Raw genomic sequence first — 115,776 nt, forward strand, 5'->3', positions numbered from 1 at the left:
GGCTAAAGAGCTGAGTCGGCGTCAGTGGTGGATGTCAGCAGTATGTTACAGCTGATATCCACCTGTAATGGTAGAAACCGGAGCTAGCGCCGATCCCTGACATTAACCCTTTAGATGCAGTGATCGCTGCATCTTCGTGGTTGGTAGCAGATCGGCAGCCCTGCAATGCGATCGCAGGGCTGCCAACTGCTGCTATGGCAGCAGGAGGCCCAACAATGGCCCGGAGGTGGAGCCTAATCGGCTTGCTGTCAGTGAACGACAGAGATCTAATACATTGCACTACAAAGGTAGTGCAATGTATTAGGGTATGTGCACACACACTAATTACGTCCGTAATTGACGGACGTATTTCGGCCGCAATTACCGGACCGAACTCAGTGCAGGGAGCCGGGCTCCTAGCATCATACTTATGTACGAGGCTAGGAGTCCCTGCCTCGCTGCAGGACAACTGTCCCGTACTGTAATCATGTTTTCAGTACGGGACAGTAGTTCCACGGGGAGGCAGGGACTCCTAGAGTCGTACATAAGTATGATGCTAGGAGCCCGACTCCCTGCAGTGTGTTCGGTCCGGTACTTGCGGCCGAAATACGTCCGTCAATTACGGACGTAATTAGTGTGTGTGCACATACCCTTAGAGAAAAAAACCTAAAACAGACAGTTGCACCTTCGAGTCCCCTAGTGGGACTTAAAAAAAATACTTTAGAAGTAATAAAACACAAATCACCCTTTTTCCCTTATCAAGTCCTTTATTATTGGAAAAAAATTAATCACGCATATTTGGTATCGCGGCGACCGTAACAGCCTGAACTATAAAAATATTATTTATTCCACTCGGTGAACGGCGTACAAAAACAAACCATCAAAAACAATGCCAGAATTTGTTTTTTGGTCACTTAGCCCTAAAAAAATTGGAATAAAAAGCAATCAAAAAGTTGCATGTATCCAAAAATGGCACCAATAAAAACTATAGCTCGTCTCGCAAAAAACAAGCCCTGATACAGTTCAGTCGACGAAAAAATTAAAAAGTTATGGTTCTCACAACACGGAGAGAGAAAAAATATTTTTTACAAAAGTTTTTATTGTGCAAAAAGTTGTAAAACATAAAAAAAGTGCTATAAATTTGGTATCGCCAGAATCTGAGTGACCCGCAGAATAAGCCCTTATTCACACGACAGGGTTTCCCGGCCGGGTGACGGCCGTTCATAAATCGTCCGTCAGACGTCTCCATTAGGAACAATAGACCCCTAATGGGGCTATTCACACGACCGATTTTTTGACAGCCCGGGAAAACTGCCCGTCTCAAAATGGGACATGCCCTATTTTCGGCCGTTTACCCGGCCCCCATAGAAGTCTATGGGGCCGGGTAATACACGGCCATCACCGGAATGTGTCCCGAGTGATGGCTATGTATTCCGTCGCTCGCGCTCTCTCTCCTCCTCCTCCTCCTCCTCCTCCCAGTGCAGAATGCATGTGAGGAGGAGGGTCTTTTTTTGCTCCCTGTAGGAGTCGGAATCCCCAATCCCCGGCCGCAGATTGGGGATTCCGCTACAGGAGAAGTGAGTGACTACGCAGTCCATATATGGACACAGTGACGTCACTCACTTCTGAAGCGGAATCACCGACCCTGTGGCCGGGGTTTCCGCTAAAGAAGAAGTGAGAGACCAAACTGTCCGACCTGTGACCGGGAATTCCTCTCCAGGAGAAGTCAGTGGCTACACTGTCCATATATGGACATTGAGTCAGTGACTTCTCCTAGAAGGGGGGGATGGGTGCAAACCTACAGGGGACTGGGTGGCATTACCTACAGGGAGCTGGGTGGCATTACCTACAGGGAGCTGGGTGGCATTACCTGCAGGGAGCTGGGTGGCATTACCTGCCGGGGGCTGGGTGGCATTACCTGCCGGGGGCTGGGTGGCATTACCTGCCGGGGGCTGGGTGGCATTACCTGCAGGGGGCTGGGTGGCATTACCTGCAGAGGGCTGGGTGGCATTACCTGCAGAGGGCTGGGTGGCATTACCTACCAGGGGGCTGGGTGGCATTACCTACCAGGGGGCTGGGTGGCATTACCTACCAGGGGGCTGGGTGGCATTTCAAAAAGAAAAAAACAAAAAATATTTTCCAAAACATACCAGGCACTCTTTGGGATAAGAATAATTTTATATAAATTTTTATTAAATTCCATATAAAAATATATTTTAAAGATTTTTCATATATAAATATATCTCTTTCCTCTTTTATCCATAATACAAAGATTTTTTATAGGAAAAGAAAAGGGTTTGAGAAAACACATTTGTTTCAAACTAGATGTACATAATTTAAAAAAAAAAAAAAAAAAAAAAAATTGTCTCCTGGCCAGGATACCAACACAGACTTGTATAACATTACTGCCATTAATTTATCCCCCTCTAAACACAATGACATGTCATGATGAGATATCTAGGTAATAGGTGTTCTATACATAAGCCAAAATCAGACCCATATAAGAGATTAGCTATAAGAACCGGTTCTGAAGATTTTTTTATCCAGACACCATTGGTCTCCGTTCACACTTGCGCTTTTTTCTTTTTACTCCTTCTTTTCTAATTTTGGTCCGAAACCAACAGAAACAGTTCCTCTTGTGTGATAGCAATGCAATTGTATATAAGGAGTTAAATATTCATCTTTAAATCTTCCTATACTCGGGGGCAGCCGAGATTTCACCCAAAGGTGAGCAAATTTAAGCAATGGAGCACGCTCCTACATTAAAGAGTCGGAATCCTGCTATGCTGGTATCCACGTTAAATTTTTATTCAGACACCATTGGTCTCAGTTCACACTTGCAGTTTTTGCTTTTTCCTCCTTCTTTTAGAATTTTGGTCCGAAACCAACAGGAGCAGTTCCTCTTATATAATAGCCATGCAAATATAGATAAAGAGTTGAATACTCATCTTTATGTTGATCTCGCAACTCAAGGTGGACTGAAAGTTCACTCTTTTTCACTATGTTCCTCCTCCTGGAGCAATTGTAGAGTTAAGGCAGATTTTAAAAAAAATATATCAATCGCGTTTTTCACCCCTTCAATCTCATCATTGGCAGATCACAATTCACACATGGGAATCCCGGTTCGGGATGAAACATGTCAGCTGATCAATTAGTCTACACCTGGCAGGTAGTGACGTCAACCTTGCCTCGTCTTGCAGTCTCCAGTGTTGCCAGAAAAAACCAACGTGGATACCAGCATATTACGATACCGACTCTCCAGTGAGGAGTGTGTTCCATTGCTACAATTTGCTCACCTTGGGTGAAACCTCGGCTGCCCCCGAGTATAGGAAGATCCAAGCTATTCAACATAAGGATTGACCGTGGATGGAGTGGATATAAGGAGAACCTTCCATGTGTGAATTGTGATCTGCCAATGATGAGATTGAAGGGGTGAAAAACGCGATTGATATATTTTTTTTAAAATCTGCCTTAACTCTACAATTGCTCCAGGAGGAGGAACATAGTGAAAAAGAGTGAACTTTCAGTCCACCTTGAGTTGCGAGATCAACATAAAGATGAGTATTCAACTCTTTATCTATATTTGCATGGCTATTATATAAGAGGAACTGCTCCTGTTGGTTTCGGACCAAAATTCTAAAAGAAGGAGGAAAAAGCAAAAACTGCAAGTGTGAACTGAGACCAATGGTGTCTGAATAAAAATTTAACGTGGATACCAGCATAGCAGGATTCCGACTCTTTAATGTAGGAGCGTGCTCCATTGCTTAAATTTGCTCACCTTTGGGTGAAATCTCGGCTGCCCCCGAGTATAGGAAGATTTAAAGATGAATATTTAACTCCTTATATACAATTGCATTGCTATCACACAAGAGGAACTGTTTCTGTTGGTTTCGGACCAAAATTAGAAAAGAAGGAGTAAAAAGAAAAAAGCGCAAGTGTGAACGGAGACCAATGGTGTCTGGATAAAAAAATCTTCAGAACCGGTTCTTATAGCTAATCTCTTATATGGGTCTGATTTTGGCTTATGTATAGAACACCTATTACCTAGATATCTCATCATGACATGTCATTGTGTTTAGAGGGGGATAAATTAATGGCAGTAATGTTATACAAGTCTGTGTTGGTATCCTGGCCAGGAGACAATTTTTTTTTTTTTTTTTTTTTTAAATTATGTACATCTAGTTTGAAACAAATGTGTTTTCTCAAACCCTTTTCTTTTCCTATAAAAAATCTTTGTATTATGGATAAAAGAGGAAAGAGATATATTTATATATGAAAAATCTTTAAAATATATTTTTATATGGAATTTAATAAAAATTTATATAAAATTATTCTTATCCCAAAGAGTGCCTGGTATGTTTTGGAAAATATTTTTTGTTTTTTTCTTTTTGAATTGTTGCTCTCCGAAACGGCACCGTGCTATATATGGATTGCATATTTTGGGATTTCTATTAGGTATGGTTTATAACCATTTCTTGTGTTTGGCTGGGTGGCATTACCTACCAGGGGGCTGGGTGGCATTACCTACCAGGGGGCTGGGTGGCATTACCTACCAGGGGGGCTGTGTGTGGCAACAAATTTAAATGAAATTCATCCGATTTTAAAATGGACAGGGGAAAAAACGGATGCAAAACGGGTTAAAACCGGCAACATGGCCCAGAACGGATGCAAATCGACCGGTAAAAACAGCCAGACACTCGGACCCTGTCGTGTGAATGAGGCCTTCAGTTAACATGTAATTTATAACGCATGGTGAACGCTCTATTATATAAAAATGGTCGTTTCTCACGGATACGTGTCCGTTATGGTATCCGTGTGTAATCCGTGTCTTCGTTTCAAACGGACGTTGTGCTTCCGTGTTTCCGTTAAAAAAATGTCCCAGTCTGTGAACTTTGGCATGCCCTGCCGTTGCTAGGGCAATGGATCTATCAAAAACGGACGGAACACGGAAGCCTTCCATGTGCCGTCTGTTTTTTTTTTTTTTGATGGACCCATTGACTTCTATGGGCCTACGGTCACAGAATCACTGACCAAAGTAGGACATGCTCTACTTTTGACAGAACAACAGATCCGCCAAAATAACAGAAGTGTACATGGGCCCATTGAAATGAATGGGTTCAGGGTGCTATCAGTGACAAAACCGGATAGCACCCTGAAGGAAAAAACTGAAGTGAGCATGAGGCCCTAGTCTATGAAAAAATAAAATTAGTTAAAGGGAATGTGTTGCGAATTAAACCTTTTTTTTTTTTAAGTGTCGTTACTTATTTCTATTATATTTTTTTGCTGTATTTTTTTTTCTTCCATTTGGTGGAAAGTATTAAAAATTAAATAATTTGACATGTTTTCCTATGTTGGCCACCAGGGGGAGCACTTCCCAGAATTACAGGAAGGTGAATAAGGCAAAGCAACCTGACTCACAGCTGCTGTAAATGTGGTAGGGAATCTCACCCCCCCCCCCTCCTACAAGCCAGGAAAAGGTGTCTTCAAATTGCTAAGCAGTGTCCATCAGCCATTTTGGGTGTGATTCTGCAGCTGGCAGAAGCTATAGGACACACCAGAAGGCTAAGGGTATGTTCACACCCTTACTAAACAAAGGGAAACCATCTCCTGATTTTCAGCCATTTTTTAATCAAACTCGTGTTTTTTATGGCCGTTTTTGGAGCTGTTTTTCTATAAAGTCAATGGAAAAAAAGTCTCCAAAAACATCCCAAGAAGTGATGTGCACTTCATTTTGGCGGGCGTCTTTTTACGTGCCGTTTTTGAAAAACCACGTAAAAAATACCCCGTCGGAACAGAACGCCGTATTTCCCATTGAAACCAATGGGCAGATGCTTGTAGGCGGTCTGCTTCCGATTTTTCAGCTGAAAACATTGCGTGTGAACATACCCTTAGAATGATGAAAGTAAGTGAATGACTTTTTAGTTAACAGGTTCACACGGCGTGTATCTGACACATTTTTTTTTTGCAAATTTTACGTGCCAAAAACCCCATAAAAAACGCTTGATTTTGCGTGTGGGTGGGGTGATTTGTCAAAACAGCTGATAAAGCGGCTACAAAGTACCAGCGGCGCCCGTGCACACGCCGCTCTGCTATCTCTATCTATCCAAACAGAGAAAGCAGCAGCACTCAATCTCAGTAAGAGAAAGCTTACATATGTGAACGGGTGCCAGCAAGCAGTCCAGATCCTAGGACTGTATCAATGTTCAGGAGAAAAATCTTGCAGCGCTCCAACAGGATGAATGAAAAAAAACTGATTTATTCAAGCCAAAATACAGTGGTGTGACGTTTCAGTCCAACATTAGGACTTTTTTCATTGCTTTGCTTGAAAAAAGTCCTAATGTTGGACTGAAACGTCACACCACTGTGTGTTGTCTTGAATAAATCTGTTTTTTTCATTCATCCTGTTGGAGTGCTGCAAGATTTTTCTCGTATGTGTGTATATATATATATATATACATACACATACATACATATATATATACACACACACACACGGGAAAAAAGTCTTAAAGGGGTCATCCAGGAAAACATGGCACTGCACCTGTCCTCAGGTCGTGTGTGGTATTACAGCTCTGTCCTATTCACGTCAATGGAGGTGAACTGCAATACCAGACCCAACCTGAGGACAGGTGCGGCGCTGTCTCTCCAATCCGGACACCCCTTCTGTCCTGAGATGACCCGACGGGGGAGGCGGGTGTCAGAGCCACCCACTGCCATCACTGCAGACAGAACCACACAACTACGGCATGAGGGCACCAAGCAAAACCAACGCTCCAAATGCCAAATGGCGTTCCCTCCCTTCTGAGACTTACAGCGTGCCAAAACAGCAGTTTACTTCCACATATATGGCATCACCATACCCAGGTGAAACCATAACAATTTTTGGGGTGTATATCTCCACAACATATTTGCCATTGAAATGGCATATCTAGGGAAAAATTGAAGTTTTTACTTTGCACCATTTGCAGCGCATTCATTTATAGAAAAGACCTGTGGGGTGAAAATGCTCACTACACCCTTTAATAAGTGCCTTGAGGGGTGAAGTTTCCAAAATGGTGTCACTTCTGAGGGTTTTTAATAAAAAAAATTAATATTTTACATCAGGGCCCTGCAATTGTGAACCAGTACTTTGTAAATCACCAAATTAGGCCTCAATTTCGCATGGTACTCTTTCACATCTGAGCTACGTCGATCGTCTAGGCAAAAGATTAGTTCCAGATGTAGGGTGTTTCTAAACCTGGAAAATACAGCATAATAATTAGAGCGCTGTCTTGTTATGGTGGCACAAACTGGGAACCACATATCGGCGTATCTATGGAAAAATTCCCATTTCCATTCTGCAACATCGAGTGCACACTAATTTCTGCAAATCACCCACAGGGTTAACATGCTCGCTACACCCCTAGGTGAATACCTTGAGGGGTGTAGTTTCCAAAATGCGGTCACTTCTCGGGGGGTTTCCACGGTTTGTCCCACAGGGGCTTTGTAAATGAAACAGAGCGCCCAGAAACCAATCCAGCAAAATTTGCACTCCAAAAGCCAAATGGCGCTCCTTCCCTTCTGATCCTTGCAGTGTGCACAAAACAGCAGTTTGTGACCACATGAGTTTTTTCCGTACGCTGGAGAAGTTGCTTTACAAATGTTGGGATTCTTTTTTTTCTTTATTTGTTGAGAAAATGAAAAATTTAGCTAAAACTACATCTTCTTGAAGAAAAAGGATTTATTTTTTTTCTTTATATTCACTGCCCAATTCTAATAAAATCTATGAAACAACCTGTGGGTTCAAAATGCTTACTAGACCCCTAGATTAATTTCTCAAGGGGAATAGTTTCATAAATTGTCACTTTTGGGTAGTTTCCACTGTACTGGTACCTTAGGGGCTTTGCAAAAGCGAAATGCCAAGAAATCAATCCAGCAGAATCTGCACTCCATGTGCCAAATGGCGCTGCTCCTCTAAGCCCTGCCATGTGCCGAATCAGCAGTTTATGGCCACATGGGATATTTCTGTACTCAGGAGAAGTTGCTTTACAAATGTTAGGGGGCTTTTTCTTCGTTATTCCTTGTAACCATTGTTATTTTTTTTTCCCCCAATAAGATGTCATTTTGGCTAAAAAAAAACAAATTTTAATTTTCTATTTTCATATCCAAATTCTAATAAAATCTATGAAACACCTATGGGGTCAAAATGCTCACTACACCCCTAGATGAATTCCTTGTGGGGTGCATTTTCAAAAATGCGGTATTTTTTGGGGTGTTTGTTTTGGTACCACAAGACCTCTTCAAACCGCGCATGGTGCCTAAGATATATTCTAATAAAAAGAAGGCCCAAAAATCCTCTAGGTGTTACTTTGATTCTGAGGCCTGTGTTTATTAGCACACTAGGGCCACATGTGGGATATTTCTAAAAACTGCAGAATTTGGGCAATAAATATTGAGTTGCGTTACTCTGGTAAAACCTTCTGTTTTTTGTTTTTTTTGCAAAAATTCAGATTTTTTTTTTTTTCTGTAACACTTGTCAATTTCACCTCCACTTGGCTTTAATTCTGGTGAAACACAAGAAGGGTTAAGAAACGTTCTAAATTATGTTTTGAATACTTTGGGGGTGAAGATTTTAAAATGGGCTGACTTATGTGGGATTGTATTGTATTTGCCCCTCAAAGCCACTGAAAAACTGAACTGGTCCCTGTAAAAATAGCCCTTTGAAATTTTCTTGAAACTGAGAACTTTAGCAGAAATGTCTAAGCCTTGTAATGTACGATGGCAATCTAAAGTAGACATATGGGGATGTTCTTTAGCAACTATTTTGTGCAGTATTGCCATCTGTCTTAGAAGCAGATACATTTAAATGTAGAAAAATTCAAATTTTTGGAATTTTTCGCTACATTTTGGTGTTTTTCCACAATTAAATACTGAATGTATCGACCAAATTTTACCACGAACATAAAGTACAATGTGTCATGAGAAAACCATCTCAGAATCTCTTGAATAGGTAAAAGCATTCCAAAGTTACTACCACATAAAGTGACATGTCCGATTTGAAAAATAAGGCTGTCAGGAAGGTCAGAAGTGGCTGCTGCAGGAATGGGTTAAAATGGGTACATTATAGAATTTTTTTTCCCCAAAAAAAAGCTTTCACCCTCACACGGTTATGGTAGACAGAAAGGACCAGATTTTAAAAAAGTTATGGCTCCTAGCCATTAAAACTTAAAAGCCAACCCCACATGTTTCGTCCCGGAATCTGCGTCCTGTGGTATTGGGGAGCTCATAACAAAAGATTGCTTTTCTGAATAAGACTTTGCCAAAATGAGTAAATACAATTTTGTGCTAACCCCATATAAGAATTCAGTAAAGCATTTTTTAGGTTACCTTGCAATGTAGAGACAGACAGGAAGTGTGTATTTAAATAACTTTATTTATTAAATATCTTTATTAATTTCCATAAACAAGTATAAATTTAGATCAGTTTTAATAGAGCAACTTAATATATTTCCGCACATAAAACAACTGCCATAATTCAGGAGGCAGTAGTTTTCTAGGAAACGGCATAACAGACGGGAAGTACCCATATTTTTAGAGGGGACAAAACTTAATGATAAATGTAATCAGATTTAACTCCTCATTGTGGTTTACAGAAGCAGATTACAACAAGATTCAATAGAATCAGATTGCATATGTGAAACTACCTCAATTCCATAAAAACAAAAACTTTTATAGTGTTCATTAAAATAAATATAAGGTGCTTTTGTTACAACATTGCAGCACCTGAATGATCCATGATGTCTACGACAGCAACCGGGGAGTAACACATGGGTTATTGAGAATTTGAAAAGGAATCTGTGACAGGGAAACTTCCGTTTAGATAGCTGTTTGACTCCCTCCAAAGAGATCCTGACTTTTCAGAAGATCTTATGTGGATACACCTATGATCCCACCAATGTCCTGAATCACCTGGCCCATTATTGGCCATCAATAGAGGGAAAAAAAAAAAACACCCAGAGAACACTATAAACCACTTGTTCAGGATACATGCGTCCTAGCTCCCAGGCCCCTGCCGATGTGTTTTGGCTGGAGAGGCTATTGTTTGAATTTGTGCCCAAGATGCACCTCTTGTGGCAGTTAGTCTCGAGGTCTACACCTATACCTGGCCGTATATGCTAGAGCTTTTGCTTCACAGAACAGCCTTCCATATAGTTGTTGTCCTGTAAGATATTCTGAAAGACTTGCGCCTCATGCACATGACCGTTGTGCCACTCGGGCCGATTTTGATGGCATCCGATAGTCTTCACGGACCCATTCACTTTAGCGGGTTAATCAGGTCAGTGAAAAATTATCAGTCTACGATCCAAGGAAAGATAGGACATGTTCTATCTTTCCTCAGATCACGGACCGGACTTGGCCGGCGCACACGGTCGCGTGCATGAGGCGTTGAATTTCCATCATAAGACTGATTGTGTTTTAAGACAAGCAGAATGACAGTCCTAGGGGTGATAGAAGTAATGTTTTGTAACTTGATAACAGCATATGGTACTAACTTAAACAACCTGCGTATGAAACAAATATGGGGGCACCCACAATGTTTAATTTATTTCAGTGAAAACCAAAATGCCGCTAATTCAATCAGTGAAGCACGTGAAAAGGTAAAAGAGTGAAGACTCACCAAGTATTGATGTGTAATGATAGAGTTACAGACTCCTCATCATAGAGAGGGAAGCTGCTAGAAAATTAGCAGAAATTGGAAGCCATGGAGAGCGCCCACAGCAAAGTTTTTGAAAAAGATTCACTAGCAGACATTTTGGTGAATAGCGATAAGTGTGCAGCGCGTCCTATGCAGCATTGTCATTTCCACCTTTCATTAATATTTCTAGAATAGATTTTATAAACCAGGGATTAAGAGGAGGGTGTTGTAGCAAATAATTACAGCTGTCAAATGGGCGGTTCAAATAACGGGTGTATTGATTGTGTAGGGATACCATATAGCCCCCAATATGCAGGCAGTGTAAACAGTGGGGTGACCACATATGCAAGCAGCATATTTGTTCTGGAGGCCAAAGCACACAGATAAGTCTTAGTAGAGCAATCGTGGTAATAAGATTATTTGCACTTTGAGAAGAATAGATTATACATAAATACAGAACAAGCCATCCTATACTAACAAGTAAGGAAAAAGGCAATTTCACAGGTGCACTATTGTAGAAGTATCGTGCTACTAAACATCACCCATGTGCTAAAGCCCAAATGCCACACAACTGTTTTTTGCACTGCCTGGCATGTTCAAGTTAACGGACTGCTGGGACGTAGAGGGAAAGGTTGGTCTAAAATGACCCACAGAACGAATCACACTGGGAAACGGGGCATACATGAATTACCACACTATTGTTGTGGCAAAAATCAGTTGTCCGGTTTCCGCAGTATACACTTTCTATATTAATTCCTGACTAACAACAAGCAGAGATCTTGAAAACATTCAGTAGGAATATTCATTGTTTACTTCCAGTGGAGAACATTCTGTCCATGGTCATGTGATTGACGCACAGGTGCTGGGATCAGAAGACACAGCTCTGATACACATACTGTAACGAGCCATGCACCTTGGTGTCCATCACATGACCATGGGACAGAATGTTATCTACTGGAAGTAAACTATGAATGTTCCTACTGAATAACAACATGCACTGATCTTAAAAACCAAGAGGAATTAATACAGAAAGTATATTGAAAAATGGTATAATTAGTTTAAAAACGCAATTATACAAAAAAAATAACATTAATTTGCTGAAACCAGACATTCACTTTGAGACTGTTGTAGGAAGCTTTTTTACAAAAGTTTTTGAAGCAACAAATGCAGTACTGCAAATATAAACTAGGCATAGGAGAAATCCATAGCAATTTGCGGTACAATGGGGGTTTTGTAAAGCCCCATTCACATTCTGCAGGGAAAAAAAAAAGGCTGTAAAAATGTGAGCATGTTGCAAATGTTTAAATCTGCAACATGCTTTATTCTGCTAGTTTTTTTTTTCTAGATATTGCAAGGCAGGCACTGCCATGGCAGAAATCCACAGCAAAATCTGCAGCCTTTGCCACAGATTTGAAGGCCCGTTACATGCGAGCGTCGCCTAATATTGCTACCAAAACAGCAAGTGTATACTAAGGCAGTCTGAATAAAGATTAATTTCCATGCACCACATCCAGAACTGTAAATGTCAGTTTAAAACGGATATTCAGTTACCAGGTGTGCACTTGTGAGATCCCCAATACTGGCAAAATACTGCAATGGCTAAAACACTGAAAACAGTGACCCCAGCCTTATCCAATGTAGTGCTGCATGCAAGAGAGTCTTTATAGTGGTACATGGAGTCCACGGCAGACCGGTAGGGGAGAATATATCCAGCACACAGACAGAAAAGTATAGAGCCACAATAGAATACGGCCACAAGCATGAGCCCTTATTGGCACATCTGCTAAAAGTATTTCTTCATACATCTATAAATGTTATTCAGTAGAAACCAAAACACATCCCCCTCCACAGCATTATTCACCATTCTTCATTGGGTATTGTAGCATGGATGTTTTTGGAAAGGGGATGCTCTTGAAAAGACTTCATGCAGCACATTATGTAGATGTGTAGATTTTTCCAGTGACATTTTCTTCATGACACCTGCTTAGAAATGTAAACCGCTGAATATTTACTTGACTAACTCTTAGGCCCTGTTCACACTGAGTTTTTTTGCAGGCCGAAAATTCTCCATGGAAAAATCTGTCTTTTTTACGCATTTTGATTCATTTTTTTGACACTTAAAAAAAGCGCGTCAGCGTTTTTTTTTCGTCTCGCATTGATTTCAATGGGATTTTTGAGACAGAAGACGGCTCAAAATAGGGCGTCGCTTTTTTTCTGCTCGCGGGAAAAAAACACCTCCACCTCCCGTTGAAGACAATGAGAGGCAATTTCGGCCGTTTTTTGCCGCGGTTTTAGCCGCAGTTTCCGTGGCAAAAAACTGAACAGGGCCTTAGACAGAGAATACTTTTGAAAGTGGAGGAAAAAAAAAAATACTGCTTAACTTTATATAGAATAAAAAAAAAATAAAGGCAAACGTGGCAACAAGTGTCAAAAACATGCATACGAACACTGCTGGAGGGGGCAGCAGTACGACGAGGAGGGGGCGCAGAAGCAGATCCAGCTGCACATACAGAGGTACCGGGCCTAGCAGCTCAAAGTAATTTAGCACACCTTTAACATATGTTGATGTACTAAGTTTATAGGGAAAATAAATTGCACTTATTTCTTGTTAGTCTCCTGTTGAATCATCCAGGCCATACAATGGTCCCCACACCGCGTACTCCACATGCAGTGGAGTCATGACATTCAGTCTCCCACATCAGTGTCACGGTCTCCGATTAGCCAAAGTACATGGAAACTAAGCGCCAGCAGCCCAGTGCCCAGGAGATCCCCCAAAGCAGTGAGATAAGGAATTGAGAAGTTGTCAGGATCCATCCCTCTGCTCCACATCCAATGAACCATCCAGTCTGCAATATACAGGAGAACCAGGACCTGCATGACAAGCATAGAAGAAAATAGTGACCAATCTGTAGAATACATTGCATCATTTACCATGCGTGTACATGGACTGCCAGCAAGTAATTAGATCTACTACTGAATAAAGCAAAGGAGCTTCAGCCAGCAGAGATGTCGAGGACAGCCACACGTCACCATTCATCTAAACAGGCACCTTCTAATACTTGGTTACACTGCAGTTAATAAATGAGATTCCTGTGCAGGAGACAAACCCTCCGGGTTTTTGGGGCTTTTTTAGCCAAAGCCAGAAGTGGATCCAAAAGAAAAGGTATATAGAAAACACTGATGCAGACTCTTTTGTACACCCCTTTATTTGGCTAAAGAAAAACCTGTCAAAAAAGGGGTGTGCAAGTGATCCTGGAAAGTTTTCTAGGTGTTACAGATCGGATTTTAAATCCAACAGTTTCCCCTCTATGAACAATTATCCATGATTTGTTTTTGAACAGGTACGTGGCAGACCTACATCAGATGTACGTCGGGAGCTTTTCCTGGCGTATGCATCAAACGAAGGCCATTATTATGTGAACAGGGCCTTAAAGCGTATTGAGTTTTCAGTAAATGTTTAAATAAAGTCATGGTCTTGTTCAGGTAACTGTCCTGTGTCTGTAGAACGGTGTTATAGCAGTCAGATATACAGTACATTTTTCCTGCGGTCAGCCCCGTTCTGGCTGCACAGCTACTTGCTGTTCTCGGACGCTGGGAGCGTTTACCTATGATAGGTCTGCCAGCACTTTACTACCAAGGATGCATAAGGGGAGAATGTTCTGGCCAGAAAATATAACCAAGGGGAGGAGAGGCAGTAAACTAGAAGCCAGAATTCTGGCGAAACGCGCGTCGGGTGCTTAGCAACAATTTTAACAAATCCCGTGGTGCATTACCTGGCCTGAGCTGTCCAAGTTCCAATACTCGCTCTACGATCCTCTCTCTATCACGGCTGCCAGCTACCCGCTGGTCGTCCGTGCTCGTGGCTGCAGTGCGCCCTGCTGAGTTCATCAGCTGGGTGATTCATTCTATCTGGCCTACCGCCGGCTCCCGTTGGTGACTCATGTCCACCTGCGGGTACTGACAGCAGCCTCGCCGCAGACATTCAATTGTTCCTGGGGTGAGGTTCGGCGCTGGACCTTAGCCCTCGCCGTTCTGCTTTGGCCCGGATACCACTGTGGCATATTTTGCCACCAGGCAATTTGCAGGCGATCTTTGTGGACACTGCTTCTCGGCTTATAGCTGAGCACGGCCATTATTGCTCACGGCCGTCCTCACTTTGCCTCTCAGCTGACAGCTGAGAGCGTTCTTACTGTCATACACGGCCGTTCCCCACGCTGCTGCTCTGATCTACAGGGACACCAACGTGAGGGTGCGGTTCAGTTACTGTTCACACCGTCATACCAACACTAACGCAGGGGAGAACCTCTTCCCAATACAGGGCACATTATCACCGGCCCAGCTGCACTTATTGCCATATAGTGTAACAGTCAACACTTTATTCTAGGCTATACAGTCAGTCTCAATTATGACATAGTGGTCGGCAGAACTTCTAATTTAACAGTCTCATACATTTATGCAATCTGTGGCAGTTGTAGTATAATCATCCAGTACTACTAACGGAACATACGGACAGCAACATTGTATACCACCTAATCATTTAATTCATGGCCAAGGGTATGTGAATTGAGGGGTCACTCACACATACCATTATGCAACACTGGACCTTTTAACCATTTGTTTGTTTTTTAATGCATATACATTAAAAGTTAATTATTAATTTTCTCACAGACCACATCCTCTTCCCCTTTCCTCTCCCTGAATCAACTCAGCTCAATTTGGTGGTGTACACCATGTGGTCTTTCTGACATGACATAATATTGTGTAATAGGTGATCCTCACCAAAAACTGAGGCAGTAAACTTACCTCCACATGCTGGAGAGACTGTGGTTGCAAGCAGAGGAATAATCTGAGGACTCTGGAACACATTTAAGAGCACAGGACCTCCAATTCCAGCCGTTTGTCTCCGCATCTCTGCTGCTAGAGACTTTACACTACGTGAGAACCCGGCTTTCGGGAAACGCTGCAGAATTTCCACAACAGAATTCGGTCCGGAAATTCTGCAGCCGTTGCAGCCAAGTGGATGAGATTTAGAAAAGGTCATGCCCACGCTGCGGAAAAAACAGGCAGCGTAAGCAAATTGACCTGCGGTGCGGAATTTAAATCCACAGCATGTCAATTTATGCTGCGTTTTCGTTGCAAGTTCTCCCCATTGAATTTATTGGGGATGCACAACACACAACAGAAAGCCAAGTGTTGCAACATTTGCAGTGGAATCGAAGCGATTCTGCCGCAAAAAAAGAGCAAGGGAGAGAAAAAATAAATATATATATAGATAGAGAAAAAATTACTTAACGGGCATCCCATGTGATCACTGCAGTCAATCACAGGCTGCAGCGGTCCCATGGCCTGCAATGTCATCTTAGGAGGCCAGACTACGCACAGAAGAGAGGGTGGTTTCCGCAGCAGTAATTTCACCAGAAAAACCCCACGGTTTTACGAACTGAATGTGCTGCGGGTTCCAGGTTGGATACGTTGCATAATTTTTATGCAGCGTATCCGACCTGTGGGAACCCGGCCTAACAGGCAGTGGACAGCAAGTAAGGAGAAATGGAGACCCCCCTGGTGGCCGGCACTTCAGTGTGATTTTTATGGGATAACAACAATTTTTTAAAGCAGATGAGAAGGAGCTGTATAAAAACTCAGTGACCATTAGGGTATTATCATACGTTTCATTGCAAAAAATCTACTGCGTAGTACAGTCACAGCAAAGTGGATGAGATGTGAAGTCTTATCCACACGCTGCGTAAAAAAGCCTTTATTAAACAAACCAACAAATAGCAGATGTTGCGATTTTTGTGGCGGAAAAGCTGCGATTCAGCCGCAAAACCGACAAGTATAGGCTCATTTGCATATTTAGATAAAAGCTCATAACTTAAAAAAGTTTTGGGACACAATTTTCACTAGCATGATCAGTGTGGCATCGCCTATTAGATTAGTAATGCCCTATCTCCTAGCTAAACTAGTGACCGATCCTTTTTAACACCCGGGTGATGACAGTGACACTTTCTTCCGTTCTCCATCTGTGCCATCCCATGTGACTGCTGCACCCAATCACAGTCTTGATGGACTATGGGTTGCAACGTGATCCCAGTCCGGACTGCACAGAGGGACGTGTCGCCATGACAACTGAGAAGGGGATAAAGTATAAACTTTATTTTCTCTCAACCACTGTTTTGCACAGCAAACACCACAATTTGGTGCGGTTTTTCGGGCGGAATTCCCTGTGGGTTCCAGGACAGATACGCTGTGTAATTTTATGCAGCGTATCCGCCCTGTGTGAACATTGTCTTAAACTGGAACAGTGCCAAAATCTTCTTTAAAGAGATTGTCTGGGATTAGACAAATAGGTCAGCTTTTTCTTCAGAAACTGTGCCACTCCTGTCCATGAGTTGTGCCTGGTAAAGCAGCTCAACTGCATTTACCTGAATAGGCATGAGCTGCATTACCAAACAGACTATGGACAGGAGGGGTGCATTTTTACCTGAATGTAGCTGTATTGCAGTTCCTACACAGCAGGTAGATGGGAGAGGAAAAAAGCCCAGCTGATCCACAAAAGTCTGACCCTCAACTATCATAATGTTATGACATACTAGATATCTGCCGCAATATTAGAGGATTAAGATACCTCCTTTAACTGCTTATACTAAGTAACTGAGAAGAACAGGTCATCATTTTACATGGGATGCCCAAACTTTTACATAATGGTTAAGGTTTATAGCCCACAATCCTCCACGCTAGGTTGCACTTACCTGAAGTAACGCAGCAGTCATGTAGAATACCATGAATATCAGTGTCATTGTGGTGTGCCCACCCTTCATTGAGTTAATGGTGTACAAGAACACCAAGTGACCAGGCACTACTAGAAGGAACAACACACGGGACGAACGAGAGTTCACATCTGGACAATGACAAAAAAAAAATAAAGTGAAAATGCGAAAGCGGATTAACTAATATCATTCCAAGGTAGAGGAAAAAATGATCCAGCGCGGATAGTGATTAAAAGGGAAAAGCAAGTCCCATGTTTATTGGAGAAATCCTTAAAATCGAAAGGGAGACGCAGTCCCAAGGCAGGAGTAGTCAGGGTGTATACCAGAGCCTACGCGTTTCGAACGCAGTCTGCGTTCTTAATCATTCCAATCTGCTCAAATCCCACAAATAAACTATTCTTATACAGATCAACTTCTTGCATATCATTATGCTTTTACTTGCATTAATTGCACAACGCAAACTTGCAGCGCATGTAAATCAGGTTATTAAACCATCTCATCTTTGTGTTACAGACCGCACCAAGTTCTGCAGGAAAAGCCTGAGAAAAGATGCTAAATATGTCCTCACATGGCAACCATGGACAAAATAAGGATTCCATGTGCAATATACAGAACATCCTCCAGAAGACAGTTACAGTCTGTAGTATTATAGATCATTTACATATCAGTTGTGAGAAGTGATTTCTAAAATGTCCAGTTTTAGATTGGAGACAAAATATAAAAGAACATGTCACATACCCATTCACATGCATGAATGACTGTCGAAATTTCGGCAACATTGTACAGATACAGAATAAAAAAAAAGAAGAAAAACCTGTGTGAAACATAGGCGATGCAGTGAATTTTGAAGTTTGCCGTATGCCTTAAAATTCGCACAGATTTCCGCAAAATGTGAGTGGGATTTAAGAAATGGATTGGAGATATTAAACAGACAACCAAACAACTAAACTGGCATATAAAAGTCTAGCATCTTTTTAACTTTCAAGTGACGTAGGTTTGAAATAACCCGGCCGTTTCTAGTCAGTGAATACAGATAAATTTTTATGTGACCTTCCGCTTTTCCATAGCAGATTATGAAATGCATGTAGGCTGTAAATAGGAGCCACTTGTGTCATGTCATTGAAGACTGCACACAGCAATCCTAAGAGAAGACCTTCCCAACCAAGGTCAGTCTAGAGGCTAGGTTACATGTTAAATCAAGACACGAAAACTGCTAACGTAAAACCAGCTCCACTAGGAGCTTTTATGCAAATAAAAACACCGTACCAGAACTGAAGAACGTTCTACACGGACTGGGGCATTTACGAGGGACAAGACCAACGTCATCTCCTGGTGACCCCATCATGTGAAGATACGTGGAAATACGGCTGGCTTGCACAGCAACCAAGTTGCCGCCAACACCTAGTAAGGAGGAAAACAAAGTTTAGTCTACATGCAATGTACAGTCACACATTAGGTCCTGTTCAGCTCACTTTTTGCCTACGTTTAGCATTTAAAAACCGCTCCTAACGTACATGTTAAACGTAGGCTGTGACAGATGCATAACTGCCATGAAATCCGTTTAATGTACATTATGAAAAGCTACTGAAAATGTGTAACGCCTGCGCCGTATTCTATACAGTGCAGGTATACTAGACAGACTGAGGCCGAAAGGTGTAATGGAGCCTTATGAGTAGGTTGGCAGCTTTTCTAGCATACACGCTAAATAAAGGGCAAAAACATGTCTGCACACCGTCAAGGCCCCGTTCACAATACAAAAATCAGAATCCTTTATTAAAGTATCAAATCTATAGTTTTAAAAAGGTTCAAAACTATCCTCACCATGTATGCGCTATAAAATCTACACAGATCAGTCTATACTAAAAATGGAATTTGACAGCCTAAGGGCACCACAAACGAGTGCCTTCGCTGCCAGCAAAGCTGGGAAGTGTACGTGAAGAGTTCTACCTGCGAATGGTCACACACAGTACGGTCCAAATCTACAGTTTCCCAGGTGGCATGTTACTCCAACCGGCTTACAATCGGAGACTAGGGCCCAGGAAGACCATGGGAAGTGTATAAGACTTCATTGTAGGCCGCATACACACAAAAATCGACCTAGTCCTAAAATTTGTTGATCTAGAACATTTATTGCCAGTTATTGAGTACTCATAATCAGAGACAAAAAGGAGATTGTGAAGCGATCATATAAAGGAAAAGTACAAAAATTTTATTTTAAGATTGTTTAATATTCAGAGTTTTAATTACAGTCTATAGTTTAGGTTTGCTCTACTCATGGTTAAAAATACGTGACCTGCTTACCATTAATGACCGGTGTGAAAACAGCTATTCCTGCGAAGTTTGGATCAGACACCGTTTTATCCAAAATCAATCCCCCAACACTGAAATAAGTATATGCAAAGGGAAAAAATTGTAAATCTTTTACAGGTTTATAAGCAACATGTATGTAGGCCGCTATACTATTTAATTTAGCAGTGGCAGTATATGCAAGGGTTGGTTCGAATCTGTGTTGGAGGATTCGTTCGGGCCTCTGTCACAGATCCGGACAAAAATACCACAAACTAGGGATACCATTATGGAAACCTGACGGAACCCATTAAAGTCAATGGGTTCCGTTGGGCGCCGATGGTGTCCATCATGCTTCCAGGATTTTCTTGGTTCTGCTCCTCTGAAAGAGCAAAACAATGACGCAGGCGTGAACAGATTTTTTCCTCCTCTTCTAAGCATATTGTGAAGTTTATAATCAACGTTCTAACCAAGCCTTGGTTTAAAAGGGGCTTAATCTGCTCTGGCCAAGTGAAAGTGTTATAAAACCAGTTGTACAGTTCTAAAAATACTAGTAGAAAAAAAAAAAAAAAAAAAAAAAAAAAGATATCCCACCTGCTGATGGCCATAGCAATGATAACAGGTTCCCATCCAGTTGCCAGCACCTGCCTTGAGGTCGGATTTTTCCTTGCAACTATAAACCACAGGGGCAGCAAAGCTATGAACAACAGGCACACTATAAGGTTGACAAACACATTGATTTCTGTAGAAGGAAAGACAACATTAATAGTCATTCTGCTAATCCGTTCTAAAAACACCACAACTTTCCATTCCCACAGATGTATAAACCGGCCCCAAAGATATATACTACATTAACGCTGGCATAGGAAGCAAAATAAGTACAGATGGTAAAAAGGCGCTTTAGACAACGCAATACTTCTTCCCGCTTGAACATACATTTTCCTAACTGGTAATATATAAGGTTATAGCCCGTGATGTTTAAGTACCTCAATGTAGATTGTTGGAGAAATATAACGCAATGGAATTCAAGAATTAAGCCTATATTTTCTCAAGTCTACACCAATATGTTACTTACTCATTTCTTTGTAGAGGCCCCAGCTTATACCAGATAGCAATGCCAAAGTAACCAGGTCTCCAAGGCTGGCAGCAATAGGTGTAGCCACATTGTCTGGATTAATACCAAGCTTTTTAGAACCAATGATCACCCCGATCATAACAAGACCTACCAAAATAAAAATTAACACCTTTAGTATCAAGTCTGAAGATTACGCAGGGTATGTGCTGTGCAGACGTCACGGTGTACTATTGGAAAATATTTTCCGGGTTTGTTTTTTTTCAAATAAATTACCGGAATGATTATTATTTTTTTTTCAGACAGGAATACTGGAAAAACATCATGCATTAACATACCCTCATAGGAAACATGAGGAGAGTGTGCTCACCCAGGACCAGAGAAGCAATGAAAGCTGTAGAGACACTGCTCGCACATAACAGCACAGCATGTTCTATAAGGAAATGGCCATCTGGGATCCAGCCAAAAATAACTGCTGCAATGGAAGCCAGGAAACCCACAACTGTTGCTTGTACCTAAGACCGGGAAAAACATGAAATATAATAAACCAGAATTTATACCTGGCTTGAAATAAAACTACAAGGCAACTAAATTAACAAGGATTGCATCATTGAACACTAACACTAGACTTAGGGTTGCAACTATTTATCATGTGATCTCACACATCAGGGTCAACAGATCACTTCAACAAGCTAATGTTCGGGGGTCTCCCGATTCAAGTACGATGGATTTCAGCTGGGAGCAAAACCAATGTCAAATGTCTGGCCACTGCGTGTCCCCCTTTCCCCATTGAGACATTTTAGATGTTTGGTCTCTGTGCCTCAGAATAGTTGCAGGAATTTATTTAGGACAGTATGTAGGCAGCCACACAATTGTGTCTGACACTATGGACAGCGTGTATGGGTGTTAAAGGACCTGTCACCAGCATGTCAACTATTAAACCAGCAATACCTGCTGTAAGTGGGTGAAATATTTTTTTTTATGTAACCTATTGTTATCTTCTAATTCGGCTCCGTACCTTTAGTATTTTGTCTTTTTAGTATTCTGTCTTTTTAGTATTCCTCTGCCGTATGCAAATGAACAAAAGTTATATCTGTTCCTTAAGCCTTTCCGAGTTAACTCAGCCTCCTTACTTTGGACAGCTCCTAGTCTCCCCTGAGTGCACACACAATACCCCCTTGCTTGCGCATCGATGTCCATGCGCAGTAACTAGATTTGAGGCCCGGACGAAGCAGGTAAGGGTGTCGGCCCATACAAAAAGGGCACATGCGCGCTCTGACAAGATCTCGGCATTCAGGGCCGGCAAGTTTTCGGCGGTGGGCGGGCATAAGAAGAGGAGCGAATGAGACTGCCGGATTATAACCATAAAACGTGTGAAACGTTTGAAACCCGTTATTTACGGTCGGAGGAGTGTAGGAGAGGGGATAACAGCAATGAACTTTTGACAGCAGTGGTCGGCGAGAGGAGAATAGAGTTACATAGTTACATAGTTAGTACGGCTGAAAAAAGACACATGTCCATCAAGTTCAACCAAGGGAAGGGAAAAGGGAAGGAAAAATTTCTACACATAGGAGCTAATATTTTTTTGTTCTAGGAAATTATCTAACCCTTTTTTAAAGCCATCTACTGTCCCTGCTGTGACCAGCTCCTGCGGTAGGCTATTCCATAAATTCACAGTTCTCACTGTAAAGAAGCCTTGTCGCCTCTGCAGCTTGAACCTTTTTTTCTCCAGACGGAGGGAGTGCCCCCTTGTTTTTTGAGGGGGTTTTACAAGGAACAGGATTTCACCATATTTTTTGTATGTGCCATTAATATATTTATATAAGTTAATCATGTCCCCCCTTAGTCGTCTTTTTTCAAGGCTAAATAGGTTTAATTCTTTCAATCTTTCCTCATAACTTAAATTCTCCATGCCCCTTATTAGCTTCGTTGCTCTTCTTTGTATTTTTTCCAACTCCAGGGCATCCTTTCTATGAACTGGAGCCCAGAACTGAACTGCATATTCTAGATGAGGCCTCACTAATGCTTTGTAAAGTGGCATTATTACATCCCTGTCCCGCGAGTCCATGCCTCTTTTAATACACGACAATATCCTGCTGGCCTTTGAAGCAGCTGATTGACACTGCATGCTGTTATTGAGTTTATGATTTACAAGTACACCCAGATCCTTCTCAACAAGTGAATCCGCCAGTGTAGCGCCCCCTAGGACATATGATGCATGCAGGTTGTTGGTACCAAGATGCATAACTTTACATTTATCTACATTAAACTTCATTTGCCAAGTGGACGCCCAAACACTTAGTTTGTTTAAATCTGCCTGTAATTCATGAACATCTTCCATAGTCTGAACTATATTACATAGCTTGGTGTCATCTGCAAAAATAGAAATAGTGCTATTAATCCCTTCCTCTATATCATTAATAAATAAGTTGAATAATAGTGGTCCCAGCACTGAACCCTGGGGTACACCACTTATAACCGGGGACCATTCAGAGAAGGAATCATTGACCACAACCCTCTGGATACGGTCCTTGAGCCAATTCTCAATCCAATTACAAACTATATTTTCTAAACCTATAGTCCTTAATTTACCCATTAGGCGTCTATGGGGGACAGTGTCAAATGCCTTTGCAAAGTCCAAAAACACTAAATCCACAGCGGCCCCTCTGTCTAGACTTCTGCTCACCTCTTCATAAAAACAGATTAGGTTAGTTTGACAACTTCTGTCCTTAGTAAAACCGTGCTGGCTGTCACTTATAATGCTATTTATTGTCACATAATCCTGTATATAGTCCCTCAATAGCCCCTCAAACATTTTCCCCACGATGGATGTTAAGCTTACTGGTCTATAATTACCCGGGGAAGACCTAGAGCCCTTTTTGAAAATAGGCACCACATTTGCCCTGCGCCAGTCCCTTGGCACTATACCAGTCACTAGAGATTCTCTGAATATTATGAAAAGGGGGACAGAAATAACTGAACTAAGCTCTTTAAGAATTCTAGGGTGTAACCCATCTGGTCCTGGGGCCTTGTGCACATTTATTTTATTTAATTTAGCTTGGACCATCTCTACATTCATCCAATTCAGTATATCAACTGATATATTAACAGCACTGGCACCGGCTACATCAGCTGCTCTTTCTTCTGTTGTATATACAGAGCTAAAGAACCCATTTAGTAACTCTGCCTTCTCTTGATCCCCTGTGATCAACTCCCCATTACCATTATCTAGGGGTCCTACATGTTCAGACCTTGGCTTTTTTGCATTTATATGCTTGAAGAATTTTTTAGGATTTGTTTTACTATCCTTGGCCACCTGCCTTTCATTTTGTATTTTTGCTAATTTTATTACATTTTTACAGATTTTATTAAGCTCTTTATATTTTACAAAGGCTACAGCTGTACCCTCAGATTTGTATTTTTTAAATGCCCTTTTTTTGTCATGTATTGCCCCTTTCACAGAAGGTGTAAGCCATGTGGGGTTTAATTTGAGTCGTTTATACTTATTACCTGTAGGAATACATTTTGCACTATAATAACTCAAAGTAGATTTGAAAATCTCCCATTTATCATTTGTTCCATTATTTGACATTAGTTCTTCCCAGTCTATATCCTGAATTGCAGCCCTCATCCTGGGGAAATTGGCTTTCTTAAAATTAAATGTTTTTGCCCTCCCAGCCTGCGTTTGTTTTTTACAGTATAGGTAAAATGTAACTATATTATGATCACTGTTACCGAGGTTTTCACGAACATTGACATTCCCAACAAGATCTGCATTATTAGAAATGACCAGATCCAACAGAGCTTCACCTCTAGTCGGGTCTTCCACAAACTGGCCCATAAAATTTTCCTGCAACAGGTTGAGGAAATGTCTCCCCTTTGCAGTTGAAGCCGAACCATGACACCAATTAATATCCCGGAAATTAAAATCTCCCATTATCACTACAGTACCCGCCTGTGCAGCCCGCTCCATCTGTTTATATATCTGACCTTCCATCTCCTCAGTTATATTGGGGGGTCTATAGATTACACCAAAAGTAATTTTTTCAGTGTTTACCTCCCTTTCTAGTTCCACCCACAAGGTTTCAACCTCCTCACAGTCTTGACCCACTATTGTCTCTTTCACACTCGCCTTCATATCACTTCTCACATACAGACATACACCACCACCTTTCCTATTTGTCCTGTCTTTACGAAAAAGTGTAAAACCCTGTAGATTTACAGCCCAGTCATGTGAAGAGTCCAGCCATGTTTCAGCAACACCAACTATATCTATATTTTCTTCCAGTATCAAGGCCTCCAGCTCCCCCATTTTGCTTGCTAGACTTCTGGCATTTGTGAACATACACTTTAACTTGCCTGTCAGTTTTTCACTTTTATTATCAGAAATGTGATTTGACATTAATCGGTCCTTTTTATTTACACTGATGTTTTGTAACGAAAGGATCTCCTTATCTTGTTGTTCAATAGGTGAAGTGCTGGTGACCGGTTCCCTTTAAATACTTAAAAGGAGTTGTACCAGAATCGACAATCACCTATCAACAGGATAGGGGATAATAGTCTGATCACTGGGACCCCCCCTTGATCTCAAGAACAGGGGTCCCAGACCCCCTCTTCAATGACTGATTAGAGTGGTGGTTGAGAATACGTGCTGCCGCTCCATTAAATAAAAAAAAATATCTATGGGAATGACGGACACAGTGACTCAGCGATCAGACAATTATCCCCTATCTTGTGGCTAGGTGACAATTGTCGATTCGGATACAACCTTTAAGGCTATATTTGTCATATTTGCCATAGCAAAATCCTTAGTTGATGTTTTTGTTTTGTTTTTTTAAAAGAATCCACGGCAGAAGTCAGAGGCTGAAATTCAGATTTCTACCACGAATGTTCCAGCAGATCCGTATGCTGATTATCCTGTAATTCAATGAAACCAATTCAGTTTGTGCAGAATCTGCAAAATAACACTGAAATTGAAAATCTGCAGCGTGTTAATTATTCGTTCCAGATTTTTCTGCTGCATGTGAATGGGGGTTACAAAAAAAACATTTACTTGCAATAGGTGACCTTATAAATCAGCAGGAACTTATTGATGATTTTATAAATACCGTACGAACAGCCACAGACCGGCTCCAACATGTACAGATTTACAAACACAAGTATGTTTACCAGTCTTTGGCTACTAAAAAAAAAATACAATAAAAAAAAAAAATCAAACTGTGTGTGATTCTAGTTAACCAAGAAGTGCTGATGTAGAAGTATTTCCATTATACTTTTCTTTCTGGATTTAAGAGGCTCTGTCACCAGATTATTATAAGTGCCCTATCTCCTACCTACTCTGATCGGTGCTGTAATGTAGATAACAGTGGTTTTTATTTTGAAAAACGATAGTTTTTTATCAAGTTTTGAGCAATTTTCGATTTATGCTAATTAGTTTCATAGACAACTGGGCGTTTTTTTTTACCAACTGTAATCGCAGCACAGCGTGATCACGCTGTGCTGTCGTCACATACTCCCACATTAACTTTACTGAAGTGTCTTGAGAGTGAATAGACATTGCCTCCAGCCAGGATGCGATGTCTATTCACACTCCCGACACTTCGGTAAAGTTTCTGTAGGACTTACACATGACAGCGTGATCTCGCGAGATCACGCTGTATTGTCATTCACAGCGTGATCTCCCTTGACGAAGCACCGCCTTCCCCACAGATGTATGGCTTTGTTCACACAGCGTGTATTAGACGTTTAATGCTCCAAAAACGCATCCTTTAAGCTTCCTATTGACAATGGGAAAGCGCATACACAAAGAGTTTTGTTTTTTTACCTGCGCATGTATAAAAAACACGTCTTGTAAAAAAGCAGCGTCCGGTCAATTCTTTGGAACGTAAAACGCGCCCAATTTCCATGGTCAATTGGAGTCCTTATTATGCACCAAAAACGCCTGTATTTTAAAAAAGAGCTTTACAAGAGAGCTAGCGTTGGACACGTTTGCACGCTGTTTTTTGAGAATGTGTGAACAAGGCCTAAGGGATCAAGAAGAAAAACACCTACATACGTTCTGTGCAAACATCTAAGGGCATGGCCAGACGTGGCGGAATTGCTCTGGAATTCCGCTGCAGGACAGTCCGCTGCGGTAATCCGCAGCGGACATATTCTCCATTGGTTTACACGCCTTTTTAGTTCGTGCGGACGTGGCGGAAAACTCCGCTGCGGACCATAGGCTGCAGTGCGGAATTTGGTGTCCGCAGTATACACTGGCTGTTGGACGTGTAGCGGACGTGTAGCGGACTTGTCGCGGAATTTCTCCATGGACTTCAATGGAGATTCAAAATTCTGCAATGAAATACGCAGATGTTGTGTGTTGTGTTGCGTATTGGTTTTTTCGAACAGGATATTTCTTCATTCTGGCTGGACTTCTGTATTTCTAGGTCTATAGCCAGACTGAGGCCCCATGCCCACGAACGTAAAACCGCCCGTAATTACGGCACGGGCAGGCCCATAGAAGTCTATGGGGCTCCCGTAATTACGGGTGACTGTGTGCACCCGTAATTACGGGAGCGTTGCTAGGCGACGTAAGGAGATAGTCACTGGCCAGGGTGCTGAAAGAGTTAAACGATTGGCAGTAACTGTTTCAGCACCCTGGCCAGTGACTACTGATCACAATATAGATCAACGGGTAAAAAAAAAAAAAAACAGAAGTTCATACTTACCCAGAACTCCCTGCTTCTTCCTCCAGTCCGGCCTCCCGGGATGCGTTTCAGTCCAAGTGACTGCTGCAGCCAATCACAGGCTGCAGCGGTCACATGGACTGCCGCATCATCCAGGGAGGTCGGGCTGGAAGTCGAAAGAGGGACGCGTCACCAAGACAACGGCCGGGTAAGTATGAATTTTTTACTTTTACTAGGGAAAGGGCTGTCCCTTCTCTTTATCCTGCACGGATAGAGAGAAGGGAAGTACTCTTCACCTGAATACGCAACGGCTAATCCGCATCAATTGAATGCACATTTTAGGCAAAGCGGAAACAGAATCTGCAATGCAGATAATGTGCGGCATTGATGCGGACAGTGTCTGCAGAAAGACGCCACGTCTGGTCATACCCTAAGACTGTCTGTTTGCAGGATTTTTAGCAAACTGGTTTATTTCCGGCTTGCTTTTATCCTTCAAATCTATGTTTAGGCCTCATGCACACGACCGTAGTAATGTGCACGGCCATGATTTGCGGCTCGGACGGATGCGGAGAGTCACCCGCAAATCGCGGGCTGTGCCCATGGCCGTGTGCATTCATTTTCATAAGACTGGACTGCAAAATATGGCCGTAATAAAACGTCCTATCTTTTCGCGGTCCAGGCTCCTGGGCAATGCATGGACCGTGGAAACCATTGAAATTAATGGGGCAAAAATAAGTTTGTGTGCATGGGGCCTAAGTGTTCCCGCAACTTTACAGGCAATATCTAGTGTATGCCTAATACAATTTAATGTATCAAAAACAGTATATCCTACCTGTATCAGTGCCATATTACCAACAATCATCGTCCACTTCTCTTTGGCAGTTTCCATTTGTCCAATGTTTGCCTAAAACAAAAACACATTTAAGGACAATATAATTTAACCCCTAACAGTCACTTTTAAATTGGAAAAACCCTCCTGAAAATGTCACTTTTCTTATTGCAGATTTTGAATTTAGGTCTCAAGTAAATATAGTTGTCGATTCGGTGTCTCAAGTACATTTTAACCAACCACTTCGTGATGTAATTTCAGCCTCAGAGGCCATGGGCACCTTTGAATTGCGCCAAGATTATCGCTTAAGAGAAGGCAGGAATCGCTGTACAGTGAGCGGACAGACCTGTGCCTTGACGAATTTGTATGAGAATCTTTGGACTAGGACACAGAAAATGCATAATCTAACCGGTAAAACTTTTAATTAATTAAAAAGTCTATTATAAGAGTAAAAATTTTTTTGTATATTTTTTATATATACACACAGACACACACATTTCATGAAAAATAAATAATTCTCTGTTCCAGCGTACAAAACGTTTCTATTTTTTAATTTTATTTACCACAAGTAAAAATACTACAAAAGACATAACATTTAACGTGTAGTATAAAATGTCAGCTTTATTCTATGAGTCGTTATTACGACAATACTAAATCTATATAGTTTGTTATGTTTTACTATTTTTGCGCAAAAACTCTTACAAAATGTTGATTTAAGAGTGCTTTTTTTTTTTGCAGGACGACCTATTTTTCATTGGTACTATTTTGGGGTATATGTAACGATTTGGGTATAGGCCCCTCTGCCTAGGCCATACCCTTCCCACAGACACTGGCAAATGTTTTTATTTTTCTCTTACTGCTTCTGGACAAAAAAAAAAAAAAAGCAGCACGATGCGGTGTGTGAGGTTGAGCAGACAGAAAAAGCATCCCGGGAGGAAGCTTTAGAAGGCTCCGTACACCTTTGTAAGCAATTCTTTTTGTAGTATTACTAAATTAATGTATTTAATGTTTAGAGAACCTTTCACCGGCCCATACATGTGCAGCATGTAACAGGCAGGACTTCCACAAACACCGTCTCACTTGAAATTTTTTTCCCATCTTGCTCCGTTATTTACATTTCGGTGCCTGATATGTAAATAAGCCCCTGAACTGTCAATGGGGCATCCCTAACTAAATGGCAAGGGGGTGTCATGTCTGCGATCTGACACGGTCCAATCAGCTACGGACATTGTCAGGTCGGCTTGCGCTGTGTTCCCTCCCACGAGAACACACACCGGAGCGCTCTCTGCAGAACCACGTACGTGCGTGTGTGTGTGTGTTCTCGCGGGAGGGAACACAGCGCAAGCCGTCCCGACACTGTCCGTAACTGATCGGACAGTGTCAGAGTGAAGACATCACACCCCCCTTGTCACTTACCCCATAGACAGTTCATAGGCTTATTTACATATCGGGCACCAAATATAACGGCACCGAAATGCAAACAGAGGAAAATGTCACTTACACCCACATTAACGTTACCGAAGTGTCTTGAGAGTAGATAGACATCGCTTCCAGCCGGGACGCGATGTCTATTAAACACTCCCGTCGCGTAGGTAACGTTAATGTGGGTCACTCGAGATCACGCTTGCTGTCTTTTACAGCGAGATCTCACGAGCACGTTGTAAATGTGGTGATAAACTGCCGTTTGGGCCCATGGGAGGGCTCAGACGGAAAGGAGCGCTGTGTGTTCTTTGGAGTCCAGATTTTACTGGATTGCTTTTCGGGTGCCATGTCGCATTTGCAAAGCCCCAGAGGTATCAAAGCAATGGAAATCCACCAGAAGTGACCCCATTTTGGAAACTACACCCCTCAAGGAATTCATTTATGGGTGTTGTGACCATTTAGACCCCACAGTTTAAAAAAAAATATATATAAATATATATATATATATATATATATATATATATGTCGTTTTGGCTCAAAATTTCACATTTTCACAAGGAATAAAATACCCCATTTGGTTGCCCAATTTGTCCTGAGTGCAGCAATACCCCATTTGTGGTGATAAACTGCCATTTGGGCTCATGGGAGGGCTCAGAAGGAAAGGACCTCCATTTGGACTACTGGAGCTTTTCTGGTGCTAAGTCATGTATGCAGAAGCCCCTGAGGTACCAGTACAGTTGAAACCCCCGAGAAGGGACCCCATTTAAAAAAAAAAATATAAAAAAATAAAATAAAAAAAAAAAAAAGACACCCCTTAAGGCATTCATCCATTCATCTAGGGGTGTAGTGAGCATTTTGAAACCACTGGTACTGTGCAAAAGATTATGCGCAGCAAATGGTGCAGTCAGATTTGCAAATACATATATATATATATATATATATATATATATATACACATACATACACACACACACACACACATATATACACACACACACACACACACACACACACACACACACACACTACCATTCAAAAAGGTCTGTGGTCACCCAGACAATTTTGTGTTTTCCATGAAAACACACTTATATTTATCAAATGAGTTGCAAAATGACTAGAAAATATAGTCAAGACATTGACAAGGTTAGAAATAATGATTTTTATTTCAAATAATTTTCTCCTTCAAACTTTGCTTTCGTCAAAGAATGCTCCATTTGCAGCAATTACAACATTGCAGACCTTTGGCATTCTAGCTGTTCATTTGCTGAGGTAATCGGGAGAAATTTCACCCCATGCTTCCAGAAGGCCCTGCCACAAGTTGGATTGGCTTGATGGGCACTTCTTGCGTACCATACGTTCAAGCTGCTCCCACAACAGCTATATGGGGTTGAGATCTTGTGACTGCGCTGTCCACTCCATTACAGATAGAATACCAGCTGCCAGCTTCTTCCCTAAATAGTTCTTACATAATTTGGAAGTGTGCTTTGGGTCATTGTCCTGTTGTAGGATGAAATTGGCTCCAATCAAGCTCTGTCCACAGGGTATGGCATGGCGTTGCAAAATGGAGTGATAGCCTTCCTTATTCAAAATCCCTTTTACCTTGTACAAATCTCCCACTTCACCAGCACCAAAGCAACCCCAGACCATCACATTACCGCCACCATGCTTGACAGATGGAGTCAGGCACTCTTCCAGCATCTTTTCAGTTCTGCGTCTCACAAATGTTCTTCTGTGTGATCCAAACACCTCAAACTTCGATTCGTCTGTCCATAACACTTTTTTCCAATCTTCCTCTGTCCAATGTCTGTGCTTTTGCCCATATTAATCTTTTCCTTTTATCAGCCAGTCTCAGATATGGCTTTTTCTTTGCCACTCTGCCCTGAAGGCCAGCATTCTGGAGTTTTGAGGGTAATATTTAATCAAGCTGCCAGTTGAGGACCTGTGAGGCGTCTATTTCTCAAACTAGAGATTCTAATGTACTTGTGTTGTTGCTCAGTTGTGCAGCGGGGCCTCCCACTGCTCTTTCTACTCTGGTTAGAGCCTGTTTGTGCTGTCCTCTGAAGGGAGTAGTACACACCGTTGTAGGAAATATTCAGTTTCTTGGCAATTTCTTGCATGGAATAGCCTTCATGTCCAAGAACTAGAATAGACTATGGAGTTTCACATGAAAGCTCTCTTTTTCTAGCCATTTTGAGAGTTTAATCGAACCCACAAATGTAATGCTCCAGATTCTCAACTAGCTCAAAGGAAGGTCAGTTTTATAGCTCCTCTAAACAGCAAAACTGTTTACAGCGGTGCTAACATAATTGCACAAGGGTTTTCAAGTGTTTTCTAATCATCCATTAGTCTTCTAACACAGTTAGCAAACACAATGTACCATTAGAACACTGGAGTGATGGTTGCTGGAAATGGGCCTCTATACACCTATGTAGATATTGCATTAAAAACCAGACGTTTGCAGCTAGAATAGTCATTTAGCACATTAACAATGTATAGAGTGTATTTCTGATTAATTTAATGTTTTCATTGAAAAAAAACTGCTTTTCCTGAAAAAATAAGGAAATTTCTGAGTGACCCTAAACTTTTGAACGGTAGTGTATATTTGTTGTTTTTATAGAACGAGTGGACTTCCATGACACTAAACCTAACTAGGGCAAGTGTTCCGAACACTAAGCCTACCTAGATTATTCAGAGCTTTCCTGACGCTAAACCTAACTACGGTGACGGGTGCCTGACACTAAACCTATCTAGATTACTCCGAGCTTTCCTGGCGCTAACAACTGATTTTATGTGAACTTCCCTGACGCTAAACCTAACTACAGTGGATGGATCCCTAACGCTAAACCTAACTACGGTGACCGATTCCTGACGCTAAACCTAACTGACGGATTCCGGATGCTAAATTCCCTGACGCTATACCCGACGGTTCCCTGACACTAACTAACCCGAATATTAAACTATCTTCTGACTTTCTAAACTTTATAAAAAAAAAATATAACCAAAGAAAAAAAAAAAAAGAAATAATCCTCAGGGACCAGGGAAATGTGGCCCTGAAGACTCAAAAATGGTCAGTGATAGAGATCACGGACCAAAAACGTGGGTGACAAGGGGAACACAAGGACAGGAGTGGGAAGTGGAAACAAGTTGGTAAAAGGAAAAAAATAAATGATATATTTGTTATTTTTTATCTGCTCTGACTGTCCACATCCGCTCTCTTCGACTAACTACCTCCAACAGAGAGCGGGTTCAGCAGGATCTGAGGTCCTAGCAGGAAATTACATATGCGATCGCTGCTATTGGTCGGTCGTCACTAACCAATAGCAGCGATTGCGAAGGCGGGACCACTACGATTGGTCCCTGCACACTGAGCGGTGATAGCCTGCTGTCGGAAACAGCAGGCATCACAGCTTGATGAAACGCCGGGGGAAAATGGAGATGCATTTTCCCCTGGACGTACTATTCCGGCGCTGAGCGAGAACGATGCACTTAGCCCAACGGAATAGCACGTCGCTGAGCGCGAAGGGGTTAAGGACACAGCCTACTTTGGGTGTCAGGAGAAAGGAGGGGATTGAATGTTCGAACTTCAAACCTCCTACACTGAGTGTCGCCATTTTTTGAGCGAATACACAGTGTAGTAGGCTTAGATACAGTGGTAATCACACAGTAAAACACGAACAAACACAGACATAACTTACCTGCACCTGCCGCTCCCTCTGGTCCGCCCTCTCCTAGTGCTTGCTTCAGAACACATGTCCGGAAGCCGCGACCGGAAGTAGTAATCTTACTGTCCGGCCGCGGCTTCCGGTCCACAAGAAAATGGTGCCGGATGTCGCTCGGCCGAAGACCTTCCATTTGGACTGTGTGGGAGACGGCGTACACCATAGTTCGTATTCTCTATGGGGATGTAAGTGCCGTATTCCATGTCTGTATCCGTCGTTAAATCGACACATACAGAGATGAAAAAAAAAATTGGCAGCCCCCATAGAGACGAAAAAGTTAGAAGAAAAAAAATAAAATAAAATTAAAAAAAAGTAAAAACAAACAAACAAAAATTGTAATAAAACACTAACAGCAAATTGATATAAAAACATTTTTCGCAACTCTTTTTCTTTAAAAAAAAATACAAAAATCGCGGTCGAAACTAAAGCCTTTGGGGTAGCAGCTCCCTCTACACTCACACTGCCAGAGCTGTGCTCAGGCTAAACTAAGGTCCTTTCCCTGCAGCCCGATCACAGCTCAGGATAAACTATTAAGTGGTTAAGGCCACCAAATGACGCTTGGATGCAGAAGATACAAGCAAGTTATTTAAAGCAGAAAATGGACAAATGAAGGATATTAGCCTTCACTGTGATACCACCAAAACCGTATACATGCAGCCCTCTGACATTCATAGCCCTAAGTCACACCAAGCTCTATCAACGATGGAAATACAAAATGATCACTATTGTGATCGGACTGCTGGAGGGGCAAAACCTTGAGATGTGGAAGGCCAAGCTGGCAAATTGCTGTTTGCAGTATGGATCTGGGCTTGCAGAGCATTGTTGCCCACTCCTAGACCTAGCTAAGATTTTGTTCAGGCCTGGCAGCATAGGACAAACACTGTAGGTCTACATGTACCTGGAAATAACAAAAGAACTTGGGTAGGCAAGGCTTGCCAGAACAGAAGTAAATGGTTTTGTGGAATCAAAATCTTTATTAAAACAAATAGCAGGCTACCTGGGATTATGAAATTATAATTTACCATGCTGTGCTGTAATTATTTGAACTTTTAAAAGTACAATGTAACCTGGAGGCTTTTTGTTGACAGGGTGACCTGGTCACTCTTTGTACCCTAATGCCACATCAAAACCCCTGCCAAACGGTAAACATTACATTGCAGTGTGGACAGATCTTCACTAAATGTCATTATTAAACAGCTGGAGATGTCCAATTAACCTGGTTTTAATCAAAGCCTTCAGTCTCTTGGTAAAATTCAAGAAATTAGGTTGTGTTGTGGTTGCAGTTCGAACATGCAAAGGGCATACCATGTTAATAAGCCTTCACTTTTGAAGATGCCCTTAGGTTGCATCTACATATAAACATCTGTCTATTTCAGTGAGATCTTCTGGCAATCCTAATGTCTGCGAACACCTTAAGGAGTTAAAGGCCATGTAAACCTTTGAAAGTGTTTGTTTTTTTTTATATGATTTAGTCCGTGCGTTTGGTGCAACTTTCAAAAATGAGATACAGCTGCTTTATATCTTGCATACAGAGCAGCTATAGCGTACCCATCAGATACACAGGACTGACTAGTTCAGTCACAGCGGGACCTGTGTGTTTGACACACAGGATCCACTGGTTATAAAATCATATCCAAGTTCCTAACTTAGATCTAATATATTACAGGTAGATCCTGCGTGTCAAACACGCAGGACCTGCTGACACTGAAGCCATGAGTCCAGCGGACCTGATTATCTTAACCCACGATACTGAGCAGCTGTATCTCCTGAAATGCAAATAATTTTTAATGAAAACAAAAATTTGAAAAAGTTGCAAACACACCGACAGTGATTATTTTTTTTTTTTTTAAATAAAATGTCTACGGTTTACGTTGCCTTTAAAGGGAATGTGTTGCCAGCAAAACATGTTTTTTTTTTTTTAATTAAACATTTAGTGTGTAGGTGTTTAAACATTGTTCAAATTTTTTTTACTTTTTTTACGAGTCAGGAAATATTATAAATTAGATTCTAATTTATAATATTTCCCATTGCTGGTCACTAGATGGAGCTATTCGACAAAATTGCAGCATTGCATGTGGTAAAGCAACCACATTGCTTTTTGCTGAAAAATTGGGTAAAAAGCACTCGCTCTAGTGAGCTCTGAGAATCCCCCCCCTCCTTTATCCTGGCTAGTGCCGGGATAAACGAGGGGTTTGAACGGTCTAACCTCCTACACTGTGTGTCGCCATTTTTTGAGCTAACACAGTGTAGTAGGTTTACATACAGTAGTAAACACACACAAACACGAACATACATAGAAATCTCTTACCTGCTCCTGCCGCCGCGGCTCCCTCCGGCCCGTCCGCTCCGTCTGCTGCCGCTGGTCCAAGTGCACAACTCCGGAAGCCGCGACCGGAAGTAGTAATCTTACTGTCCGGCCGCGACTTCCGGTCCACAGGAAAATGGCGCCGGACGGCGCGCATTTCAAATTGGACTGTGTGGGAGCGGCGCATGCGCAGTTCCCACACAGACGGCGTACACAGAAGTGGATGGGACGGGACCCGTTCGCAGTCCCTATGGGACTGTGGCTGCCGTATTCCATGTCTGTATGTGTTGTTAATCGACACATACAGAAATGGAAAAAAAAAATGGCAGCCCCCATAGGGAAGAAAAAGTGTAAAAATAAGAAAAAGTAACACACAAATTAAGCCACACGTTTTTAATAAAGCACTAACATCTTTAACATATTTAAAAAAAAATTGTGGTGACACTGTTCCTTTAAGCCTTCCATGTAATGTATAGATGACATAGGCTCTCTAATAGCTATAACCACGAACGGCTCTCCCTTTTTAGAGCATAGGTCCTGTACATGGGACAGCCCTCTGTTGCATTCATGGGGCCACCAGCCCCTAGGAGTTTACTTTTCTAGGACTCTGCTGGTGCCACCAATACAACTCCACTCTTTCCACTGAAGTACAAGTCTCTCCAAACCTCAATAATGCCTCTTGGTCAATTTGCCTGTAAAAGTTACATTTTTCAAAACAGATTCCTAGATCAGATTAATTCGCCATTTCAAGTCAGCACGATTCTGGATCTGCCTGGAATTGTGAAATCGTTACAGGCCCCATCCCCATCGCAGGAGAGAAAAAAAACATAAACCGCTTTATTAACAAGCAGGCACGCTGCACAGCGCATCTACAGCAGTGAATGCCGACAATGAACATGAGCAGCAGTGAGGAGAACTGGGCTTTGCCGACAGGCTCTATTCACACGACAGGGTCCGAATGTCAGCAGATAAAAACTGCCGTTTTGGTCAGTTTCTCTGCCGTTTTGCATTCGTTCCGTTTCCTGTGTTTGTTTTTAAACGGCCGATTTTGACCCATTTTTTTTCCCCGTCCGTTTTTAAAACGGATTTCTTTCAACTGTAAAAATTTTTGCCACACACACTTCTCTGTAGATACGGCTACAGCCCCCCTTGTACGCGTTGCCACACAGCCCCCCCCCTACCTTTCTATAGATAGCGCCACCGTTCCAGGAGAAGTCCCTGACTTCAAATGCCAATATATGGACAGTGAAGTCAGGCACTCCTCCTGGAGCAGAAACACCGGCCACAGCGCCAGGGATCCCGCTTCAAAAGTCCCGGACGTCACTGTGTCCATATATGGACAGTGAAGTGACGGACTTCTCCATGAGAGGAATCCACAATCCCCAGCCACAGCGTTGCCGAAGCTGTGGCCGGGGATTGGGGCTTCCGCTCCTACAGGGAGCAAAAAAAAAATACCCTCCTCCTCACATGCACTTAGCACTGTGAGGAGGAGAGCGCGAGCGAAGGAAGACACGGCCGTCACTCGGAACACATTCGAGTGATGGAGGTACCCGGCCCCATAGGCTATGGGAGCCAGGCGGCCGGGAGAACAGCCGAAAATAGGGCATGTCTCATTTTTTGACTCTGACGACTGGTTTTTGAACGGCCGGCAAACCCTGTCGTGTGAATAGGGCTTTATACGGATTACAGAGATTGTTGGTTTTATACGGTGTCCTGTTCTCCCAGGCAGCCTCTTAAAAAGGATCGGTCACTAGTTTAATTATGCCATCTTGGCTTATCTAATAGGCGCTGTCCCACTGATGCAAGTGAAAATGGTGTGCCAAAAAGTTTTATTTTAAAAGTTTTGAGCTTTCTAAATATGAGCTTTCTAAATATGCAAATGGGGCTATACTAGACAAGTGGGTGCCAACACCAGCGATCCTCCTGAGTTGGACCTACCTCACAGCCTCTGATGCTGTCCTATCAGCATGAAGCTGCTTCACACAGTGTGAGAGACTGAGGCTGGAGGGAAGGGTGATCACTTCAAATAACCATATCCCCGGATGTGTACCACATAGAACAGTGGTTCTGGTGGTATATGAAAGTTGCCACCAGGATCGCAGTTCTAACTGTGAAACAACCAGAGATATCGCAAGTTGAAAACAGTCGGGAATGGAAGCTGTATACTATATGATCATGCGGTGTTGCTGGGCAGGGAAAGGGGGGGGGGGGAGCTGACAATTGGACAGTGACAGCATCATACAGAAAACATTAAACCGCCCAGAGTTAAAAGAAAGAGTCACCTCCTATTTGATGTGTATAGCCAAAATTAGCATATTTAGAAAAATGCTCATAACCAATTTTTTTACCCCAAAAAACATTTGCACTGTAGTTATTAGCATCATTGTGCCTATTAGATTAGTTAGGCATTAATGAAGTAGTGACAGATCCGCTTTAGCCCATTCAGTCCCAGCTGCATTCCAAGGCTTAAAGAGGCTTTGTCATCAGATTATAAGTGCCTATATCTCCTACATAGCGTGATCGGTGCTGTAATGTAGATAAGTGGTTTTTATTTTGAAAAAGGATCATTTTTGAGCAAGTTATGAGCAATTTTAGATTTATGCTAATTCATGTCTTAATGACCAACTGGGCGTGCTTCTACTTTTGACCAAGTGGGCGTTGTAAGGAGAAGCGTATGACGCTGACCAAAGTAGAAACACGCCCAGTTGGTCATTAAGAAACTAATTAGCATAAATCTAATATTGCTCATAACTTGCTCAAAAATGATACTCTCAAAATAAAAACCACTGCTGTTATCTACATTACAGCGCCGATCAGATTATGTAGGAGATGGGCATTTATAATCTGGTGACAGAGCCTCTTTAAGAAGCTATAGGGTGGATGGTAACTAAAGTGGTTTATGATATCTTCTGTTATGATAACGCTGTAGCAGAGAGCAGTGTCAGTGGAGGAGCCTCGGTGCTGGTGATCTACAATGCAGCGGGGGTTTACCATTTCTGTGTAGTACTGCTGGTAATATATCTATTAAAAACAGTTTGTGTCTAAGAGACTTGCCACAGAAGTTATGTCCAAAGAGTAGTTTAAAGTTAACCCCAAAGTCTGCATATGATTTATGTCACAAAAGCGCCCAAAAGTCAAAATGTTCAACTTTTGCCCTTTGTGCCACCCTCGACACTTATAGAAAGGGGCGTGACCTCTGGGAAAGAGCGTGACCCCCCGCAGCCCAACAAGTTTATTATAAATTTACGCCGGGCTAATTGTAAGATAAGGACACGTTAAGCGTGTACGTCTGGAGCTTTCCTGGCATACATGCTAACCGTAGGGAAAAGGTGATTTGAACTTGTGTATTTCACCTCTGGTCTCACTGTTCTCATGCCACACACACACACACACACACACACACACACACACACATATACATTCATACATACATACCATACACACACACACACTACCGTTCAAAAGTTTGGGGTCACCCGACAATTGTTTTCCATGAAAACACACTTCTATTTATCAAATGACTAGAAAATATAGTCAAGATATTGGCAAGGTTAGAAATAATGATTTTTATTTGAAATAATTTTCTCCTTCAAACTTTGCTTTCGTCAAAGAATGCTCCATTTGCAGCAATTACAGCATTGCAGGCCTTTGGCATTCTAGCTGTTAATTTGCTGAGGTAAATCGGGAGAAATTTCACCCCATGCTTCCAGAAGGCCCTCCCACATGTTGGATTGGCTTGATGGGCACTTCTTGCGTACCATACGGTCAAGCTGCTCCCACAACAGCTCTATGGGGTTGAGATCTGGTGACTGCGCTGGCCACTCCATTACAGATAGAATACCAGCTGCCGGCTTCTTCCCTAAATAGTTCTTGCATAATTTCGAGGTGTGCTTTGGGTCATTGTCCTGTTGTAGGATGAAATTGGCTCCAATCAAGCGCTGTCCACAGGGTATGGCATGGCGTTGCAAAATGGAGTGATAGCCTTCCTTATTCAAAATCCCTTTTACCTTGTACAAATCTCCCACTTTACCAGCACAAAAGCAACCCCAGACCGTCACATTACCTCCACCATCCTTGACAGATGGCGTCAGGCACTCTTCCAGCATCTTTTCAGTTGTTCTGCTTCTCACAAATGTTCTTCTGTGTGATCCAAACAACTCAAACTTCGATTCGTCTGTCCATAACACTTTTTTCCAATCTTCCTCTGTCCAATGTCTGTGTACTTTTGCCCATATTAATCTTTTCCTTTTATTAGCCAGTCTCAGATATGGCATTTTCTTTGCCACTCTGCCCTGAAGGCCAGCATCCCGGAGTCGCCTCTTCACTGTAGACGTTGACACTGGCGTTTTGCAGGTACTATTTAATGAAGCTGCCAGTTGAGGACCGGTAAGGCGTCTATTTCTCAAACTAGAGACTCTAATGTACTTGTCTTGTTGCTCAGTTGTGCAGCGGAGCCTCCCACTGCTCTTTCTACTCTGGTTAGAGCCTGTTTGTGCTGTCCTCTGAAGGGAGTAGTACACACCGTTGTAGGAAATATTCAGTTTCTTGGCAATTTCTTGCATGGAATAGCCTTCATGTCCAAGAACTAGAATAGACTATCGCGTTTCACATGAAAGCTCTCTTTTTCTAGCCATTTTGAGAGTTTAAATCGAACCCACAAATGTAATGCTCCAGATTCTCAACTAGCTCATAGGAAGGTCAGTTTTATAGCTCCTCTAAACAGCAAAACTGTTTACAGCGGTGCTAACATAATTGAACAAGGGTTTTCAAGTGTTTTCTAATCATCCATTAGCCTTCTAACACAGTTAGCAAACACAATGTACCATTCGAACACTGGAGTGATGGTTGCTGGAAATGGGCCTCTATACACCTATGTAGATATTGCATTAAAAACCAGACGTTTGCAGCTAGAATAGTCATTTAGCACATTAACAATGTATAGACTATTTTTGATTAATTTAATGTTATCTTCATTGAAAAAAAAAACTGCTTTTCTTTCAAAAATAATGAAATTTCTAAGTGACCCTAAACTTTTGAACGGTAGTGTATATATACACACTATAATATATATATATATATATATATATATATGTGTGTGTATATATATATGTGTGTATATACGTACGCACTACACACACACTACATTGTCTACTAGCAATGTACTATATATGCCCAGACTTGGTGGGATTTTTTTTTTTTCCCAGTTTATTTAACAAAAGAAAATATAGAGATTCAAATCGAAAATGGTCCACTGTGTTGAGAAAAGAAAAAAAAAAAGTAGAATTTATTTTGTCAAAGTCATCCAGCCCTACTACAAGAGTTACCAACCTGGTTGGCAAACAGGATTCCTGCACTATATGGGAAACAGATGTGGTCACCCATATTACGTGGGGTTCAATAGGCAGGCAATCGAAGCTTATAGGGTACAGGCAGAGTCAGGAGCGCTAATATATAAATACCTTCTACTCTCTACCTGATACATGGTGTTATAATCCAACCCTACCTAAGACCTATGGGTCTATGCAACTAGGTAACATTAAGGCATTCGGATTTGATATTAGAATAGCCTCTCAATCCAGATATTATTTTGTGTTGTATGCAAGCACTATCTGGACAATAGCAAAGCACTGACTGCAGCAGCTCGGTTTCCAGGTGGCTGGCATTTTTTCCTTCCATCTCAAGGTGAAAGACAATGCACCAGTGCTACATGATTGACTGGCAGAAGGAAAGCACAGATACTTCAACATCCACATTGTACTGCAGCATTAGAAGAGCCCAAAATCTGAAGAAATGTGTATTAGGAGCTTTTAGATACTATGCCAGGTGAAAGCACTGGCTATTTTTACTGAATGCGTTCAGGAAGCTACAGAATACTCACCGCAGTTGAGAGGCGAGATGCCAGAGTCATTTCAAGATTCCCCTTAAGGCCTAGCAGAGCCGGCACCAAGATGAATACTTCTGTAATGTTGGTAAAGACGTCCCAGTGCTGAAAGTACAGGCAAGAGCAAAACGTCAATTTAAAAACGGATTTGTGTTGAGTTACTATGTTCTGTTACTGCTATCGCAACACTTTATCGTAGGGATGTTAATTATTAAAGGGGTTTTCCCATAAAGCTATTTGCCCTTAATAAAACCCAATTTTAAAAATAAAGTTACTTTCGAATATACTTTAAAGAGGCTCTGTCACCAGATTATAAGTGCCCCATCTCCTACATAATGTGATCGGAGCTGTAATGTAGATAAGTGGTTTTTATTTTGGAAAACGATCATTTTTCAAAATAAAAACCACTGTTATCTACATTACAGCACTGATCACATTATGTAGGAGATAGGGCACTTATGTGGTGACAGAGCCTCTTTACAATTAAAAAAACCTGGCCATTTCTGAGTAAGGGCCTGTTCACATCACCGTTCATTTCCGTTCCGGGGATCCGTCGGAGGTTTCCGTCGGGTGAACCCAGCAATGGAAAGTGAAATTGACAGCACAGCTTCCGTTACAGTCACCATTGATCTCAATGGTGACGGAAACATCGCTAATGGAGATCAATGGTGACTGAAACGGAAGTTGTGCTTTCACTTCCACTTTCTGTTGCGGGGTTCACCCGACGGAAACCTCAGACAGAACCCCGGAACGGAAATGAACAGTGATGTGAAAAGGCCCTTACAAACCTACTTCTCTCCCATGACCCCATTACCAGAAGTTGTGTGAAGTTGTGTGTCTACCAAACATTCGTCCTGCCAAAGATGGTACATGGCCAAGTATGTGCAGTTTCTCCATCTCCTTTTCTTCTCTGAGCAGCACTTTCCCATGCTCCACCTATACTCAGACTGCAGTTTTAAGACTATTCATGGAGATGCCCTCCAAAAGGGGTGTTTTACACTGGTCGATTATATGGCAGACTAGCGTTCATAGAACATCCGTTGCCAATAATTGCCATGTGTAAAAAGGGGAACGATCAGCAGATGAACGCGTAAACGCTCGATCTGCTGGCCATATAGTTTTAAAAAAAGTGAAATGTTGTCAGCAGGGGAGACGTATTGCCGACAGGATAATAATGTATGGGGACAAGCGAGCGGAGACATTGCTCCGTGTGACAGGAGCAAACAAGTGCCGATCAACGATTCCTAGTTAATCGGCGCTCGCTTCACCGGCCAAATATCGGCCGGTGTTAAAGGCCCTTTAAATTGTTATGTTATTGAAACAAATGTGTATTGACATATTGCATAATTAGTATCACTTATAGAACTCAGTATCGTGAAGTATCTATATAAACAGAATATAGAAATAGTGAAAATATTTATTAAATATATGTAAAGTGAAAAATAAATGATAATAACAAATAAAGTGAATGTATAAATATAAAAAGTTATATAGAGGACCCACATAAAAAAAAATCTATAATATATATATATATATATATATATATAACCACAAAAGTGTATCTGTGAGAAAATATTTTGTAAATATATACTGAAGAAATTTGTAAAATCACAGAGAAACCAATGTGGTGTCTATATAAATAGTGTGGAAAAAACAAAAAAAAATAAAAACATGAATTAGATAAAGAGGAAACAGATAAGGCAAAATGACATAAACCGTCAATGGTAAATATTATTCTTCATGGACGTGGATAGTTATTCATATCACAACATTCGTAGCTTATTATTCTCCGGATTATATAGGATCAGAGATAATCTATAATAAAAGGGAGGCAATTAGACAAGCATAAAAAACTTAGGGGTTTGAAGATCTGGTGACAGAGCCTCTATCTCGTATTGCAGCAGATCGGCGCTACAATGTAGATTACAGTAACTTTTTTTTTTTTCAAAAACGAGCATTTTTGGCCAAGTTGAGCATTTTTATATTTATGCAAATGAGCCTTTCTTAAAGGGAACCTGTCAGCATTTCACCTATTGAACTTTACTTCTCCCTCACTGGCCGCTGCTATAAAAAGTTCATTGCCGTTATTCCCGCTCCTAAACTCCTCTTCCGACTGTAAATATCGGTCTGCAAACGTTTTGCGCCTTTTATCGTAATTATGCGGTGTCCCTTTGTGCGCACACACCAAAAGAGGACATCAATGCACAAGCGCAGGATTGTGTGTGCTGGGGGAAGGCGAGGAGCTGTCAATCAAAAGTAAGGAGGCAAAGTAAACTTGGAAAGACTTGAGGAATGAAGATATGACTCTTTCCAAACAAAAATTTGACTCTTTTCAAATGAAGATCTGACTCTTTTCTGCTTATTAGCATATGATGTGGGAACACAACCGCTAAATACTAAAGCTACAGAGCCGACTAAGAAGATAATTATAGGTTATATTGAAATGATTTTTCACCCACTACCACCAGGTATAGTCGGTTTAATAGGTGAAATGCTGGTGACAGGTTCCCTTTAAGTACAAGTGGGCGTTTTTACTTGTTTTACTAGCTGGGCGTTGTGAATAGAAGTGTATGATGCTGATGAATCAGCATCATCCACTTCTCTTCGTTAACACCCACCATTTTTTTTTAACAGTTATTCCTCCGGATTCAGCTGTCCAATTCTATATCCCAACACTTCATGGGTTTTTTTCCTTACCTCGTAGCAGTGTTTGACCCCGGGGGGGGGGGGGGGGAGTGGTCTGGCTTCCCTTAGACTCGCGCGTCTGCATCTGGGTGGGCGTGTCTCTGCGGCGTCAGTCGCCGTTGATCCACGCCCCCCTGACGACGTGCGGTCGGGGAATTACGGCGGATCCTCTCATCCCTGGCACATGACGCCAACAACTACAAACTTTCTGCTTCACGTGACTTACTTTCCTCGGATATGATTGGACAGCTGTTTATTTAGAGGGGAGGCCCCTGCTGGAGACGCCACCCCCGGACGAAGGCATTCCGCGAAACGCGCATCGGGACTGACATTCTCTCCTTGCAGAGGGCTATTATGGGTATGGTATGTTATGTTTCTTGTTTCCAACATGCTACTCCGTCTAAACCATCTTTACCATCACTGACTATATTGGATTGTCAGTTTGATATTCTATGTCGGTCTCCAGCACCATGCTGTTTGATGCTGTGCTTGAGCATTTTTTCAGTCCTTTAGGATAGATCTCATTTTTTCTGTGCACATAGTGTATTTTGCATGCCATCATCCACACAGATGCTGTAATCATTTTACTAGATAGATTGATTGCTCTAGTTGTACATCAATATATTACCCATGGTATTGTTACATATATGTCCTCTGCAATTGACAGACGTTTTTATTCATGCTCAGCATGACTCATCTTTTAATGTTGTTATCCTTAATAAAATGTATATATTTTCTCTAAATTGTATTGTGTTAATTGTACCCTACATTCTATATGTTGTATAACACATTAACGATACTGAAGTGTTTAGACCGCGAATAGACATTCCACGGGATGTCTATTCACAATCTCTGCTGTAACTACCACAGACAGTAACGAAGTGCAGAGATTGTGAATAGACATCCCGTGGAATGTCTATTCACTGTCTAAACACTTCAGTATCGTTAATGTGTTAGTATAAGACAGCACAGTGATCTAAAAGGATCCCTATGCGCGGACTAAATGAATGGAGAGGAGTGTATGACGCCGATCGGTCAGCGTCATACACTCCTCTGTACAACACCCACTTGGTCTAAAGTAAAGACATGCCCACTTTGGCATTAAGACACTCATTAGCATAAATCTAACATCGCTTTTAAAGTGGTGATCGTTTTTTAAATAGAAAGCACTGCGGTCACCTACATTATAGCGCCGATCTCCTTATGTAGGCGATACGGCACTAATGTGGTGACAGAGCCTCTAAGCCATCTATACATGAATCTTGCCACGTAGGTGGCACTAATGTTGGCTTGCAGAAGTGCAGTGGACGTTTCCCAGGATTTTTTGAGCAAGCCATCTGCTTTGCGATCTAAGGGATCCTTCAATTGTGATGAGTCCTCAAAGGGGAGCAATGTTTTTTACCCCACTTTGGCCACCTAAACATCAACTTTGGGAACTTCCATCCATTTAAACTAGTTCTCATCCAAGAGAAAACTGTCACGAATTTCCACTGGGAGAAAGTGGTTTCTCAGGATATTTCCATTCACCTAGGATTAAACCTAGTAGGTTCTCATGTACTGGAAAAACCTGTCTCTTTTACACGTAGCCCTGCAAACATCTCGTCTTGCACCGAATTAGCTTCCTGGATCTCCTCTACCCCATAGTACTTACAGAATTAAGCAGTTCTTCCATTTGGTCTGATTAAAAGTAGTACTTTTCTTCTCTCTTAGAGGATGGAGAGCTACCATGCATGTCTACATCTAACATTTCTGACATAGAAGGAAAGTAACCACCCCCCTCTGAATCAAAATCCTCATTAGAAATTTTCCTTGTTTTTGAGATGGGTGGGGGTTCGGTAGGTATATAGGGCTGAGACGGCAGCCAGTGATGACTGAGTCTCCTCCCTTACCATGTCTTTAAATATCATCCATAATGGGCGGTTGTTCCTCAATTTTCTCAATACACATTTGGCAAAGGGATTTAGTATTAGAGGATGGCAATTTCCTAAAACAAAAAAATCGCACATTTCCGGATCCTTCTTAGATTTCTGAGGAGGATCTCTATTACTCCAAGGCCTTATTCACACGAAAGCGGCAGTTTTGTGAGTGTAAAAAAAAAGTGGTGTTTCGCACGCGTTACCGTTCCGTGTGACATCTGTGTACGGTGCGCGTCTGCGTTATTTTACACACGTATGTCACAAGTTTTTTACGTCAGCAAAAAAAAAAAAAAAATTTTTTTTCCCTCATAATTTCTTTAGCAACTGTTGCGTGAATCACGGACAGCACACAGATGAAGTCCGTGTGCAGTCCGTGATTTTTACGCACCCATTGACATCAATGGGTGTGTGATGCGCAAAAAACAAATATAGGACATGCAGTGAGTTTCATGCAGCGGACACACGCTGTGTGGAAAACAATGTCTGAATGGCGCCGTTGAATTGCAAAAGGTCCGTGTGATGTCAGTTGTTTTAATGTGCGTAACACGGACGTGAAATACACTCATGTGAATAAGGCCTAAGAGAAAAAAAATAAAAAGGGGAGAGGGGGTAAAAAAAATAAAAAAAATAAATAAAAATCACACCCAAGTACCCAGGTACGAAGCCCCTACCAGAAAACACATACTGGGCCGGGGGTCAAGCTTCGTTCAGGCTCCATAGTACCAGGCTTTACAGCCAATTTTGCTTGTTCAGACATAGTACAAAGCTTGTCCTACCTGAAGAGAATGAGCCTTCAATTCAGGTGACCTTTAACCTTGACCACGACGGTGCACTTGATATGTTCCACCAATGGAAGATTAGTCCTCCCCACCCTCTAATGCGGTCCCCTCCTGCTTACTCGACCATGTTCGAGGAAGCGTGGGAAGCAGAGAACATCTAGCCACCAGGATCAATGGGCGCCACAACGTCACACGTACCTGAAGTACATCACCGCGTGGCCGGAAGTGACATCGCGTGTGCTCCACATGGAACGCACACCGGAGAGTCTGCTGGAAAGAGGACACCCCCCTTAGGCAGGAACACTGTTCTGCCTGTGCGGATACTAGGAAGAGGGGGGGGGGGGGGAGCACAGCTGGGGAACCCGGAGGAACTGGAGCCGGCACCTGAGCTTACCAGCGGCGCAGGAGGGACCAGAGGCTGGATCAGTGATCCGAGAGGTAGCAGAGAACACCCTGGTAAGAATCTCTGCTAGACCTTCATGGCAATCCTCTTTAATGCCCTAACAGGGACAGGAAAAACACTGAGGAATAGGAGGTGGGGGCTATTTAACCTCTTGCGGTTTCCGGTCCCTATTAGAGGCAGAGCCCAAACCTCCTGTGGTGCGGTCATGGAGGGTAAGTTGAGAAATGCCAGTAAAACTCTGAATACTGCCAAGCAAAATCCACGCTCCAAAAGCCAAATGGTGCTACCTCCCTTCTGAGCCCTACAGTGTGCTGAGTCTCCAGTGGCGCAACATATTTGCCACTGAAGTCACTTGCGCAATCATTTATGGAATAGGCCCGTGGGGTGAAAATGCTCACTACACCCCTTAATAAATGCCTTGAGGGTTGTAGTTTCCAAAATGGGCCGGGGTTCTCAGGTTTTTTTTTAATATTTCACATCAGAGCCTCTGCAATCCTGAACCAATACGGTGTAAGTTGCCAAATTAGGCCTAAACTTCGCATGGTACTCTTTCACTCCTGAGAATGGTCTGATGTCCAGGCAAAAGATTAGGGCCACATTTAGGGGTGTTTCTAAAACCGGGAAACACTGCATAATAATTAGAGAGCGGTCTTGTTGTGGTGGCACAAGCTGTGCACCACATATTCGCAGATCCATTTTCACTCTGCAAAATTGAGTGAACCCTGCAGGTGTTTTGCAGAAATCAGTGTGAACATGCTCACTACACCCCTAGGTGAATACCTTGAAGTGTGTGGTTTTCAAAATGGAGTCACTTCTGGGGAGTTTCCACGGTTTTGGTCCCACAGAGGTTTTGCAAATGCGACATAGCACCCAGAAACCAATCCAGAAAATCTGCACTCCAAAAGCCAAATGGCACTCCTTCCATTCCGTGCCCTACTGTGTGCCCAAACAGCAGTTTATGACCACACATGGGGTATTGCTGCACTCGGGGGGGGGGAACACATTTGTAGAACAATTTCTCCCTTTAGTTGTTGAGAAAATGGAAAATTTAGCTAAAGCTACGTGTGCGCACCCGTAATTATGGGAGCGTTGCTTGGCGATGTCAGGGTATAGTCACTGTCCAGGGTGCTGAAAGAGTTAACTGATCGGCAGTGACTCAGCACTGAGACAGTGACTACCGCTGGAGTTAATAGTATTAAAAGTTAACTTACCGGCTTCTTCCTCAAGTCCGGCCTCCCGGGATGGCGTTTCATCCCATGTGACCGCTGCAGCCAATCACAGGCTGCAGCAGTCACATGGACTGCCGCGTCATCCAGGGAGGTCGGGCTGGATGTCAAAAGAGGGACGCGTCACCAGGACAACGGTACGTATGAACTTTTTACTTTCAATCGCTGCGGAAACTCTGCCCGAAAGGGCTGCCCCTTCTCTCTATCCAGCAGTGATAGAGAGAAGGGGCTGACGATTAGTGCAAAGAAAACGGGTCCGTAAATACCGGTGGAATACTGGCGACACCGGACCCATATTTACGGGCACGGGTCCATAAATACTGGTGGAATACGTGAGACAAAGGACCCGTATTTACGGGAGGAAAAAATAAATAAATACGTTTGTGTGCATGAGGCATAAGAAACAGACTGCCATGCCCCCAGCACAGTTCTGACCGGTCAGAGGAAGTAACAGAAAAGCACCAATAAGCAAGTTGTCAAACATCCTTTTTTTTTCAAATAGTCTCACTTGAAGAAACAGATTTACACTAAAAATACAAATCTAATGACTCAAAACAATGGCTCGAATTCTAGGTAGAACACTTCACAGTAGGGTTAATCCCTTCCCACCGCAGCCCTTTTTCAGATTTTAATTTTCGTTTTTTTCCGCCCCACATTCCAAAAGCCATAACTTTTTTATTTTTCCATCGATAAGGCTTGATTTTTGCGGGCGGGACGAGTTGTAGTTTTTCATAGCACCATTTATTGTGCTATATAATGTACTAGGAATCGGGGAAAAGATTTGTTGGGTAGAAAATGAAAAAAAAACTATTCCTCCATTGTTTTTTGCGCGTCATTTTTACAGAATTCACTGTGCAATTAAAACATGTTAACTTTATTCTGTGGGTCAATAAGATTTTGGCAATACCAAATATATATAGGTTTTTTCTATATATTACTACTTTTACAAGTAAAATTTATTTTGTGTCGCCAAATTCCGAGAGCCATAACTTTTTTATTGTTCCGTCGATTAAGTGGTATGAGGGCTTATTTTTTGCGGGATAAGCTGTAGTTTTTAATGATACCATTTTGGGGTACATGTGACATTTTGATCACTATTTCATTTTTTTTGAGATGGTAACCAAAGAGATTCTGGCGTTTCCATTTATTTTTTTTTACGGCGTTCATCGTGCTGGTTGAATAATGATATATTGTAATAGTTCAGACTTTTACGGACGCTGTGATACCAATTATATATATATATATTTTTTTTACTATGCTCTAGGGAAAAATGTTTTTTTTTTTTAACTTAATTTTATTTCATAAAAAAAATATAACAACTTTATTTCTCATTTTTACTTTTTTCATTAGTCCCCCTAGGGGACTTCAACCAGCGATCGTTAGATTGCTTGAACGATATACTGCAATACTAATGTATTGCAGTATATCGTGATTCTGACAGGTTTCTATTAAGCCCTGCCGGAAGAAGTGCTTAATAGGAGCATAAAGATGGCGGACCTGGGGGCCTTAATTAGGCCCCCGGGCAGCCATAGCAACCATCGCCCACCTGCAATTGCATTGCGGGGGGGGGGGGGGGCTTGATGAGCCATTAGAGGGGGTCGCCCCCCTCTAACGATTTAAATGCTGCGGTCACTATTGACCGCAAAATTTAACGAGTTAAACGAGCAGGATCGTGCTCAAGCTCTGAAGTGTCAGCTGTAACAAACAGCAGAAACCGGCATCGTATGGAGCGGTTTCACTTCGTGAGCCCGTTCCATACTTCCCCTACCCGACTTTGGCGTATAGCTACATCAAGTGTCGGGAAGGGGTTAAAGAGGCTGGCAACAGTTTATAACTGATCTATCTCCAACCTAATGTAAAAGGCGCTTTGATGTAGATAACCACTGTTTGTGTTTGTTTTTTAAAAGAAAAAGGTTTATTTTTGACCAAGTCACGACCATTTTAAGGTTTATGCAAATTTGTTCTTAATGCCTAACTAGGCGTTTTTTTTTACTTTTCACCTAGTAGGCGTTCTAAAGAAAAGTGTATGATGCTGACGAATCCGCGTCAGACTTTATTCCAGCCCAGCTTGATCCACTGCACAGCAGGATCTCGCAAGATCACGCCGTGACACCACTTCCTCCCGCAGGTCCTTCACCGGAGCATCGGAAGAGTGAACAGACATCACCTCCAGCCTTCCAAGAAGGTTGACTCTAATCCGCAGCAACACCAGTGTGCAGGCAAGTATAGAAAACTCCCTATAGATGAGCACATTTTTTTATTTTATTTTTTAAAAGGTGCCCCGACACTCCGGAGAAGGATCTGCAGGAGGAAGTGACATCCCGGCGTGATCTCGCGAGATCACACTGCTGTGGATCAAGCTGGGCTGAAATGTAGAGAAGTGTTTGACGATGATGGGTCAGAGTCACACTTTTCTTTACAACACCAACTTGGTGAAAAGTAAAAAACGCCCAGTTGGGCATTAACAGATTTGCATAAATCTAAAGGTTCATAACTTGGTCAAAAATAAATGTTTTTCAAAAAAATAAAAACAGCAGTTATCTACATAAAAGCGCCTATTCGATTAGGTAGGAGACAGGGCAGTTATAAAGCGGTGACCGAGCCTCTTTAAAATAATTACCTATTTACCAGAATGCTAATCCTCACAGCCAGATACTAAACACAAACCCTAAATAGTTGCAGAAACACACTGAAAGAACTTCTGAAACTACACTTTTTTGGCGCAGAAAAGTTGCAATTTCTGCAAAAGTGTTGCAGCTTATATATTTAAGCCACCTCCGCCATTTAAAAACATTGAGGTGCTACGCAGCTTGAGTAGATTTGATATTCTGGCACATAGACTACTGGAGGAGATTCACGTTCGCCACTTAATAAATTAGGCACATTTTACTTTTAGATTAAAGAGGATCTAGCACTAATTTAGTAACGCCCTATCTCCTAGATAATCTAATAGGCACAGTCACTTGTAATGCTAGTGAAGATTGTGTCCCAAAATGTTTATTTTAAAAGTTTTCTAAATATGCAAATGAGCCTACACTAGACAAGTGGGCATCAACACCAGCGATTCTTCTGAAGTGGAGCTACCTCACAGCCTCTGACTCGGTCCTATCAGCATGAAGCTGCTTCACACAGTGTGAGAGACTGAGGCAGAAGGGAAGGGGATTCACTTCAAATAGCCATAGCTCTGGCTGTAGACCACCTAGAACAGTGGTTCTGGTGGCATATGAAAGATACCACCAGCATTGCAATTCTAGCTGTAAAACAACTGGAGGTATCACAAATTGAGAACAGTCAGGAATGGAAGCTGTATACTATATGATCACACCGTGTTGCTGGGCTGGGAAGAGAATTATAGGATGCTGTTCGGATAGCATTAGGCAGAAAACAGTATTGCGCAGTATTACAGATGGCAAATGCAGAGTCCGATACAAAATGTAGGTAGAATATATCTGTAGGAACCAGCTATACTCAAAACCAACTAAAAGGGTTTGTCCACTTGGGACAACCTATTCTCACATGAAAAGTTTCCCTAACAAGGAGCTGATCTTCATGGGCTGTCCTTTGTCGGATACATCGGGCTTGTTTTCATTTATATTGCAGAGAATCCCCATCTAGTATACCCTTTTAGGGCATATGGATATAAGGGAAGGGTTTTATTACAACACGTTTACACAAAGCAGAGACACAGAAAAACCCACACAAGCTGGACCATGTGAACCTGGTCTAAAGCGGTCAAGCCCTTAACAAAAAAAAAAAAAAGTTGTGTTTAAAAGCGGGAAGTCTTTCCTTCTGATAAAACCTGTAAAGAATCACTCAAGCTTTTTTTCCCTTTTATTAGATAGTACAGTGCATGCACCTTTCATCCCCTTTTCTAATTTTACCTTTGTACTCTTTCATTGTGTAAATGCCCCAGCATCGTTCTGTGTCCAGCACCACGTGACCGCAATCACTTAAACTGTTCTTGAAGTAATGGCCGGACCGGAAGCAAGTTTGAGCAAAGGCCAGACAGATCTGAACTAATATGAGGTCTCAGAGCCCGCTCCCCTCTTGTGCCCCGCCCCATGGCCATTCAACAACTCCCACCTGGACCAGCGATCTACACCCAGCTTCTTTGCCGCCAGATGAATGCAATGACATCTACGCTGCACAGGGCAAGTATAAAGCCTCCCAGATGTTACTTGCAATCATGAAATGAGTTTTGCACATGGTTGCAAGTAACCCCTTGAGTGGAGAGACTCCATTATCACACTGAGCCAGCCCCTGCACTCTGGCACTCAGAGCCCCGAGGCACCCCAATAGATGCGCATCTCTGGCTGTCCGTTCGCCAAAACCCTGGGGTTACTATAGTTAATTTGCCTACTATTGAAAATAGGCCAATGAACTTTAGTAACCTGATCCACAGTGATGTAAGCCAGCCAGTGATAAGCCATTGGCTGGTTTACGTTAAAGATTGTCAACGAGGTTTGTATCAGGTTACTTTTTTTTACTTCAAGAAAGTATTTAGCATTATTTTTTTTACGTTTATTATTGCTGCCTTGGTAATGGCGGCAGTCTGATTGATAGCATCTGTTACCAAGTCAGGGCTTAGTTTTAGCCGTTAAAGGCCAACGCTACCCCCCCCCCCTTTTTATTATCCCGGTTCCCACAGCCACTACGGGTATCGGGAAGAGCCTGGTAAAATCCAGTGCCTGGCCATCTGAAGTGATGGTTGGGCACTGAGGCGGTCGCAGGCTGGTATTTTTAGGCTGGGATGGGCCAAAAAAAAATAATGATAATAATTGGGCACTCCCACCCTGGTAATGCTATCCTGCTGCTGCCTTCTTGTATCTGGCTGTTTCTGAAAAACGGGAAACCCTCAAGTTTTTTGTTTTTTTAAACGACATGGCTCATTTGGCAGGGTTTTTGTCCCAACCCCTTGGAAACACCAGAGCCCATGTAGGTAGTGCTGCAATGGCCATGTAGACCGTGCCACTATATAGTGCCCACAAAAATTTGTGCTTGTGCCCCCCCCCCTCCCCCTGTAGTTACTGCTATTACATTGCCCTATGGGAGTGAAATCCCCAGCAGACACTCTGCTGGGGATTCAGCTCCCATAGGGAGCCCTTATGGCACTAACTACATGGGCTCTGTGGCGCTATCTACAGGGGACACTTACTGTTTTTTTGGCAGGGGTTGATGGCCTTCCCTGTTGACTTGCAGTCACAGTACTGGTAGAACAGGAGGAGAAACTCTGCTGGACAAGCCTCTAGCTGTCTCGCTTTACAATGCATTATGGGAGTTGCAGGAAAGATTGAATTGCGTGGGGACAAGCTTCACGCTGCAGCAGCCATATCCGGACCAGAGGGAAGGAGAAAATAACAGATAAATATGGCGGCGGAGCAGTAAGACTGGTAATTGCTAGCAATACAAAAAGGCTGTAACATTACAGTACTTCGGGTAAGATGAGGCAGTCTTAGCAAAAAAAAAAAAGCTTGGGAGTGCTTCTTTAATACAAAATTCCTATAGTGACAAGGCAACGCAACACCCAAATGAATGCACTTCCACGTGTCATGGAAACATGGAATAGGTCAGATAGGGGCATCACATGGACATCCAGTCCTAACTGCCCTGCCAAAAGGAGGTAACATTACACCATGAATGTTTAAACATAGCCAAAAACAGCGACTATAAAAAGACCATGATAATATTGTGTCTGCTTTAAAGAACAATTGTGCATAGGATCATGTGTGGAGAATGAGACTTTCCACTCACAACCAATCTGCTGCATGTGAACATTATTGCTGTGTGTGGACTTGCAAGGATGTACGATAAGTGTTCTGCGGCACATCTTTTAAATCCGCAGCATGTCAATTTATACTGCAGATCGTGTGCGGACATGCTGCGTGTTTGGCCCATGAATTTATATGGGGAGCATAAATTCCGCACTGAAATAGGAGTTTTGTACAGCGTTTATGCAGCGGAAACACTCAATTCACACAGGTGCACAAAGTTTGCTGCATTCAATGTGTCACAGTAAACACGCAGCAATAATGCACTGTTTGCTGTAGATTTCTGTGACCGATTCACATGCGCTTTGAGATACTGCTTGTATTCGGCCTGTGGGAACATTACCCTTAGGCCGGGCTCCTAAATGCTTTCGAATTTGTGCAACAGAATTCTGTGTGGAAATTCCACAGCGTTTACAGTAGCAGCAAAGTGGTTGAGATTCAGAAAACCTCACGCCAACGCTGCAGAAAAAAACCGCAGCAGCGTAATTGTTAATCCTACACTGTGCCCCGCCATTTTGAGCGAATGCACAGTGTAGTAGGCTTACATACAGTAGTAATCACACAGTAAAACACGAACAAACACAGACATAACTTACCTGCTCCTGCCGCCGCTGCTCCCTCCGGTCCTAGTGCTTGCTTCAGAACACATGTCCGGAAGCCGCGACCGGAAATAGTAACCTTACTGTCCGGCCGCGGCTTCCGGTCCACAAGAAAATGGCGCCGGATTTCGCTCGGCCAAAGACCTTCCATTTGGACTGTGTGGGAGCGGCGCATGCGCCGTTCCCACATAGACGACGTACAGCATAGTGAATGGAACGGCTCCCGTTCGTATTCTCTAAGGGGCTGTATGTGCCGTATTCCATCTCTGTATGTGTCATTAATCGACACAGATGGAAAAAAAAAAAATGGCAGCCCCCATAGTGAAGTAAAAGTTAGAAAAAATAAAAAAAAGTAAAAACACAAATAAAATTTATTTTAAGCACACACTAAAAGCAAATAAATATAAAATTTTTTTTTTTTCGCGACACCTGTCCTTTAAAAGGGTACCAGTCACCAGCATTTCACCTATTAAACCAACAATACCTGGTGGTAGAGGGTGGAAAAAAAAATGTATAAATAACCTATAACTCTTTAGTCGGCTCTGTAGCTTTAGTATTCCGTTTTAGTGTTCCCACACCTTATGCTAATGAGCAGGAGAGAGTCATATCTTCATTCCTCACGTCTTTCCGAGTTTACCCCACCTCCTTACTTTTGATTGACCTCTCCATGCCTTCCCCCAGCGCACACACAATCCCATGCTTGATGTTCCACGTGCATTGATGTCCTCTTCTGGTGTGTGCGCACAAAGGGACACTGGAGAATTACGATAAAAAGCATGAAATGTTTGCGGAGCGTTATTTACAGTCGGAGGAGGAGTTTAGGAGAGGGGATAACGGCAATGAACTTTTGATAGCAGCGGCCAGTGAGGGATAAGTAAAGTTCAATAGGTGAAATGCTGGTGACAGGTTCCCTTTGAGGGTACGAGCAGATATCGCCCATGTTAACCACTTTTAAAATGAACTCCGATCGACAATACAGCTTGGCACTCGCTGCTCCCTATAAACGGAGCAATGATTGTTTAGTATGGGGACGGATGATAGCTACTACAACTGCTCATCCCCATGCATTTGATTCATGTCGGCAGCACATCTGTTTCCACACGGAGATGTGCTGCAGACTAGCGATTAATTTTTTTAGCTGCATGAAAAGATGCGATCAGCCGATGAACGAGAACTTTCCCGTTCACCGGCTTATCGTACGAATGCTAGTTTACCCGATCATTGACCCGTGTAAAAGGGACTTTAGTCTCCATGATCTAGAACTTCTCGCGCTGCAGCAGTGCTCTGGAAAGCGCTACCCTGGACAATCAGATTAAACTCCCAGCGGCCGCAGTTTTAAGTGCCCTAAACACTTTAGGCAGGGCTATAGCATTCCCTAATCTGATCCTATCCCCCCCCATTACATTAGTCCACAGAACGACCCCCCCCCCCCTTATTCAACAGTATCCGCTACACACTCCTTTTACCCCAATGCAATTCATACACATTCTGGCGGGTGACCGGATCATGCAGCTTTATGTGTATTACCCTATGTTTATAAGAGATGACTGGACTGTTGTACTGAACAAGCACTTTACGTTTTGTGACTCCCCTATTTCCTCAGGATTGTAAGCTCTGAGCAGGGTCCTCACGCCTCGTTTAAATTAGTTTTGTCACTATGTAATAATGTCGGATATAGTCTGTAATGTTCCCACTGAATTTTAAAGAGCTGCGAAATATGTTAGCACTATAATTACTGTTCTTAGAGAAGCCAGAGGCAGGTTTGTCTGGAAGCGGTTTATTCCCTTTTCACCATTAAACAAACATCATGCATCGCGGAATCAACCACTCAAGTGCATGGCGGAGTCCGGTATGACCACATTCAGGGTAATTTTGCGGTCCAAACCATGCAACAATTAAAAGGGCTTCATTTTACTGTGACAAAAGCTCTAAATCTACTGCTTCCTTTCACATAGGCATAGAGTCAAAGGGAGTGAATCCAACATACATTAATATTCTGAAACCTACATATGTATTCCATTTTTTTCTTTAAAATGATAAATGACAGCAATACCAGAGACTTGCATCATAGCAGAAACCTAGACATAAGACACCTCATCTAGCAAACGACTCATTAACTGCTGTGGGGAGAGCGATTGGAGCATGCTCTGTGCCAAGAGTAGTAGTCACTGTGCAGGTAGGTGGAAGGAGAGGAGTGGTGTCTAATGCTTATTGTCCATGGCAAATCCTGTGTTATCTGCCTCCAGCTTAATAGTAATAAAAAAAATAAAAAAATAGATAATCATAAATAACGTGATGACTGCTAGAAACCAGATTTCTACAAAACAGGAAGTTAGGGCTCATGGCCATTGTGAAAAGCCGACATCAGATGTGCGCCATTGCAATATGGTGCAGGCTCAGAAGCCAAACCCACACCATATGGTTAGAGAGGACTCAGATCCTGGCTGTTTAACCGCTCAGATGCCGTAGTCAATATTGACCATGGCATCTGAGCGCTAAGACAGAGGGAGGGGGCTCCTGTCCCGCAATTACCCCCCTCTAGAAAATTGCAGGGTGCCGATCAGTTGCCATAGCAGACCTAGAGGCCTTCAACTTCCATCAGTGGCCTTGGGATAAAAGCTATGTGCAGCGTTGAATCAGGAAAAAAAAAAAAAAAAAAAAAAATAAAAAAAAAAAATCTTAAAAAAGGGCAACTAAACGGTCAGAAAACTTCTGACTTGTCATAGTGACAGGTCAGAAGTTTTGATTAGTGGGGGGGGGGGTCTGACCCCCACCGATTGCTAAAACGAAACAGCAGAAGCTCTCGAGTGATCGCTGAGCCGCTTAGTTTCTGATCAGCTTTTTTCAGAAAGCGCAGCAGTTTGTGTACGGACCCATAGACTTTCTATCGAGTCCGTACACAGTTACCTCGGCCTTCCAAGAAAAGCCGATCAGAAACCAAGCGGCTCAGCGCTCAGAGTGCTTTTGGATAGCAGATTCTGTCACCTAAAACCTGGTCCTGCCTGTCTGAAATGTAGGATCCAGCCAAAAATCACCACATCTAAACATTAGAACAGGTTTCCTGCTCGCCCTCAGTGAATAAAAGCCTTGTTCACAATGTTCAAAATCCGCTCTGAGGTTGAACGACAACAGGAGCCAAGACCGTATACAACATGTAAGGCTTCGTTCACATCTGCGTTGGGGGTTCCGTCAGGAGAACCCACAAACTCAAACCACAGCTTGTTAGCATTACCATTGATTTCAATGGTAATGCTTCCGTTGCTAATGGTTTCCGTTTGTCTCCGTTCCGTAAGATTTCCGCTTGACAGAATCAATAGCGCAGTCGACTGAGCTATTGATTTAGTCAAAAGAACGGAAAGCTTACAAAACGGTGACAAACCAAAACCATTTGCAACGGATGAGTTACCATTGAAATCCATGGTAATGCAAACAGAAAGCTATGGTTTCAGTTTGTTTTAGTTTGTGTTCCGTTCAGGTGTTCCCCCTGACTGAAAGGTCCGACGGAACCCATTAATGGAACCCTGACAGATGTGAACAAAGCATATTACACATCAAAACTAAACTGCAAATCTGCTCACAGAAATGTCATAGCAAATACAAATTAAAAGCCAAAAAAAAAACTAAAAACACATGGACTGCAGCGATAGGCAGCACAGGATTCTAAAAAGACACTGAGCCAACTGTCCCTGTCATGTAGTGTAGCAGCAGCAAGGGTCTTATTTCACCCAGGGGTGGAGGGGAGCTCCAGGAAGGCACAGATCTCAATCTCATCCCTGGATTTAAGTGCAAAGCTGTTGCCAATAAAGCTCAGCCAGGATTAGCAAGTAAAATACACAGTGGAGCATTCATAACAGTTATTTCTATATTATCTTCCGGAACTAACATCTTTTGCATGGTACATTGAACAGTTTACATGCCTAATTTAGGGTTAACCCTTGGTTAGATCAGAACTCGAAAGAGCCGTGTAGTCCAATAAACAGTGTATGGGCCAAAACCCATCAGCAGTTTATGTAATGGCATCCAGTACAATAATCCAGCATGTAGAGTGCAGAGTTGCTAAATAATCCCAAACCATTGGATATGTGCCTCTACGTACACACATTTTATAATAAATCATACACCTCACCCGAAATACACAAACACACTTAACTCCTTGGCGAAGGGTCAACGATTATGCGCTTGTATTATCGGCAACATGCATGAATACCCATGGCAGCACACAGCAAAGTGTGCCACTGACTCCGGACCTGAAGTGCTAAGCTATTAGGTAACTATTTCTTGTACCTAGCAAGATTAGGATTTAAAGATATTCAAATGCCGATTACACTGAAAATTGTGATTGTTCAACATTTCTAATCAATACAAAATATATGGAGACATTTTGTACAAAAAAAAAAAAAAAAGTCATACTGCCGCAATTACATATGGATACACTCATGAATAGAATCTATTGCTTTATGTTAAGATTCTAAGAATGCGGTGAATCAGGAAACTGCTATTTAATGTAAAAACCTATTCAAAAGCACATACAATATTGTGTCAGGACTCCAGAAGGCAACAAGCTTGGTCATATTTGGGACCTATGACCACCTAAGAAAAAGATATGGGTATATATACACACAAGTTCAAATTTTAATTCTTCAAGGTTTTAGGAATTCGTGTCATCTGAAAAAAAATTGGTCAACTACAAACAGCAGCCAGTAAATAGGATGTGGTGTGTACTTGCCTACTAGCAAAGGGCACATGTGGTAACACACAGGGGGCAATTACATTATGCTGTGGTCAGTACTAGGAAGGGGGGGGGGTGGACTACTGTGAATAATGTGCCCGCACAGCGCAGATTGCCGTACGTTAATAACGCAATGCTTTACAATCATGCCGGGAATGTGTGGAACCGGCTCTACAACGTGTGATTGCTTACTCCTGCCATTCGGAGCCAGCTCCTAGATCTACCGAAGAATTGCCCAGACCTCATTCTACCAAAAGCTTAATTAACAAATGTAAGGCAGTGTAAAACTGGAAAAACTGGGCGTTTATAAAGGTCTTTGTTATTAAGCTAAAATTTTAATTAAAACAATTGTTAATTTCAAGACTTTCTTAAACATTCAAATGAGAACAGCAGGAAACAACCACTCCACCTTTTAATAGAATTAGTAACAGGTCAGGAATCTTAAACTGCTAAACCAGTTACAGAAAACCGGAATGACTGTACTTTAGCTCGGCACAGCGTCAGATACAAAACTAACTCTAGACGAAAGGTTACTAGACGTACTCCGTCCACTGGATCACAATAAGTCATTCCGCCTTCATGAGGCAAAGGCGGCCATTACTAAAAATAAGTCTGTAAGCAGGTTAAGGCTCAGCTCCCACGTAGCGTAAACGTTGCGGATTTCCCCAACAATTCTGGGTGGAAAATCCGCAGTAGTAGCAGCACATTGAATGATTTGAAGAAATCTCATGCACACAGCAGAAAAAAAAAAAAAATTGCTGTGAAAACTTTCAGAAGTTTACCTGCGGTGCACATTTTAAATCCGCAACATGTCCGCAACTTACCCCCCCGGCTGTCGTCATGGGTGACGGATTCTGCTGCTCTCCATCCAGGCCGGCCTCCTGGGATGACATTTTATCCCATCTCACTGCTGCAGCCAATCACAGGCTGCTGCGGTTACACAGGCCAAAGCCTCATCCCAGGAGGTCAGACTGCACACGGAGAACAGAGGGACACGTCACCATGACAACAGCCATGGGTAAGTATAGACTTATTTTCTCTCTACCCCCATCCCCCCTAGGTACTGGTTTCCGCAGTAAAGATTTCACCTGAAAATACAGCACCACAATTTGGTGCATATTTTGGGGCAGAATTCCCTGCAGGTTTAAAATGACCCCTATCAGAGGGCAGTATAAAGTTGTGCCTGAGACCGATTCCAATGCTATATTACTTACTGGTCAATGATCAGTAGTCATTACTTTGCAGCCTGTATTCATGAGCTGAAGCCGGCCCGACTACCGGCCGCTGATTACCAACTTTTAAATGATGGTTTAATACATCGTAATGCTCGACCGTTATATGGAGAGTCATGTTAAAGGAATCTGTCAACAGATGTTACCCCCATAAACTCCTGACACTGCTAAATAGGTGCTGGGGAAACAAGTTCAAACAGCACCAGATTGCCATCATAAACAAAGCATACTGGAGAAAAGTGGCTTTTATTCGCACAGACCATATGCTAATGAATCATTAAATGTCCACTGAACATTCATTCATCTGAAGTCTCTAGAGTAAGGGTATGTTCACACGACAGCGTCCGTAACGGCTGAAATTACGGGGATGTTTTCAGGAGGAAACATCCCCGTAATTTCAGCCGTAACGGCATGTGCAGGCGCTTGAACGCCGCGTCCATTACGGACGTAATTGGCGCTGCTTTTCATTGGAGTCAATGAATAACGGCTCCAATTACGCCCCAAGAAGTGACAGCTCACTTCTTTGATGCGGGCGTCTATTTACACGCCGTCATTTGACAGCGGCGCGTAAATATACGCCTCGTGTGAACAGACAAACGTCAGCCCATTGCTTTCAATGGGCAGATGTTTGTCAACGCTATCGAGGCACATTTTTCGGATGTAATTCGGGGCAAAAACGCCCGAATTACGTCCGTAATTAGTGCGTGTGAACATACCCTTAGGAGGTGAGGGATTCCTGCCGATAACTGGAGTCATTTCCAGGAGGGGGTTTCTTCAGAAGGTGAGGGTTTCTGTGGATAACTTCGAAGACTTCAGATAAATGAACGCCCAGCAGACATTTAATGATTCATTAGCATATCGACATGTCTGAATAAAAAAATAACATTCTCTGAAATACTTTCTTTATGATAGTAAACATGAGGATGTATGGACTTGTTTGCATAGAGCCTATTTAGCAGTGTTAAGAGTTTATAGTGGTCAAAAATGTGGATGGATTCCTTTAGGCATCCCACATGGTCATACATTTCATTTAGGACAAGATTGTGCCTGCAGAACAGGACTGAAAAATCTCAATTTGCTTTACCGCAAATTTTCTGGGTTTAGTAGAGTCGTTTTTGGCCTCACTGAAATAATGTGCGTCACCAGTACAAGACGGGTGCCCGAAAAAAAGTTGTCGGATGGTTCTTTGTTCTCGTGGCACACTCTTGCTGCACGGCCGCTACGCGTAAGGGCCGACTTATTTACCACTCTCCATAAGTAGCGATCATTTATGATCATTAGCAGCAGCTATACTATTCAGTACCTTCAAAACAGTTCTTCAGGACAAATGTATGTCAATAGAATGCCATTTGGCCTATGTTTACATACAAACCTACAAGAACGTTAAAGTTTTCATTGGTGTGAATACAGCCCTAATAAGATCAGATGAGAAAACAGCAATAGCCTTCTGTAATAGATATCAGAACACTAGTCACCTTGGGGTCAAGTTTCCTCGTCGGTGGCTGGCATATATAGAGACATTCACATATTACACAAAGCTTACCTGCACTATGTCGAGAACCATCCCTGCTGCCACAGTTCCAAATCCAGCCAATAAGAAAGGAAACAGAACTTGGAGCCCAATAGAAAAGGAAGTTTCTTTCAGTGGCACCACAGCCTCACAGGAAGGCTCAATATTTGGATCTTCGCTCTCTGTGCTTTGGCTACCATTCTCAAGTAAGGCATCCTCTTCTTGTACCCCTTTGGTGTTTGCACGGGAACCTATGACCATTACCTCAGCGTCATCTGGGTCCAAAAAATTTGGGTTCGCCATTAAAGGATTGTTATCTACATCCAAGTCATGCTGGTTCTCCAGAGCAGGATGGACAATGTTACTGGCAGTACCATCACCCTGGTGGTCAGGAACAGGTGGCATTGTGGTGACCTAAGACTGTATGTAGTCCAAATAACACGTAAATGCTACGGGTGACACTCGCCCACGCTCTGGGGAGAGCCCTCCAAAATAGTCTTTGCCCTCTACGGCGTTCAAAGCTAAAGAGATACAGTTGCTCCCCATTAATCACTCATATAGGATAAGGTGAAACTAAAAAAATTCAGTGCGACTGTTCCAACATGAAACCCGAAGAACAGTTAAAAAGAACTAATTGTTTAAGTAATTCTATTAGCTTGCCAAAATGACAATATTAAAGAAATGATCCCAGGAGGTAAAGCTAGGTAACCATAAGCAAGGTCTTTCATTTAAAAAAAGGTGAAGAATATATATATATATGTTGTCAAGGTGAGCAGAACGCAGACGTCACACAGAACTCTCATCTCATAGTAATCTCCATGTCAACTCTGTCTGGGGAAGCAAAAAGAAAAACCACCATTATTGACATATACAGCAACATCTACTAAAATACACATCTTATACTGCACTTCATCCAGCTCATTTAACTTGTGGGATAGGCAAGAACTTGCCCAGTTACAAGTCATCTTTCAATTTTCTTTTTACTGGTAAATTTAAAGGGTATGCCGGAGAGAAAATGAATGGCTATGAAGATCTGATCGGTGGGGGTGCAACTCTCAGCCTCCCCACCAATCAGCGGTTTTGAAGGGGCCATAGCGCACGCACTGCTTCCCCTTCCTTGCTTATACAAAATATGGTGAAACTCTGACCCGTTCGTAGCGGCTGTTTACCATATTACAGACTACGCCCATTTACTTGAATGCGAAAAGGGTGTAATACTGTGAACCACCGCTACAAGTGTGTCAGTGCTTCACAGTATTGAGCAGTAAAGGTTATGAAGGGGAAGGCGCAGCATGCAATGATATTCTTGCCAGCAAAACGATGGAATCCTAGATCTAAACTATTACAAATCAATGTGGTACTTCCAGGTGCTGTTTGGATCAGTAGTGAGATGGATCCAGCAGATAGTCCTAGCTTTCATTATAAATGGAATCCACGACAGGAGATAAACAGAGCCCTTGAAGAAAAGCAGCAAGTCCTAACCATTGAAAAAACAAATAAATCTATTTTCATGGTATCTGTTACTATTTAGCATAAAGGTGAACCACTGGCTAAAATGACAGCTGTGTGACTGCTCGCAAAGTCTACCTTATCTACAGGTTGTTGAACGTAATCAAATGGTCCCTCTAAGAAGTCATGTCAAGCTGTAGAGAGGCCGATTGGAGAAATTGGCCTGTATTTTGCATTAGGAAAAGTATAATGGAAGAGTTATGCAAAACAATGAGCAATTCTGCACTTTGGGCATTTTTCTAAATGCAGGTTATCCCATTGACTAAGGCAGGGGTGGGCAAACTTTTTGACTCGCGGGCCACAATGGGTTCTAAAATTTGACAGAGGGGCCGGGCCAGGAGCATTTGGAGGGAGTGTTTGGGCCGGATATACTAAAGCATTAAATGTAGTGTGTGCAAACCTCATAGCACAGTAAGAACACTACAACCCAATTTATTAACTGTCTTTCAAATGTGAAAAATAGCCCTTATCAGTTAATAAATTTGTCTCAAGGAATATGCAAGATATGGCATTTACATACTATTTCGCAGATACTGGGAGGAGGAAATGTAAATAGATTAAAATAACATACGCACTGTGATTTATCAAGAAAAAAGTTCTGTTGACTCTGTAAATTAGCTGCCAACCTCTGAGCAGTAGCCGCCCGTTCTTGTGTTGACTGCTTGCTAGCATAGTTTGCATGCTTCGTGGCAAAGTGACGGCTGATATTGTACTCTTTGAAAACCGAAGGGCTTAATGGTGACGTGAAACGAAGTGAAAATTAAAGTGAAATAAAGAGAAATACGCGCCACATTAACCCCTTAATGACCGGGCCATTTTGCACGTTAATGACCAAGGATTATTTTTTGTTTTTTCATGGTCGCATTCCAAGAGTCGTAACTTTTTTTTTATTACGTCGACATAGCCGTATAAGGGCTTGTTTTTTGCGGGACGAGTTGTATTTTGTAATTGCACCATTTTTAGATGCTTACAATATATTGATTAACTTTTATTAACTTTATTTTAGGAGAGAATTGAAAATAAGCAGCTATTCCAGCATTAATTTTCACGTTATAAATTTATGCCCTTTACTATGCAGCATAAATAACATGTTACCTTTATTCTACGGGTCGGCACGATTACGAGGATACCAAATATGTAAAGGTTTTATATGTTTTCCTATGTTTGCACAATAAAAACCCTTTTAGAAAAAAATTACTTGTTTTTGCATCGCCGCGTTCCAAGAGCCGTCATTTTTTTATTTTTCCGTCGATGTGACCGTATGTGGGCTTGATTTTTGCGGGCCAATGCGTAGTTTTCATTAGTACTATTTTGGGGTACATAGGACTTATAGATTAACTTTTATTTTATTTTTTATGGGGGGAATGGGAGAAAAGAGAGAATTTTGCCGTTGTTTTTTGCAGGTTTTTTGGACGCCGTACATCCGGCGGTTTCATTAATGTGTTCATTTTATTGGTCAAGTTGTTATGATCGCGGGGATACCATATATGTGTATGTGTGATTTGTTTTGACACTTTTACTGAATAAAACCACTTTTTGGGCAAAAAAAGTAGTTTTATTTGATTTTGACTAATTATTTTATTTTTTTTCAACAAACTTTATTTAACTGATTGACATTTTTTTTTTAAGTCCCACCAGGGGACTTCACTATGCGATGTGCCGATCGCATATATAATGCTTTGGTATACTTAGTATACCAAAGCATTATTGCCTGTCAGTGTAAAACTGACAGGCAACCTGTTAGGTCATGCCTCCGGCATCGCCAAACAGGCAGTTGCGGAAGACAGACCTGGGGGTCTTTGTTAGACCCCCGGCTGTCATGGAAACCCGACGGCGACCCGCGATTTGTTTGCGGGGGCGCCGATCGGGTGACAGAGGGAGCTCCCTCCCTCTGTCAAACACATTAGATGCCGCTGTCACTATTGACAGCGGCATTTAATGGGTTAAACTGCCGGAATCGGAGCGCGCTTCGATTCCGGCAGTTGCAGCAGGAGCCAGGCTGTGTATAACAGCCGTGCTCCTGCCGCTGATCGCGTGGGTACACTTGCAGTACCCGCGCCATCACAGGACGGATATATCCGTCCTCCTGCGCGAACTAGCAGCTGCTGAGGACGGATATATCCGTCCTTCGGCGTAACAACGGTCAATGTGTTTTGAGTGCGCCATCTATTGGGAAAACGTGGGCATTGCAGGGAAAGGGGAAAAAAAAAGGAGGTTTTTACTATGATTTGGACAAGTTCGGCGGGCCGGATTAAAAAGCCTAACGGGCCGTATGTGGCCCGCGGGCCGTAGTTTGCCCATGTCTGGACTAAGGCCTTATGCACAAAGTCAAGAAGGGAAATTTTTAAAAGTTGTACTAGAATCAAATTATCACCTATCCACAGGACAGGTGATAGTTTTCTGATCGCTGGGGGCCCCCCACTAACAGGGAAGGGGCTCCCAAATCCGTTTCTTCCTCACTGCTTGACTGCAGTGAGGAGTACATTGGATGGAGCAGTGGTCGAGCATGCACACTGCTGCTCCATTCAGGGGGTTCAGAGGGGAGGATCTGGGGGTTTGAGACCTCTGTCCTTGCAATCAGTGGGGGGTCCCAGCAATCAGAAAACGATCACCCATCTTGTGTATATGATAATTCTTTATTCTGGGAATATCACTTTAAGAAACCCTTTCAAAATAAACTTTAAAAAAAATAAAAGAAAACCTCCACTGGCACTGCTGTAGCCGTTTGCTGGTCGGTGTTGATTCGGCCTGCTGGGATGAAGTTTTGTCCCATGTGACCACTGCAGCCAATCATAGGCTGCAGCGCCAAAAGGGACGAGACATCGTTCCAATAGGCTGGATCAACACAGACCAGTCATGGAAGCAGGGACTTCATTATAACAGCACAAGGGGATAAAAGTATAGTGTTTTTTCCAGCACAAAATTAAACAGTATTTGGTGCAAACTTTCGGACGGAATTCCCAATGAAACATACCCTTGCTGTACCCCCAATATCAACGTTTTGTAACAAATACATGTGCCCTATAGACATGTTTTAGAGTAATCCTGTAATAAGGAGCACAGCTCCTCGTGGTTCGGCATTACAGAGCCACAGTGACTCCATTTGCCAGCCACCTTTACATGCCTCGGTCTTTGTCGTGTACTTTCCCTTTGTTTAGAGTGTAATATGTTTGAGCAGTGAACAAAATCTTTTCTTTATCACTTTGTGGCTCAGGGAGTAGATAGGACCACACGGAGGTGCTGCTGCAGAATCAACTGAAGCCTCTGGTGCCGATGTGTCCTCGCTCGTCTGACACGATGCAGGACCTGTGAGTGACGTCACAGCGTGATCTGGCAGAAGCTGGGCGTTCTGAAGAGAAGTGGATGATACATCTCGTCAGAACGCCCAGCTAGTGAAAGTATTAAAAACGCCCCGATGTACGCACATAATACACGCCCACTTGGACTTTTGCAAGCCTCATTTGCATAAATACAAAAATGGTCATAACTTGGCCAAAAATGCTCGTTTTTTAAAAATAAAAACGTTACTGTAATCTACATTGCAGCGCCTATCTGCTGCAATAGCAGATAGGGGTTGCAAAATCTGGTGACAGAGCCTCTTTAAAGAGGCTCTGTCACCAAATTTTCAAACCCCTATCTCCTATTGCAGCAGATCGGCGCTGCAATGTAGATTACAGTAACGTTTTGTTTTTTTTCAAAAATGAGCATTTTTGGCCAAGTTATGAGCATTTTTATATTTATGCAAATGAGGCTTTCTTAAGTACAACTGGGCGTGTATTGTGTATGTACATCGGGGCGTTTTTACTTATTTTACTAGCTGGGCGTTGTGAATGGAAGTGTATGATGCTGACGAATCAGCATCATCCACTTCTCTTCGTTAACACCCAGCTTCTGGCAGTGCACAGACACAGAGCGTGTTCGAGAGATCACGCTGTGACGTCACTTCCTGCCCCAGGTCCTGCATCGTCTCAGACGAGCGAGGACACATCGGCACCAGAGGCTACAGTTGATTCTGCAGCAGCAACGGCGTTTGCAGGTAAGTCGATGTAGCCTCTGTCACCTGGTGCCGATGTGTCCTCGCTCGTCCGACACGATGCAGGACCTGGGGCAGGAAGTGACGTCACAGCGTGATCTCGCGAGGACACGCTGTGTGTCTGTGCACTGCCAGAAGCTGGGTGTTAACGAAGAGAAGTGGATGATGCTGATTCGTCAGCATCATACACTTCTATTCACAACGCCCAGCTAGTAAAACAAGTAAAAACGCCCGATGTACATACACAATACACGCCCAGTTGTACTTAAGAAAGGCTCATTTGCATAAATATAAAAATGCTCATAACTTGGCCAAAAATGCTAGTTTTTGAAAAAAAAAAACAAAACACGTTACTGTTATCTACATTGCAGCGCCGATCAGCATGCTGCAATAGGAGATAGGGGTTTGAAAATCTGGTGACAGAGCCTCTATATTATTAGTAACACACACACTTTCAGGAGACATTTGCACAGTTACCATTCCAGTCAAGGGCACATAATACAGGGGTTGGGGGGGCAATGGATGGCACAGGGAAAGGTCCACAGTCGTTCTGGACTGATGATCTTCTTACCTCCAGCGAGAACTTGGACCTGGGCGCTGCCACAGCAAAAACTTGTCTCCCTCCACCACTATGTCATGTAGTATTAGCCCTCTGTCCTTAGCAACTCTTCTAAGTTCTGGGTGCCAACAGCACGGGCTAGCTGGCCGTCTCCTAATGACACCACACAGAGCCCAGCACAAGAGTTTAAAGTACATAGAGAACATCTCCATATGTACTTCTATCACCTCTCATACTGTGCCACCAGTGCCGTTCTCCCATTAAAAATGTATTCAGTTTAATGTGTAGACAGATTTCAAAGCGTTCAGGTGTCCTTACAGGTGTCAATGGCACCTGTAGATGTGCAACCTCTGTGTAGGATTTCAAAAAGCCCGATCCCTTGTTCTTTATAGAGATAAGCGATATCCATGGCTACTTGGCCGATCCAAAGTTTATGAAGGTGGGTAACTAAAGGCTGTTTTACACTGGACGATTATCAGGCAGACGAGCGTTCATATAATGCTCGTTGCCCATAACTGCCCAGTGAAAACAGTGAACGATCAGCAGATGAAAAAGTAAACGCTCGATCTGCTGGTCGTATGGTTTTAAAAAAGTGAAATATCGTTGTCGGCAGCACATCTCCCTGTGATAATGTAGGAGGATGAGCGATTGGAGTAACGGCCGCTTGCCCCCATCCATAGCTCCGTGTGACAGGAGCAAACGTGCGCCGATCAACAAGGTCTCGTTGAGCGGCGCTCGCTGCACTGGCCAGTGTAAAAGGGCCTTCAAACAAACGTGCTCTCCTATATGTACAGCCAGCAGTGGGCTATAAGGCTCCTCATTTTATACATAAACAAAATCCTTTCTATCCCTAGGATTATGTTCATAACCTGAACGTTTGAGGTTACACTGCAGAAGGAATTTCCTTTCTAGAAACTATTTGCACTTAGCACCCACATACACCCATCACCCACAGGTGACAATCAAAGGGTCATCTCGTTTCAGATAGAAGATTCTGTTCACATCACTTTTGGCCCATAAGTTATACAACACAGAATGCAAACACAGGTCATTTTAGGCATGTGTTTTTTTTAGGGTACCCTCAAAGCCAAGGACCATACACCTGGCTTCTACGTGCAGTGTACCAGTAGTCCCCAGCTTCATCCACATATGCAGCTTACACCTCTGGACCGAGTTCAGTGAATTGTAAAAGGTTTTAACTATTGCGGAGACATCAAATTCAGACATGGGCATGTTTGGGTCACTAAACCTCAGCTGCATAACAGGCTCGTCGTTTAGTGACACAAACCTAGTGACAGGTCGTCTTTATCAGATTATAAAGTCTGAATACTTTTGGAACCATTGAATAGATCCATTTCTCATGGAAGGGAATAAAGGATCCAAATCTACACCAGAGAAACATTGGTAGCAGAAGAGGTTACTCAGTACCCTGAACTTACTAACATGTCCTTCATATAAAAAGAGTATACAAACATCCTAAAAGGCAACAGTAACACAAATCTGCCATATAGGCCTTAGAAATAAACGCTCCCACTACAGACTTCTGGCATGTAGACTAAATACACCATCAGCAAACGTCCAACTGCTTTGGGGGGGGGGGGGGGGGTGAAACAAATTGGGGGTGCAGATGTTTTCCACAGAAAACACAACAAAAAGCAAGCGTGGTAAAACCAAATGAGAACATGCAGTAGTGGTGCACCTCAGTGCCACACCGTTGTTGGTACCTGTGCCCACATCTCCCGATTGCTGGACCTCCTCAGCTTTTGGTGCTGCTCACATGGCTGCGAAGCTGCTGCCAAATCCTAAACCCAGCAGTCACGCCAGTGCGTACAATGGCAGCTTACATGACTTCTAGGAAAAGGTGGTGATACCAGAGCTGCGTGTGCCCACTGTACAGATCTACAGCCTGGGCATCCAGAGGTTCATCACACAGAAAGTTCACTAGGTAAAATGTTCTACCCTCTCATTGTCAGCTGTGAAATTTCCTACACCACCAGTGTGGAGATGGTAGAACACCGGCTGGACCCCTGAAATACAGCAGGAGGCCCGGGCACCGCACACTGAATAGTAACAATGCCCTGACCGCTCACCGGAGAACATCAGTACAAAATCTGCACACCCGCCGCGGGTGCAGGAACCGAGCCTCCTTTAGCCGGGTGCTGTAGACAATCACAGAGCTCCGCTAATCACAGTGTCACCGTAACAGAACGGCTCACTCACCTATAGCAAATGACTAACACTAGTCTATGAGGGGTGACATCATTCCATATATTGTCCCACAGCCCTCCGCTAACCAACCACGCACTACCGAGTCCACATTCCCAGCGCAGCGCACTCACCTCCCTCCCCGCAATCCGCAGCTCCTGCACTGCAACACTTCACTTTATCAGCAGCACTTTAACTTCCCCCGTGACGTTAGAGCTCTGATCCCGCCCTGACCAATGGGCTGTGGAATCGGAGGTAACGCTTGCCGGGGATTGGCGGGAGCCAGGGTGACTGGGTGGAAACTTCACGGCGTGAGATTGACAGCAGCCTCAGCCAATAAAGACTCAGCAGAGTAGACGCGTGTTGGGGTCGGGTGAAGAATTCTGCGCCTTTTCATGAACCGTTGTCACGTCGTGGAACTTTTTTATGAGACCAGGAAATAAACTGTTCGCTTATTTTTTCCCCTCACTTAGACACGTTGTCAGTCAGAACACAAAGTTAATGGTGTTCTGGGAACATTTTCTCTATTACCACTTTCCCATTAAACACTGTTCCTTTGTCTTCTCCTGTTCCGTTATTTTTTTATATACCTACTGCGTTCACTAACGTTCTTTAACCCAGGGGCGTAGCTAAAGGCTCATGGGCCCCGATGCAAAAATTCTTACATTATAAATTCTTATAAAATGTGTTCAAAGTGCTGCCCATTGTGTTGGATTGTCAATGCAACCCCCTCTTCTCCCACTCTTCACACACTGATAGCAACACCGCAGAAGAAATACCTCCCGATCTTACCCCCTTAGACTTTTATCTTTGGGGTCATCTGAAGGCAATTGTTTATGCTGTGAAGATACGAGATGTGCAGCAACTGAAACTACGGATACTGGAAGCCTGTGCTAGCATTTCTTCTGCGGTGTTGCTATCAGTGTGTGAAGAGTGGGAGAAGAGGGTTGCATTGACAATCCAACACAATGGGCAGCACTTTGAACACATTTTATAAGTGGTCAGAAACTTGTAAATAACTCATGAAAGAATAAAGTAACGTTAAAACCAAGCACACCATTGTTTTTCTTGCGAAATTCTCGATAAGTTTGATGTGTCACATGACCCTCTTCCCATTGAAAAAACTAAAGTTGGATAAAAAATGGCCGACTTCAAAATGGCCGCCATGGTCAACACCCAGCTTGAAAAGTTTCCCCCCTCCCATATACTAATGTGGCACAAACAGGAAGTTAATATCACCAACCATTCCCATTTTATTTAGGTGTATCCATATAAATGGCCCACCCTGTACATTGGGAATTTGAGTGCTGGGCTGATGGTCATTTTACTGTGAGTGGGTGGCTGATGGTCTTCAAGTGGTTTCCACCTCTGAGCTCCAATTGAAATTAATAGGAGGCAGAAAATACCTGCGGTGCCAGTTTGGAGTGCGTTTTTTGCCTGCGTCTTTTGCATTAGCTTCAACGGCTTAAAAAAAACTCAAAAAAAAAAAAAGGTCAAACAACGCTGTCAAATCCTGAAGGAAATTTGAGGCAGATTTTTTTTGCCTTACAAAAAACGCTGTGTGAACATACCCTACGAGTGTAGTGCTTGTTTTTAGCCATTTTCTGTCTTTCTCTAAACAATTTTTGGTAGGGGTGCCCTGAGGAAATTTTTCCAGTGGTGCCTCGAGTCTGAAAAGGTTGGCAAACTCTGTACTAGGCTACAGGATCGCGCCGGCCTATGCAAGGATCTCATCGTGGAGCAGCTCAGTTTGTGGTGGGAACAGGGCCTAGGTGAGTACAATTTTTTGTTTGTTTGGGGGCACTGTCCACAAGATGGAGGTGGGGGGCTGTATGCCACAATCTACAAGGAGGAGGTGGGTTATTATGGCACTGTCTACAGGGAGGCTGTGTGGCACAATCTACAGGGCAGCGCTATGTACAAGGTGGGGCTGTGTGTGGCAGTCAGGGGAGGGGGCATTATACTGTGTGGGGGCCACTAAGCGGACATTATACTGTATAGGGGTACTACAGAGGGCAATATACTGTGTGTGGCACTTAGGGGGCATAATCAAGTGTGGGCACAATTAGAGGACAAAATACTGTGTCCTTGAAGGGGTTGTAATATATATTATTAAATATTACTATTATACTGTACGGGGGCACTAAAGGGGCATTATCCAGTGTAGGGGCACTATATAGGGCATTATACTGTGGGGGGGTATTATACTTTTTTTATGGGGCATTTTTTTCATGATGGGGTGGAGCGCCGAAAGATAATTTTGCACGGGGCGCCACCTAATGCCAGCCCTGGCTACATTGCTTAATTTGCCCCTCTGTGTGCATGGTACTAGAAGACACAAATATCTACACCGTGTTCCAAATTATTATGCACATTGGATTTAAGTGTCATAAACATTTAATTATTAGTTTTTCAATTAAACTCATGGATGGTATTGTGTCTTAGGGCTCTTTGGATCATTGTAATCAATCTCAGACACCTGTGATAATTAGTTTGCCAGGTGTGCCCAATCAAAGGAAAACTACTGAAGAAGGACGTTCCACATTATTAAGCAGGCCACAGGTTTCAAGCAATATGGGAAAGAAAAAGAATCTCTCTGCTGCCGAAAAGCGTGAAATAGTGCAATACCTTGGACAAGGTATGAAAACATTGGATATTTCAAGAAAACTTAAGCGTGATCATCGTACTGTGAAAAGATTTGTGGCTGATTCAGAGCACAGACGGGTTCGTTCAGATAAAGGCATAATGAGGAAGACAAATTAATAGGATTAGGAGAGCAGCTGCTAAAATGCCATTGCAAAGCAGCAAATAGGTATTTGAAGCCGCTGGTGCCTCTGGAGTCCTGCGAACCTCAAGGTGTAGGATCCTCCAGAGGTTTGCAAATGTGCATAAAGCTATTATTCGGCCACCCCTAAACAATGCTCATAAGCAGAAACGGTTGCAGTGGGCTCAGAAATACATGAAGACTAATTTTCAAACAGTGTTGTTTACTGATGAGTGCCGTGCAACCCTGGATGGTCCAGATGGATGGAGTAGTGGATGGTTGGTGAATGGCCACCATGTCCCAACAAGGCTGCGACGTCAGCAAGGAGGTGGCAGAGTCATGTTTTGGGCTGGAATCATGGGGAGAGAGCTGGTAGGCCCCTTTAGGGTCCCTGACGGTGTGAAAATGACCTCTGCAAAGTACGTAGAGTTTATGACTGACCACTTTCTTCTGTGGTACAAAAAGAAGAACCGTGCCTTCCGTTGCAAAATTATCTTCATGCATGACAATGCACCATCTCATGCTGCAAAGAATACCTCTGTGTCATTGGCTGCTATGGGCATAAAAGGAGAGAAACTCATGGTGTGGCCCCCATGTTTCCTTGACCTCAACCCTATTGAGAACCTTTGAGCATCCTCAAGCAAAATATCTATGAGGGTGGGAGGCAGTTCACATCAAAACAGAAGCTCTGGGAGGCTATTTTGACATCCTGCAAAGATATTCAAGCAGAAACTGTCCAAATACTCACAAATTCAATGGATGCAAGAATTGTGAAGGTGATATCAAAGAAGGGGTCCTATGTTAACATGTAACTTGGCCTGCTAAGGTTTTTTTGATTGAAAGAGCTTTTGATTTCTGTAAATATGACCTCCTGATGCTGCAAATTCCACAAATTACCATTTTAGTTCTCTTTACAACCTTTAAAATGTTTTGATCTCTGTTGTGCATAATAATTTGAAACAGTGTATTTTGAGTTTTTTACTTCTATATATATAGTAGTGTGAATTACTTTATTAACATAAAAAATCCTGCCGAACATACTCTGTGCTTTCTAAGCAGCTTCCAATGGTGCCCACCACATGCATGTACACGTCCCATTCTCTATAAATGACAGCACTTTTGTTTGTGATGAGAGTGATCCATGGCTACTGTCTCCAACATCAAAGTTTGCAGCATCATTCGTGCAGCTGTGCTGTTAGAGACTAGAAGAGGTGGCTCTATATAGGACAAGGGGGAAGCACCAAGCGATTTTAGAATCTGCTTAGAATACACTTAGAATTGTGTAAGCAGCCTAGGGAATTTGCAAGATTTGGATTGTCTCAACTGGAATACCATCTTTCAAAATACAGCTGCCCCGAAAATCAGTTATTGCCATGCAATAGCGTATCCCCATGGGTCCATTTAGGGCAGCCATCTGGTCTTGAGGCTCCCGGGGTTCCCGTGACTAAAGCCACAATAGGATGCATCCTTTGGTCACTGATAAAATTGACAGTGCTGGTGATGCAAGGAAACCAGCAGGGGGGGTGTGACACTATTTACTGGGGGTGTGTGACATGATCTACTGGGGGGTGTGTCACTATCTACAGTGGGCTGTGTGTGTGGCACTATCTACAGGGGGCAGTGTGTGGCACTATTCCACCAAAAGTCTTTGTGTATTCTAGGACAATTTAGAAAAATGACTGTTACCATTCTCATTGTCAGTAGGATGTATCCCTACACAGTGATATACAGTCAGCGATGGTTGGAGACTGTGAGTATGTAGGGACACAGCCCTTTTACAAGGGGAATCGTAACACACATTTTTCAATGCTCACGCAGAACGGTGGGGTTGACAATAGACACGGTGCGGAAGGGCTGCGGTGAAGAAGGGGGCCCAAGTTTGGGGAACAGGCCAGGGACTATGATCTACTTAATCCGCCACTGTTTCCATGGTCCAGTGGCTGAAACTTCCAGTGATCAGGTGATATCCCTGGGGGCAGATGCAGTAGGCAACACCTTGTTGTATCACATGGTGCCCATTCAAATAAATGGGCAACTATGTAATACATGGCCATGCCAAATTCTCCAGAGCCTCATATGCACAAGGGTTGTCTACTTGGGACTACTTCTTTAATAAAGTATCTCACACAATAAACATGAAGTGATTTCACTATTATATGTTTATTTTAATTAAATAATATGCATTACAAGATATCTTATATTTTCACATTCAACCACCTTTCTACTTTTGTTTTAATCTGGAATTAGCTTACCTGCATACTATGACACTATTATCAGTGTTTACCTTTCACCAAGATTGCAATTCTACTGAACAAACTGAATATAGGCCAATGTCAGGCTGATCTTTGTGTATTCAACAGATTTGGAGAAATGATGATGAATCCAATTTGTGATGGTTTAACCTACTGAATACATTTTGCAGAATTTGGCTAAGGCCTTGTTCACACTTTGCAGAATTCGTCATTTCTGGTTAAAAGTGTTGTCGCATGAACACAACGCCTCTTTGAACAGCACGGATGTGGCTTCTCTAATTCTCAATGATCAGCTGTGTAACGTCTATGGCCGCGAACCGTCGTCCTGACTTACCTTCTGACGGCCGCGTCCATGGACGAGCGAGTTCCCGGCGGCATCTCCCTCCTGGGAGACGCCGGCACTCACTTCCTGGTCCGGATACTGTCTCCTGCAGGGTGTGCGCCCGCGCGTGCACGGCCTTAAAGGGCCAGTACACGCACATTTGCAGAATAGCTGCAATTAGCCCAGAATGCCTCTGGACTATAAAAGGGCTCTGCCCTATCGCTCATTGCCTGAGTGTTGTTGTTGTGTTACCTTAAGTTTGTCCTTGCAAATGGTCTCCAAGTGTTTTCCTGCTCCCAGTGTTGCCCGTTCCTGCTGCCTGTACCCTGTATGCCGTGCTACCGTGCCTCTGTGCCTTCAAGAGTTGGAGTTGTGTTGTGCCCTCCGCTGCATCTTATTGTGTTGCACCCCGCCGGGTGTCTGTCTACTGTCATAGCCTCATCTTAGCCTGAAACCACCGCTACTGTCTACTTTGCCTCAGGCACCCTTTCAGTACTATAGACATTGCATTATACCCGTTTGGCCAGCTGCTATCCCGCTACGCGGTATGGCCCAGTGGGTCCACACCCTGCGCCGTGACAAGCTGTTATCGCCATTGAAATTAATGGCAATCCATGTAATGAATGGATGTTCTGGGTCCACCAGAGTAGGAGCTGCTCTTACAAAGCATCTCTTTGTTCTTGCTCATAGATGTTCTATGACATCAATATGCTCTAATAAACCATATGGACAATGGTTATCTTCATGAGTAAAACTCCTTTAAGAAATGGCAACACATCAAAAGCATTTTGGATAGGGCCATGTGTCCTACCGAGGACTCTAGCAGTCCAGTATTCATTTCTAATATTTGAAAGTTGGGACCAAATAACATGACACTTCGGTAAAGTTTCTTGGGGACTTACTCACACAGCACGGCGTGATCTCGCGAGATCACGCTGTGCTGTCATTCATAGAAACTTTACCGAAGTGTCGGGAGTGTGAATAGACATCGCGTCCTGGCTGGAGGCAATGTCTATTCACTCTCAAGACACTTCGTAAAGTTAATGTGGGAGTATGTGACAGTACAGCGTGATCTTGCGAGATCATGCTGTGTTGCGAGTACTGCTAAAATTGAATGGAGAGAAGTGTATGACGCTGATTGGTCAGCGTCATACACTTCTCTTTATAACGCCCAGTTGGTAAAACAGTAAAAACACTCCCAGTTGTCTATTAAGAAAGTAATTAGCATAAATCTAAAATTGTGCATAACTTACTCAAAATTAATTGTTTTTCAAAATAAAAAACACTGTTGTTATCCACATTACAGCGCCGATCACATTATGTAGGAGATAGGGCACTTATAATCTGGTGACAGAGCCTCTTTAAAGTTGTAGGTTCAGTTCCACAATGACATGGTTAGTAATAGAAGTACTAATAAAGGGGATGTTATGAGTATTTTAATGTTTATTTATTCTGACATTGCTCTCATATCACAATCTTATCATTTTGATACAAGATTCCCTTTTCAGGAATTATTGTTTTGGGAAGAATACAAAATTATTGACGAAGTTAATACCTCTACCTCCGAGTCATATGATGACCTGGAAATAAGTCTCTTCCATTGGAGAAGATGTCTCATGTGTCTAAGGCAATTAGATCGGATGAGCGGGTTCAGACTGAGATTGTGGGGGATGATGTTCTTCTCAAAAAACAGTCAGAGGTTTCAAGGTGGACTCAGTAGTAAAAAACCTAATGTCCAATGAATGGAAATCACCTGACAAGGGTCCTATTTTAAATAAGAGATTTAAGACCATGTTTGTCATTGATGAGGAGCAGGAGCGTGATGAATCCCCCAAGGTGGACGTAGCCACTACAAAACTCTAGAAGCGCACAGTGGTTCCGAGTGAGAATGGGTCAAACTTCCATGACCTCATGGATCGGCACATTGATATTGCGTTCCGACGAGGGTACCCTTCGGCTTCTGCCCAAGCCTAGCCCTATTGTCATCATTCGTTGCTAAAAACCTGCGGTCATGGCTACTCCAGATGGAGGAAATCCTCTACAATGGGGTGTCCAGAGATGACAGTCTTAAATTTTTAAGGCAGGTCTCTTTAGGATCTGATTTCTCGTGTGATGCAGCAATCCAGCAGGCGAGATTTGCATTTAGCGCTATGGCTCTCTCCTCTGCTGCGAGAAGAGCTCCTTAGATTAAACCATGAAGTGGGGGGGGGGGGGGGGCAGATGCTCACTCAAATAATTCCCTCTGCGCCATGGAGTATAAGCCTAATAGGCCTTTTTGGTCAGAGTTCGGCTCCTTGATGGAGAACCTGCCGGACAAAATGGGGAAATCCCTTCCACAAATGTATGGGGAGGTCTAGTATGCGTGGCTCATCTATGAATTTTAGATCTAGTAAACAAGGAAGAGGAATCAGCTCATATATTCATTGTGACCAAGCTAGTAATCACTAGATATTGGAAAAGCCTGACTGTTCCTTCCATACAGGAAAACATTGCACATATCAATAGTACATGCTATCATGAGAAAATGATGGCATATAAAGATCACTAATTTCCTAAACATGAGAAATTGTGGGGGCCCTTGGATACGTAGCGCTCACAATTGTGTTCCTTAAAGGGAAGGTGTCATGATTTTTTTATTTTTTTATAATATTGCTTTTAATGTAATATTTTCAAACATTTTATTAAAGGGAAGGTGTCACGAAAATTATTTTTTTTATATGTTATTGCTTTTAGTATGTTATTAAAATAAATTTTATTTATTTGTGTTTTTGTGTTTTACTTTTTTCTTTTTTCTTTCTTTTACTTCTCTATGGGTGCTGCCATTTTTTTTTTTTAAATCAAAAAGTTTTTTATTGAATCCGCAAATGATGAAAAAGTACATAACACAGCAATGAAATAGTTTACAGTTTAGAAAGTGGTTTACATACATTTGATTGACAGTATGGTACATGTACATATGTTCTCTGTGTTAATTATGTAAAAAAGCAATACATCATCCTTGTATACTATTATACATTGAGCTTAAATACATCTTATTGTATACTAGATGATAATACTTAAAGAGACTCTGTCACCACATTATAAGTGCCCTATCTTCTATATAAGGTGATGGGCGCTGTAATGTAGGTGACAGAAGTGCTTTTTATTTAAAAAAAACGATCTTTTTTCACAAAGTTAGGAGCGATTTAAGTTTATGCTAATGAGCTTTTTTAATGCCCAAGTGGGCGTACTTTTACTTTCGACCAAGTGGGCGTTGTACAGAGGAGTGCATGACGCTGACCAATCGGCATCATGCACTCCTCTCCATTCATTTACACTACACTAGCGATATAGTTATATCGTTATGTGCAGCCTCATACACAAGCCCTAACATTACTACAGTGTCCTGATAATGAATACACATGAAATCCAGCCTGGACGTCATGTGTACTCAGAATCCTGACACTTCTGAATCTTTTTTGTGAGATTCCAGCAACGGATACGAAATCTCGCGAGATCTCGGAGCTAAACGAGATTTGGTGTCACTTGCCGGAATCTCAAAAAAAGAGTCAGAAGTGTCAGGATTCTGAGTACACATGACGTCCAGGCTGGATTTAATGTGTATTCATTATCAGGACACTAGTAATGTTAGGGCTTGTGTATGAGGCTGCACATAGCGATATATCTATATCGCTAGTGCAGTGTAAATGAATGGAGAGGAGTGCATGATGCTGATTGGTCAGCGTCATGCACTCCTCTGTACAACGCCCACTTGGTCGAAAGTAAAAGTACGCCCACTTGGGCATTAAGAAAGCTCATTAGCATAAACTTAAATCGCTTCTAACTTTGTGAAAAAAGATCGTTTTTTTAAATAAAAAGCATTACTGTCACCTACATTACAGCGCCCATCTCCTAATGTAGGAGACAGGGCACTTATAATGTGGTGACAGAGCCTCTTTAACATGGAACTTTCAATGCAATTTCTATTTCCAGATCCTTTTCAGTATTTATTGGGTCTTTGTTCAAGGAATCAATCAAACCAAATAAGGTTCATTATAGTTTGTACTGCTTATGCTTTTAGTATCACTGTGCGGTACAACTGAAATAAGTAACTAATCTAAACCGGTTTTGACTGTATTAACAGAAATATTAACATTAGGTAAGTATGCATTCAGGAACTATATAATATGAGCTATCTGTCCATATTCCCCATCTTTGGGTAAATTGTTCATATTTATGATTTTGATTGGCAACCATTTTTTCATATATGCATGTGGTATTTACTTGGGCTATAACCTCTTGTATATGTGGTTGTGTGGTTTGTTTCCAGTGTCTGGTAATTATAAGCTTTGTTGACATAAGAAGATGTGCTATAATATACCTGGAAGAGGAGTCGAAGGAACTCAGATCCAAGAATAATAAAGCCATTCTTGGTTTCAGGTGGAACTCTTTTTTAAGGAGGATAGAGATTATCCGTCTGGTTGGAGTCCAGAGGGGTTGTATCTTCCTACATTCCCACAGAATATGATATAGACATCCTTTGTATCCGCATAGTCTCCAGCAATTGTTTGAACAGGAAGGGAATATTTTATTTAATCTTGTGGGTGTGTAGTACCATCTCAGATATGTCTTGAAAGCCGCTTCTTGGTGTGTTACACATCTGAAGATTTTATATATATTGTTAAGTGCTGATTTCCAATCCGTGAGAACTTAATATGATGGTTTTGAGGTATTTTATATTTTTCACTTATTTGTGAAAAATCCTGAGCTACGATATCAGCCACAGATTTGATATTGCTTAATTTCCATTTTTCTAAATCTATACCTGGAATATTATCTTCCAGAAAACCTAACGAGATCTGATTGTATGGGCACACCATGTTGTTTTTTGATACTTTAATGTAATTTTGCCACACTTTATCTGAGGTTTGTATAGATATCAAATATGTTTTCTTTATTGGTAACTTCCATAGCAAGGATATCATTCTGGCCTTCAAAGAGCTGTATCCACTAATGTGTCTTTCTAGTTCCACCCAGCTTTTATCAGAGTTGTCATTCCACCAATGGCTAAATTGGTCTAGGATACATGCTGAGTAATAATCTCTCAGATTAGGGAGTCCTAGACCTCCTGCTCTCCTATGTAGTGTCATTATTTTGTATGCTGTGCGAGATTTTTTCCCATTCCATATAAATCTTTGTAAGTGGCTATTAAGGACAGTAAAGAATGAGCTAGGAATTGGAATTGGTATTGTTCTAAAAAGATATAATAATTGCGGTAATAACATCATTTTAAAGGTAGCTATTCTCCCGAACCAAGATATTATAGATTTGGAATAGCACTGCATTTCTTTCGCTAATTTCATTAAAAGATGTGGGAAGTTCTGCTGATATAATTTTTTAGTAGGATATGTAAGTTTAATGCCCAAGTAGTTGAGTTCTAGAGGTTGCCAATCAAGATCATGCCTGGCCTTCAGATCAGAAAGAGTTTGTAACTCGACATTTATTGGAAGGATTTGGGATTTGGATCTGTTAATCTTGTAGAAGGAGATATTACTAAAGGTGTTGAGCACTTCAAAAATTCTATTCAAGGAGCTCTCCGGAAGGGTATTACATAAAATAATGTCGTCTGCAAACAAGGTTATTTTATGTTCCTTTTTATTAATAATAATGCCTTGTATCTCCTTGTCAAGTCTGATAAATTCTGCCAACGGTTCAATGGATAGAATGAAAAAAATCGGGGATAGGGGACACCCCTGCCTGGTACCATTAGTTATAGCAAATTCTTGTGACAGAGTATTGTTGGAGTAAACTTTAGCTGACGGTTGTGAATATAAGGCTTTAATTGCCGAGTAAATGTGGCCTTGAATGCCAAATTTTTCTAGTACAGAGAAAGCGTAGTTCCAATTTATCCTGTCGAACGCCTTCTCAGCGTCAATTGTAAGAAAGGTCGATGGTATGTTGTTATATTCGCAGTATTGCATCAGAGATATGACGCGTCGGGTATTATCTGGGGCTTGTCTACCTGGAATGAAACCAGCCTGGTCATTCATTATCAGTGATGGGATAACTAATTTCAGCCTAGAGGCTAGTATTTTTGCGTATATTTTGACATCTCCGTTTAGGAGAGAAATTGGCCTATAGTTTGAGGTCTGCTCAGTTGACTTCCCATGTTTAGGGATGGTTATTATCAATGTCGACAACATTTATTTTGGGAATGTTGCGGTAGTGGAGGCTTCTTGTAATACCGTAAGTAGTCTGGGCGCTAATATATGTATAAATTTGTAATAGTCGTTCGAAAGACCATCAGGCCCAGGGGCTTTGTGCAGCGGAATCGATTTAATGGCCTTTGTGATTTCATTAAGCGATATTGGAGAGTTAAGAGATTGTAAAGAGTTCTCAGAAATTTTAGGTAGGTTTATCTGCTTAAGAAAATTATCTATATGTAATTGTGTAGGTTGAATTGTCTCTTTATCGTCTTTAAGATTGTATAACCTTTGGTAGTAATCTTTGAAGGCGTTGGAAATGCCTTTCGGGGACATTATTATTTTCCTGGTCTTAGGATGTATAATTTTTTGAATTCTAGATTTTTGTGCTTGTTGTTTGATTCTTTTAGCTAATAAAGATCGTGCTTTATTATCCTGTGTATAATAGTGCATTTTGGTTTTTCTGAGTGTATGTTCGTATTTGTGGAGTAACAGATTACGTAGATGAGTCCTTTCCTTTCCCAGTTCTGCCGAAGTGGAAAATGAATGGTTCTGTTTGTTTAGTGTTTCCAAATTTTGTATTTTTGTCATGGAATTGTTAATTTGTAGTTCTCTCTCCTTTTTTAATCTGCTTCCTATTTTGATGAAGGACCCCCTAATGTATGCTTTGTGGGCATTCCATAGCATAAATGGGTTAACTTCTGGGAGGTCATTGAAGGTGAAGTATTCTTCTATGTCTGAGGCAATATTCTTAGAGTGGACATCATGCGAGATTACATAGGAGTTTGCTCTCCAAATAAAGTCGTTTGTTTTCGGGAATTGTTCAGATATCGACATTGATATCGGTGCATGGTCTGTCCATTGTATGTTTCCTATTTGTGTTTTGGTTACTCTCTCAATTAATAATTTATCAATCAAGAATAAATCAATTCTTGAGTAAGTCTTATGTCGTGAAGAGTAATAGGAGTAATCTCTTTCTGATGCATGTTGAATCCTCCATATATCAAAGAGGGAGTTTAGTCTTAAGGAGCTTTGGAGATCAAGGTTTTGGTTTCTGGAGTTAGCTGTCGAGTCTAGTGAATGATCTACTATTGAATTGAAGTCTCCACTTATTATTAAGTTCCCTTTTCTAATCTTTTGGGCTTTCTTGACTATTCTGTTAATAAAATGAATCTGCCTTCTGTTAGGGGCATACAAGTTTACTATTGTGTAATCTTGATTATTAATGGTACATACCAAAATTATATATCTGCTTTGTGGATCTATATATTGGTGGTGAATTGTAGCCGCCAGTGATGATTTAACCTCTTAACGCCGAAGGACGGATATATCCGTCCTCTGCAGCTGCTAGTTCGCGCAGGAGGACGGATATATCCGTCCTGTGATGGCGCGGGTACTGAGACTGTACCCACGCGATCAGCGGCAGGAGCACGGCTGTTATACTCAGCCTGGCTCCTGCTGCAACTGCCGGAATCGAAGCGCGCTCCGATTCCGGCAGTTTAACCCATTAAATGCCGCTGTTAATAGTCAAAGAAATCGCGGGTCGCCGTCGGGTTTCCATGGCAGCGGGGGGTCTAACAAAGACCCCCAGGTCTGCCTTCAGCATCTGCCTGTTAGGCGATGTCGGAGGCATCACCTAACAGGTTGCCTGTCAGTTTTACACTGACAGGCAATAATGCTTTGGTATACTAAGTATACCAAAGCATTATATATGCGATCAGCAGATCGCATAGTGAAGTCCCCTGGTGGGACTAAAAAAAAAAATGTCAATCGGTTAAATAAAGTTGGTGAAAAAAAAATAATAATAATTACAGTGAAAATCAAATAAAACGAATTTTTTTGCCCAAAAAGTGGTTTTATTGAGTAAAAGTGTCAAAACAAATCACACATACACATATATGGTATCCCCGCGATCGTAACAACTTCAACAATAAAATGAACACATTAATTAAACCGCCGGATGAACGGCGTCCAAAAAAACAGCAAAAAACAACAGCAAAATTCTCTTTTCTCCCATTCCCCCCATAAAAAATGAAATAAAAATTAATCTATAAATCCTATGTACCCCAAAATAGTACTAATGAAAACTACACATTGGCCCGCAAAAATCAAGCCCACATACGGCCACATTGACGGAAAAATAAAAACGTTACGGCTCTTGGAATGCGGCGATGCAAAAACAAGTAATTTTTTTCTAAAAGGGTTTTTATTGTGCAAACGTAGGAAAACATATAAAACCCTTACATATTTGGTATCCCCGTAATCGTGCCAACCCATAGAATAAAGTGAACATGTTATTTACGCTGCATAGTAAACGGCGTAAATTTATAACGTGAAAATCAATGTTGGAATAGCTGCTTATTTTCAATACTCTCCTAAAATAAAGTTAATAAAAGTTAATCAATATATTATAAGCATCTAAAAATGGTGCAATAACAAAATACAACTCGTCTCGCAAAAAAGAAGCCCTTATACAGCTATGTCGACGGAATAAAAAAAAAGTTACGACTCTTGGAATTCAACCATGAAAAAGCAAAAAATAATCCTTGGTCATTAACGTGCAAAATGGCCCGGTCATTAAAGGAACAGTGTCATGGCAAATAATTTTTTTATATGTTAAAGATGTTAGTGCTGTAATAAAAACGTTTATATTCATTTGTGTGTTTGTGTTTTACTGTTTCTTATTTTTACACTTTTTCTTCCCTATGGGGGCTGCCATTTTTTGTTCCATTTCTGTGTGTGTCGATTAACGACCCACACAGACATGGAGTACGGCAGCCACAGTCCCATAGGGACTGTGAACGGCTCCCGTCCCATTCACGTCCGTGTACGGCGTCTGTGTGGGAACTGCGCATGCGCCGCTCCCACACAGTCCTATTCGAAATTGGCGCCGTCCGGCGCCATTTTCCTGTGGACCGGAAGTCGCGGCCGGACTGTAATATTACTACTTCCGGTCGCGGCTTCCGGACTTGTGCACATGGAACAGCGGCAGCAAAGGGAGCGGACGGGCCCGAGGGAGCCGCGGCGGCAGGAGCAGGTAAGACATTTCAATGTATGTTAGTGTTTGTGTGTGTTTACTACTGTATGTAAACCTACTACACTGTGGGTTACCTCAAAAAATGGCGACACACAGTGTAGGAGGTTAAACCTTTCAAACCCCTCGTTTATCCCGGCACTAGCCAGGATAAAGGAGGGGGGGATGCTGAGAGCTCACTAGAGCGAGGGCTTTTAACCCAATGTTGCAATGCTGCAACATTGGGAACAGCTCCATCTAGTGACCAAAAATGGGTAGTATTATAAATTAGAAATAATTTATAATATTTCCTGGACTCGTGCAAAAAAAAAAAAAAAATTTGAACAATGTTTAATCACCCACACACTAAATGTTTAATTTTTAAAAAAAAAACATGTTTTTAGGGCAACACCATGCCTTTAAGGGGTTAAAGTCAATAAGTACTCCTCTCTTTTTCTGAGGGTATGTTGAGTATATCATAGTAGGGTAGTCCCTATGTTGTAGGTGAGGAATGCTATTCTCACTGATATGTGTTTCTTGTAGACAAATTATGTCACTTCAATGCTTTTTAGCCTCTCTAGTCTAGCGGCGCTCTAGTCTCACGCGGCCATCAGCTTCCGCGGCCAAACCACGCCCCCCTGCCATTTTTTTTCATCTCTGTATGTGTCGATTAACGACACATACAGAGATGGAATATGGCACATGCATCCCCATAGTGAATGCGAACGGGAGCCGTTCCATTCACTATAGCATACGCTGTTTGTGTGGGAACGGCACATGCGCCGCTCCTACACAGTCCAAAAGGAAGGTGTTCGGCAGAGCGACATCCGGCGCCATTTTCATGTGGACCGGTAGCCGCGGCCGGACAGTAAGATGACTACTTCCGGCCGCGGCTTCCGTCCATGTGTTCAGAAGCAAGGACTAGGAGCGGAGGCAGCGGTGGCAGCGGCAGGAGCAGGTAAGTTATGTTTATGTATGTGATGTGTGTATTATGTTCGTGTTATACTGTGTGATTACCACTGTATCTAATCCTCCTACACTGTGCATTCTCTCAAAAAATGGCGGCACACAGTGTAGGAGGTTTGAACATTCAACCCCCTCCTTTCTCCTGGCACTAGCCAGGATAAAGGAGGGGGGATTGTTTGTGGACGCTAGAGCTTGTGTGCCTTCTCCAATTTTGCAGCATAAAGCAATGAGGTTGCTAGACCACATGCCAATGCTGCAATTTTGGAAATTGCTCCCTCTAGTGACCAGCACATGGAATGTTATAAATTAGAATCTAATTTATAATATTTCCTGACTTGTGAGAAAATTAAAAAAATTAGAACAATGTATAATCATTTATATACTAACAGTTTAACTAAAAAAATAAATAAATTTTCTAGCGACACATTCCCTTTAAATTGTGTTCTCATTTTTTACTTTTTTATGTTTTCTGACTTTTACTTCTCTATTGGGGATGCCATTTTTTTTTTACATCTCTGTATGTGTCAATTAACGACACATACAGAGATGGAATACGGCACATACAACCCCATAGAGAATGCGAAGGGGAGCCGTTCCATTCACAGTTGCGTGTGCCGTCTGTGTGGGAACGGCACATGCGCCGCTCCCACACAGACCAAAACAAAGCTTGTTCGTAAAGTGAAATCCGGCGCCATTTTCATGTGGACCGGAAGCCGCTGCCGGACAGTAAGATGACGACTTCCGGCCATGGCTTCCGGCCATATGTTCAACGAAGCAAAGGCTCAAGGAAGAGGAGCTTAGACCAGTGGAGGCGGCGGCAGGAGCAGGTAATTTATGTTCGTGTATGTTCGTGTGTATTATGTTCGTGTATATTATGTTCATGTATTACTGTCTGCTGAGCCCTGTATCTAATCCTCCAACACTGTGCAGTCGCTCAGAAAATGGCGGCACACAGTGTAGGAGTTTTGAAGACATTCAAACCCTTCCTCCTCCTGGCACTAGCCAGAAGAAGGGAGGGGGGATTGTGTGAGGACACTAGAGGAGAGTGTGTCCTCCCCAAATTTTCAGCATACATCAATTAGGTTGCTTTACCACAGTGACCATGCTGCAATTTTGGGAACTGCTCCCTCTAGTGGCCAGCACATGAAAATGTTATAAATTAGAATCTAATTTATAATATTTCTAGACTTGTGAAGAAATTAAAACAATATGTAATCACTTAAATACTAATTGTTTAACTGGAAAAAAAAAATAATTATTTCTAGTGACACATTCCCTTTAATGAATGGTTCTCTAATTATATCCTAGATTTTAAACACTTACATCTTAGCTTGTATCTTGCCTGAGACCTTACATTATTTGTTTTGCTCTGTTACTTTCTTTATTCTTACTCAAATATATTCCACGTATTGAAATGGTTCACAGATTGCACTGTCAGGTATATACCTTTCTCACTTGGGTAATTTTGCGGAGTCATGGATTTCTTATACTCTTATACTAATACTTGACCTTTATTTTATTGTTAAATTAATTTAAATATAATCCCTATGATTGGTAATTATATCTTGTCTTGAGATTATTTTGTTCCTACATAATGTATCTGTCACGAAGGGTCTGTGGACCCACTGGGCCGTACCGCCTTGGCGGTAAGGCAGCTGGCCAACATGGCGCAGGTCAATATCTATAGTTTGTATAGGTACCTGTGGCAGCTCGGACAGCAGTAAGGCAGGCTCGGCTGGGACTAGGCAGCAGGTAGACGCCAGGCGTGGTGAAGCAGGTCAGACGTGGGATACAGCACGACACGACTTTGGCACAGCACAGTACTCGACCAGGATAGTATGGAATGCAGGGAACAGGAACACACTAGGAGGCCATCACATAGACAAACTTGGGAAACATCAACAACGCTCAGGCTTAGAAGCAGGGGGCCGGACCCCTCTTATAGTCCAAGGTACTCACGGGTTCAAAGTTCATCAAAAGTCCGGTGCGCGCGCTGCCCCTTTAAGAGCGGGCACGAGCGTGTGCGCCTACACTACGGGATCCGGCTGAGGTGAGTGGAAGTGAGCGCTGGCATCTCCTGAGTAGGAGGCTGGGGCCAGCGCTTGCCGACTCGTGGCTGCAGCTGTCAAGGGGGAATTGGAGCTGACGGCCCGCAGCCAGGGACATTACAGTATCTAATGGTGTAACCACTATGTATGTTGTTCATTTTTTTAGAAAAAATGTCAATAAAAAATTTATTGATTAAAAAACAAAACAAGGAAGAGGAGGTAGTTCATCTTTTGGTGTCCAAAGATCAGACTACAGACGTTCCGGAGGTCGGGGAAGGGGCAACCCGTCTTCTGGGAAGAAGATGGATTTCTGACGCCAAGAAGATTCCTGTAGGAGGGAGAGTATACTTCTTCTACCCCCAATGGTTGTAATCAATAAAAGATCTTTGGGTGCTGAACACCAAAGATGGGGCTGTTGGATAGAATTTTCCTCCAGACAGCTTTTCTTTCCACTCCCAAATTCTTCCCCAAGAAACAAGTCCTCCTAGAAAGGTAAATTCAATACTTCATAGATATGAGGGTCTTAGAAGAAGTGTCATCCCCCGACATAGGAAGGGGTGTTTACTCGCGGGTGTTTCTTGTACCCAAGACAGACAACCATTGGAGACAGTTCGGTCTGCCATACTACTTCTGGACGAGGGAGACTTCCTTGCCAACATAGACTTGAAGGATGCATATCTGCACGTTCCTATCCATCTAGACCACAGAAGTTTTCTGCAGATTGTTGTGTGGCTAAAAGGGGAAATGCGTCATCTCCAGTTCACCTCGCTCTCATTCGGAACTTCATCAGCTCTGCACACCTTCACAAAGATTGTTGTCGCAGTGGTAGCTGGTCTGAGAGAAAAAGGGATCACGATTGTTCCCTACCTAGACAACTGGCTAGTGAAGGCCAGATCTGCAGAGGAGATTTTGAAGACACATCTGCACAAAACATTTTTGCCTTCATCCAGTCTCTAGTGTGGCTCATAAATGGAGAGAAATCCCATATTCTTCCCTCGCAGACAAAACTGTTTCTCGGTTTAATCTTGGCCACCAACTCGATGGTGATATCTCTTCTTCCAGACAGACTGAGAAAGATCCAGGATGCTGCCAAAAATCTCAGTCAGCCCTGAAGGGCATCTGTCCGTGTCGTGATGAAGGTCTTAGGCCTTATAACAGCGGCCAGCAACGCAATAGAATGGGCAAAGTGGCACATGCGTCCCTTGCAACAGGAAATCCTGCGTGTATGAGATCGAGACATATCATCTCTAAACAAACTAGTCATCGTCACCACACATACGAGAGATTCCCTGAGGTGGTGGCGCTGCCTGAACCACGGCAGGTCCTTTGCTCCCCTAGTATGGGTCGATATCTCTACCGACTCGTCCCTCACAGGATGGGGGGCTCACATACAAGGTCAGATGCTGAAAGGGCCCTGGTCTCCAACTGAGAGACTCTTGTCCTTAAATCTCAGGGAGCTTAGAGCAGTTCAGACGGCCCTGATACATTTTCACCATGTCATCCAGGGGAGAGCAATCAGGATAAAGTCTGACAATGTCAGGACAGTCTCCTATATGAACCACAAGGGAGGAACACGATCCATAGCCATTCTTGTAGAAGTGGAACCGATCATGATTTGTGTGGAGACCCACGAGCGGAAACTCTCAACTGTCCATATCAAAGGGACCAACAACACCATAGCGGACAGATTGAGTCGCGATTTTCCTTTACCTGAAGAGAGATCTCTGGATCCAATGATCTTCAAGAGGATTACAGCACGCTAGGGTCAGCCTCAAGTGGACCTCAAATGGCCACACAGCACAATGCAAAGGTGACTCGGTTTTGTTCCCCATTCAGGAACGACAAACCATGGGTTCTGGATGCCCTCTCCATACCTTGGGAATTTCACCTTGCTTATGTATTTCCACCAGTCCCTATGATCCCAAAGTTCTTTCAGAAGATCAGATGGGAACAAGTCTCGGTAATTGCCATTTGCCCCTACTAGCCTAAGAGAGCTTGGTTTACTCAATTGATGACCATGAGCACGGGAGTCTTCTGGAGACTACCCCTGATTCCGCACCTGGTGACACAGGATGGCCGATGCAGTCCACACCTCGATCATCTCCATCTGATTGCATGGAGATTGACAGCTTCCTGTAATGTCCGTGGCTGCGGGCTGTCAGCTCCAACCTCCCCCTGACAGCCGCAGCCACGAGTCAGCAAGCGCTGGCCCCAGCCTCCTCCTCAGGAGACGCCAGCGCTCGCGTCCACTCACCTCTGCCGGATCCCGTAAGGTGTGCGCGCACGCTCGTGCTCGCTCTTAATGGGGCAGCGCGCGCACCGGACCTCATGGACGAACTTCGACCCATGAGTACCCTGGACTATAAGAAGGGTCCAGCCCCCTAGTTCTATGCCTGAGCGTTGTTGTGTTCCCTATAGTTTGTCTATGTGATGGCCTTCTAGTGTGCTTCCTGTTCCAGTCCCTGTCCCTGTACCTATACGTGTTTACAGTTCCTGTTCCTAGCAATCCATACCTTCCTGGTCTAGCACTAAGTCGTGCAGTGTTGCATCCACGTCTGACCTGCTTCACCTCCCCTGACGTCCGCCTGCTACCTAGTCCCAGCCGAGCCTGCCCTTCTGCTGTCTGAGCTGCCACAGGTACCTATAGAACTATAGACACTCATCTGCTCCCTGTTGGCCAGCTGGCCTACCGCCAAGGCGGTACGGCCCAGTGGGTCCACAAACCCTATGTGACACTCCCTTTTGAGGGGATCCGGCTTGCCAGAGGCGGTCATTAATACCATCATGCAGTCCAGAGGTAGGAACACAAACAAGATCTCTCTAAGGAGTAAGATAGCTTTTGTCAGGTGGTGCAGAAACAAACAGGTCTCTTCTGAACATTCTTCTATCCGAGATATCCTGAGTTTTATGCAAAATGGATTTGACAGGGGCCTTAATCCTGCCACGATCAGAGTGCAGATTTCTGCCTTGTCAGCAGTTCTGGGGAAGAAATTGTCAAGTGAACCCTTAATACAAAGGATTCTCAAAGCCGTCCGTGGCCGGCCGACCCGAAAATCACGGCCGTGCACATGGCTACGATCGTGTGCATGAGGCCTTAGTTTCTAGCAACAGACATGCTTTGTGAAAAAAGAAACGGATGTATGAAAAGCCCCATTGAATTGCATGGGTCAGCACACCGACTAGAAATACGTTGAAGTGAATAGGAAATAACAGTATTATGTAAAAAGTTTTCATTCCCAGTCTTTCTATACCTTCTGAATCACCAGCATGGCATCGTGGGTTCAGTAATCCCTTTTCATAAAGCCCTTCCTGTGCAGCAGAGAAGGAAGCGGTCATAAATATGAAACCTCAACTCAACCACGGGCAAATGTGTGTGCCATATGTTTGTTGTTTAGTTACATATAAATAGAAGATGCTTTCATGCACACTGAATACATGAGCAGCCCAGGCAGCATTGACAAACACATTCACTTTTTTGTACTGGTTTATTTAGTATTACTACTGGTTTTACTTTTGTTATGTATTCTTCTTCAGCTAAAACACATGGACGCATCATGGAAACCCTTTTGCAATGTAGTTTGATTTCAACTACTTTTAGGCTATATTCACAAAAAAAGGCTGTTAAAACTGATAAACTGTCAGTTTTTCATGACCATTTTGTATCAGTGTGTCTCCAAATTTTCATGCATTTTTCTGCCTTAAAAAAAAACTGTGTGAACAGGGCCTTACAGTGGAATGCTGCATTCGATTTATGCAAGACATAATGCGACCTATATAATGCAGATAATTTCACATCTGTACTTAGAACATAACCTTAAACAGTTGTCTTTTAGACCTTGAATATCCGTGGTTTTCACTATGCTACTGTCACATGAATTTTTGCACATTTTTGCCCTGCCTCTTCCTTATTATGATATCACAAATACTGATTTATTTCTTAGGATAGAGGGTCTTGTAGGATATCGGTCTTGCATGTAATGTTACTGTGCACTCTTCTGGTAATTTTTCCCCACTGGGCCAACTGTTTGTTGAATGTTTTAAAAAATAGCTCTTTGTAAAGGGGTCTGTAGAAATAGCTATTTATCCATTCCCTGACAATATTTAAAAACATATTATCATTGGATCACAAACAAGCAGTTCTAGGTGTTTTCCAGGATAAAAAATTTTTTGTTAGGCCCCATGCATACGACTGTAAAAAAAACTCCGTAATTGCAGACCGCAACACAGTCCGCAATTACGGACCCGTCTGGTTCTATTGGCCGCGGACACTTTTCTGTAGCACTACGGATAGGTGTCCGTGCCAAGAAATATGGAGCATGTCCAACTTTTCTGATTTTATGGGCCGTGCTCCCATAGCACGGCACGAAAATGCAGCTCGCAGATGTCGGCGGCCGTACCCGCAAATGCGGGCCGTGATTACGGGCACGGCCGTGTGCATAAGGCCTTAAGGGGGTTTTACACAGGACAATTATCGTGCAGACGAGTGTTAATATAACGCTGGTCGTATCGTTTTAAAAAAGTAAAAGGTTATCGTTGTCGGCAGCACATCTCCCTGTGTAAACAGAGTGACGCACTGTCGACATGATAATAATGGATGGGGACGAGCAATCGGTGTAACGACCACTCGTCCCCATCCATAGCTCCGTGTAACAGGAGCAAGCGCGCACCGGCACCCTTATCGGGCAGTGTAAAAGGGCCTTAAAGAGGGTCTATCACCACATTATAAGTGCCTTATCTGCTACATAATATGATTGGCGCTGTAATGTAGATAACAGCAGTGTTTTTTATTTTGAAAAATTATCATTTTTTTACCAAGTTATGAGCAATTTCAGATTTATGCTAATTACTTTCTTAATGCCCAACTGGGCGTTTTTTAACTTTTGACCAAGTGGGTGTTGTGAAGAGAAGTGTATGACGCTGACCAATCAGCATCATACCCTTCTCTCCATTGATGTCCATTTGTACTCAGCACAGCGTGACCTTGCTGTGCTATCACATACACCCACATTAACTTTACTGAAGTGTCTTGAGAGTGAATAGACATTGCCTCCAGCCAGGACGCGATGTCTATTTGTCTATTCACACTCCCGACACTTCGGTAAAGTTTGTGTGGGACTTAATAGCTGCACAGCGTGATCTCGTTATGAAGGACAGCACAGCGAGATCACGCTGTGCAGCGATTAAGTCTTCTCTGTTATTCATGAAGGCGTTTGAATATAAATTCTTAAAAAGACACAATACCCTTCCTATGTGTGGTGTCTACAGAACAGTTGGTACATCAAAAACGAGCTAAATATACGGACGCACTTAAATTGTACACCTATAAATTGCACAGTGTGTGACAAGGCCGCAACAGGAAGACCCTGTTTTGTGCAATGATTTGCACATCGCATAGATTGATGCAATGTTTTTATGCAGCAGCGCAGGGTGAATGAATATGAGAACTGACTAAAAAACATATAACCCTGCAAAACCCATTTAATACAGGAAAAAAAAGGTAACTAAAATCCCTCCATAGTGAAAGTCTGATACTAAACTATAGGAAGCTTTTGGTTGCAATTATTGTGGCTACTGATGATACCACTCGCTATCTAAGGGCTCATGCACACGACCATTGCCGTTTTGCGAACCATAAAACACAGATCCTAGTGGCTTCCATCTGCTGTCTATTCTTTTTACGGACCTATGCACTAGAATGGTTAAGACGCTTAAGAATAGGACCTGTTCTATAATTTGCAGAGACACGAATCCGAAATTTTTTTATTAAAAAAAATAGAAATAAATTGATAGGACACTGAAGAAACCAATGGTCATCTAAGTGAGCCCTAATGTTTTTTTTTTCTTTGCAAATCCAATGAAGTGTTAGTGCAAAAAGTGGACAATCACATGGAAAATGTTAAAAAAGAGAGCAGTCTCTTTGCATTTGAGTCTTTGCACACAGCTCTCAAGATAAAGCTACTTACATAGATAAAAAGCCCTTTGCCCTATCTGCTATTGTACACAGCAAGCCAGCCATCTAATTATTGTGCCTCACATAGTGGGAAGATTGTAACTATGTGTGGCTGTGTACACCATAGGTGCCAGCCTGAAATAAAGTTTTCTTATGTCTTTGTTAGGCTGGGTTCACACGACCTATTTTCAGGCGTAAACGAGGCGTATTATGCCTCGATTTACGCCTAAAAATAAGGCTCCAATACGTCGGCAAACATCTGCCCAGTCATTTGAATGGGTTTGCCGACGTACTGTGCCGACGACCTGTAATTTACGCATCGTCGTTTGACAGCTGTCAAACAACGACGCGTAAAATGACTGCCTCGTCAAAGAAGTGCAGGACACTTCTTTGGACGTTTTTGGAGCCGTTTTCTCATAGACTCCAATAAAAACAGCTCCAAAAACTGACATAAAAAAAGCCGCGAAAAAGCTGCGAAAATCGCGAGTTGCTCAAAAAACGTCTGAAAATCAGGGGCTGTTTTCCCTTGAAAACAGCTCCATATTATCAGACGTTTTTGGTCACTACGTGTGCACATACCCGTAAATGTTTACCTCAACATTTCTGCGGGGATCCACTATCTTGCCCCCTTATATTTACACTTTTGACAAGTAATCCAACTATCAGGCATCATGTAGGGACAATGTAATCAATAAAACAACATAATGATAATGGTATCAGGCAGACGTGAAGTCTGGGCCAGAAACACATATTGTTTGCATATAAAGTGTAAACAGCTATGTTTTGTAATGCCACAAAGAGCACATCCTTATCTATATCTAATGTCTTAAATGATTTGTGTCTCCATAGGGAAAATAATGCCCCTACAGCATCATAATAGTTGAAACAAGAAACATCTTTCACATCTGCATCAGGGCTCCGTTCTGGCGTTCCGTCTGAGCTTTCCGTCAGAACGGAACCCTGACTGAAACCATAGGTTTCCATTTGTATCACCATTGATTTCAATGGTGATGGATCCGGTGCAAATGGTTTCCGTTTGACTCAGTTGTGCAAGTGTGCTGTCGTTTTGACGGAATGAATACCGTAGTCGACTGCTCGACCGCAGTGAGGAGGACTTTGATTGGAGTGGCGATCCAGCACGTGTGCTGCTGCTCCATTCAAAGTCCATGGGAATGACGGAAACGGCCAAGAACAGTGCTCTACTGTTTTCGTCAGTCCCTTAGACATTGATTAGAGCGGTGGGCGCATGCTTATCCGCCGCTGGGCGAACCCTTAAAGCACAACGTAACAAAAATGTAAATACAAGCGGTACTCCATCTAATGCTTTTGTGTAAATTCACAATTTTATTTATTTGCCAAGATTCCAGCATTTATTGATTTGGTGATGCATATTTCCATTTGTACCTCTCAAGGAATTTGCTTTTCTGTATTTCCTAAAGCTGGCCATGGAAAGGAAGTTTCGATCACAATTCTGATATTTTTACTGTAATGACACTGGGTTTTAAAGGGGTATTCCGGGGATAGAAAAAAATTATGCTAAAATAATGTTAAATAAGAACCTTCTCAATAAACTTACCTTTTGAATTCCTCAATGCTCCCTTACTGCAAAATGCTAAATCCCCTTCTGCATCTGTTTACACGCTTAACCTGTGGTAGCGAAGGATTGGTGAGAAATTGTAAAGTAAGTACATTGAGAAATTTATTATTTTACCATTTTGGACAGAGGTTTTTTTTTTTCACTTCTGGAAAGCGCTTTTAACTCCTTAAGGACCAGACTATTTTCGGCTTTCAGGACCAAGCGAGTTTAAAATTTCTTTAATGACACCTTCCAAGGACCATGACTTTTTTATCTTTTTGTTGACAAGGCTTTATGATGGCTTATTTTTTGTGGGACAAGTTGTAGTTTTTATTGGCACCATTTTGGGGTACATATCGATTCACTTTTATACATTTTTTGGGGAATGGAAAAAAACTGCAATACTGTCATTGTTTTTTTTTTTTGTTGCTTTTTTTCCACATCATGCGTGACGCGGTTTAAATAATGTATTCTCATTAAAATTGCAACAGTGCTATTTATCTTTTTTTTTTTTACTATTTTTTTTCAAAGAAAATACACAGGGCTGGTGTAACTCTATGTAAAGTCTGTGTAGTCTACAGATTATAACCACAAACAAAAAATAACTAATGCACAGAAATGTAATCAGTAAATATATATTTTATTAATGTCCAAAGACATACATGGTAAAACAAGGGGGCCCGCAATAATTGTTTTTCTAAGGGGCCTCCATCAAGCTTGATCCACCTGTTACCATAGTTATAAAGATTATCATTAATGACTGTCTTTTATGGTTGAATTATTAATGATTGTTATGTCTTTGGCTAGCAAAGCTTAAAGTGAATCTCCACATTTTGACAACATGTATGTATGTATGTATGTATGTATGTATACTTTTCTGGTCTGATTATTTATATATATTTATAGCATTCAGAGCTCCATTGTACTGATACAGAGCTCTAAATACCCTGTATAGACATAGAATGAAAGCAGGGTTGGGGAATCTTTTTTCTGCCAAGGGCCATTTGGATATTTATAACATCATTTGCGTGCCGTACAAAATGATCAACTTAAAAATTCATCTGTTATATTTGGTTAAACATTTAATTGACTCACCCCTAATGTAATGTCTGGAACTGCTTCTCTTTGGTGAGGCGTGTGATGTTAGCTGGTATTGATGATGTTGCTACTGCGTCGGTCAGTTTGGAGCGCAGTCGACTCTTTGCAATGGTAAGTTTTGAAAAGAACTGCTCGCAACTGTAAGGCTGTGTTCACATCAGCATTCATTTCCGCTGAGGGGTTCTGTCAGAGGTTTCCGTCGGTTTAACCCCTCAATGGAAAGGCAAACTGAAACCCTAGCTTCCGTTTCCCTCACCATTGAACTCAATGGTGACGGAAAATGTGAAAGTGATTAGAACATGTTTAAAAGATAACATTTTGCATGGACTCCATCTTGTATGGTAGGCGTCCATTTTGATCGTTGGAATCCATCTTTTGGCCTGAAGGAGCCATCTTGAGATTAATAAGTAAAAAGTAATATGTTAATCTAAATCAGCAGCTGTCTTGAAGCAATTCTATGTTGTGTTCTTGAATTGAATGTTTTGTTATTCTTGTAAGGAGCAGATCAATTATTCTTGGTCGAATGGACAATGACATTGTTTACCATAAGAGAGGGGGTGAGCCTTGAAGAAGGGCTCTGTTTAAATGATTTAATGTTGGGCCATCTTATCTGCAGTCTCCATTCTCTAGTGAGATAAGAGGTAGACACACATTAACTTGTGTATCTGAAATGTGTGTCTTCCCCATGTAACAAGGGTCAGGCCACCTGGGGCTTGGAGAGTGAAGAATCATTATAATGCATTGAAATATTCTCATTTGCTGAATCAGAGTCATTATCATATTGTAGATGATTGGCTGAAATCAAAGCCTACACCTTTCCTGTCATCATACTTATACACTTGTTTGGATCAATAAAGATCTGAGAAGGATTTTGAGCATACAAGCTTGCTTTCTTGTGTCATCTTTTCTCTCATATATATATATATATATATATATATATATATATATATATATATATTTATATATACACTACCATTCAAATATTTAGGGTCACTTAGAAATTTGATTATTTTTTAAAGAAAAGCACAGTTTTTTTCAATGAAGATAACATTAAATTAATCAGAAATACACTCTATACATTGTTAATGTGCTAAATGACTATTCTAGCTGCAAACGTCTGGTTTTTAATGCAATATCTATATAGGTGTATAGAGGCCCATTTCCAGCAACCGTCACTCCAGTGTTCTAATGGTACATTGTGTTTGCTAACTGTGTGAGAAGGCTAATGGATGATTAGAAAACACTTGAAAACCCTTGTGCAATTATGTTAGCACCGCTGTAAACAGTTTTGCTGTTTAGAGGAGCTATAAAACGAACCTTCCTTTGAGCAAGTTGAGAATCTGGAGCATTACATTTGTGGATTCGATTAAACTCTCCAAATGGCTAGAAAAAGAGAGCTTTCACGTGAAACTCGACAGTCTATTCTCTTTCTTAGAGATGAAGGCTATTCCATGCGAGAAATTGCCAAGAAACTGAAGATTTCCTACAACGGTGTGTACTACTCCCTTCAGAGGACAGCACAAACAGGCTCTAACCAGAGTAGAAAGAGAAGTTGCAGGCCCCGCTGCACAACTGAGCAACAAGACAAGTACATTAGAGTCTCTAGTTTGAGAAATAGACGCCTCACAGGTCCTCAACTGGCAGCTTCATTAAATAGTAGCCGCAAAACGCCAGTGTCAACATCTACAGTGAAGAGGTGACTCCGGGATTCTGGCCTTCAGGGCCAAGATTAATATGGGAGATTTGTACAAGGTAAAAGGGATTTTGAATAAGGAAGGCTGTCACTCCATTTTGCAACGCCATGCCATACCCTGTGGACAGCGCTTGATTGGAGCCAATTTCATCCTTCAACAGGACAATGACCCAAAGCACACCTCCAAATTATGCAAGAACTATTTAGGGAAGAAGCAGGCAGCTGGTATTCTATCTGTAATGGAGTGGCCAGCGCAGTCACCAGATCTCAACCCCATAGAGCTGTTGCGGGAGCAGCTTGACCGTATGGTACGCAAGAAGTGCCCATCAAGCCAATCCAACTTGTGGGAGGGCCTTCTGGAAGCATGGGGTGAAATTTCTCCCGATTACCTCAGCAAATTAACAGCTAGAATGCCAAAGGTCTGCAATGCTGTAATTGCTGCAAATGGAGCATTCTTTGACGAAAGCAAAGTTTGAAGGAGAAAATTATTATTTGAAATAAAAATCATTATTTGTAACCTTGTCAATGTATTGACTATATTTTCTAGTCATTTTGCAACTCATTTGATAAATATAAGTGTGAGTTTTCATGGAAAACACAAAATTGTCTGGGTGACCCCAAACTTTTGAACGGTAGTGTGTATATTTATATATATATCGATTTAGAAACTGGCTAAATCACTGGAGGGCGGGTATCGGTTGACATACCCATTACAAATTTCAGTCTAATATATTTTGGCCTGTGATTGCGTTAACCAAAACTTAGATAATGATTTCCGTTTGTCACCATTGTGACAGGGTTCCGTTGTTTTGACAGAATCAATAGAGCAGTTGACTGTTTCTAAATTTTAGATCAGGAGCAGGAGGAGGGCAGATGGAGCCAAGTACTGTCATTCACTACTAGTGAATGAGGATGCAGCGGTCTTAGTCAGGAGGTCAGTGCGTGCCGGCCCAGGAGTGGACCAGTCGAGTCACCTAACCCGAGTCACCTGACGTGAGGTCAGGTGACCGGACTGATCCACTTTTGGACCAGCATGCACCGACCTCACTCAGACTGCCGCCGCCATACTTGCCAAGCAGCGAATGATGCTGCGGCAGCGTGGTCTGAGTGAGGTTGGGCCAGACCAAATGATCTCGCGGACCTAAGGGTATGTTCACATGGCTTATTTTCAGTCGTTTTTCGGACCGTAAACGCCCCGAAAAGTGGCTAAAAATACGGAAGCTGAACGCCTCCAAAGCACATTGTTTTTAATGGGAAAAAACGGCATTAAATCCCAATGGGATGTTTTTTTACGCGGCTGTCTGAAAAAATGGCGCGTAAAAAAATGCTCCGTAAAAAGAAGTGCATGTCATTTTTTGAGCCGTTTTTGAAACCGTTTTTCATTGGGTCATAAAAAAACGCTCGATGCTTAAAAAACGGCTGAAAATCAGAGGCTGTTTTTCCTTCAAAACAGTTCTGTATTTTACAGCCATTTTTTGTTTAGCGTGTGAAAATACCCTTGTACAGCCCGTGGGGCGGATGTTCCCCACCCCTGAATTAAATGCTAAAATTCAAATGCCTACAGCCACCACTAGAGGGAGCTTACTGCATGCTGCTTTATTATGGAGTTCAATTTTTAAACAGTGTTCAGTAATCTCCTTAGCTCTCACCAGTGGCAGCTGCAGGTAGCAAGAATTGTATCATTTAAAGGGAAGGTGTCATGAAATTTTTTTTTTTTATCAAATTGCTTTTAGTATGATATCAAAATAAATTTTATTTATTTGTGTTCTTGTGTTCTACTTTTTACTTTTTTCTTACTTTTACTTCTCTATGGGGGCTGTCATTTTTTTTTTCATCTCTGTATGTGTCGATTAACGACACATACAGAGATGGAATACGGCAGCTACAATGCAGAGGAGTCAATGAACGGCTCCCGTCCATTGCTTCTGCTCTCTGGCTCTGTACTGCAGAGTCACACAGCAGAGAAGCTGTTTGTAGGGAGATAGCAGGCGCCACTATGAAGAGCAGCTGCACTGCAGGTAAGGTGTGTGTCTCTGTCTGTCCCTCTCTCTCACAGACCAACGCTCTCGTGACCCCCGACGGGCTCCCCACACGATGTCCCCCCCCGATGGGCCCCCCTGTAGTCGTGCAGGAGACTGTATAAAGGACGCAGCTTATCCTTCTATGTAATGTGATGTCTGCCATCCACACATGATGTAACTGTCCTGGGAAAGCTGGGTGATAAACAATATGCCCGCTGTTAGTGTGGTACCCAGCTTTCCCAGACCCCTGAACGGTAAGTCTCTCTAGTTGTGCTGAGACTTAGAGGTTCATTCGTCACATTCCCAAACAGTCTCAGCACAAATAGAGAGATTTACCGTTCAGGAGTCTGGGAAAGCTGGGTGACCACCATTACCCCTCCTACTGGAGTGTGAGAGGTTCATTAGTCACATCTCCAAACACACTCCAGTAGGAGGGGTAATGGTGGTCACCCAGCTTTCCGAGACCCCTGAACGGTAAATCTCTCTAGTTGTGCTGAGATTGAGAGGTTCATTAGTCACAGCCCCAAACAGTCTCAGCACAACTAGAGAGATTTACCGTTCAGGGGTCTGGGAAAGCTGGGTGATCACCATTACCCCTCCTACTGGAGTGTGAGAGGTTCATTAGTCACATCCCCAAATACACTCCAGTAGCAGGGGTAATGGTGGTCACCCAGCTTTCCCAGAAGCAGATATAACCAGGAAAGGGCTGGATGGACGGGCTGAGGGTGCACAGGGTTTTTGGTGATCCCCCTCTGTCATGTGATCGGACCTAGGTTACCGGTTCTGATGCAGATGGGGTTCATGTGACTATAAATCTGTCCATAACAAGAGACAGTGCACTCAGGACAAGCCCTGCCCTCATGCCGTAGTTGTGTAGTTCTGTCTGCAGTGATGGCGGTGGGTGGCTCTGACACCCGCCTCCCCCGTCGGGTCATCTCAGGACAGAAGGGGTGTCCGGAATGGAGACACAGCGCCGCACCTGAGGTTGTGTCTGGTGTTACAGTTCACCTCCATTGAAGTGAATAGAACAGAGCTGTAATACCAAACACGACCTGAGGACAGGTGCGGCGCCATTTTTCGTGTGTGTGTGTGTGTGTGTCAGAGCGGAGTGTGCACGGGCGCCACTGATACTTCATAGCCGCTTATCAGCTGTTTTGAAGAATCAGCGGCGAGAACCCCCCCCCCCACACACACACACACATAAATCCCCCCAAACACGCAAAATCAAGTGTAATCAAGGGTTTTTTGATGAGGTTTTTGGCACGTAAAATGTACAAAAAAACGTGTCAAATACACGCCGTGTGAACCTGTCAACTGAAAAGTCATTCACTTCACTTTCATCATTCTAAGGGTATGTTCGCACGCAATGTTTTCAGCTGAAAAATCGGAAGCAGAACGCCTACAAGCATCTGCCCATTGGTTTCAATGGGAAATACGGCATTCTGTTCCGACAGGGCGCTTTTTACGTGGTAGTTTTCCAAAAACAGCATGTAAAAAGACGCCCGCCAAAATAAAGTGCACATCACTTCTTGGGACGTTTTTGGAACCGTTTTTCATTGACTTTATAGAGAAACTGCTCCAAAAACGGCCGTAAAAACCGCGAGTTTGATTAAAAAATGGCTGAAAATCAGGAGCTGGTTTCCCTTTGTTTAGTAAGCGTGTGAACATACCCTTAGCCTTTTGGTGTGTCCTATAACTTCTGCCAGCTGCAGAATCACACCCAAAATGGCGGCCGGACACTGCTTAGCAATTTGAAGACACCTTTTCCTGGCTCGTAGGAGGGGGGCGGGTGAGATTCCCTCCCACATTTACGGCAGCTGTGAGTCAGGTTGCTTTGTCTTATTCACCTTGCTGTAATTCTGGGAAGTGCTCCCTCTGGTGGCCAACATAGGAATACATGTCAAATTATTATTTCATTTTTAATACTTTCCAAGTAACGACACTTGAAAAAAAAAAAGGTTTAATTCGCGACACATTCCCTTTAATTCAGTCTATGCCGGGTATTTGGAGCTCTGGTTCAAAAATAAAAATAAATTAATCAGTACATCATTTTCAATTTATTTGGATTTAAAAACATGTCCAAGGGTGAATATTTACTTTAAGGGTATGTTCACACGGCCTATTTACGGACGTAAATCGGGCGTTTTTGCCCCGAATTACGCCCAAAAATAGCGCCTCAATAGCGCTGACAAACATCTGCCCATTGAAAGCAATGGGCAGACGTTTGTATGTTCACACGAGGCGTATATTTACGCGCCGCTGTCAAAAGACGGCGCGTAAATAGACGCCCGCGTCAAAGAAGTGACCTGTCACTTCTTTGGCCGTAATTAGAGCCGTTATTCATTGACTCCAATGAATAGCAGCGCTAATTACGCCCGTAATTGACGCGGCGTTCAAGCGCCTGCACATGCGGCTGAAACATCCCCGTAATTTCAGCCGTAACGGACGCCCTCGTGTGAACATACCCTAAAGCTTAGATGTATACAATACGCATGAGAAGTTAGTACAGAACATGTTTGAACTTCAGTAATGTCTGTATACAGTGAAGGAAATAAGTATTTGATCCCTTGATGATTTTGTAAGTTTGCCCACTGTCAAAGTCATGAATAGTCTAGAATTTTTAGGCTAGGTTAATTTTACCAGTAAGAGATAGATTACATTAAAAAAAACCAAAAAAAAAACAGAAAATCACATAGTCAAAATGATATATATTTATTTGCATTGTGCACAGAGAAATAAGTATTTGATCCCCTACCAACCATTAAGTTACACGCTCCAAATCAACTTGGTGCCTGCATTAAAGACAGCTGTCTTAAATGGTCACCTGTATAAAAGACTCCTGTCCACAGACTCAATTAATCAGTCTGACTCTAACCTCTACAACATGGGCAAGACCAAAGAGCTTTCTAAGGATGTCAGGGACAAGATCATAGACCTGCACAAGGCTGGAATGGGCTACAAAACCATAAGTAAGACGCTGGGTGAGAAGGAGACAACTGTTGGTGCAATAGTAAGAAAATGGAAGACATACAAAATGACTATCAATCGACATCGATCTTTGATCCTGAGGAAGGTGAGAGCTCAGCCGAAAACTACACGGGGGGAACTTGTTAATGATCTCAAGGCAGCTGGGACGAGTCACCAAGAAAACCATTGGTAACACATTACGCCGTAATGGATTAAAATCCTGCAGTGCCCGCAAGGTCCCCCTGCTCAAGAAGGCACATGTACAGGCCCGTCTGAAGTTTGCAAATGAACATCTGGATGATTCTGAGAGTGATTGGGAGAAGGTGCTGTGGTCAGATGAGACTAAAATTTAGCTCTTTGGCATTAACTCAACTCGCCATGTTTGGAGGAAGAGAAATGCTGCCTATGACCCAAAGAACACCATCCCCACTGTCAAGCATGGAGGTGGAAACATTATGTTTTGGGGGTGTTTCTCTGCTAAGTGCACAGGACTACTTCACCGCATCAATGGGAGAATGGATGGAGCCATGTACCGTCAAATCCTGAGTGACAACCTCCTTCCCTCCACCGGGACATAAAAAATGGCTCATGGCTGGGTCTTCCAGCACGACAATGACCCGAAACATACAGCCAAGGCAACAAAGGAGTGGCTCAAAAAGAAGCACATTAAGGTCATGGAGTGGCCTAGCCAGTCTCCAGACCTTAATCCCATCGAAAACTTATGGAGGGAGCTGAAGATCCGAGTTGCCAAGCGACAGCCTCAAAATCTTAATGATTTACAGATGATCTGCAAAGAGGAGTGGGCCAAAATTCCATCTAACATGTGTGCAAACCTCATCATCAACTACAAAAAACGTCTGACTGCTGTGCTTGCCAAGAAGTATTAAGTCTTGTTTGCCAAAGGGATCAAATACTTATTTCTGTGTGCACAATGCAAATAAATATATATAATTTTGACTATGTGATTTTCTGTTTTTTTAAAAAAATATAATCTATCTCTCACTGGTAAAATTAACCTAGCCTAAAAATTCTAGACTGTTCATGTCTTTGACAGTGGGCAAACTTGCAAAATCAGCAAGGGATCAAATACTTATTTCCTTCACTGTAAATGTGAGCTGGATGCCATCTGTTTTCATTGAAGATATCAGTATTCAATAGGATAATCTGAACACTAAATTTTATTACAGATGTCAATTATCTGCATACATGTCTTTGACCTGCATAAAAGTATTTGGTCTCCAGCCTTATAAAATGGTAGTTATTCTCCCCCAGACAGACTTAGAATGTCACATTAAAGCAGCATGTTGTAAAGCAGCATGATCCATCCCCGAGTCTTATCAGGGACTTTGTTATTTTATTGTATTTTGGGCCCTTAGTGGCATTGTACCCCTGCTGATGTGATAATGAGTGTACTGTGCCTTTTAACCATGTGCTGTGGCTGCAGTTATCTCCTGTTTTCCTCCCCAGGTGGCATTGCAGAAGAGTAGTGGTCAGTTTGACCACATGGAGTATGGCACTACCTCCCAACTTTCATGTATCACAAAGAGGGACAACCGATTCGGCGCACGCAGTGCCCATGTAGATAGTGCCCATGTAAATAGCGCCACAGTGTCCTCTGGAGATAGTTCCACCCCCCCCTTGAAGATAGCGCCAGCCCCCTGTAGATAGTGCCATTGGGACTCCCTATAGTAGCGGAATCCCCAGCCACTGTCCATACATGGACAGTGACGTCAGTGGCTACTCCTTGAGCGGAATCCCCGTTGCCGACTCTGGCCGGGGATTCTGCTCCAGGAGGAGCCGCTGACGTCACTGTCCATATATGGACAGTGACCTCAGGGTTTTCCTCTAGGAGCAGAATCCCTGGCCAGATCATCGGCAACGGAGATTCCGCTCCAGGAGTAGCCACTAATTCTGAAGCAGGGAACCATCAGCTTTCTGCTTCAGAATTAGTTCAGAGCGGAGGAGCTCCCTATGCTCCTCCGCTATGAACTAATTCTGAAGCAGGGAGAGAAAATGGAGAGAAGTGTATGACGCTTGACGCTATGACAGCAGCCCCAGTTACAGGGGAAATCAGCCCTCAATTAGTGACGATTGTCACTAATAGGGCTGTGCTGGGTCTTGTAAGACCCAGCAGCAGTCTCTCAGTAACGGCACCCGGCGATCATGTGACCAGTCACATGATCACCGGGAGGAATAGAGACAGCGCCGCTGCTGCTGTCTCTATTCCTATACACAGCGTTCATTGAGCGCTGTGTAAAAAGACATCGGAGAAGACAGAAGCAGCTAAAGCTGCTTCTATCCTCTCCTCAGGGTCCCCGGCAGTCACTGACAGCCAGAAACCCGACATTCAGCTGCCCGATCGCGCGGGCAGCAAGTTAAAACCCGAGCCGTAAAAAGTCTATGGCTCGGGTTTTAAGGACCCTGACCGCTGGCCGTAAAAATACAGCCAGCGGTCGGGAACCAGTTAAGAAAGTCATTAGCATAAAGCTAATATATGTCATAACTCCATCAAAAATCGTTTTTCTAAATAAAAAACACTGCTGTAATCTACATTACAGCGCCGATCACATCATGTACAATATAGGCCACTTATGTGGTGACAGAGCCTCTTTAACTACTCTCCCATATTTGTCTTTTTTATGAATATTGTAATAATTACCAGCGAACTATATAACTTCATACAATACTACAAAGACAAAGTTACAATTGCATATATAAATCTTTCGCAAATAAGGTATCCGTGCAAATTTAATGGGGGGTGAGAAACTGTGCAAGAATTCCTACTCCAGAGATCCTGCTAAGGACTAACTTCATGTGTCCAATGGCACCATCTTTTGTGCTGTGCGGCTAATCATGGCTTTGCAAAAGGGTGCACGTTTTACTGCAATTTTGGGACCCACCAGCACACATTCTCCGATAGTCCCCGGTGATGTCACTAAGGCAGTTATGTGACTAAAGAAGGGACATCAAGCCTGTCTGTCATCATTCACTATGGAGCCCTAAAGAGGATGCACCACACCTCCAACTGAATCATAATAAAGCCCATACTATGCCCACTTTAAAAAAAATGCCTACACTGTGCCCCTTTTTTAAAAACAAAAACTTTCCACACTCTGCCCCCTTGATAAAAAAAAAAATTACCCACAGTGTGCCCAGTGGCGGATTAAGTGTACCATGGGCCCTGGACTGTTGACACAACTTGGGCCCCCTCCTTCCCCCTCACACGCAATTAAACCCCCCCAACCCGCTAACATAGTACCCGTCAGTGTTAGAGGATATAAAGAAGCTATATCTCAAAAAGTAAAAATAATTTTTAATAAAAAATATTTAGAAAGCTGCACCAAACACACTGATACACTGTTTTATTTAAAGAAAAAAAGAAATAAAATAATAATAATAATAATAAAAAAAAACATTGTAACACCTCTCTATAAAGTGTAACTAAACTTTTAAAAAACTTTTGACATGTCAGTGATATGTCAGAACTTTTAATCGGTGGGGGGGTTGGGAACCCTGTAGACCCCTACACATCGCTAAAGTGAAGCGGCAGAAGTGCTCGATTGAATGCTGCGCCGCTTCATTTCTGATCGGCATTCCTCGGAGTGGTGTACGTCTGTACACCGCTTGCTCGACTTTCTGAGAAAAGCAAATCAGGAACGAAGCAGCACAGCGGTCACCTGAGCGCTTCTGCCACTTTGTTTTGATGATCCATGGGAGTCTCAGTGCTCGGACCCCCACCGTTCAAAACTTATTACAGATTGATTTATATATATATATATATATATATATATATATATATATATATACACACGCACATATGCACACACAAACATACAGATTTTAAGACGTCTTTTGTGCCACTCGCGATTTTCGCTGCGTTTTTTTACGGCCATTTTTGGAGATTTTTTCAATAGAGTCTATGGAAAATGGCTCCAAAACCGTCCCAAGAAGTGTCCTGCACTTCTTTATCGCGGCCATTTTTTTAAGCTTAAAAATACGCTCCGTCGGAACAGAATGCCGTTTTCCCATTGAAATCAATGGGCAGATGTTTGGAGGCGTTCTGCTTCCCATTTTTTGGCCGCTTTTCGTGTGAACATACCCTTACAAGAAGACGGCTGACGGAGGCTGCTGCAGACATCTGTGTATGTGGGGATTTCAGCCCCCACATACACAGATGTCTGCAGGACAGCAGCCCCTGAGCAGTGGTGCGGGCGGCCGGCCCACCAGCAACATTCCCAGTGAAGTACATGGCCAATCCGCCCCTGCTCATATGACTATGAGATGTTGCTATAGGTAAAAATACCTTTATCATTTCTGCTCCCCAATAACCTATTATTAATCGGTTATCTACCTAGACTGTGTTAGCTGAATACCAGGGGTCACATGACTGTCCATTCAGTTATCCTATGGGTGTTTTTTTATGGACAAATCTGTGGGCTACGCCATTTTTTTTTTTTCGACAGAGACAACTGAACGGATTGAAGAAATGTGAGCAGAATTTTAAATACATGTATATTAGAAATCTGTATGATCTTCTATTCTATAAATAAGTAGAAAAAATAAAAAGTGGACAACCCCTTTAAGCACCCATTCTATAGTTAATAATTTGCATGATATTGCATTCTTCCAAGTAAACTGCAACCACCGTCTCAACCATTTCTGTGAACCATCTTCCTGCACCTTACAAGATTTTTGTCGGGAGACCCCTTTCACATAATGGTATAATCCACAGCAGACAACCCCTTTAAGACCAAGTTTACACTCTACAGTTTATGGATGGATACCATATTATGCATGAAACAGATTATAAAAGTTAATTCACATGTTGTCTAAAAATGTAGTGCTTGAAGGCTAATGTATGCAGCGCCCCTACTTGTGTCCTTACTTCCTGTTGTTTGGCTGGATTCACACAGGATGGAAATGCTGCAGATTTATGCTGCAGCGTAGCCACAGCATTTCTGCACGTTACATGCGGATTTCACACCTCATTATTATGTAAATTCAATTTTACTGTCCACTGATTGTTCCCTCAAGCAGTGTTGTCATGAACTATTTTGTTTTACCTCAGAATGGAGTGTATATATAATGTAATGTAAAGAACACATCATAATTGTACACCAGGTCAGGAGGTTTGACACAGGTCCATACAGCCAGATTGAGAAAGGCCTGGGAGTGACAGATCTTGTGGTAGCCAGTAAGCGGTGCGAGTTTTATTTCATTCGATTGTGTGTAATTGGAACATCTAATACATATGTGTGAGCTCTTTTCTGTAGCATCCCTAATATTGTAGATTATTAGTTTTCTTATTGTGCCTCATTACAATGATTCCCCCGTTTTATGTAAATAATACTTAATCATTGCATTAATGAAAAATCCCACAAATGTTTTCACCACTTAAGGACACGGCCAATTTTGGCCTTGAGGACAGGACAATTTTTTTTATATTTTGTTCATAACTTTTTTTTATTCGACGTAGCTGTATGAGACTTTGTTATTTGCAGGACGCGTTATACTTTATGTAGGTGCCATTTTTCAGTACGTTATCGTTTAATTAAAGAGGCTCTGTCACCAGATTTTGCAACCCCTATCTGCTATTGCAGCAGATAGGCGCTGCAATGTAGATTACAGTAACGTTTTTATTTTTAAAAAACGAGCATTTTTGGCCAAGTTATGACCATTTTTGTAATTATGCAAATGAGGCTTGCAAAAGTCCAAGTGGGTGTGTTTAAAAGTAAAAGTCCAAGTGGGTGTGTATTATGTGCGTACATCGGGGCGTTTTTAATACTTTTACTAGCTGGGCGCTCTGATGAGAAGTAACATCCTCTTCTCTTCAGAACGCCCAGCTTGTGACAGTGCAGATCTGTGACGTCACTCACAGGTCCTGCATCGTGACGGCCACATCGGCAGCAGAGGCTACAGTTGATTCTGCAGCAGCATCGACTTACCTGCAAACGCTGATGCTGCTGCAGAATCAACTGTAGCCTCTGCTGCCGATGTGGCCGTCACGATGCAGGACCTGTGAGTGACGTCACAGATCTGCACTGTCACAAGCTGGGCGTTCTGAAGAGAAGAGGATGTTACTTCTCATCAGAGCGCCCAGCTAGTAAAAGTATTAAAAACGCCCCGATGTACGCACATAATACACACCCACTTGGACTTTTGCAAGCCTCATTTGCATAACTACAAAAATGGTCATAACTTGGCCAAAAATGCTCGTTTTTTTAAAATAAAAACGTTACTGTAATCTACATTGCAGCGCCTATCTGCTGCAATAGCAGATAGGGGTTGCAAAATCTGGTGACAGAGCCTCTTTAATATACATATGCAAAAATGCAGAAAAATAATTTGTTCCGTTGCAGTTTATTTTTATTTTTTTACAGCATACACAATTATCCTAAATTATGCTATAAATTTGTTGTGCAGGATGTTACGGCCGTGGCATTACAAAATACGTGTATATTATTACATGTTTTGGGATTTATATTTTATAAAGCTTATTAATTGTTCAAAATGTCCATTCGTTTGTATTTTTTAGAGCTTTTTTTTAAATTTAACATGACTTTTTATGGCAGTACATTAGCCTGTGTACTGATAGTACAGAAGCAGTTGTTATACAGGGTGGTCCATTTATATGGATACACCTAAATAAAATGGGAATGGTTGGTGATATTAACTTCTTGTTTGTGGCACATGAGTATATGGGAGGGGGGAAACTTTTCTAGCTGGGTGTTGACCATGGCGGCCATTTTGAAGTCGGCCATTTTGTATCCAACTTTAGTTTTTTCAATGGGAAGAGGGTCATGTGACACATCAAACTTATCGAGAATTTCACAAGAAAAACAATGGTGTGCTTGGTTTTAACGTTACTTTATACTTTCATGAGTTATTTACAAGCTTCTCTTTGTTTACAGCCATTGACATGTCGCAGAGGTTAACACGTGAGGAGCGGATAGAAATTGTGTTGATATCTGGTGAACGCAGTACCCGGGTCATTGCAGCAGATTTCAATGCAAGACACCCTACGAGACCACCCATCTCCCATGCTACAGTTTGCAAACTGCTTGCCAAGTTTCGTGAAACTGGTTCAGTGTTGGATTTGCCCAAATGTGGACGCATGAAAACTGTCACTAATGAAGAAACATCAGTGGCTGTCCTAGCTTCATTCAGCAAGAGCCCACAGCGTAGCGCTCGCCGCATGTCACTGGAGAGTGGCATCAGTCGAACATCCCTTCGGCGGATATTAGCTACTCACAAATGGCACCCTTACAAACTCCAGCTGCTGCAGCATCTCAACGAGGATGACCCAGATCGGCGCACTGAATTTGCAGAATGGGCAAAACAAAAATTGGAACAGGACCCTCAGTTTACACAGAACATTTTGTTCAGTGATGAGGCAAACTTTTATGTGAATGGTGAAGTTAACAAACAAACCACCGCTATTGGTCTGACACTAACCCACATTGGATAGATCCCTCCAAGACTGTTGGAACACAAAAATTGATGGTATGGTGTGGTATATGGGGTACAAAGATAGTGGGGCCATTCTTCATCAATGGAAACCTCAAGGCCACGGGATATCTGAAATTGCTACATGATGATGTGTTTCCCTCTTTATGCACTGAAGCTGGCACGTTCCCTGAGTTTTTCCAGCAAGATGGTGCACCACCACATTATGGGTGTCAGGTCCGAGCATTCCTAGATGAACAGTTTCCTGGAAAGTGGATTGGTCGTCGTGGGCCAGTTGAATGGCCCCCTAGGTCTCCCGATCTGACCCCCTTAGACTTATCTTTGGGGTCATCTGAAGGCAATTGTCTATGCTGTGAAGATACGAGATGTGCAGCAACTGAAACTACGGATACTGGAAGCCTGTGCTAGCATTTCTTCTGCGGTGTTGCTATCAGTGTGTGAAGAGTGGGAGAAGAGGGTTGCATTGACAATCCAACACAATGGGCAGCACTTTGAACACATTTTATAAGTGGTCAGAAACTTGTAAATAACTCATGAAAGAATAAAGTAACGTTAAAACCAAGCACACCATTGTTTTTCTTGTGAAATTCTTGATCAGTTTGATGTGTCACATGAACCTCTTCCCATTGAAAAAACTAAAGTTGGATACAAAATGGCCGACTTCAAAATGGCCACCATGCTCAACGCCCAGCTTGAAAAGTTTCCCCCCTTCAATATACTAATGTGCCACAAACAGGAAGTTAATATCACCAACCATTCCCATTTTATTTAGGTGTATCCATATAAATGGCCCGCCCTGTAGAATACATAAGTATGCCCTAACAACAGGAAATATGGTCAGACAGTTCTGGGGTCCTTCTATGGACCTTGGGCTGTCTGGCCATACAAGTTGTGAACCTTGATCCCTGTGATGCGATCAAAGGGGGGGACGGTGCTCCATCTCATCTTCCTTTTGAGTGCTGCGATCAGCTTTTATCGCTTCATTCAAGGTGTTAGCGGCAGAGAAAAGAGGTTTCTATGTTAGAGTGCCGTTGAAGCTTTGTATTACATTACACTTGTGCCCGCGCAATCAGTATTATGTCTATGCTCGTCATGATGCGGCAACGTCCAGCCGTTCATGACGAGCATAGACATCAAGGGTCACCAACAGGTTAATATATTTTGTTTTAAAGGGACTGTGTTGTTAGCAAAAAATGTTGTTTTTTTTTTAGTTAAACAATTAGTGTGTAGGTGATTAAACATTGTTCTAATGTGTTTTATTTTTTTCACGAGTCAGGAAATATTATAAATTGGATTCAATTTATAATATTTCCCATTGCTGGTCACTAGATGGAGCAATTCCCAAAATTGCAGCATTGCATGTGGTAAAGCATCCACATTGCTTTATGCTGCAAAATTGGGAAAAAATCCCTTGCTCTAGTGAGCTCTCAGAATCCCCCCCTCCTTTATCCTGGCTAGTGCCGGGAGAAACGAGGGGATTGAACGGTCTAACCTCCTACAGTGTGTCGCCATTTTTTGAGCTAACACACAGTGTAGTAGGTTTACATACACTAGTAAACACACAGTAAAACACGAACATACATAGAAATCACTTACCTGCTCCAGTCGCCGCCGCTCCCACCGGACCGTCCGCTCCGTCTGCTGCCGCTGCTCCATGTGCACAAGTCCGGAAGCCGCGACCGGAAGTAGTAATCTTACTGTCCGGCCGCGACTTCCGGTCCACAGGAAAATGGCGCCGGACGGCGCGCATTTCAAATTGGACTGTGTGGGAGCGGCGCATGCGCCGTTCCCACACAGACGGCGTACACCATAGTGGATGGAACGGGCCCCGTTCGCAGTCTCTATGGGACTGGAGCTGCCGTATTCCATGTCCGTATGTGTCGTTAATCGACACATACAGAAATGGAAAAAAAAAATGGCAGCCCCCGTAGGGAAGAAAAAGTGTAAAAATAAAAAAAAGTAACACACAAATAAATACAAACGTTTTTAATAAAACACTAACAGCAAACTGATATAAAGAAAATTTTTGTGGCGACACTGTTCCTTTAATTCTTCACCATGTTGAAGATGTGTTTGCTGTCAAGTGAGTGAGAAAGCGGTTGTTGACATTCAGGGCTGCCAACAGGCCATAACTGAGAAGTGGATACAATTGTATCCAGTTAGGCAATGCTCTGTGAGCTAAGCCTAAACTCCAGATGATACATTGCAGCAAACTGTCAGAGAGATTTGAGCAGCTGCTGCAGAAGATTGCCTAGGCTGGATAAAACTGTATCCACTTTGTAGCTGAGAGCAGAACCAGGTATGTATAAGTTTCTGCCTATGAATGCAAACAAACACATTGAAAGTGATAAGGAATTGAAACGGGGGATTTTCATTAAGGGCTTTACCAGTTTTCTGGCCGTATGTCACAGCAAATTATGGCGCACGGCAGATTTGCACAATAATTTTCAGCTTTTTATTGTTTTCCACTGCTCATGGAACTTTAAAAAAAACTGTGGGTGAAGCATAGCAAAAGGGGTAGGGCAAGCGCACTTGTAGGGGTAGGTCTACGCAAGCTTGTAGCTGGCACAGAATTCAGTTTCTGGCGCACAAAGAGCAGTAAATGCAACAGGCTTGCACCTCTCAATAAATGAATCACAGAAAATTGGATCAAATTTACTTAAAATCACAAAAAAGGCCATACTTACTGATACAAGGGCAGGTAAAGAAAACACCAGCTCCCGGCAGAATGGAGACAAGCTACAATGCTGCATAGCGGGAGATTGCACAGGTGCAACATACTGGTGAACAGACACTCACACCTATCATTTATGGGGGGGTGACCGCTTAGTATTATCATTGCACACAGATAAGGCTTTGGTTAGGTGCCACATGGTTAGGGCGGATTTACACAAGCGTGTGCGTTTTGTGCATGTAAAAAACGCGATGTTTTGCGTGTGCAAAAGGCACTTAACAGCTGTTGCGCGAATCATGCGCGTCCCACGGAAGTGCTTCCGTGGGGTGCGCGTGATTTTCACGCACCCATTGACTTCAATGGATGCGCGAAAAATGCAGAAATATAGGACCTGTCATGTTTACGCAGCGGACTCACGCAGCGCAAAAATCACTGACAGTCTGCACTGCCCCATAGACTAGCATAGGTCCGTGCGACACGCGTGAAAAATGCGCGCGTTGCACGGACGTATTACACGTTCGTGTAAATTCGCCCTTACATGTAGTGCACCACGCTGGCTTACAACCTGTTAGTTAGACCCATTGAGGTTTGTCTGCATCCTGCTGGGAACTGGTGTTTTAACCTGCCCTTGTATCAGTAAGTATTGCCTTTTTCTCTTAATAAATTAGCCACGTCTTATTCCTGCGGAATACTTTAGTAAATCTGCCCTAAAGTGTATTAGAGAGTTGTGAGAAATGTTTTTATACAGTGATTAAAGAGGCTCTGTCACCAGTTCATATCTGCCCTATCTTCTACCTAATCTAATAGGCTGGAGGTGACGTCTGGTCATTCTCCTGTCGTTTGTGTGAAGGAACTACGGGAGTGACAGCACATTGTGATCTCGCGAGATCACACTGTGCTGTGGATTAAGCTGGACATGAATGAAGAGAAGTGTATGACGCTGATTGGTGATTGTTTACATGCACATAGTATGGGACTGCTGCAGCCAGAGGGATCATCAGTGACAAATCGTATTTCTGGCATAATGACAGAAATACAACACACGATTGCTAAGCTCTCTGATTGTTTGCAGTGGTCACATGCTACATGCATGTAAAAAAAAAAAATCACCGGGAGTAAGGTCGGGGCATCAGGAAAGGATAGCGGAGAACTGCTTTTTTTTGTCAATTTATCTAATTTTCAGCCGTTAGAAAAAAATGTTCAGAATCCGGATATCCCCATTAAGCATAAGGGTTAATTTACACACAGTAGATTTGTTGCTGAAATTTCTGCGGCTGATAAATCCATCCCATTTATCTGAATGGGGTTGCATGTATTTCTGCAAGCCCATTCAGATGAATGAAGCAGAAATTCTGCAACAAATCTGCCTCTTGAGAATTCACTCTAAGGGGCCCTTTTACACGGGGCAATCATCATAGAACGCTCGTTCCCGATCATTGCCCTGTGTAAATAGGGCAACGATCAGTCGATGAAGCAGCAAACACTCGTTCATCAGCTCATCGTATTGTTTCGCAAGCCTAAATAATTATAGTCAGTCATCGGCAGCACATCTCCCTGTGTAAACAGGCAGATGTGCTGCCGACATGATAGAAATGTATGGAGACGAGCGATCGTAGTAACCATCGCTCGTCCCCATACATTACTGATGATAGGTCCTTGTGAAAGGAGCAAATGAGCGCCGATCAACGAGCCGTCTCGTGGATCGGCAGTCGTTGTTACGGCAAAAATGGGCTGGTGTAAAAGGACCTTAAAGGCGGATTTACACGAACGTGAATTGCGTCCGTGCAGGCCGCGTGGTTTTCACGCGGCACGCATGGACCAATAGAAGTCTATGGGGCAGTACAGACAGTCCGTGCTTTTTGCGCGTTTGTCCGCTGCGTAAAAAGTGCGACACATTCAATATCTCGGCGTATTTCGCGCATCACGCACCCATTGAAGTCAATGGGTGCGTGAAAACCACGCAGGTCGCACGGAAGCACTTCCGTGCGAACTGCCTGTTTTGCGCAACAGCTGTCAAAAGGATGAAT

At 42.6% G+C, this 115,776-nt stretch overlaps 1 protein-coding gene across 1 annotated transcript; it reads right to left on the reverse strand.

Annotated features, from left to right (window-relative positions):
* Window positions 1-9,373: 9,373 nt before the first annotated feature.
* Window positions 9,374-70,964, reverse strand: SLC41A1 (solute carrier family 41 member 1). Its single transcript, XM_075853805.1, has 11 exons — window positions 70,891-70,964; window positions 62,484-63,281; window positions 41,601-41,708; window positions 28,280-28,351; window positions 21,150-21,294; window positions 20,783-20,929; window positions 20,302-20,449; window positions 19,723-19,802; window positions 18,688-18,822; window positions 17,404-17,552; window positions 9,374-13,525 (listed from the first exon to the last, which is right to left on the reverse strand). The coding sequence occupies exons 2-11, from the start codon at window positions 62,853-62,855 to the stop codon at window positions 13,340-13,342; spliced, it is 1,542 nt and encodes a 513-aa protein (XP_075709920.1). The 5' UTR covers window positions 62,856-63,281; window positions 70,891-70,964; the 3' UTR covers window positions 9,374-13,339.
* Window positions 70,965-115,776: the final 44,812 nt, after the last annotated feature.

Source organism: Rhinoderma darwinii, chromosome 2 (genome assembly GCF_050947455.1).
Source record: "Rhinoderma darwinii isolate aRhiDar2 chromosome 2, aRhiDar2.hap1, whole genome shotgun sequence".
NCBI lineage: Eukaryota > Metazoa > Chordata > Amphibia > Anura > Rhinodermatidae > Rhinoderma > Rhinoderma darwinii.

Coding starts and splice junctions, on each gene's coding strand:
- SLC41A1 (XM_075853805.1), bottom strand. CDS start 62,855: ATGCCACCTGTTCCTGACCACCAGGGTGATGGTACTGCCAGTAACATT. Junction 21,295..28,279: donor GTAATATGGCACTGATACAG/GTAGGATATACT, acceptor TCCCGGTCTTAG/GTACAAGCAACAGTTGTGGG. Junction 18,823..19,722: donor TTTCACACCGGTCATTAATG/GTAAGCAGGTCA, acceptor CCTCCTTACTAG/GTGTTGGCGGCAACTTGGTT.